General features: G+C 50.1%; 1 protein-coding gene across 1 annotated transcript; it reads left to right on the forward strand.

Annotated features, from left to right (window-relative positions):
- Positions 1 to 11657: 11657 nt before the first annotated feature.
- Positions 11658 to 118048, forward strand: WSCD2 (WSC domain containing 2). The gene is made up of 9 exons (XM_019486781.2): positions 11658 to 12346; positions 54991 to 56083; positions 72709 to 72823; positions 76711 to 76895; positions 87282 to 87403; positions 91738 to 91912; positions 96978 to 97142; positions 103708 to 103908; positions 114690 to 118048. Exons 2-9 carry the CDS (start codon positions 55702 to 55704, stop codon positions 115040 to 115042), a joined length of 1698 nt encoding a protein of 565 aa, XP_019342326.1. The 5' UTR covers positions 11658 to 12346; positions 54991 to 55701; the 3' UTR covers positions 115043 to 118048.
- Positions 118049 to 143408: the final 25360 nt, after the last annotated feature.

The following is a 143408-nucleotide window of genomic DNA, read 5'->3' on the forward strand; positions in this document are numbered from 1 at the left end:
CAGCCGATGCCTCCCACCCCTGACAGATGTGGGTTTGACAGTGTGCTGATGGCATTTAGCACAGTATTAATTCAGTTATTCCTGGAGCAGAGCTTTCTCCTCCAACACTTGTCTCTTCTTCCAAGGCAAATAGCCCAGCAGCACCCACTGGGCATTGGCCATGGAAAGTCCAAATGCCCATTGGCAGACATACCCCATTCCCTCTCCCCACCTTTCTTTGACATGTTTAATGGCTGGGTGCCAAGCGCTGGCTGACTCTGACAGCTGTGGGAACACTGGGAATTAATTATATTCAACCTATTCAGTGCGCTCACATGTAGTATTGCTGCAAATACAACTTCCAAAGCAAAGCTTTGAAGAGCAACCAATGTCGAGTTACAAAAACCCCAAACCCTAAGAAAATGCAATGAAGTTCCTTGAGAAGTTCAGCGTATTTGGCGCACGCAGCACCACAGGGAGGGTGAAACTCAGAACATCTGGAGCACTCCCAGCATCCTGATGAGACCTGAAGAAGGATGCCATGTCTTCAAAAGCTTGTGTAAGGCCAGGTACAAACATTACACTTTTAGCACTATTAAGGGATTGGATACCGGTCTATACCCATCACAGAACAGGAGTTCGGCATGCATCGGCTAGTTAAAAAATGGCAGAGCCCAGTCCAAGATTTGCCCCCTCCCGAAGTGCGAACGTGTGCTGTATTTGCTACCGATCGAAACACCACCACTTGCAGAAAACCGCCTAACTTAGATCGATTCCACCTCAGGCTTTTTGAACATCTGGACCTAGCCAACGAGTCTCTCCTAACCATGAAGCTGGTCCAATAAAAGATATCGCCCAGAACAATCCTGCCTCTTGAATCCTCACGTTGGGATATTTGTAAGGAACGCCGTTCCATGCAAGATGTGCAGTTCTCCTGTTTCCTGACTACACGCACCTGGTGGGCGCTGCTTGCTCCTGGAGGTCTGTTGAAGGCTCGGTGGAGTTTAATGGGACCTGCTCCCAGCCACGTCGCTGAGGTTGTTCCCCTGGAGGGAGAGGGAACCAGCCCTGTTTCTGCCACTCGACAAAGCCAGCTGAACACCAGGCCCATGAAGGAGGGATTTCTGGCTGACAGTGAAGCAAGCCTTTTCCTGGTCCGTGCAAGGGTAGTAGACCATTGGACAGGGCTGATCCTGGGAAATCGCTGCCTGTTGTGACATTTGCCGGCAGGATAATGAAAGCAGGACGAGGAGCTGGAGCAACACCGCTCTCCTGGAAGCACTGACAACAAAGCTCTTTCCCCAGGAGGGTTACATCACCGGTTCAGGCATTTTAATGAGTTAATTAAGGAAAATTAGGGCAAGCAAGGTAGAAGTCCTCAGGGAACCATTCATTTGCCATGTGGTCTGCAGGAGAGGATCTCGCGTGCCTCTTGGGGCCAGCGGCGACACATCTGCTCTCTGTGGCGCCGCGCGATGAACAGGCGAGCCGATCACGATGTGCAAATGATGCAGATGAACTGCATGGAGGTGCCTGCCTCTTGCTGGGCTCCTTCTTTGCCTGGGCTGCTTGTCCCTGCTCCGTGGCAGACCTGCTGTTCTCCCTTGGGTGACAGGCAGGGGCGAGGGGGGGTGGAAGTCACAGGGGTTCCTAGTGATGAGATGCTTGTGCGGAGGATCCTGCTTCAGCATAGCAGGTGCAACATCCTGGGCGACGGTCCTTTCTGATGGCTTTAGGGGACCAGCTGAGGTTTTGCCTGGAAAATACCTGCCCTCGGGTGCTGCCAGTGATGGGAGCCCCTGCCGTGCACCCCGACTCTGTCATCCTAAAGGCCGGTTGGCTTCTAAGGAAGGGGCCCCCAGGTTGTGAATGGGGGTGACCAACGCTGAACGAAACCCTTTTATCAATGGGTGGAGACAGGCGCCCTCTCCCCCCTTCTCTACTGCTTCCTCTCACCCCCCATCATCCCCTCACTGACTAGCAAATGCTAGTTTCCAAGATCCAAAGCAGAACATCAGTTGACCTACAGGCCACCTCTGAAGTGCCTAGAGAAGCTAGCTTTTAAAGGTAAATCGATTTGTTGCAACAAAAGGTGAGCGTGCACACCTGGAATCAAGTGGCATGCCCCTTTCACAACCTTTTCTCCAATGCCTGAAGAAGGGTGTTAGAGCCCGAAAGCTTGCAAATAAAGAACTTTTTTTTTTGCAAACATCTAGTCGGTCTAATAAAAGAGATCACCTCTACCACGAGTCCCTCTTGCTTTTGCCGCTAGACCAATAGGGCTACAACCTGGAGACCATGTCCCTTTCACCATGCTCACTTTAAAACAAGGAGAAAAGAGGAACAATTTTGTCAGCCCATATTGCTAAGTGCATCACAGCCCTAACGCCACCCCTAACCAAGCACCACGCAGCTGGGGCTGTGAGTTGGAAAGCACCTCCCATCGGTGCAGATTTCAGAGCATGTGTACGTAGGAAGCCTTGGACCGTCCCAGATGTCCCTAGTGTGGGAATAGGGGTTCACGACTCTAATTGAAACTCGGCATCTGTGTCAATTCCAGGCTTTTTTTAAGGCAATTTGTGTCACGCTGCCTGCTAGATGCAGCTTTCCGCCTTGATTTTTCCTTTTTCTGCTTCACTGTTCACATTAGAAAGAAAAAAAAAGAGCAGAATAGCTTTGCGGTACTGCAGTGCAATAAGAGGGAGCCCAAACAGCAGATGAACAGGTAGACTCTATAGCGACTCTTCTGGGGTGCAAAAGCTTACAAGGGATGCCTGGTTTTTTCCAGCATAATAAAATAACAGGAAAAACAATAATGAGCAATAGGCACCCGACATCTAGCCTCCCTCTTCCTGCAAGTTGGTGTCAAGAGCGCTCTCTCTACGGGCTTACAGAGCAATCACTTGACCTCTTATTGACGTGCTGCCACCTCTGAGCTAGACGGCAGCAGTTCAAGCGAACGGTGAGTCTGTAGAAGGGTTTCAAAAAGGTGAACGCTGTAAATTGTAGGCAAAATGTAATTATCAGCACTGGATGCTGGCGAAGTCGTGGTGGCATTGCTCCTACACTTGCCAAAAATGCCACCGGATTTGTTCGGACAGCAAGAGGCCAAGATGCAGCAGATCCATTTGAAAGACTGTGTTTCCAGCCCCAAGTGATTTGGTGGAGTGAGTCGTCTGCTGAATCATCAGCATTTCTTTCTGTAAATCTCTTGGCTTCGAGCCTGAGAAGGAACTGGCATACTGCTCCGAGACAGCCAGGGCCTGCTTGCAATCTCTGACAAGCTGCAGTCCGGGGCGATGGGACTTTTGCCTAACGCCGAAGTATTTCTTCACTAAAGGTCCCCCCAGATACGTCGGTCTGTAAGGTCGACATGGCACAGGTGCAGTACTTTCTGAAGCCCATGGCATGCACAAGAGTGATGTGTTAGACCCCCCAACTCAAAGGGCCATCCATGGGGGGTTGACCAGAGGCAGGTTTTGGCTGGAGCTCAGAGACAGACCAGCCAAGTGGTGTTAGGGGCCCCACATTTTGTAGGGTTTTAAGTGTGGAGAAGACTCAAGTTAGGGGCCATGTTAGAGCGATAGCTTGAGTTAGCTTTGCAGGAAAGGCAAGCCTTCTGAAGGGCGGCGGGACATCCCAGATGGGAGGGACATTCAGATGACACGCTGAACATACGCCCCCCCTCCCTTCCCTTTTTAGTCCTGGAAAACTCCAAGTCTGCCCTGGCAAGCCAACAAAACACGCTATAGCAAAACCAAGCTGTTCGCATTTCGGCTCCCTGAGCTCCCTCTTGCCCAAGCTGGAACAATGCGACACGTACGTTTAAGAGTGACACCTGCATTGCCAATGAAAGCTCATTAGCTTACAGTGTTCCTTATTTCCAGTTGGATTTTTTTTTCTGGCCTTCACAAATCCTCTTGACCGAGGTAAAGCCCAAAGCCTACAGCTGCAAGAGTTGTCGAAAATTGACTTTTAATCTGCTGCTCCCAAGTCTCCACCTTCCAGCGTATTTAGGTGCCTTAACTTCCCCTGAAATCCAACCATTGATTGGAGCTCTACTCTATTAGCTCTCCTGCTGTGAAGCAAACACAGCATTTTGATTTTGATTTTTTTTTTGCTGAACACAGCTACCAGGATGTATAGCTGGAAAGCTTTTTTTGCTAGAGATTGCTACTTGGTACTTTAAAAGCTCCAGAAATGGCACAGCCCAGGAAACTCCTCCAACGTTCAATGCACAGATGCACGTTAAAGACATTTAAAAGAAAAAAAAAGGGTGCATCCGTTTTGCATAAGAAAAGCTTTGCAACCCAGGGGCAGTGAATGCAGGCTAAACGGTGCTCCTCTGCTCTTGGGACTGAGCCGCTCTCCCCGGAAATCAGCCCAGATGCTAGCAGGCATGGCGCGATGCCTCTGTACGCGAGAAATTTTGCCTCCTCTACATTTCTTGGGCTGTCGGATGAATTGCACTTGGGTTCGGTTTCAAGCAAAGCAGTCCCTTCATGTATTGCAGAGGGGATTTTTTTCAGCCTCTCGGAAGGCAGATCAGAATTTGGGCTCAAATGGTTTAAAAAGCAATGTCACCATGACATAAAAGGACTCTAAAAGGAGTCGCACAACATAACTGCCCTCACTGGAGCATCGGTCACCTCTCTGTCTTTGAGGTACTCATCCTCATAGCAGACCGGAGAGGAAGAATATTGCTTTCCTATTTTGACCCCAGCAAGATGGGCATCAAGACGCTTTCTGAAGATCGCCACGTGGTCAAGCATTCACCACGCGCTCAGCCGGGGAAATTCGGCCTGTAGCTACAAGCGCCTGTCAGTCCACCGCGGTCGCCCATCCAACCCTAGCCTGGCCCATGGCTGTTTAGCTCCCCAGAAGAGATGCAGTCCATCCAGCACGACGGCACAGTTTGTAGCTGCAAACAGCAGCCGAAGCCAAATGCACGGAGCCATTCAAAACGCCCGGCTTTGCAAACCAATGTGAGTCCTGGGATTCAGGTGGGTCTGACGTGCTCTCAGATTTCCCCCCCTACGCTGCGCTTGCCTCTTCCTTCAAGTGCTTTTCTTCTGTAAACCCAGTCTTCCCTTCCGTGCGACAATCAGGTCACTGAGGAACCGGCGGAGGAGAAACACTTTAAACTATACGCGCGCACCCCTGGGTAAAGAACCGCTTCTAAGAAACTGGCATTGAGAATCACAAAAGGCCCCAACGTTTCTTTCCAAAGCAAACTTATTTTTACACATCCCAGCTCATTAGTGGCATGGAACAAGAAAGCACCAAGCGGCCCATTTAAATTGTAGATTATGACCTTTCTGCTTAAGATCTTCTTAGACATCCTGTTTACAGCTTTTTATGTACCGGCACTTCCTAATCCTCAAAATGAGATTTTATGCAGGCTTTTCATTATTATACTGCACCGCATCCTATTTTTCCCCCTGACTGATGGGTCCTCCAGAGACAACCTTGGTAATCAGAAGTTTTTGAAAGTGCCCATAAATTAATCCTGCCACTAGATGAGACCTAGGCTCTTCAGGCTCTCTTCTCTTCTACCTTACGCTGAACCGAAGCAGAGGTTTCAAAACTTTAGGAGCCCAAGTATGTGCGTGAAGAATGACTCTTATCATAGGACACAAGTCTGCGCATTTAAAGGTTGCTCCACAAAGAGCACTTATGCAATGAAAGTCACCTCCATACACTGACGCAGATTAATTGCTCAGGTTTTTTCTTTTTCCTTGATAGGTTTGTTTAAACAGACCTGAGTAAGTAGTTTTTGGCCAGAGAGTTGGGTTTTGTTTCAAATCCAACACAAACGGAATTTGTTTCGTGCCTTTGTTAAAAGTCAGAAAAATTGGTTGAGTTTTTCTTTTCTTTTTTGTTTTAATTGGAAATCTTTGAACCTGCCCTTGTGCTGAGAGATGGCAAGCCTGATTCGAAGCAGAAATGGAAACTAGCCAGCTGTGTTTGAAGGAGAGAAGCGCAGATGATGGCTGTATGGCGTGGGAAGGGCAAAGGGAGTGCCTTGGGCTGCATCTTTTCAGGGACAGACCCTATGTAGTCTCCAGGATGGAGGCTGGAAGGTTTCTTTCTCTTCTGCACAGCCCCAATGACAGGTCACAACCCGTGTGCTCATGGAGGGCAGCGGCAGCTTTCAATCTGCTTCTCTTCCTGGACACAACTTTATGAAGGAGGTGGGAAGGAAGAGCAAGGAGTTGGCTCTCACTTTGTCTGGAGGATGCTGGACCCCGTCAAGCTATAGGCCAGAGAGTCATCCCACAGCAGGGTGCACCACAGCTGTCACCAGGACACCCCTGTTCTTGCAACTGGTGCCCCTGAACTGCCGGGAACATGGGGGGACGCATTTCGGCCCCGATTCAACAAATCATTCAAGCACACATGAATAAGCCCCGCAGACATCACTGGGGCCTTTGCAGAGCCTGCAGGTTAAACCTGCTGTGAAACATTTGGTGAACTGTGCCGGCGTGTCTAATCCAGCCGTTACCATGTCATTGCAAACACAGGCACAGGAGGTTGTTAAAGCTGTGATTTTTATCTTGAAAGACTCCCCCAACCTCCCCCCCCCTCTTTTTTTTTTAAATAGTTTTGAATGAGGGAACGGTATTAGATGTATACGTTCTGTAACTATGATGAACGCTCGGCTAAGACCACCGGATTAGCCCAGAAACAATTTCTTTCCGCAGATACAAGTGCTTTCACTGGCTTTCAATGCTCCTGCTTGGAAATTGAAAGGGCTAAGACTCACTAATCCACGGCAGAGGGATGAGACATCTGGCCAGGTGTTTACTGGTTGCACACAGCAAAGCCCCAGAAGTGCGTGCTCGCATGTTCCCCTCGCCTGTCGTCTGCGACTGGCCTCGTGTTGCTCCACTAACACGCCTATCAGTGCATTTGCTGTGGAGAATAATCGGTACCAGGAGGGGATTTGCAGAGGACACGGTGAAATACGTGCAGGACACGGGCCTGATTGGAAATGCCGAGCGCCCAGGCAGCGAGCAGAAACCCACTGCGTGATCTATGCATCCCATTAAACGAGCTTGACTGGCAAGTATCCCTGCGTTGCAAATCCCAGACAGTTGATCTGTTTGCCCAAGATGTTGGGGAGGAAATTTGGAAAGCAAATTTACGTGGGAGGGAAGGGAGCGCAGGAAAATTCCTGACGAGGTGCCGGGGCTGAGATCAGGCGGAGGTAGACCATCGCCGTTCAGTTCCCGGCCGTGTCCAGGTGTCCCGTGCGACCGGGGGCACAAGCGGGCATGCTGCCGCAGCGGGAACTGAACAGGCTTTCCAAAGTTAGTTTTAAGCAGCTGGGTCGGTGCCGCCAAGCTCACCTGAGCTACTGGCTAAAGCATTTCCTCCACTGCTTGGGGATCCCTGGGGTTTGCAGCCTGTCCTGAGCTCCCTTATTGCTGCGATGGCTCCCGTGCAGTTCAGATGTGCCCATTGCCTCTCTGTGCCTCAGTTTCCCACAGGGACCACAGTCTTGTTGCGAGAAGAAATATGCCCTGCAACCTGTGAAGGGCTCAGGTACTCTGGGAGGAGAGGCCACCCTACTACCTAAAAAGTACTAAATCTACTCAATAAAGTCTCTCACTGGAAATTGCTCACTCTGAGCTGTTTGAGGGGGAAATGCTTCCAGTCCAAGGTCCGAGATCCTTGTTTCCTACCTTTCCCTAGCTGACTTGGGGCAGGGCTGGACTCGATGATCTCCCGAGGTCCCTTCCAGCCCTAATGTCTATGAATCTATGAAGAATGACTCCCTCAGCTGCCATGGTGCTGCGAGGAAAGGCACCTGCTGACGCAAAGTCACCGGTGGTAGAAAAGCAGGTCCCAGGTCTCTGTTGGGGCTTTGCATCCTCTGAAGGTCCCTGCCATCGTCCCAGCCACGTGCCGTCCTGGGAGGGCTGGAGGCCTCACGGGGGAGTTGGGACAACACTCAAGCTGCCTGAAGGAGCTCCGTGCCCAGGCTGCCACTGCACTTTGCAAGGCCGCTAGAAGCGGGCTGGACATGATCTTGGCTAACGTGGTGGGGAAGGGGTAGAGAGGGAGCTGTCAAGGGGTACAGAGGCCATTTGCAATAGCTTGTTTCCTGCTGCCTCCGCTGCATGGAACCGACTCCTGGTGCAGCGGTGAGGAGCAGGTGGCATCCTGGTCCCATCCTCCCTACTGCACCTCCTCTCCACAGACCGGGGGAGCAGCCCCAGGATACCAGGGGTAGGTGTCTGAGGAACAGGATCCAGTGGAAAGTGGCAGGGTTCCCGCTTGACAAAGCAGAAGACAATCAAGTCATCAATGTGGCAGGTACCCAGGATGCCCGATGAAGGGTGTTTGTGCCCGACAGCTTACAATGAAAGACATTTTTTTGCAAAATCTAGTTGGTCTAATAAAAGATATCACCTCTACCATGAGTCCTGATTGCTTTATCGAGTCATCAAGAGGCACATATGTACTTACTGGCCTCTGGCTGCTTTACCACTCCATCCAGGAAGAGCACAGCCCACCTGCAGACGCTTCCCCAGCCCGACGAAGGGTGTTTGGACCCGAAAGCTTGCGAAGAAGAATTGTGCCAACTATTGACGTTGGTCTAATAAAAGACACCGGATTTGCCCAAAGAACCTTGTCTGCCTTAAGTCATCAAGGGGCTTTTCCCTGCTCTGATGGCTCCCTTGGACGGGGGTCCCCCTCTCCAACAAGCCCCAGACATTACCAGGAGAGCAGGGAGCATGAAACAGGGCATGTTTGCAAGAAATGCATTTCTAGGGTCAGGTTCTGGAGCCATATCGCTCCCGCTTGGTCCTTAGCTGAGTCCTAAATATTTGCTTTTAACCCAAGAGACCGCAACAGGCTTTGTAAAACCAGTGCCAGGTTCCCAGGCAAATATGCTTCTGTCTAGGAGGACTGTTGTTTATCCTTCAGCTCCTAACTGCTTTGGCGAGAACTGGCTGTCGACGCACCATTTTTGCAGGTTAAATATTATGGTCGATCGACACGGGGGTTTGGGAGTTGGCCATTGGTTTCAGTGGCGCCAGGACCCCATCATGAGGGCTGCTTAGCAAGCCTTGGAAGAGGACTGAGCTCTATGACACGACTCAGACATTCAGGCTTCGTTTGGTGGGGAAACATGGGCAAGAGAGCCAAAATCCACAAGGATGAAAAGCATGGCATTGTCCCGAGAGGAAATAGCTGTCCAAACGCTGCAAAAACTCAGGGCTAGGGAGAAAGACGAAACACTACCTGGCTGTTTGGCCAGCCAAATTGCGGAAAGCTTTTGACGCTGGCAAGATAAAAATGGCACAAAGACCTCTTCAGTTCTCAGCGGTAAGTTAAGCCACTGCATTTTTCCCCCCTGCTGTCAGCCTAATGCATTTCAAAACCTCCCTAAAATATAACCCCCCACATCTGAGAGGCTGTAGGAGAAATTAAGGTCACAAGCAAGGGGGGATTGTTGTTTTTGGTTAGAAGTGAAGGGGATCGGATAAAGTTATAAGCCCAGTAAAAGTACGCCGGGAAAGAAAGCTGGAAAATGGCAGCTGAAAGAAAGGCAAACCCATCCGGAGACTCACGTGAGTAGTTCTTACTCAAGCTAGGAGTCCTATTGAGTTAAATTACAGCTTTGATTAGAAACGGTGTATTTAAAAACAAATCTAAATTGCAAAGTGGGTAACTATTTTACAGCTGCCGTGAAGTAAAAACTTTATACCACCCCACAGCGACTTTGCTTGTAGGAACGCAAGTGTGGTGGGCACGGGTTGGCTTTTCTATCACATCCAGCAAGGTCCAAGCACGGCTGACCAGGAGGGGGTTCAGATTAACTAAGAATAAAATGAAATACTAATACATCGTGCAAAATAACTCCGACTCTGGAACTCATATGCAAATATGTACCGGGGCTGAATATTCACAAAACACATCTTTTAACAGACAAGGAGACTTTTTTCCTTGCTCTCTGCTTCCTTCCCAGTTTTTGGTCTGCCAGTTATCTGTGGAAAAGTAACCCAAGTGCAGACAGGGGAGGGTTCAGACTTGAATGGCCTGAGAGGTGCATCTCTCCCTGGTTTTCTGTTGGTTACCTTCAAATACATTCAAGAGCATGCTTGCACCCACAATTGATTTTAAATGGTCATTTAGACATCGGATGGTACTCAGAGGTAATGCACTTCAGTTTTATCAGCGCTGAATAGTGCTTAAATACTCTGGAGTTGATTGGTGCTGCGTGACGCTAGATGCCATACATGCATGGATAGCAAAGTAACACAGAAGGACAGAAGTATTTGCTCCTGCAGACAGATAGGTACAAAGCTTTGAAAATCGGGATCTTTTTCTTTGTACTAGTGCAGTACAAATGGCTATTCGGCTGACTCAGTAGCATCTAGAAATAAGACAGCTCACAAAAGGGGGTTTTCCCTTGAATTTTTCCATCTTAGCCAGTTCTTTAAAGCAGGATCATTGTCTTCCAAGTTCATTTATTTGTTACTCCACATGTCTTTCGGAGAGTCTCTTGATTGGCCGAAATTTTCACAGGGTGTCCATCATCGTGGCATCCCGGCACCTGAGCGGTCAAAAAGCAGCACCTCTTGGTGTGCAGATCTGCAGTCCCCCGGGTTATGGGAGCATGCAGGGGAGAGGCTGGTCGAGTTCAGCGGGGCATTTTTGTACTTTTTGCCTTTGCTTTTTAAATGGTGGGAAAGGAGCATAGAGAAAGTGTCTTAGCCTGGGTCCGACTTCTCCTTGGGTATCGTGCCAGGGATGCATTTGCTTTGTATACTCAAGGTAGAGCAGTCTTCAGGTAGATCAAGCATTTAGCAGAGGTATTTCCATAGCACAGCAGCCAACAACATCAGCTGTAAACCCCCCCAAACTAAACTAAAAGGAAAAAGAACCCAAAGTGCCCTTTTCTAAAATTTGCTAATAAGGGGGTGGAGGGAGGCCTCATTTTATCCAATTATTTTCTCAGCTTGCAAAGCCGCTCAAGTTTCAGAGTTCATCATTTTATTTTTTTGCCCACCTGGGCACAAACACACACCCAATGTATTCTTTACCTCCTGGCAAACCTCCACTGGCTGGCCGAGTATCCACGGCTCAAAACTTTTTCTCCTGCAAAAAAAGGAAAAAAAAGAAAAAGGAATAATCACAACTAGATTAAATACAAGGGCCCCAAGAGAAAGACAGAGGCAGGTGTTTCATGGGAGAGAGAGAGAACACGGGGGGAATGCAATATAACTGTGCTTCCTATTGCATGTTATGCTGCGATAATATCGTGACTTAGTTTGCAAGTGTTTTGGGGCAGGGGCTCTTCTTTGTTCTGTGTTTGTACAGTGTGTGTGTGTGGGGGGGTGTTAGTCCATCAGTAATGCCCAAATGCTAAGAATAATACAGTGCAAGCTTAATTAGTAGCCACTGCATGGGCTCTTAGCCATTTTAGTCCCCTTTAAGACATGCCAAGCTCATGTGCCGTTCTCATTTTCAAGGAGCCGTTTCCTGACCATGCTTTCCAATCACAGAAAACTCAGGTTGAAGGGACCTCGGAGGTCACCTCTAGTCCATCCCCCTGCTCAACGCAGGACCAGCCCCAAGTCCATCATCCCAGCCGTGGCTTTGTCTAGCCTGCTCTTAAAAACCTCCCAGGATGGAGATTAAAGGTGAACTTTGTCATATGAACTGCCTGGCAAAAAAGAAAAAAGAGTGAGTGAGGACGGTGGTGGGATGAAAGAGCAGAATAGGGAGGGAAAAACCCCAAAAAGCAACCCCCAAGAAAAAGGGGAAAGGTGGCAATTAAGGAGTTAAGCAGTAGGCAGTGCTGTAGGCCTGTGAATAGCGCGGAGCTGCAGCACAGAGAGCTGGATAGAGATGTTAAGTAACGGAGACGAGGAGCGCCTCGCAGCAGTGCTGAACCGCAGCCGGACCCGGCACCCCCGCGCCCGGGCAAGACTTGCCACCTCTCTGCCCCGAGGCCCGGGCGGGCTCCCGCAGCATCCTGGCGGCTCCGCATGGCCGGGGCTGCCGGCCAGCCTGCTGTGAGGGTGCATGAGGGGCCGCCGCAGCGCCCAGCTCGGCCAGCGCCGCCGGAGACGGGCAGGGAGGCGCGCCGGCTAGGGCCGCGCCAGTCCGCGGCGCGCTCGTCTGTCCGCGCCCGCGCCCGCACCGCTCCCGGACGGGCCGCGCGGAGGATGCCCTCCTGACCGGGGCGTGCAGGGGGAGGAGACGTGATGCTCGCCCAGGCAGACTCCGCACGGAGCTGGTGCAGCCGCTGCAAGCCTGGGCAGGAGCGAGGAGGCACCGGCGGGGCGAGCGGGCAGGAGGCAGAGCCCACCTCGGGGGAGTTGGGAAGCGACGGCGCGGCCCGCAGGTAAGCCGGGAGGCGGGAGGAGCGTGCTCTCTGCTCCTGGCTGCGGATCGGCACGAGCATTAGCATGCTTTCACTGGCTCAAGCAGGCACAGCGGCGTCTTTGCACAGGGAGGACGGGCGGAGACGGGAGAGGGAAGGAACGAGTCCGGCCCCGAGGCTTAACCCGCAAAGTTTCGCTCCTGGCTGCCCGTAAAGGCTAGTGGGGAAGGCGACTCGCCCCTGCTTTCTGCCCAGACGTGAAGCCAGAGGCTTTAGACACCTCGCGCAGCCAGAAGAGAGTGCGGCAAAAGGGACAGGCTAGCCCTGGTGCCTCCCGCCCCGGCCCCAGTGCTGGGGACAGCACCCCTCCGCTTCTCCGAGCCCAGGGGGGATTTGGGTTTTTTTAAATATATGAGTGTTTTCTGCCAAGTTGTAAAAGGACATTTCAGCGCTGCCCGACTCACAAGAGGTTAAAGATCCCGTGCAAGAAGGTGGTAATAATTTTATCAGCGAGGAGGATTTCTCAGCTGCGATTCAGAAAGGGCTTCCAGATCTGGAGGAGGAGGAGGAGGAGGGGGGAAAGCTTTCCGTCTCTCTCCTTAGACTTCGTGCAAAGGCAGTCGCAGCATGGAAAATTGGAAAAAGAGAGTAATCCTTTCAAATGAACTTTCCTGATTCATTTTGCAGCCGGGCTGACAACTTATTAGAATATTTTAATATCTATCTTTAAGGGGGAGAGAGAGAGAGAGATGATATGAGAAGGAGCAAGCCAGCTAAATAATAATGTGAAGGTTACCTTGAGCCTATGATTTAGAAAAAAAAAAAAGAAGTAAGTCTGCGCTTCTTCCAACAAGGGCTTGATTTAATATAGTTTCACTGCAAATTCAGCGTGCATGCCTACAGCTGACGTATCAGGATGGGGCAAACTTCTGGGAAGGGACTGGAGGGGAGAAAGGGAGGTGAAAATGGGCACCGAGCAGAGCTGTTTAAAGAGCTAGCTCCGGCTCTTGGGAGCTGGGGGGCGTCTGAAATGCTCCGGCAGCGCCCATCACCCTACCGATTGATTGCTCCTTATTGCACCACTGGCTCCCATACAGATGTGGACTCTGTCAGCTGGCTTACTAGCCGGGTTATTTTAAGAAAACACAAGGAAGGTGCTACCTGGGTCCAAATGGGCCTCTCTGCTCAGGTTGCAAATGCAATACATCGTGGCCGCTGAGTTCCAGTGGAGTTTGGCTGAAGCAGTCTTTTTAATAGCCAGCTCCTTTGGGGGGTTCGTTAGGGGAAAAACAGAAAACAAAAGCTTTGCCAGCTGAATTACAGAGGGAGGGATGATGGCATTAAATACCAGTCGCACTTCATCCTGTGCTCTCATTAGTGGCTCTTGTTATTTATTGTAAATGCAATTTTGTACTCAGGAGGGGGCACGTGCTGTGCTGGGAGAGGAAATTCTCTGCTAAGTTTTTGGCCCAGGCTTTGGGAGGAGGTTTCTCTGAGACCGTGCCCCATGTCCATAGGCACTTGGGGAGCATCAAAGAGAGACGAGACGAGACATGAGAGCTTGTCATTTGCTGCCTGCAAGTGCACCATCTTCCCCCTGGGGAAGTCCCCTGCACAGATGAAAGGGCCCCTTAGCAAGAGCAGTGGTTGCTGGCCTGGATGTCTACCTTGGGTGTGATGGGCTTCTGGAAACCCCATCAGCTTTGCTGCCGGCCGGGGGTAGGAGGCACAGGGCAGCCCCACTCCCAGCCCACCAGGAGAAGTGTGCCGCTCTTGCTCAGTCCTTATCCAGGCAGTGTTTTCAGTGGGATGCAGCTCCGGAGCGGGGGACGATTGCAAGATGTGATGGCCCAGAGCAAGTTGGGTTGCCTGTAGTGGAGAACAACCCTATGGGGCTATGATTAGGGTATCCACTCAGCCCGAATCAGGTGCTGGCTGCCACATAGGAACCCAGAGCTTTCTTCCTTACCGGCCCCTGTTCCCCCACCAACCCATGCGGGCCACATGCTGATAAGGCAGAAGTGCATGGCATGCTGGTGCAAGGGAGCTGAGGAACAGACCCCCAGCCCTTCCCTGGCTGCTTGCAGCTGGATGCAAGGCCCCAGGTGCAATAGGGCTCCTTAGTTGGGCATGCACAGGCTGTACTTCTCGGGTCCCTGCGTGCCAGGCCTGTGTTTCAGCTACCCTGAGCCCCAGCAGGTGCCAGCCCAGCCTCTGGCTTCAGCTACTTGCCCTTGGCAGGGACTCCCTGTCTGCTGCACCCTCATAGAAATGTGCCCAGGACTGGAGCTGAGCCCTCTAGGTCCCCTGGTACTTCAGGCACACTGCTTCCCACAGCTCCAGCCTTATAGCACTCTGGGTTTGTGCACAAGCTTATCAGGGACATGCAGCAGTTGCAGCAAACAAGACACACAGGCTTTGCCAGGGTGCCAGAAACTCACTTTAGTGAGAACCAAAAATGCAGGCAGAGTCAGAGAAAGCAAGAAGCATCTGCCTGTTTCCTTGCTTCAGTTTGCAGCGTCCCAGGTCACGGTCCCCTAAAGTGCCTGCCGGAGGATGGCATCTCCCTCACATTCATGTCCAGCCAGTTTCTCTCTGCTTTCCAACCCAGCTTTCCTTCCTCTGGCACAGGGCTGTCCGCTCTCGGGCTCAGATGGGCAATGAGAGGAGAGATTTATTTTGTAACCTCCAATCCCTTTCCTTAGGCCACACTCTAATCAGCCTCCTCAGGTGATGAGGGTCATCCCCAGGTGAATCCCTGCTTAATTATCGTCCACTTTGTGTTCAGATGAACCGGCCAGCCTGTGCTGGGGCACAGATCTTTCTTTGTCCAAGGGGGCTTCTACATGCAGAGAGGGCCAGGATGGTCCAGTGTGACCCCTTGCTGTTGGCTCTGTGTCACCGGCCCCTGGGATTTCAGTCCAGGGTGGAAGTCAGAGGAGAATGGAGAAGCCCCGCGGAGGCTGATGCAGATGCCCAGAGGGAGGGAGTGCCCCACATCAGACAGGACACACAGGCTCCGCATAGAGACTCCCCATGCTGTCACAACGCATGCTCCATGGCACCGGTGGTTCCCCTGCTCCGTGGTCCTGCAGCCCCAAGCAGGGAGGTTGTAACCCATGCCCTGGCCACTGCATGTATAAACCCCATGTCATTTGTCTGCACTCCCGGCGTGGTTCTGGCAGGGCTGAAAAGTGGAGATGGGCTTGAGCATCTCATGCGGGATCCCGATCTGCGTCCAAACCTCCGTGGAGTTTACCTGTGTGTGGTGGGGGAGGGACTTAGGCGTGCCTGATCCCAAAGCCTTGAAGTGATCGTGGCAGAGGTGTTATGCTGCCTTGCTACAGATCCAGCAGCAGGCATGTACATCTTGCTTTGCATTAGTGCAGCAGGTTGACCTTGCTTGCCAGTTATGCTGGAGTCTGGGTGTGATGCCAGCCACATCACTGCCCTGGGATGACGCTGGTGCTTCGCCAGGCTTGCCAGTGGGCTGCTCGGCGATGGGAGAGATGGAGGCATGAAGCTGAGTGCAAATCTGAACATCACTGAGGGTCTCAGGTTTGGGAATATCCCTGTCATGGTGCTTGACATGGACAGCTAGATGTCTCGGTGGTGCTTGGAACATACGTGGGCAGGATTGTCAACAAGAGCCAGCCAGTCCCGGCCAAACCTTGCAGCTCAGCGTTTCTGTACAGATCCACGTGAGGAAGCGAATGACTGTTGTGAGCAGTGCCTGGCTTCCTGCTAATGCTGCATGGCTGTAACTGGGGAAAGCTCTCAAGTGGCGTCTCTTCAGTGACTGAATTTCGGGATGGGCTGCAGCGTCATTAGGCGCAAAGATCCTCTAAGGCACGGCGTTGCTTCGCTGCTCTCTCGCCTCCCATGCCATCAGCTGGCTTTTGCGAGTAACCCCAGGTCCACGGGCATTTCAGAATAAACTCACCGCTAAAATAAACTCATGCTAAAAGCTGAGGCAGACTTTTCCTAAGCGTGAGTGAGAACAGAGAGCCCGAGGTGCCGGGAAACGCCAGGACAGACCGGTGATGTACGGGAACGAGTTTACTTTGTTTCAGTAAACAGATCGGGGGAAGGAACGAGTGCTAGCTATTCAGTACCCCTCCGTGTCGCACGCTGCTAGCATTTCCCAGGGATCCACGAGGGATTTACAGCTGTGGTCAAAAGTGCCTTGGACACAGAGGCAAGGCTCAGCTAAACCCTGCAGCTGCAAATTTGAACCTCTTTATCTGAAGAGCCTCAGGGGAAGCGTGCCCCATCCCCAGGTGAAGCAGGTCACTTCCTCTAGAAGCCCCTTGCAATTCCAGCCGGACGTATCGAATGAAGGCTGCTTGGGAGGTGCAATAATGCCCACTTTGGAGCTGGGTGCCTGTCATGCCTACACGGCTTTGTTGCACATACTGGCAAAACTGGGATGATGGGCAATGGATGCAGCATTGCCGGCCCCACCCTGATGAAAGTCATGAGAGACACTTAAAAACCCAGAGATTTGGAATGTAAATCATGAGATGCTATTTTTGAAGTGTGTGCATGCAGTTCCCGGGGCGAAGGCAGCAAGGTGCGGAGCCCCAGCCTGCAGCGGGCAGCTTGCCTCTGCCCCGTGCACAAATCCGGGGAGCAGGTACTCCCCATGCCTGTGCTGGCTCCGGGGCCCTGTTCACCCCAGCATCTGCCCCACTCCCTCCCTCACCACGGCAGCCTCAATCTCCCCCCCTCGCCCCTTCCCTCTCCCCCCTGCCCCTTCCCCTGCACAGACTCGCCAGCTTGGTGCTCTCTACATGCACCAGAAGAAAATCCTGTGATTTGATTTCTCTATCAGGAGATTGTGAGTCAGAATTAATTTGACTTGGAAATTGGGAATGTCATGAGGCATTGCTGCGTTAGCGAGGTCTGCTTCCCCTTTCCCCCACCCAGAGCACCAGTGGACGCCGAAGGGGATGTCTGGCCTCTTGCACAGACATACTTCAAGCAGGATTGTGCGCTGCAGGAGGTGACGGTGTGGGTGCTGGGGAGCTTTGGGCATCTGGAGGTAGCAGCACACGTGTTGCTCCAGAGGGAGGGGGCTGCAGATGCTGTGGTCTTAGCCTCAGGAGGTTGGCAGGATCGGAGTCTGAACTAAGGAGGGTCCGGCTGGGTTAATGCTTTGATGGGTATTTTTTGCAATGGTGTCAAAGAAGAGATTTAACTTCCACTGGATTTTAAATGCTCCAGAGCCAGCTGTGTTCATCTAGAGAGGATCTTGCATGTGCACTGCCCTTCTGCCACAGAGGGGATCAAAACAGCCCTCCCGAGACTCCCAAGACCCAGGCTGCAAACAGGGATCCCTTCTACTATAGGGCAGGGCCCTGGGTTTTTGCAGAAAGCTCTAAATTCAAACCTTGATGTGAAGCATGATGGTGACCAGCAGGCCCCTGGCTGCCCCTGCTTTGTTCCAGTCAACTTAATGATGATTTTTTATGCACAGCACTTTGTTTCCTTACATTGTACCTCAGTTCATACATTTTAAACTGTGCATTCATTAAAGAAAAAAGAAGAAAGAGATTAGACCGCTTATCAGCATGTCATTGCGAGGGATGGCTTTTTCCTTCCCACCCACTCATCATCAAGCCTCCTGTTTCATCTGCTTACAACAAGAACAAAACTACCCTGCATTTATTAGACCCTGGCTTCATGCACTCTCTGATTGTTCCTAAACCTACAGCAATTTGTCATATTGTTGTAACTCTTACTTCAGAGTCCTATCCAAGATGCTCTTCAAAAGAATCCTACAAGAAGTCATCCTTTTGATTAATTAAACTTTAAATATGCTGAAAAAAATAGATGCTGCTTGAAATTGTTTGGGTTTTTGTTTTTTTTTTTTGGCTTGCAGTGCTCTATGTAATCCTAGATTACCCAAGTCTGGTTAAAAAAGACTGTCTGAGAACTGAAGACAGCAAGAGTGGGTTTATCGGTGAGATTAGTTTTGTCTCCTTTAGACTGAAAGACTTTGGGGGATTAATTGCAGCCCAAACTTGTTTGACCTTCATGTAAAGTCAAAAAAGGAGCAGCTGGATGGTCACTGAAAGGGACTTACCCTCTACCATGTAGGAAGGTGATACCCCTCCACATTCTCCATCAGGACTTACTGTGCTAGGATTGTACCCTGGCAGTCCAGTGGTTGTGGCAGGCGGGCAGCCCCTTCTGGGCACGGGCTAAGCCACATCGAGGCAGAAATGGCCCAATGTGTGGACAGCTAATGCCCTCTAAGCTCTGTCTTGCCGGCTGCTGTGTCCATGACACAGACCTCATGGCTCACTGAGGCTTGTTGCTTCATTAATTGTGGAAGTCATCATTAATTGGAGAAGCCACTTCCACCCTTGTCTGTGCTGGGCAGCCAGCATCCTTCTGCTGAGGGCACCTCATTAAGTAACAAGGTAACAAGTCTTAATGAGGAGCAAACAGCTGGGCCATGACTTAGGCACTGGGCTTAACTGGACCCCTTCAGCACTGCAACCAGTAGGACATGGCAAATGCCTAGAGTCAACTGCAGGATTTAAATGGCTGTGAGCATTACCCCTGGGCTTCTCAGTGGCATCTCTCATGCTTTCGGGGAGCCCCAAGGCACAAAGAACCAGTGCCTCGGAGGCCCAGCTCTGAGCTGTGCTCAGTGGATCCTGGAGGCAGCTACGAATGTAGCCCCGAACGCCCGGGTGCTGCTCACAGATCACCCTCCTGCTATCAAAAAGCACCCCCACCCTTGTGAGATTCTCAACAGTAAAAGTGAAAATAGCGGCAGCTCAAAGCCATCCTTTCTGCTCAGAACAATAACAGCCTCGCGGCTGAGATGCCTATAGAAGACGGATGGAAACTTCTTCATCAAAAACCCAGGGGAGACTCTCCCCGGCATGGTCATGGGCACTTTCTCCATATTCATAGTTCAGAATAACGGGACTCTTGCAACTTTGAGCAGGAGGATCTGGCTCTCCCCTGCTTATACTTTCCTTAAGAGTAAATCATTGGCTGGAGGAGGCTGGAATTGCATTATTCCATATCTCATATGGGTCACAAGGTAGGAAAGCATTGTACATCTAGGCTTGGCATCCTAAGTCATCAGTAGGCTCAGCTGAGACTAGCCAGGTCCACCCTGCCGCGGAACAGTGTATTCATTCAATAGTGAATGCAGCGGGAGAGTGGGTCCATGATGTTTGCAGGCACGGTTATAGCCACAAGAATCACTGCACTAACCACTCAGCAGCTTATTGAGGTCTCTGAGTGGAGGGGAATAATTCAGCGTGAGATTTTAAACTGTATCTGTTTGTTTGCAAATGAGCGGATCTCGAATGGATATCATTAGAGAACCGTTCCTCTGAAAAGCACTTGGTTTCCATTCCATTTCCCGACAGATAATTTCAAACTCTCCGTGCCTCTGTGAAATGGAAAACCTGAATCCTGCCCAGCTGACTGGTTATGGTCATTAGAGAGCTCACAACACTTTCCCAAGGAAGTGTTCGCTTCAATATTTTGGTCACAGACTAAACTGTGTATTGGATTTTTTGCTGTCTGAAATTGTCCATGCCGCCGATACGAGTTTTCATTACCTCCTTGGTCTCAATTGCTGCATGTGGTTATAATAGCTGCCATATTTCATTAGAGGACGATTGTGTCGGGTGGGGGGGAACGAGATTTGAGGTGTTTTGAAACAGCAGGCCTTACACACGTGTGAGGATATCATAGGTTGTAGACTGCACGATGCTCTCCTGCAATGCCACTGTGCTTATTCACTGTCATCTGAAGTTGGGAAGCAAGGAGAAGAATCTGAGAAAGGACCTAAGTTTTGCTGGTTTCGTGCCGCTGCCAAGCACTCAAACTCCCTGCTTTATCACCGACTGGCCTTGAATGTGCGGTCTGCCCAGCGGGCCTGTTCTGACTCCCGATGGAAAGTGTTAAGAGACAATCCCCTCAAAATGCAGAATGGCTGGAGGTGCCCAGCGTGCTTGCAGCTGAAGGCTGAGCTTTAATCAGCCATGCCGATGACGAGAACGGGAAGTCGGGGCTGAAGGTCTCTCTCTGATTTGCTGCGCTTGGGTTTCATCCTATAGCAATCAAATACACCACCCTGGCCTCCCAGCTGGGCTTGTTTGGCACAGCTCCTGGAGAGCGTGATCTCTACAGAGCAATCGTTTCTTCCTCTAGAAACCTGGCCATGATGAACTGACAAGGACAGAAGTATCTTTTAGTAGCTACTCAGTCATCTGAAATTGGAACTGAGCATAGTCAAGTATACCCTAGCAGAGCCGCTGTCTCTTCCTGGGCAAAATATGTCCCGGGGAGTTTTCGGTAATGATAATGTCACTTCCCTTCTAGCGAGCTGCCTGCCTTGCTGATCTGTCTCTGCATCACAGTCACTGTAATTTCATTACTGTCTTTCAACTGCTCCGACGTGTCTAGCAGGAGGATCCGTCTGGGCCGTGAGGTGGGGAGATATTTGATCCTGGAACGGCGCTGTCAGCTCCTTCTGCTCTTGTAGCTCATCTCCAGACAGAGCCAGCTCGGCAGTGAACTCGCCTGAGCCAGACCAGTTCGTTAATGGGATTGCACGATCCCTTCCCATCCTACCTTCTGTGTGCTGGTGATAAGCCCGAAAACCGCAACTGTCAGGCATCCAGCGAGAACCAGCTCCTGGCACTCATGCGATAAAAGCCACTAGCCTGACAATGGCAAAGGGCAAAGGAAAATAGAGAGACGAAGTGGAAAGGCACTGGTTTCCTCTGCCTGGTGCTTTCAGTGTGAGATCATTCTCCGAGGATGCGGAGACCTGGGAAGTCTTTGGCCGTGGCATATACGCTGGCACTTTCGGGTACGCTCCTGTGTTATCCCAGGGTGGAGTCTCCTTCCAAGGGCTGACACCACGAGGCAGAGAGGACCTGGCCTGGATGGGAGATGGGAGCGTGCAGCTGGCCACTCTCGCACCCTCTTAGCAAACGTCAGTGCTGGCAGAGCGGTTACGCAGGGTTTGACCTGCTTTGAGGACAGAAGAGCTGTCTCTCCCTGCCATGAGCCAGATGGGGCCCTGGGGCCTACCCTTCTGCATCCAGACACACGCAGGCAGCGTGTGCAGCCTGTCTCATGGCTGAGCTCTGGCTCTCCTACGCTCAGTAGGAAGCTGCAGCCCCAGCTGTCTCCTGTCTCAGCTGTGGGCCTTAGATGCATCCTGCTGTGGCCTTTTCTGTTCGCCTGGCTCTGGTAGTCTGGAGACAGGCTGGTCCTTATCCCTCTTGCTTTCAGGCCATCGCAACCAGCTACGCAAATGGTGACCGGTGTGGCGTTGGGGGCGCATCTACACGTTCAATTAATGCACTTCAGGTAATGTGCGATAAACCTAGTACCTCCATTGCGAGGTACTAGAAAAATGCACATGGGCCTATTTTAATGCGCGTTAGCTAGAAAGCACATTTTTTGGGGGACGCTTTAATGTGCATTAAAAGAGGCTAAAATAAGGCATGCATTAAAATAACGCATTGATAATAATTTAAATAATGCATTAAAGCCCACGTGTAGATATGCCCTGCGGTTGCCTTGCTGAGCAAGCGGCCTGTTTAACCCTGAGCCCTGCTCAGTCCTGACTCCTGATGCGTCCTCCCTTCAAAAGTGAGCTGAGGGTATAGCTGGTCTCTGCAGGGGTCGGGATGCTGTCTAGGGCAGGCCTCCATTAGCGTTGCTGCACCATGCCATAGGCCCCGCCGGGGTGGGGATCAGTTGAGAACTTCATCATTCATGGGCAAAGAGGCAAAGCAAGTCTCTGGATAGGCTCTGTGGCTTTCCTGAGTTCAAACATTTGGCTGAGAAGAAAGGCTGAGAGCCTGTCTGCTGCTTGTCAGGACAGCAGAGCTGCTAACGGCGGGTAGAGGAGCCTGCTGGTTGGGAGAAGTGGGAAGAATCTGATCTAGGCCCAGTTGTATTATTGTTTTAAATCCACCCTCCTTCATTACCATGGGGCACCTGTACATTTGCATCTGTAGTTACTCCCAAGATCACGCTTCTCAGTCCCTACCCAAGTACAGTGCAAGTAGCACGGTGGCTCAGACCCAGCACAGTGAGCTCCATGCCAAATCTCAACGAAGCACCACCCCAGCTGGAAAACACCTGCTCCTTCCAGGGCTCATCTCCTCCGGCTAAGTCCTTTTGGAAATAGAACTGGAATTTTTTTTTTTGCAGACCAGGCATAAAATATATGGAGCATAGTACACCATAAAACTCATAATGTGAAGCTGATTTACAGATATACAGTGTAGCTTAAATGAAGTTCAGTAACCTTTGCGGAGGGCTTAAGCAGCAAAAGGAGCCTATTCCACATTAGAGAGGAAGGTCCCACAGGCTATTTTAGCATTTAAGAGCATGTATAGGGTGCGATTTTGACCCTACTCAAGTTGGTAGCAATGCTCCCATTCATTTGAATGAGACCAGGATTTCACTCGGGGAGTTTTTAATTTGTCTAAGAGAAACCATTTCCAAAAAGAAGTGGAATGAACACGGGGGCCACTCCACCGGGAAACACTATTTTTATCTTTGTTCTTTAACTGAGGAAATCTCAGCCAATTTAAATCCAGCTGCATGCATTCAAATCAGAACGGGGCCGTGGAGCAGCTAGCGCGATGATGGATCCTTTAAAAACGCAGACGGCGAGATCATTTTCATCTGATTCCCATTGTCTCCTGGTTCGAGCTGCCCAGGCTAATGCAGCCCCCACCCCGCAGCGGGAAAGAAGATGCCGTCACCCAGAGACGGCAGATAAACCGCGGATCCACTTTGCACCCCTCAATTCTGGATCAGGCGGGTGTGGGAAGTGAAGGCGGCTAGACAGAGAGTGTGTGTGGACAAGAGCCAGCAAGCCCATGGCACATCAGATGGCACAAGCGTGTTTCTGGGGTAGGTGAGAATTTGGACACCTTTTGCTATTGTGACAATCCGTGCTGCTGCTTGCCGGGGAGAGCGGGAAGGCTCTTTTCAGCTCGTACAATGGGACTCATCATATTTGCAAATCACATTGTGTCATGCTAATATTATATTAGTGTCCTGGTTACTCATTGACATCCCCGCAAACAAACATTGATCTCCCGCATTGCTCCTTGCCGCACAATGGAAGATTGTGTGTTTCAGGCAATTAGCCCATCTTATAAAATGATAGGCCGTCTTTGCTCGTTCCAGAAACACTTTCAGCCCCTGTTAAAGGAAACTAAAGTACTGCAAGATAAGATAACACTAATGGAAAGAGTCAGATAACACACAAGCTTGTGGTTGTTACTGGGTAATTAAAATAATAATACAGTAATATATTGCTATTTCACAATGAGCTGTCTACCGAGTTACCTGTTACCCTGGCATGAATACAAAAAAAATGCATCCTGGTTTTTGGTATTACAATGACTTTAGTGTCACCCTGTTTGAAATCATCGATTGAATTACGTTGTCTCCTGTTTCTGCACACAAAACTCTGCAATATGCGGCTATTTTCTTACAGTGCTCTTAGCATGGTGGCCTCAACTTTTTAAATGATTCATAGCTTCAAACATTTGCCTTTATGAGCCACTTTGGCGCGGGCAAGGCCCATTCGTCACAGGACAGGATGGAAAAGGCTTTGGTATAATTGCCGGTGATGTCCCAGCACCAAAAAAATAGCCCAGATTGCATCCGAGTGACTTGCGTGGAGGACAAAACTATTGGGAAGCAACTGAGAATACAGGCAAAGGAGCCAGTCGAGTCTTGCCAACTGCGATCAATGAAGGGTGTGCTTACGTGGGTACACAGCAGTGTGTACACACCTCTTGGTCAACACTGTTTAAGACCCCCTCACTAGTCTCGAACCCCAGGAGGTCTGCAAGGCAGTTATGATCCTTTCAGCTGGACTAAGGGGCTTACTGGAATGCCTTAAACCTATAGAGCTGGCCCAACTCAGGAAGCCAGGCAGCTGCATGCCAAATTCAGTCTTGCTCACCCAAGAAAGTTACCTGGAAACAGATGATGTCCTTGTTCTGACTGACACTCCTGGTCGCGGCCAGCAAAACCTCTGTTGCTGCTTCTCGCATGAGCAAATGAGGAACAGCTGGAGGTCCCCAGTCCTTAGCACATGGAAGTCATTTCTAGCATGGCGTTCAAGAAGGGGCCCTGGATTGCTGCCCAAAGCCGATAGTGCTGGCCAGATTAAAATGAACCTGTTTCATCAGACGGCGGCTTGTGGCATGTCACATGTGCATATGGCATTTCAGTGCTACAGCTGATGGCAGAGCTAAAACCCCATGTTTCCAGCCTACACAAGAGCAGGAAAAATAAGTGTCTGAGCCCTGGAGTCTCTCTCCCAAACAAACCTTGAACCTCTCGAGCAACCCACTCATAAATTACCCCAGTGGCACCACTTGGATTTGCTTGGTGGCCCATTCAGGGCAGTCCTTTTTCTGAAGGAAGCATTACATTTAGCTTAAAGCGATTGCAGATTCAAGCAGGGAGTTCTGCAGGAATGGGGATTAAGCTGATGCCGCAGAGAGGCTAGCCCAGTGAAGTTCAAAGCAAACGGGTCACCTCCTGACAGCCACCGCGCTCCCCGGATCAGGTGCTTTGCTTGTTTGTACGGATCAGACGCTGCACTTTGCTTCTTTGCTGACTACCAAAGTGGAGGTGCTGATGCAGTGTTGGGTTACTGCTGCGGGTCTGGGGAGGTAATAAGAGCCAACATGCAAATCCCATTGCATTCTTTCCATCATAGCAATTATTCTGCCAATGTAAGAGGGCAAATGAAAACACTCACCACAGGATGCACACGCCAACTCCCCCTTAGTTACCCCACGGAGAATTCTTGTATGGATCAGACAGCCCATTTCCTTTCGAAAAGCCACGTTTGACCTGCATGTATGTAAATACAGGCATGTTTTCCCCATCCATATCATAGGCCAGAAATAATCAAGAGTGCAAAGATTGTATGTGGGAGATCATGGGTGCATCTACACATACACTTTAATGAGCATTAGCCTATTTTAATGTGCATTAAAGCATCAGAAAAAAACCTGCTCTCTGTCTCTCTAATGCACATTAAAATAGGCTGATGCACATTTTTCTGGTACCATGGGGCATTTATACACATAGCTTTTTTCCCCGTGACACGCTGGAGATCTGCTGCTTTGGAGCAGACCAGATTCATCGAGCCTGCTCCGCATGTGAGCGGAGGCGAATTGCGCTGTGCCACGTGCAGTTGCATAAGTGTGCGTCAGCGCGCAGAAAATGGCGGTGGAAGCACTTCCAAGGTGTTTTACTTCAAAAGCGCACTGCCGCCATTTTCTTGGTGCTGACACACATTTCGCCACTTATACAATTGCAAGTGTCGCAGTGCCGGGCACTTTTCAAAGCACCCGCTGCTGTGGTGTGTGCATGTGTACAAATGCCCGGCAGTACTAGATTTAATGCACATTACCTAAAGCTCATTAATGAACGTGTAGATGTACCCCATGAGCTGCAGAGCAAGGGAGAAAATCCTTCTTTCCTGCTGATTGGCAGGTGCTCATTTACAAGGGTCTCACTGTTCTCAATGACCTTCAGCAGGGAGGGGACGCCTTGGAAGATAGCAGCAGTGTTAGCACACAAGGTCTGTGCCTTGGCTGCCCCGCTCTCGTATGAGACAACACTGCAGACAGATCTTGGGGATTGTAGCAGCCAGAGGAGAGGCAGCGGCTTATGCATCTGGGGCTCTTGGGCAGGAAAAAGCAGTGATGCTATTGAGTCTCTGGCTCTTTGCCCCAGGGACCATCTTTTGTTCTGGGTGTATACAGCACCCGGCACCGTAAGGTCCTGGTTCCTAGCCTGCATTACTGCAGTGCAAATGCTAGCTGTTCAGTCGTGCTGCTTCCAAGCCTCGCGTGCCAGGAATAAGCCTTATTTAGACTCTTCTGAATTTCTCACCAGCTGAGATCCTTTCTGCAAAATGCTTTTGTGCTACTTCAGTACCCCACGCCCTCACAGACCTAATTCTAGTCCCAATTGGTTTTCAGAGCTTTTTTTTTTCCTAACCAAAAAACCCCTCCCAGCATTACAACAAATTGAAGAATTCAGTATCTTGGCGCTGTGTTCTGTGTCGCCAGACGTACAGGCTTTTCCTTGGCAGTGGCAATAAAATGTGCTTTCTCTGCCTCGCAAACAGGAAATCCTCTCGTTTGGGTGGCTGCTTTCAGAGGCTTATGGGGAACACTCAGGCCATCTCCGTTGTTGAGCAGCATCTCCTTATCACTGCAGCATTGTCAGGCTTATTATTTTGGCAACATCGCTGGCGCTGTGGTTTTTATTTGAAATGTTCCAAAGAAATGAATAGCCCATTCTTCCAGGACCCAAATACCGTGATTCAGGCGGGCACCAAGAGACCCTGGGATCAGGACTTGCGAGCGCTTTCTTGAATTTTTAATCCCGTGTAGCCGAACTGCAAATGTCAGTTAAATTTAAAACTTAAGACATCAGCTCTGTTAAATAAAATAACTCTCCTGCAATTCGCTACAGATCACGTTGATGTGATTTCAACTGTGCACTAAAACATTGTCCGGACAGCTGTCAGATGACTTATGCTGACACGGGCTGTTGTGTACAGCAGAGTAGGCATGTTTCGGGGAGGTATCCATCTATGGAGCTAATCAATATGGATGGGCAGTGGAAAATCATTGCAGGTTGCTCGATGCAGAGCTCAGAGGCCGAATCCCCAGCTGGTGCATCTTGACGCAGCACCCCTTGCATCAACGGGGAGATCTCGATTTACAGCAGCTGAGGGTTTGGCTCATGTGTCTGGAGGTTATTTCTGGGCTTCCTAAAAGCAGGAGGAATAGAGGAACGAGTACTTTGCAGATGAACTGACACCACCCCCTGCCTCCATACAGCACCCTTTATTCTGGGAGCTCTTGATAGACTGTGGTTAAAGGACCGTCTTGCCAGCTTTGTGCAGGATTGCACAGGATGTTCACCTGGAAGAACCAGGTCCCATTTCCTAGTGGTTAAGGGTGTCTTGCTTTCCTACGGGTCTCACAGGAAGCTACAGCTGCTCCCGACCACATGCGGAGAGCCAGGACAGCAAGGCCCTTTGACTCGAGCCCACAGGTCCACCAGAAACCTGATAAAGACTATTAACAATTCCTTTCCTCCCCTGCTGCCAGTGGTATCAGCTCCCCAATTTACATCTAAAACCTTCTGTTGACTTGCAGCGAGGAAGGAGATGTACCAAAACTGAAAGCACATTTGGAAACCCTGCAGAAGTCTTCCAGCAGATGGGCAAATCTGACTTCAGGTTTAACCAAGCAGGCCAAAAAATCCCAAATAAAAGGGTCTTCCCCATTGCAAATCTTTTTGTGCTTGGACCAGAGAGGGGGCTTGAGTGCTACCCGGGGTCTCGGGAGCCCAGGACATAGTGGGGTGGGACTGGTTTTAATCCGAATGGCTGAATGGTAATATTCTGTTCCCGGCTCTTTCCTGGTGCTCAGAGAAGCACCAGAAATGGTGCAACCCCCAGGTTGCCATGAAGCCTTTCTTTCCCAGGAACATCCCCTGTTAAGTGGCATATCTAGTGATTTTATGCTCCTACCCATCCCTCCGAGCGCCTAACCCTGAAACACTTGCGCTGTCTGTAATAGCAGCTCCTGAGAGGGACCTGGTGAGATACAATCTGCTATCCGTAGGGAACGCAGATCACATGCCTTCTGCTGCCATGTTTCCCCAGCCACTACATCGTGCCGTCTCTCACACGGGCTTGGAGGTGCTGGAAACCTGGTGCACGTATGTGCCAGCAGCATCTGGCTCCTCGGGTTTGATCCATGGAGGTCAGGGGGCTTTGGGATCACAACTTCAGGCAGGAGCCTAATGGGGACCGCATACCTCTGCAGTCCCCTTCCCCTCTTGCAGTTATTTCCATCAGCGATGGGGGCATGTGCCGGTGCCCAGCCTTGATTCAGAGCTCCCTGGGTGTGGGGCAGTTCATGCTGGAGGGTTTGATCCAGCTCTTTAGCAGGATGGAGACACGAGGTCTCAGAAGATCCTGCTGAGCTCCTGGGGGTATGTGGTTCCAGAAGGACAGCTCTTCCCTCTGGGACAATCAGGAAAAGAGGGCCTCGAACTGAATGCAGCTGAAATCCTCAGCCTAAATTTCTAAGGAATCAACCCCTTCCCTCTTCCCTCGCGCTCAGATGCCCTAGCACCTCTTCTGGAAGAGTGGATATGCAACTGGTGAGATCCAGAGATAGAAATACCCATTTGAACGGCAGTAATTACTTCTCAAATAAAGCACTTGAGCGATACACTTGAGGGTAGAGCCTTACACCCTCTTGAAGCTGCCATAATATTTCAGTCTAGGAAATTACGTTCCTATCTGAGGCTGGCTGGAAATCTATTCTCTTTCAGAAAAAATAACCCACCAAAGTTGTAAAATTTGCTTTTGTTCTGAGGTGAAACAAAGACAAGACCTTTCAACGTGTTCTTGCAAAAAGCCACAAGAGACTCCAGAAACCTCTCTGATGACAGTTTTAATTGCAACTGAAATGTTGTGTGAAAACACATTGATTATTTCTTTTGACAAAAACCCACATTTTCGACAGGGAAGAAAAAAAAAAAGTTCTGTTGAAAGTATTTCAAGCAGCTCTATTCATTTAGGAACAAGTCAAAATAAGAGGTCATGCTTATTAAAGAGATTCACCTCCTCTCCCTCTGAAAGCCATGCTCATTTGTATCGCCGGGGGGAGGAAGCGGGGAGACGGAAAAACTCAGGGTTATTCAGCAAGGGATGAACTTTGATATCTGCACAGTGCTTGCTGGCAGTTCCATTTGTGCATGAAAATTGGCCACATTTTTCATGAAGCATGGCTTGCTAGGGAGCTAGAACGAGCAAACAAACAGCAGCCAACAGGCTTGATGCTGAGCCATTGCAGGTGGTTTACACCATTTCAGGTGGACTACAGAGCGACTGGGGAACACTATGCAGGATCCATACCTGATCCCTCTTGATACTGAAATAAATCATCTCATCAGATCTAAATATTAAGACAGTCTTGGTCCAGGTCTAGACCTGAAACCTAGGGTTGTGGCCCACCTCCAGTGACGAGAGAGAGCAAGACCCACCTCTAGTGACGAGAGAGAGAGAGAGGGATGGTGCAGGAAAATGTAGACCCCATTTAGGGGATGCAAGCAGAGATTTGAAACCAGAGGAGTGGTGAACTTTGGGGTGAACCCAGCCCTGCTGCGCCAGCATCAACTGCATGCAAACCAGCAGTGGCCACGGCATCGTACAGATAGTTCCTCGTCAGGCAGCAAGTGGTGCCAACAGCCTGTGCGACCGGAGCCAAGCAAAACAAAGCGTTTTTTTTTCAAATTTGGATGAAGCGAGTTTTGTTGGAACAGCGTCTACAATTTCCAGGGGAGCATTTCACTCGGCGGTGTCCCTGGGCTGGACGTGAGGAGTTTGTGGTGTCTGTCGGGGGTGATGTATGAGATCAATGGGCTTTCCTGTTATAAACATCTCCCCTCACTCCTCTTTAACTCCCACCCAGCCCCTACTCCCTGCACTAAGAGAGATCACTTGTAAAATGTTTTGAAAGAGGCTACGCACCCACACCAAGATGATTCCTCCTGGATATCCATCCTCCTGGGTTATTTATGGCGCAAAAGACATGTTCCAGTCCAAGCATCCATGCGTGGATCGAGGGCTGAATCTCCAGCTGGTACAAATTCCTACCGCTCCATGGAAGTCAGTGCCTTTGTACCAGTTATACCAGCTGAGGAGGTGGCTGAGATAGCTTAAATGTTTTTAACAGTAACTAGTGATTTTGGGTGTATCCCATTTCAGTGCCCGACTTGAGGTCAAAGTGGTGAGTACCCGCCCGCTGGAATTTCAGACTCTCTAATGTGTCTCCCAGAGGCAGCCCAATGCTCCCTACATCACTTTGGACAACCTCACCCATGTCCAGACTTAGATTTACAGTAAATCTAGACTTTGAGCTTCTTACTGTGGCCAGCAAATGCCAGCTCTCACTTAGCAGTAGTAACTCATCACATGGCATGCATTTAGAAGAAGAACCAGATGGGTTTTGTTTTAAATCTCAATCCTGTCCTGCCCCTCTTTAAAATAGAAGAAGGGAGGATTACAAATGCAACAAGACTTATGCTTGAGCCTCAGTTTGGGATTCTCTGATTCTAGGAAAAAGATGTTGGGCCTTTCCCTGCTTAGTCACTACTAGCTTTGCCGTTGGTTATTGTATTTTTCCTGCCGAATGAATGGAAGATAACACTCTGTCCCCCAAATAAATATATTTGCTTTTTAGGGTCCAACTTGGTGGTAATGGGTCATGCCTTGGCTGTCTGGAAAGTATGGCTGTGACGGGTCCATCACTATTCGGCGTCTTTGTTGGGCTTGGAGTCTGTCGTGCGCTGCTCTTTGCATTGGGAGGGCTTTGCAAAAAGTGCTCTCTCTAAAAGAAAGACTGAGAACCAGGCAGCGTGAAATGTGGTTGCACTTGAATAAAAAGACTCTTTTAAGGGCTGTTTACCTATCAACAGCATCGGTAGCAGCTTTGGCCTCCTTCTGCCCCCAGGTAATGGAAAGGGATTTTGTGCTTCTCCTGTTAGGTAGGAGTGCACTGGGCATTGCGAAAGGGAGCCGTGGGAGTTCCCAGCACTTGGAGCCAACGTACTATATTGAATTTAAAATTACACCAATTGGATTCTTGGCCAGCCATCCAGAGAGTTGAATTGTGACCATTACTCACTGATGGGAAAGAAACACAAGAGAAACCTGCAATGCCACCTAACGAGAAAGCGGTTTATTCATAAGAGCCGACAATATCGTTCCATGAGCTTGTTCTTTTAGGAACAAGCAGGTGGTATCTGATTGGTTGGCGCACGGGGTATAAATGTGTCTTGCTTGAATCTTTTGGAACAATAACAGCACGAAGGAGCCACATCAGCACACGAGGGTGTCCAGTTCACCACCATCGCTGAATAGACACTATGCGCAAGGTCTGCTTGCATATAAACAGCACCGTCCCCGCTGGTTTTTACATACAGGATGCAGTGAGCACCACGAGAAGGTTCACAGACTATTTAAAGGGATGTTACCTTCTCCTACTACTTTCCTATGATCTTATGATCCTATGTAATTCCTGGCCGCTACAGTTTTTTGGGGGGAAAGAGAGAAGCTGAAGTGGCAGAAGCTGTCTCCTGTTGGCACTGTGCACAAGCGCCCACAGACTCCGGACTAGTTTTGCTGGCTTACCGACATCGGGGATGGAGCGCAGTCTTTTCTCACATCCTCTGTACAACACAGCTATGCCAGCAAAACGTTGCAGTGGAGATCAGGTGTAGATTGAGCTCTGGGTTTGTTTTCCTGTGTTGTTGCTTTGTAAGTAAAGTTTGGGAACAAACGCTCTGTGAAGCTACGAGAAACCTGGATATTTCAGCTGCTTCTAAAGAATTTAAGATTAAAAAAACAGAGTCCCAATTAAACACTACGTTCTTAAATTGTCCATACAGCTCATGGTTGGCCTCTGCCTAGCAAGCAACTCTTTTTAGTGCCGCTGTCAAACAAATCCATTTAAATCTCCTTCAGTCCTCCTTTGACAACCTCTTTGTGTGTCTATGGCATGAGGAATTTCACTCTAAGCCACTAAGCCTGCTCTTTTCCAGATTGGCCTAAAGGGCTGTAGCAGATCCAAACAGAGCCGAAGCCCTTTAAATAGACCGTGAGCCTTGCATTGGTGCTCAGTGCGCTCCATACTTGCAGTTTTTAATTTTGAAGCTGCAAGGTTAATACGCACAGATAGATGGTGATAGGACCATCAGAAAGAGGATGATCAGATGAAAAAAATCTTACTGGTAGTAAACCCAGTCCTTGCAAGTCTCATCTCTTTGAAATAAGAGTTTATTCATCCCCCAGAAATTGTTTTTCCTATAATTGATTCAGCCAAAGTTTAATAGAAACTATGTGGAACCAAATGGAAAAACAAAACCGTTTTTAAATGTGTTTTTATGTAAACCCAGCATGGGGCGAGAGCCTGCAGAGATGAAATCTTAGAAGAGAGGGAGTTTGTTGTGTGAAGATAAAAGCAAAACATCCTCTTCAGGCAGAGAAACAATCCTGGAGCATGATTTTCCTGGTATAAACAGAAGCATGGCATTTAAGTCCAGAGTCTTACACAACGGGTCCACAGTTAAGGGTGCACCTGCCTTGCCATCCAAATGTGTGGTTGCAGATCATTTAGACCAGGGGTGGGCAAAATGTGACCCACGGGCCGGATGCGGCCCGCCAGTCCAGTCTATCCGGCCCATGGGGCCCCTAAAAAATTAAGAAAATTAATATTTATCTGGCCCTGGCTGCCTGTCATGAGGCCCTCGATGGCTTGCCAAAACTCAGTAAGCGGCCCTCCATCCAAAATAATTGCCCGCCCCTGATTTAGACAAAGTGTGAACACATGAGACTTTCCTAGTAAGTAAAGACAGTTTACTCTGGAGTAGAAGGTGGACCTGACAAATGTTAAACAGTCTTAGGGCAATGTTACATGCTACACTTAGACTGTACTAAGGGCACTTAACACATGTGCATCTGTACATTAAAGCTCATTAGCTTATGCCGAGTGCCCTTTGAGTATCTCAAAGTTATGCCACTTCGGGGAGGGTTAACTTTGGGCTGTGCTGCCCAGCTCATGTTAGGATAACTTCAGTCTGCTCCATGAAGATAAAACGAGCAATCTGCAATCCTCCAGCACCCCAGGATGCACCACTCCCAGCCTCCCCCACCAATCAGAGCAGGGATAGAGTCCTGGCATCCTGGCTCCTAGCCACTCCCCTGCTCACCAGCCCTCTAGTGGCAAATCAGAGCCGTGCAGGCACAAAATGGTATTAACTCTTGGCATGACGCTGCTCACGGCGTGTTGCAATCTTGATGCCACTTAACATTGCACAGATTTAGTACGGTCTAAGCGTAACGTGCAACTTCACCCTGATGTGGAGCAAATCAGCCGATTCTGGGGTATGATTATCCCTGAAGAGAACTGTAATAACTTCCCCCACTAGTGTATGTATTACATGTCCACAGGTCTAGCCCGTTTCATCCTGGGGTAGCTTGTTTAAGGTAACGAGGCTACTACTCACTTCCTTGCTGCTGAGCAGAAGGTGCTGCAATAGCACTTACAGCAGGCAGTGACCTTGGGAAAACTAGATTTATGTCTGCTCAGCACCCTGGTCTAATTTGACCCGGAGTGAATGCCGGATCCATCCCTAAGTGAGAGCTCAGTTGGGTCCAGGAAGCGCGGCTCTGAATGCCTGGGTAGTGCAACATCCCACTGCCTGATAATGATATTCAGTAAATCAATCGCTGAAAATATACACAACCCTCCACATGCCTTTCCCCCCCGTCCGTTCACCCCCGACTGCTTCCAACAGAAGAAGCTACATAAACAAATCCAGCAGCAAAATTAAGTCCCCCACAGCTGAATAAATACAACTTCAACTTACATTTAAAAGCAGCTGACTGCATGGGCCGTTCTGCTCGGCGCCCATGGCATTCGCAATGCCTGTGTAGTCAAAGCTTGAGGGAACAAGCATCAAATGTTCCTTAACTTGCATGGCTGTGCTTGAGCGAAGGACAGAATGGAAACCTTAATTTTTAATGTCTGGGCTTTGCTCACTTTCTCTCCTAGCTGCATTGCTATTTAAATTGAGTCCCATGCATTTTATCTTCTGGTTCTGTTTGAAAGAAAGAAAGGAGCAGGATGGGGGAATGTGTTCACTGCAAGGGGTGAAGACAGGGATTCATTCAGGGGAATGAATCTGGGGTTTGGAGGTGAGTGATGGTATCTGGGGGTTTCCTCAGCCTAGACCTAATGCTTAGTTAGATACCCAGGCTTGTACTTTCTGAAAGGGGAGAGTGAATTTAGTGCACAGGCTCCACTGAGTCTGAGAGAAGTGGTTTGCAAAGCTTTTCAGTGCAGCTGATTCACCTTTTTCTTATTATTTATTCATCGTGCTCCCTGAGGCAACCCTGGTCCTTTTTGAGGAAAGAGAGCAAGAAGCTTAGTATAGGGACTGGCTGTTCAGAGACCTGTGTTACGTGGGAATTGCAGAAATTCCTCCTCCAGAGGAGAACTTTGTTGCAGTAGTTGTCCGTGGGGACCTTACTGTTTGGTGGAGTTGAGGGAGCAAAAAGGATGCAGAATATGTTCCTAAGGCCATATGCATGTGCGTGTGTGATACCTTAGGAGATACTGGATTGAATCGTAGAAAGTTGGGGTTGGAAGGGACCTTGGGAGGTCACATCTAGTACACCCCCTTGCTCCAAACAGGACCAACCCCAACTACATCATCCCGGCCAAGGCTGTGTCTACCTGGGTCCTCAAAACCTCCAAGGATGGAGCTTGCTGAGACACTAGAGGAGAATCAGCAGAAAGAGGCACACGCGGGTTTAGAGGTTGTGTCGGTGGTCAGACCAGCTCAAAAATGCACGCTGTGAAGTTGCCTGTGTACACACAGGCTTGAAGACACCCAGGCTTCGGGTTCAGCTGAGCGTGGCTTAGCACGATCCGACGACAGTTGGTGCAAAGAGTGCAAAAGTGCGCTTTCATTTGTAGAAACAGAAGGACGCCTCCTTTCAAGCGTGTGTCACCAAAAGGCGGAGATGGGACTAGGACTAGCGACCCAGATCAAGGACAGCAAGAAGTCCTTTTTTAAATACATAGGGGACAAAAAGAAGGTACTAGGTAACGTGGGGCCTCTGCAGGACACGCTAGGAATTCTGGTTGTTGCACCAGGTGACAAGGCTAACCTATTTAACAATTTCTTTGCCTCCATTTTCCTCAACAGGGACCAGGTCAGCCCGTCTTCTGGGACCCCCATAGGCCCCAGGGGAGGTGCACCCAGGCCTAGGGTCAGTGAGGACCTAGTCAGGGAACTTCTGGAGGGACTGGACATATTTAAATCAGCAGGTCCTGACGATCTCCACCCCAGGGTGCTGAGGGAATTAGCAGAGGTCATTGCAGGACCCCTGGCACGGCTTTACAAGCACTCGTGGTGCTCTGGTGTGGTGCCAGAGGACTGGAAAAGGGCCAATGTGGTTCCCATTTGCAAAAGAGGGAGGAAGGAGGACACAGGAAACTATAGGCCAGTCAGTCTTACCTCAGTCCTGGGTAAGCTGTTTGGGAGAATTCTCCTGGCGCATGTCCACAAGGGGCCGGCAGGGGAGATTATGCTCAGGGGCAACCAACACGGGTTCGTTAGGGGCAGGTCCTGTCAGACCAACCTGGTGGCCTTCTATGACTAGGTCACAAAATCCTTGGATGCAGGTGTCGCGGTGGACACAGTCTTTCTGGACTTTAAAAGGCCTTCAACACTGTCTCTCACCCCATTCTCATTAAAAAACTAGGAGACTGTGGTGTCAATACCTACACAGTCAGATGGGTGGCAAATTGGCTGGAGGGCCACACCCAGAGAGTGGTGGTGGACAGGTCTTATTCGACCTGGAGGGGTGGGGGCAGTGGGGTCCCCCAGGGCTCAGTCCTCGGGCCCGCACTGTTCAACATCTTCATCAGTGACTTGGACAAGGGGGTAAAAAGCACCCTGTTCAAATTCGCAGATGACACTAAGTTGTGGGGGGAAATGGGCACGCTAGAAGGGAGGAATAGGCTGCAATCGGACTTGGACAGGTTACAGGGGCGGGCAGATGAGAACAGGACGGGTTTCAACACTGACAAGTGCAAGGTGCTGCACCTGGGGGGAAGAACCAGCAGCAGACCTACAGGCTGGGGAACTCCCTTCTCATCAGTGCAGAGGCAGAAAAGGATCTTGGAGTCATTATTGATGCCAAAATGAACATGGGCCGACAGTGTGGGGACGCGGTCAGGAAGGCCAACCGCACCTTGTCGTGCATCCACAGATGCATCTCGAGCATGTCCAAGGAGGTGATCCTCCCCATCTGTGCAGCACTGGTCAGGCTGCAGCTGGAGTACTGTGTCCAGTTCTGGGCACCGCACTTCAGGAGGGATGTGGCCAGCATGGAGAGGGGCCAGAGGAGGCCACCCGCACGATCAGGGGGCAGCAGGGCAGGCCCTACGAGGAGAGGCTACGGGACCTGAACCTGTTCAGCCTCCACAAGAGAAGGCTGAGGGGGGATCTAGTGGCCGTTTACAAACTAGTCAGGGGGGACCAGCAGGCAATGGGGGAGTCCCTGTTCCCCCAAGCACTACCAGGAGTGACTAGAAATAACGGTCACAAGCTGGCAGAGGGTAGATTCGGGCTAGACATCAGGAAGCGCTACTTCACAGTCAGGGCGGCTAGGAGCTGGAACCAACTTCCAAGAGAAGTGGTGCTGGCTCCTAACCTGGGGGTCTTTAAGAGGAGGCTGGATGAACACCTTGCCGGGGTCGTTTGACCCCAGTACTCTTTCCTGCCCATGGCAGGGGGTCGGACTTGATGATCTGTCAAGGTCCCTTCCGACCCTACAAACTATGAAACTATGAAAAGCAGGGCCAGAGCTTGCCATCGTCCACAGCAGCTATATCACTTTCTGCAAGAAATTCTCAGAGAATTTTCTTTTTCTCACAACACCCCCCCACAAAGTGTGTTTAAGAAACACATCTGTGGCTATCTAGGACTCTGTGCTCACTTTGCTATTAGCTCTTGAGCCGATGAAACATTTTTGAGTAGCTCACCTCCATGCTGAGCGTGGCCAGTAATATATATATTCACCTGAGCACAGCGCTCTCCAGCTACTGCATTACAATAATTCCTGTTCCACAACCGAGGAAACCGAAGTACAGAGAGATAATACCTTCCCTGAGGTCATATAATGGGAGAACCAAGATCTCCCGAGCTGATAGCCTGTCCCCATATTTTAAACTCTAGCTTGCATTGTGTCCTGCTCTCTTTTAAAGGCCTTTTCTCTCTCTCTCCGTCCTAGGCTCCTGATAAGAAATGTTAATGATGTGATGCAATCGGATAGTTCAATTGCCTGCCTTCTCCTAATGGAACTCTTGTGTTCGCTAATTTGCTGTTTTTTAATGGTCTGATTGTTCGGCTGATCTCAGGGAAGTCACGTGAGCACTTCAGTGTGTTTTGCCGTGGTCACATGTGAGGTGGTGCTTGAAGGCAACTGAACCTTGTTGCTCAATAATTGCAGAGCAATTTGGAGACAAGACTCAAATGTATAATTTATCGTCGCTTCATTCATCCTAGTCACAGGCCGTTAGTGAGACATTCTCGCCGCTTAAAATACTCCAATCCATGCACGGGGGCAGGAGGTGTGAGAAAGCAAGGCAAGGGTGCCAGGACTAGGTTAGGCAGGCCTCGCTTGCTTTCCATCCTTTACACCGTAACGGAATAGGATAAACAGGGTCTTGAATGCCACCCACTTCTGAATGCCGATCCTTTATACCCATGAGCATAAGTGAAAAGACAGGATGCCAGGCAATGGGTCATCCAGCCTATTGACCTCAACGGATTTATTCCTGATTTACATTGGAGAGCTGGATCCCCCTTGTCCAGCACTTTGCTTAAGTATCTACCCCACTGCCAACTGGCAGAAAGAAGGCTACTTTCCTGATTAGCCTATGTTTCCAACCCAGGTTGTATTGATGTTGAAGACTGCCCAGGATGGAGAACAGCAGAGAAAAAGACAGCCAGGATCTTAGTCTGTAAAGCTGTCCAGCTCTGCACAGCTGATCAGTTAGTCTCATTAGCCCATGGTGGAATAAACAAGGGAAAAGTTAGGGGGAAGAAGGATATAAACCATCAGTGGACTCAATTTTGCTCTGCTTTTCACCCTTGAAGTAGGTGGGGTTGGTTCCTGAGAGCAGACTCTAAGAACAGTTTGGCTGATGGGCCCATATGTCATGGCCCCATGGGGGTACCCCAGATCAGACAATAAATGGGATTTTTTTAGGAATGCTAAAAATCAATTCTCATTCCCAGCCAAATGCAAGGAGATGATAGAAGTCGCCTCCAACCCATGCGACTCTGTGCTCTTAATAAGGGCATTTGTATGAGGCAGCAGAGAACAACTGATGAAAGCAGCGGCTCTTGAAATCTGACTTTTATGACATTGCCCGACTGCACCGAAACGCTAATTTCTCTTTTAGCTTCATTATTTTGGCGGGTAAAAGGATGTCACATCCATCCTCCAGCTGAAACGCAGATTTGGCTAGCATTCATGAACTCTGCTTGCAGTTAACAAGGGCCCCGGGCAGCAATGAATGCCGAAGCGGCTTGCACTGTTTGAGGAAGGTAAAGCTTTTTGCACATCAATTCCCAGCCTCCTGTGGCATCTCACACATCGCTCGATAGCTGTCCGATGGAGACCACTTACAGCAAACACAAAGGGCTGCTTTTCACTACTGGGAAAGCTGTTTGCCTTTAGTTATCTTTGCAAGTCCCCTAAGCTTGTCATGTTGACAGTGTTTTGACAGTGTGTCCCCGCATGCACACTTCTCATCTAGCAGAGAGTGCTGCAGTTTCCAGCAAGAAGGCAACTCCATGAGGAACGAGAAGTAAGGATATGTATAGATTTGTCTTTTAAGGAGGAGATTTACATATTCAGGGGGATTTTAAGGGATTCAGACATGACTGGAATATCTAAAAGCACTTGGGCTTCCTACCCAGGAGGAGAAACTAAATATTTTATATGACTTGAGGATCCAGGGAACAGGCCAGGCCGGCTGCCCCTGGGAAATGACATGAACTGTCCATCTGTTGAACAATCTGGGCACTGGCAGGGCAGGCTCCCTGCATCAACCTGACAAGGACAGAGAACAAGGGAGTAAGTCAAGCCCATGCTTAGTCGAGCTTGCTAAGCGCTGTCAGCTGCGGGGCTGCATTCGAGGAGGTAGATGCTTCTCCCAACACCAACCCACCCCAACCAAAAAAACACCACCGTGCAGGTGGGAGGCAGCAACCTGAAGAGCTGGTAACTGAGTTATTCATCCCAGCTTTGATGAGGCCAGCTAACAAGGAAGAGCAGCATCAAACTGTTAGAAGGTGGAAGCTGGGGGTCAGAATAGCGCGTCTCCAGAGTCTATACATGTGTGTCTACCTCTCAAGCAATGCGCAGTGTTTTAGCTGAGTGTCTTGGACCTCCACAGGGTTGGGTTCAGAGGGCTGCTCCATGAGGAGAACAGTTATCCTTTCTCCAGTTCACTTTGATCTGCTCCTTCTTAGATTTTTTTTCTAATCCTGCCTTCAAGTTACCGTCACGGAGCTCCTTTAATGAGGTTTATGATGCTACAGGCAATTCCCACCTAGGATCACTTCCTTTCGCAGTGATTAACCCACTCACACTGAAATTCTTTGTGAAGTTTCCGTGATACCCGAGGGTGCTGTTTTTCTGTTCCTGGGCTAGGCCTGTTTATTGTGAGTCTGCAGGAATTGCACCGCAGGCAAGAGAAGGGCAAAGCATCTTTGTGGCAGGGATATTTATGTGGCAGATCAAGAGCTGGCTAGAGGGGCAGGTTCCCTGACTAAACAGGGCAACATTTGGGGAAGAATGGGCTGATCCTGCTAAAACCATGAGGGACTTCAAGGGTCATCTAGCCTAACCCTCAACTCCTGTGTTTTGGGGGCATTTCCCCACCAAAACCGTCAATCTACCATCCTTCCTTCCATGATCTCACAAAGCATTGTACTAGCAAGTGTTACATTAGCAACCAGAATCTGCAGGGCACAGGCATGGGGTGGGTAGGGGGCCCCGGGCCAGGGGGGGCAGTACTGGACTGTCCTGCTCCCCTGTGGCACCGGCCAGGGACCTGGCTTAATTCATTTGAAAACCTAGTGCATGTAAACACAGATGCGACGCTCCCAAATAAACAAGCTTAAATGTTAGAAACCTATTTCTTTAATGAGGATTAAAACCCATGGTCTGTACAGGCACCCCTAATAGTCACTGACTTCAGTGGACATAGTCAGGACTGAAACTTAAGCAAAGTTATGGCCTTATAGACAATTTTGTACCTACATATCTATCAAGGGAATCTTGGGCTCCTGTTCTTGTGGAGACCTCAGCAACTTGATGGCCTCCTCTGATCAGCACTGTGCCCCGGTAGGAGATCTCATCTGTACATGCCTATGGCTGACTGGCTACCATACCCTTGATCCTCGTTAGTCCACGCCATGCAAGAAGCCACTCAGCCACTGAAAAGGCTTTCAGACAAGCAGCAGGAGTCTGTCCAACATATCCTAGCCCTAAGCCTGTGATTATTCTCATCTGCCTGATGCTAGGTCCTGGACACCTGAAACCAGGGCTACAATGCGGGACCCATCTCTTGCTTGTTCCCTGGCCTTGACCTCTCCCTAGGATCTGGCAGGGTCCCAATAGGTCATTCCTGTTTTTTTCTTGCAAGGCACCGGGACATGGATGGCAACACCACAGTGCAATAAAAGTATCGTCCTACAACTGATGAAAGAGCCTCAAAGGATAGAGGGATGGTCAGGGAGCTTGTAAGAGCTCTGTTTCACACTGCATCTCATCTGTAGCAAGCCCTTCCTGCTTCCTACCCCTGGGGCAGGGGGCTGGACTGGATGATCTTCGAGGTCCCTTCCAGCCCCAGCATCTAGGAAATCTACTATACAGTGCCCTGGCTTCATTCTGCACCTGGAAAGACGTACCCTTAAAGCTGCCACCCCCATCACCCAGCACCAAGACCGGAAAGGATCTCCTGCAGCCCAGTCCTGCCTTAGCCCCTTGACGTGCTGTCTCGGCTGCTGCAGAGCACGCACTATCCTGGGGACGACTTCCCGTGCACGGGCCTGATCCAACTTGCTTTCCATTTATGTCCATTTTTCACCTGTGAGCAGCAGAAATCAGAGTTGAAAGATGTCACCGTTCCCCCTGGCAACCACATAAAGCAGAGCTTCCCAGCTTGTCGAAATGTAATCGGAAGCACCGGGGCTAGTTTAGGGTGGGGGGCACTGGCTGGGGCAGGGGGCAGGGCAGAGAGCGGAAAAGAAGAGAGTTGCTCAGATCATTACCGAGTTATATCTTGCTCCAAAGCCGCAGGATCAGAAGGGGAACTGCGCTATTCAGCTCTGCCTCCCTTCCATCCTGTTTGTAAACACTCGCCAACGAGGGAACAATAAGACCGGCACATTATCTCCTCAAGACAATTAGCAGAAGTATTAATGGAATATATGCAAATGTGCAGTAATTGACCTGAGACTCAGCAGTTCATGATGGAGAAGGATGAGCTCCAGATGGCTTAATGATAGTAATTTAAGCCCCCTCTTTCTACTCTCTACCTCCCTGTCAGAGCCCAGCAGAAATAAGGGAAGCCAGGCGAAATTCCAGGCGTCGAGGCTGGGACGCGGCTGAGGTCACTGGAGTTTTTTGCAAACAGCAGGGATAAAAGCCGTGGGATACTGGTCCAAAAGTACATCACAGCCCCCCTCCCACCTGCCGTGTCAGTGAAATGGAGATTCGCTATCGACTTTGGCAGTATTGGGCTTATGGCACGCAGCAATGCAGGTCTGATTCCAGCCAGGAAAGCTGAGTGGTGTACATCGGTAACTGTGTGCATACACACACGCACACATGACGAGTCCCGATGCTGCCAGGAAACCCCCCAGCTGTTTTAACGATCAGCAGCTTTTCCGTCTGCATTCAGGACCGGTTTGGTGCTGAAGTCGGCGTGGTAGGAAAGCAACGCTTCCTTCTCCTCTGACGTTCAGACGAGGGGCCCTTGTCCAAACGGCTGAGCTTTGTTGGCTCACATTCCTCACTCTGTCTCTCTTTTGTGAGATGAGTCCAGAGGGTCTGGGCCCATCTCGGATCTGCCAGCCTGTCCTTTGATCTTGTGGTTAAATCCACCCCCTGCTCTCAGGATGATGCGGTGGGCAGGGCTCTGCATTTTCCCCAGGGTGTCATTGCTGGCACTTGGCTCTTGCTCTTCCCCCTGACACACGTTGCATGGGGTTGTAAGCATCCCCTCTCTCACAGCAGTTACAGTGTGTGTGCAGTGGGGGAAATGAGAGGGGATTATACTGTTAAAATGCTGGGGCAGCTGGCAGCACCGTGGGTCACTGGTCTGGGAGAGAGCCAGCTTGTCTGGCAGGGAGGGAGGCCCTTGCAGGGAGCAGAGCTGCTTGCCTATGCCTTGTTGTAGTATATCGTGAGGCTGAAGAAGTGGGGAGTAAACTACTATCCAGTTCACCTCGGCTGGGCTGGTAGGACAGGCTCTGGCAGAGAGGAGATAAGACCCTGTCCCATTTACACAGCTCTTATCCAGGTCAACCATCCTGCGAGCCCGAGGTAGGGCCCTCAAGGGAGAAGACCTCTCTTTGAGGCATGCTCATCTCCTGCTCCTCTCCATAGGACTCAGGGGCATCACATCTGAGCCCACCCCACTCAGCCCCTGGGCAGAGGGACCAGCAAGTAGGAGAGAGCCCCCGAGGAAACTTGTGGAGCAGCGAGCTTGCACCAGCCTAAATCTCCTGGCTCCATTGCACGCTTGGTGCTGGTTGCCACCATAGTCACACTGCAGAGCGCGAGGTTTTCTTTCTTTTTCTTTTTTTTTAAATAATTACTCTGGGAAACGGAATTAAAATATTTATTTATAATTCGCGCCATATGTTCCACCACTATTTTTCATTTAATCAACCCAAGACAGATGGCGGAGCGTTAGAGGCCATTAAACTAATGGCGCTTCGTCTCCTCATTTATTTTCTGCTCCTTTCTTAAAACAAAAAAATGGATGGGTAGATGACAGGTGGCAATCTAGGGTCCCAGAAAGACTTGGGAGGGGAGGAGGGGGGTCACAGGACTGCCCAGGGAGTGGAGTGATGGATTAACAGGGCCTGGTCTCAGGTGGGCTGATGCGGGCCACACAAGGGTACAACGTCGCGGAGTTCAGTACAGCAACTTCTGATTTTCACCACTGTGGGGTGAGGGCCAGACTCCCAGAGAGCATTAGTTAAAGGAAGGAGGAGGCTGCGGGATCATCAACGAGGTCTGGAGCATATCTACACTAGCTTGCTCATTTTAAGTCATCCATGTTGTGTTGAAAACTGGGCTCTCTGCTGTTTGCTGCTACTCTGAAAACCACTGGTGCTCTCAGGCCAGTCCCAAGGGGACGCACGATCTCACACCAAGGGAAGGATTTTTGCATGTGATGATCATGGAGCTTTGTTTTTGGCTGGGAGGTACTGCAAGGCCGGGCAGGCTAGTGATGAGGCAGCTCCAACTGGCTTTGCTGGGGAAACGTGGGTGAAGTAGCAGTAAAGCATACGTGCAAAAGAGTCAGGATTCGGCCAGCTGGATGTCATGTTCACACATGGTCTGTGAAAGGCAGCCTTTACTGAGAGGCATGCTCCTTGCATTAGGAAGAAGTGCTCCCCCAGCCTTGATGCTAGCTTGTTCCCAGGATAGGGAGTATCTAGCATTAGCGTCGAGGCGCTGAAGGGTGGTTCGGCATTTTGCATTCGACTCAGAACGGAAATGCCCTATCCTCACTTCTGGCCAGAGCAGGGCACCATGCTGGAGACGATGTGGGGCTTTTCTTAGAGCAGCCTGGGCAACAGAGATGAGTGCAATGAGCCCTGGGCAGTGTTGGCTTAAATCACTGCAGGCCGAACTTTGGTGTTCAAAAGTAGGCCCCAAGTGATTTAGGAGCTGAGGCCCATTGAAAGGCAATGGGAACTGAGCCTATGGGATGCGGATGGAAGTCCTGTCCTTCAGTTAACACAAGTGACCTCACTCTGATACCAGACTCTGCATAGATGCCGCCCTTGCTTATTAAGACCTGGCCAGTTAAGGAGTTTGTGCTGTAAATGCTCCGCTTATCAGGAGAGACAAGAAAGAAGCAGACTGCTCCGTCTCAGCTGCTTTCTTGTTCCCTCACTTCAGCCCAATGCAGTGCTCCAAGTCTTGCATTGTCGCCTACTGACTTTGCCTACCGACCCAAGCTCATGCTCCCAGGTCATTGGTCCGGCCCGTGCCAACAGGAAGGAAATTCACTTTTAAAAGGAGGCGCAAGGGAGCAATGTCCTCAAAAAAGGAAATGCTGAATTCAGGCAATGATCAAAAGGCTGTATTCCTCAAACCCGACCCCCCTCGCTCTGTTTGTACACATTCAAGAGGAAAATGATTCACAGTTGCATAAACAGCTTTTGGAAGTGTTAAAGCCGACAGAGCTGTATTCCTGTTCTTAAAGCAGACACGCCAAACTTAAATCTGCAATTTCCAGGCATCTGGGGCTGGCTGCGGTGGGAAATCACAGCCTTCCTAACAGGCAGGAAGGCAAGCAACCAAGCACTGTATCTGCGGGTGTGCATCCACGCTGCTTTGTGGGAAGCTCTGTGCATAATTGTCGCACACGTTCATGGGATAACAGGGTCACCGGTTCCTCACACATCGCGGCATCAATAGCCTCTTCTGACAACACTGGTGGCTTCAAGCCCTGGAGCCCCACATCGTCTCCAGCATGGTGCCCCGCTCTGGCCAGAAGTGAGGATAGGGCATTTCCGTTCTGAGTCAAATGCAAAATGCTGAACCACCCTTCAGCGCCTCGATGCTAATGCTAGATACTCCTTATCCTGGGAACACGCTAGCATCAAGGCTGGGGGAATCACTTCTTGCTAATGCAAGGAGCATGCCTCTCAGTAAAGGCTGTCTTGCATAGACCATGGGCTTGATCCTCCGCTCGGAGTGGCAAAGAGGTGACTGCAGATCGGTACTCACGAGGCAAGGTGGAAACAGGCGTGTGAGATACTAAAGAGTGCTTTCTTCCTGGGCAGGCTGGTGGGAGTGACACGGAGATGAGCCCAAATGGGATATTCCTCTTGCTCAGGCAGGCCAGAACTTACTCCTGCTTACTTACTCCGGAGTCACTCTGGAGCCTCTCCGCTGAAGTCAGTGCCCTCAGACTGCGCGAGGCCAGAATTTGGCCATTTGAAGTGTGATACCAACTTGCCCCCTGCTCCTTGGGAGGTCAGCATGGTTCTCAGAGGTTCAGCTGAACGACGAGTTGTGTCCGTTTATTATGGGAAGGAGTGCCGAAGCGGCTCCTCTCTTGATCACCAAGGAGCGTCTCATTGTCCAGGCAGCAGGAAGGACAGGAGCATCCTCTCAGGGTCCTTGGGTGACACTCTGCCCCATTCGGGATGTATGGGGCGGGGGCAGAGACAGAGTCAGTCCTACGACAGCTCACTTGGCTGAGATGGTTTAGCCAGGGCTTGGTCCTCCCTCGAGCAGAGGCCTGGAGTAGAAGACCTCATGAGGTCCTTTCCAGCCCTAACTTTCCTATGTACCAGAGACTTGTATCAAGCACTGCCCCAATCAGTGCAACCTCAACTGGCCTTAATCACCCTCACCTCATGGGTTGCTAGGATAGTCTTTTGACCTTGATCGCTGACTCCCCCAAATCGCTGTCCATGTGCAGGCTGAGATGCACCAACCGTTTGTCTTTGGCATAAGCTGCCACTATGAGTATGCACTGCTATGGTACCTATTTCAGAGGCCACATCTGGAGTCCTGTGTCCAGTTGTGGGCCCCCCACTACAGAAGCGATGTGGACAAGTTGGAGAGAGTCCAGTGGAGGGCAATGAAAATGGTTTGAGGGCTGGAGGGCATGACTGATGAGGAGAGGCTGAGGGAACCGGGTTTATTTAGTCTGGCAAAGAGAAGACGGAGGGGGGATTTAATAGCAGCCTTCAACTCCCTGAAGCAGGGCTCAAAAGAGGATGGAGCTGGGCTGCTCTCAGTGGGGGCAGATGACAGAACAAGGAGCAATGGGCTCAACTTGCAGCAAGAGAAGTTTAAGTTGGATATCAGGAAAAACTTTCTCGTGAGGAGGGTAGTAAAGCACTGGAAAGGCTCCCCAGAGAGGTGGTGGACTCTCCATCCTTGGAGGTTTTTAAGACCCGGCTAGACAAAGCCTTGGCTGGGATGATGTAGTTGGGGCTGGTCCTGCTTTGAGCAGGGGGTTGGACTAGATGGGACCTCCCGAGGTCCCATCCAACCCTTGTCTGTGATTCTGTGAGGCTTAGAAAACAGCAAGAGCTGCACTGATTAGAGATGGTCTCCACGTAGCTGCAGGTCTCCGAGGGAACTACTGAACACAGCCAATATGCCAAGTCAACTCGGTGCACGGTCAGCTTGAACCAATCAACCTTCCATCAGCAACTGGGCTCAAGCCATCAACCCATTTCACAGGGGGCACCAGAGAGCTGGCACTTACCCTATGAGTCTTGCTTCCAAGGGCTGGATTCAAAGCTGGTAGCCTGGAGAGGAAATCTCCATCTGCCATTAGCAACTCTCCCTCCCTGGGAGTCTGCTTCTTCAGGCTTGGTACGGGATGGAAATGGAGTCGATTGTAAAAGCTAAGCCATCGCTGAGAACTGAAAGGCCATCAGAACCTCTAATGCTTGCAGGTCTCCAAGTCACGAAAGAGAGGAGCTGACTGACTTTTCATTGATCTCTTCTTGGGGAAATCTAGCACACTTCTGAGCTCCTGGGAACAGCAGTAATCTTCACTGCTTTTCAAATCTGAGGATAGAAAGAGTCCCAATGGACTAGGAGAGATGTTTGAGAGGTAAAGAATCCAGAAAACGCTTTCAATGTGTTAAAAAAAACCAACAACAAGAGAGACAGAAAGAAATAGCTCAGCTCGTCTAGTCAGGTTTGGGAAGGAGACGGGAGATAAATTAAAAAGAAAAACCGCGAGAGAACTGCAGACGGTACATTCTGTGCTCCTCGAGAGCCGATATTGAGTAAAAATTACGTAGCTATAGAAAATGAGCCAGTATGTATGCAGAGAGACGCCGGGCGCGCTGTCAGCAAGCTAGCGTGGAAGGCGTGCTAAGAGATGCCGCTTCACGGAGATTAAACCTCTTGGAGTATTGTACGGCTGCCACCGCATATTCATTGTGCAACTTGCAGCTGCCTCTTGAAGGTACTTAATGCAAACGAGAACGGACTCACGGCTGGGCAGTAAAATAACCCCTCCAAATGACGCCATGTAGGGTGAGGCCATGACGAGCAACTCCAGACCCTAAGACATCTCATGCGGTACCCCAGCAGCGAGGCTGTCCCCTGGTCTCCAGCGTGGAGATATAGTGCTGTATAGTAACCCTTTCTGTTTGCAGGAGGAAAGGGACAAATCTAAGTCCGGCTGGGTACAGAGCTCCAGGCCCTGAAGATCATCGCTCTTGTTGCAGGGGTGATCTTGCTGAGCCATGAGGGGTCAGGGCAGGAGCATGAAATTTAAGCCTTGAGGAAAGAGCATTTGGCTAGTCGATATTATTTCCCCCCATTTTCCCTTCCTGGCCCCACTCTGGTTTGGGTCCCTGTTGCACTGGCGGATTAGGTTTGCAATGGGCTTTCTTTCCTCCACGCAGAAATATGATGGGTACCCAAGTAGCTGATGGGCCGAGGTTGATTTCTAACCCCTGGTGCTATGAATAGCTTTTGCAGCTGCAAAGCAGGCTCCTTAGAGAAATGATATTCATAGCGACTATCATTGTGAGTGAAGCTGAGCGCTACGGCTTGCATCTCGTCATACAAATCTTGCTTGGGAAGTGCTGTTCAGTGGTCGAATGAATGGAGCGGGAGGGAAGTGTTACGCAGCGGGTCAGCAGGGGTGAGGGAATGGAAGATGAGTAGCATTTTTTTTTTTTAAATAAATGAAGGCGGTCAGATGTCTGTCTGAGCCTGACCAGCTCGTCAGCCTGGTGTGGATGAGGCAGGCCAATTCCATTGCCAACGGGGCTGACATGGTCAACTGGCGGCCTTCCACCCAAGTCCAAAGTCAGGTGCAAACTCATATCTCATGAACGCCATCAAGACACGGGATCCACGTTGTTTTGTAAACTAAGTAGCACTAAAATATTAATACTACCGGTCATACACAGTGTGCGCTGAGAGGTACCGTCCTCTGGCGCTGCTCTGCTCGTGTTGTCTTCCCAGCTTTACCACAGTCACCTTGCAACCCCAGGTGCAGGTGGCATGGTTGACAGGCGCGTAGCTCTGCTCTAGACAAAACCCAGCACCCGTGAGGAATGAAGCCCCCGTTGGAGGTCCTTCATGCATCTCCACAGCTCTGCCTCAGTCCGTATTTGAAAGGGGAGGGGGTGACTGGGGGTCCCAGGGGTCCGCTCTATCTTCAGCCTCTGTCCTGGCAGCAGAGAAGGGTCAATCACAGCTAGGGCGCCTCCCAAGTCAGGACCACGGGGCCAGGCCTACTACTGTGGCTTTGTTGCTCACAGTGCCAATAAAAATCCTTCAGTCCCAGTGAAACAGGGACAGAGAAACCGGTTGGCCCCAAAACCCCCAAAGGCCTCAAAGCCCACCATGTGCCACAGAAAGGGAGTGGAAGAGACCGAGGGCACTGCCAAAGCCTTGGGCTCCTGCAATAAAATCTGTGATGTAAAATCACCCTGGCTTATGCCAGGGAGTGGGCCTGTTTGCATTGCGATCCATTTTGCCTGACGTGAGCCCACTCAGAAGAGGAGTTAAAGACCCCTGTCGCATCAAACACAGCTCAGCGCACTTTCGCACACCCGATCTGCGTTCTAATTTCATTACACCTGCGGTAGCGATCTGCAACTATCAAGCATTTTTAATGGGCTCTTGCTCTATCCTGAGCCTTGTCTCCCCAGCCCCAGCCCCAGCCCCAGCCCCAGCCCCAGCCCCAAGCTCTTGAATATGTTGAAAACTGGTGTGAAAGACAGAGGTAACAGCCACCGCCACCCCGCTACCGCTCGCGGACAGGCACAGCATGCTCCAGCCCATCCGTCAGACGATGGAGAGGGCTCGGCTCTCGTTGGGTGGTTATGCCAAGAGCTGTACTGCTGTGAAGAGATCACCTTGTGAGGTGCCACTGATCGATTCCTAGCCCTGGCTGCAAACTCGGGGAGAGAAGAGGGAGGCTTGGTTATGCCCCAAAATAGCCCTCGGTCTTCCTCGTCTAGTCAGCTGGGAGGCTGTGGTGAGTAGCCAAGAATTTAAGCACATGGGAACGTGCAGCTGATTAGTAGGCAGGGGAAGGGGATCCTCCAGATTCTGTGTTGCAATAATTAAAGCCATCCACTATGTCTCATCAAGAGGCGCCAATCCACTAACGAGTCAGACTGAAGAGCCGTGTCACGTGCGCCGCGGGGAGACTCCGTGCTGGAAATCAGTGCCTGACCGACGCTGTGGCTTGTCTCCTGGCCAGCGTACCTGCACTGGCTATTTGTGTGCATGGGGGCGCCTGACACGGACAACCACAGAGCTGGAATATAAAGGCCAAGGGGCATGCATGTGTGTCTGCACACGGGCCTGGCTGCTCCGTCACGACTGCATCCCACGTAGCGTTCCTTGGGCTCACGGGCCCACCTGGGAGACCACAAGGGATCAAACTGCCCCCAGCCACAAAAGGGCAAGCGAGTGTCTCCTTTATGGTCAGCTTTGTGGTCCCTAGAGCTGGGCGCAGTTGCAGCTGAGTAGATAGCTTTCGGGTTGGCCTTACAACCTGATCAACTTCTACCTTAGCTGAGGCAGCACCAACATCTTTGAAGTCCAAGTCTCCCTGGGGGGTTGTGCATGCACTTGGGCAGCTGGACACGCACATACTTATTGTGCACGGTCATTTTTGGCCCTCTGACTTGGGTGAGGGACTGGTGGAAGGATTTGACCTCTGGGAGTCACAAGGGTGATTTTCCTAGCTTGGTCCTATTCCTAAAGCCACCTTAAAGTGGCAATGCACTGCCTCGAGGACAAGGAGAACTCCTGAGGTCCCCTCACAGCCATACAAAGTATATGGCACATAGGGAGGGAAGGGTCCATGGGGTCTTTGAATCCAGTCCCCTGCATTCACAGCTAACTGCATAACAGACGTTAAGCCCAGGAACAACCAGTGCTTTGGGCTTTTGCAGCAGCGGAGGACTTGGCAGCTGAAGGACAAACAGTTATGCTGTAGGAATTGAACCTTTAGGATGCCATCACTTCCCAGCCGGAAAGAGGCAATGAACAGAAAATCAAATCCAAAGGACCACTGCAGGCTGTGTCTTTATTAGATTTCTCCTGTTAGGACAGCGCTATGATTAACTGTGACATTTCCCCCGGAGCCGCTGTGCAACCAAAGAGTTCCTAGCTCATTAAATATGAATCCGGATTAGCAGCCAAACACAGGACTGTGCCTTTGGTCCATGCTGGAGCATCACTGATGCCCCTTTGATGACCTAGATGTAAATCTGCTTTCCAGGAATTTGCTGGGGCCCGGAGGGAAGTGCGACAGAGTGAGGTGAGGAGGGGCAGTCTGAGGTCTCTGCACAGATCTCATTTCCCACCTGCAGCGGAGGAAGGGAGGGCTTGCTTTGCTTCATTTCAGACTCACCCTAACCTCGTGGCTCTCCCCGCATTGGCATCCATTTTCAGAGAGAGCCGGGGAAAAACAAGAGAGGAAATGGGAAAACAGCTGGGAACTGATACCTAAAGCAGCAGGAGGAATAGCTGGTACAGAGGGAGTGCGGGATGAAGGAGTGGAGGGGGATGGAGGATGAAAAAAAGATGCAATAAGATGCAAGCCTTGGGGTTGCATGTGTGCCTGTTTGGCTGGCTGTGTCTGTGCGTCTGTATATACTATCATGCCTGTGCCCAAGGGCTGTTCTCCCCCTGCTAGGAAACTTCACTTGAACTTCCCTAGAAATGAAATGGCCCTAAAATGACATAAAACCCTCACCTTTGCAAACTTCACTGCTGGCCATGAAGCCCAGCTTGTCCCTTCCAAGATTACATGGCAATTGCCCTTCTGTGCTGGTGCTCTGGGCAACATAGCACATCTCACAGCCCTGCCCCTTGCTCCCTGGGCATCCCACTGATGAGGCACATCTTTGGGTTGTTGGCAGGTCAGCAGGTGGGAATAGAGACTTGCCCATCAGCTCATTCGTGCATAGTTCAGACGGTTAATTGCTTCTGGCTGATTTTCCAAAAATTCGATACCCAAGTCCCATTGAAATCAACAGGACTCAAGGGCCAAAATCCCTTTAAAGAAGGGGCATCTTGGCGTTCTGAAAAAAAAATGGTCTACAAAATGGAGACCTGCTTCTGGGCTGAAGCAGGTGGGTGGTTCAGTCCTGTGGGCTGCATCTTAGCTAGTGTCACTGCAGGGGTATCCCTAATGCACAGTACAGCTTCCACCTTCACTTGGTGCTACTGGAGGAGCCAAGAGAGTTTGCAAACTCAGCCTTGTAGGAGCAACTTGTAGGAGCAAGCTGGTAGGATCGGCAGCTGGACATGGTATCCCGCAGGAATTCAAACAGCTGCCTTTATGCCCCAGGACAAGCCTTGCCAGGGAGATACGGAGCAAGAGCTGTTCCACGGGGGGGAACAGAACAATGGCTTTATTTTCGGCTGGTTTGGCCAGTCCTGGGAGGAAGCCTGGTTTTGTGGCTAAAGCACAGAAGCAGAAGCCAAGGGATTGCAGCTCTCTTTCCACCTGTGGCCCAGACTGTCTGTGTGACCATCATAGTTTCATAGGGCTAAGGGTCAGAAGGGTCCTAAACAGATCATCAGGTCTGACCCCCTGCCCCAGGCAGGAACAGGTGCCGTGGTCATATCACCCCAGCCAAATCACCTAGGGTGAGTCACTTCACCTGCACACCTGTTTCCCCATCCATAATTACCCATGGCGGGGATGTTAAAGCATCCTGCCACTGCCCTAGAAACCATGAGGTTGCTTAACTCTGGACTCATGCCAAAGGGTGCCCCCAGTCAACCCAGCTATGAAGACACCTGGATGTGATGCAGCTGCATCATTCTCTTCGTGGTGTTGACTCCAGGAGACAGGTGTGCTTTAACCAAGCGAGCTCAGTGGGCTGATAGACATGGCCAGCCTTCTGAGCTTTTCTTTGACCTTACAAGCATCTGTAAGGTTCATAACCATAGAGCGTGTCTACACATGCATTTACTGCACATTAAATTTACTGTGCAGTAAATTACTGTGCAGTAAGTGGATTAGGGCTGGCATCTATACATGCAGGCATTAAAGTGAAGCAATGCTGTGTTTGGACTGACATGGAAGTAAAGTTAGTTCCAAGCCAGTCCACACACACAGTGTTACTGTGCAGTAACGCATCTACATGTGCATTACTGCGCAGTAACTAATCAGGCATGATGCTGGTAGCAAATTTAAGCCCAAGTTGGCATAAGTCACCATAGCTACTGTGCAGTTCAGGCATGCATGTGTAGACATGCGCCTGTACTGTGCAGTAATTTTCAATTATTGCATCGTAACTTAGGTTACTGAGCAGTAAATGTGCACGTGTAAATGCCCCCATAGAGGCATATGGAGCAAAAGCTCTTCTGGAATTCTTTTTGCAAGAAACTCAAAGTGCTTGACAGAAAAGATTGGAACCGATATGTCTTGGTTTTTTTGGGCTGGGGGAGAAGAGTTTTTAAATTGTTGAGCTGTCCCTATTTAGATAGCCTCAAAAAGAAATATCCCACCTTTTGATCTAAATGTAACTTGTTGTATGTATCACGGTTTGAGCCAGTGAGAGCAAAAATGTTTAAAACATAAGAAGGTGAAAATCAAAATGAAGCATTTCAATTGACCCAAATTGATGCTTGGGTTGGATTGTCGACTCATATAAAATTGAAGTTTTGACCTTTGGAATGGGAAAGACTTTTTTTTTGTGACTGTTTCCTCAGATGGGAAAACCAAGTCTGCACCCAGGTCCAACACTGAGATTTCAGATAACGGGGACTGCGGCAGTTTAAAGCCTCTGCTGCATATTACTTTTGGCTATGGGAGGAAACCCTGAATGTAAAATCTATGCCTTTCTTAAGTGAACACAACTAAGGAGTGTATGTTCATTGGAAAAACATTAATTGGAAACAATGCCGGTGACTGACCTCACTTTATTTGGGCTCTCTCAGATTGGCTGGAAGGCATAGAAGATTGTAGGTGCTGAATCACTGTGGAGGGGAGGAATTTGCATCATTTACTTCTCATTAAACTCAGGCAGAGTAAGTTTAAAAGGGAAAGACCCATATTTAAAAAGTGCTTCAGGCAGCCATCTGGGCCAGGCTGAACGGGGTTAAATATTCCATGAGAAATAGCTGCGACTCTGGTATTCACCATCTTTAGCTCTTGCTGGGCGCTTGTACATGCGACAGAGGTTTAGTCCTTCGGGTTGCATTCTAAGCCCCCTAAATTGAAACGATGAGTTTTTAACTGAAACCTCACCATTTCAATCACCATCACTGTATATATGATGGTTCTGGTGGCTGCAAGTGCTGCTGAAGGCAGAAGTGATGAGGGGCCTGATCCTTTTATTTTTTGGCAGTGTCTGTCCACCTCTTCTGCAGCTGGGGGGCTATTAAGCTGTTAGTTTGTCAGCTTGCCCTCCAGCCATGGGGGAGGCGGGCAGGCTCTGTGGAAAAAAGGATCACGCCTCTTGCTGCTTCTGCCTTCAGCAGGCTCCTGCAGCTGGCAGGATGCCTAGAGCCACCCAGGAATGAGCTGGCTTGCCCCTTGGGCAGCACGGGAAGGCAGCAGGAGGGCAGCTGGGTTTGCTGGTGGCTGGAGCAGGCAGGGGGAAAATGCATGGGGTGCTGGAAGCTTGGGTGGGCTGCTAGCTGTCTAAGTGCTGCCCCAGCTTGGAGGCACCCTATCCAATGCTCCCCTGAGCCCACCCAGGCTTTCAGCACCCCTTGCACTATTCCTGCCACGTCTGGCTGCCAGCAAACCCAGTCATCCTCCTGCCACCTTCCTGTGCTGCCCCAGGGGCAAGCCAGCCCATTCCCAGGTGGCCCCAGGTGTCCTGCTGGCTGCAGAAGCCTGCTGAAGGCAGATGGAGTGAGGGACCTGATCCTTTTTTTCCACGTAGCCTGCTCGCCTCTCCCATGGCCAGGGGACAAGCTGACTAATGGCTGCGATGTTCCAAATTGCAACATTGCAAACTAAACTACATTGGGATGTAGTTTAGTTCGCAACACTGCAAACTCATTTAAAACCCACAAAGCTCAGGTACATGTCATATGTGATGCCACTAAGCCACACAAAGGGAAATTTTCGTCACATGCACATCACGGCATGGTCACGTGTACAAGCGCCCTCTGAAATCAGTTGTGCAGGGACCCTCATGGCGAAGAAACGATGAGTGGAAAATTATTGGAACCTTAACAAACCCCAACCAAGTTCAGGGTCAGTTCTAGGCAAAGGTTTGGGTCACTTCTGCCTTTAAGCGAACCAGCTAGTTCATCCCTCAGATGCAGGGTCCTAAAGATATGAACAGGATGAGGCCGCTGTTTTTTCATAATGACCTACCATCATAACAAGCACAGTTTAAGGGGGTTCCTAATGGACCAGGCCAGTGGAGAGTCAGTAGGAGGCGAGACGTGTGTGTTTTTACTTCAAAAGAACAGGAGGCTCCAAGTTCTACCCCAGAGCATTTCAAATGACCTTAGGGTGCACATCATACCAACAGATCCCTAGGCAGCCCCAGATTTCCACAGGAGAGTGTCCTTGGCTGGCGTACCAACGTGCTCAGCTTACAAAGTAAAGAACAGGACTGGTGTTGTATCTCAACTGTGACCCAACTTTCTTCAAGGGCGGGGGGGGGGGAGGGTGTGCAGGGTTTCTGACCCTACAGCCTGTTCCCTTCTTACGCTCGACAGCACACGTTTTCTAATGATTTCTTTTCACTTTGACTTGCAGGTAGAGGTCTCTTATCCTGAGACTGCAATGAATGGATATACACTAAACAAAGGGGTCCAGTCAGCATTTCATACCTGGACAAGCATCCAGGGACCTTTCGTTCTTTGGCTGAAAAGGAGACAGTGCCATTTCCATTAGAGAAATGCTTGCAAGAACCTGCGCCAAGGAGCTGAAAGCTGAGAAAGCCAGCGAGGGGAGCTGGGTCAGCTGATCAGCTTTCAAATCGCCTTCAAACACTCGATTTTCTTAACATGATCCCTCCATCAATGGAGTCTCCAGGGCACCCCTTAGAAACTTTAGCAGGAGACGAATAAGTGAAGCCAAGCAGAAGCAACCGTGATACATTTTGAGAAATACCTCTTTTTCTGAGCACAAAAACAGGAACTGAAAAATATACTTTCAACTCCTTCCCCAACCACCTGGGACTTGAGAGAGTTCTGAGATATTTTTGTACGAGTTCGAGACCGCCCGCCTCATTTTACCTTTGCAGCTACAGTCTCCTACCCAAAGTAAATCCGGGAAGGATACTCCATCCGTTGCAATAGCACCACGGGGGGATTGACAGAAAGCCATTGTCCTTCCTTCTCCACTTGCCGTATAGCCGTCATTCCCAGCCTGGTCTCGGACATTGCAGCTACAGTTGCAATATTACAATCACTGCCTTTGTTTTACAATTTCCCACCCAACATCCAAGCAAGGAATGAAGGCGATATGGCCAAATTATTGGTAAAGTTCCAGCGTTATTTTCGTCGGAAACCCGTTCGCTTCTTCACCTTGATTGCTCTCTACCTGACGGCAGGGAGCCTGGTGTTCTTGCACTCTGGGTTTACGGGGGAGCCGACCGTCTCCGAGAATGAGCCCAACCCTATAGAAGGCACCAGCGAAAGGACAGAACTTCAGGACCTCGGGGTGCTTCAGCTCAACCGGGGATTCAAGGAGGCGCCGGAGTCTCTGAACCCTGCCAGGAGATTCGGGCCTTGGTTCAAGAGCACGTCCAAAGATACCGCCGAGAGAAGCAAGGTGGGGGATTATGGTGGGACCTGGAGCCGGGCTCTCAAAGGCAGAAACGTGCGAGAGAAAGAGGAGGACAGAGGTAAGTTTTTGTGGGGTCGGGGGGAAAGCATAATGAGCAGCCTGTCCCCACTGCAGGGCAAAGGCACTGAACTGTAGCAAAGCTTTGGGTTTCCCGACTGCCGTCGGTGAGAGTTTTGCCATCAGTGAACCCCGAATTTAACCCTGATTTGTTGCTTCTCCTGCTCAGAACACATTTCCCTTGGCTTTATTGATTCCAGTTGCCCTACTTCGGCTGGGAAACAAATTTCAACATCCGACAGATCTCACCAGGAGGGATTTTTCTCCTAGATATTCAGCCTGAATTTTCCATTGCTCATTTCCATCTCCTAACGACTCCCGGCCCTTGGACTGAAACAATCCTTCTACCTTTAGGCTGTTTGCAAGCAGCACTCACAAAAATCCATGTCTCCTCTGGGGAACTTTAAACAGGGTAACAATAGCAGAGCAAACTTTGCCAGGAGAAGAGCAGGCAGAGGCGCAAGATCTAGTCTGTGCCCTGTGGGGTCCGCGTATGTGAACATGTTCGGGGGTCTCTCGCAAGGAAAGGGTCGTGTTCACTAGCACGGCTGCAGCCAGACCCAGATCTGGCTTGTGTTGTGTCATGTCTCCATTGTGCTCAGTGGGCTTCCTCTGGTGCACATTGGTGTAAGGGGAACTTAGCAAGGATTTGTCCCCTGTGCTCTAACTAGAGCCTGTCCTAGGACCGTAGCTCTAAAAATAACCTTTGCTCCCCTCCTAGGACTGCGCTGGAGTCCATTCATTTATAATGCTCACCCTGGATGCCTAATTGAAAGGATGAAAAAAGACTGAAAGCCACAGATTCAAGTGGGTTTCTGTGTCTGATGCTGCCCGTGTACTCCAGCGGATAGGGAAGTACTGCAGTGGATCAATGCTTTTACTGAGCCTGCCAAAAAACTAGTGCCAATACCAGCAGCCCCAGTCTTTGTGTGTCCCTATGATCCAGGTATCCCAGAGAGGTCTTTGCGTGTGACGGGGGACATCAGAAAAACCCCCTCCAGTCCCTCTGAAACATGCAGTCTCCATTTGCAAGGAAGCCCACTCCTGATTTCACACACCGCTGACAGTGCCTTTGCGACGGTGACTTATTGCACCGCTTCTGATGTGCTTATCATCTCTGAGAACCTAATTTACAGCACCTGACAGGACAGTTATTTTACGAGGGATGCTGAGTTATCAGAGCTTCTGTTTCTTTACCGAGCAGGGCGGCAGAGGCAGCTTTTGTGCCTTCCCGATCATTATTTCCATTAGTGCCCGAGCGTGTCACAGAAAGGCAGCACCGTCATCCATTTCTCTGCCGAGAAAAGGCATGCTGGAGCTCTGTTTGACGTTGGGCAGCATTCATAGGCTTTCTGCACAGAGCAGACGGCCAGGGCCACGATTTGTATATTTGTTTCCAAATCAAACACAACTCCATGTCATGATCTCCTGGATTCCCTCCCTCTAAAGATGCATGCGGCTCCATGAGGAGTTTCTGAAACGATTCGTGCCATTGGTACAAGCTATAATGAGAATGGATCTTCTGGCCCAGTTCCTATTTGCTCCTTTGCTGTACTTACAGCTATGCGATAGCTTAAGAATGAAACATTTCCAAGACTGCTAGCCCAATGAGCCTGAGAAAGACATTTATATCCCTTTGATCATGAAGACACCTTATCAATATTTATTATCGTTAATACTCCTATTATACTTCACCTATTTAACTTGGCCATCCCGGATACAAATTCCTCCTCGAGTAATGGGAAGCTGAAGTGCAGGCAATTATATTTGCAGTAAGGTCTCGGATACGACCTATAATGTCATGAAATATCAGCTATTCCTCGCTCTGCAGGGCAAATCATGTAAAACGTAGCGCAAACTTGATAGAATATTATTAACGAACAAGGCTAAGCTACTTAAGCAGTTTGCATTGATTTTTTTAAAATGTCACTTCTCTACCTTTAAGGTAACTACACGTAGACAACCACACATGCTCACAAAGGTGCTCTTATGGGGGTGTGTGCGAGAATCTCAGAAGTCTTCTCTACATTTGGCTAACTGGACTTTTTCCATCCATCCAAGGAGACGTCTGGGTGGTTGCTACCTTGTGAAACCTGGACCAACCTACCTCCAGTTGGGTGCCCAAAATTAGTGGCCAACTCAGAAACAAATACTTCATGGCTGGAACAACATTTTAGCTTTAGCAAAACATTAGCTTTCTCTTCCAATAGTGTCTTGACTCCCACCTTGCTGGGGTCATCTGACCCCAGAAGTCTTTCTTGCCCAAGTGCTGATGATCTGTAAGGTCCCTTCCAGCCCCTAACATCTATGAAACTATCTATGAAAATCCCCTACAAATGTGGCACTGCGGGGAAAAAAGATCAGAGTACAGCAACCTAATCTGTTGCCAGGAAAGTACCCTATGGTGACCCGCAATGACCTGTAATCTGTATTTCCAGGTACGAACGGTACATTTTCAAGGCCGTTACACTCTGCCCATACACTTCACCTTGAGCTCTCAATCTGCTGCTTCTGTCCCCTGTGAAGTACTAACTTGCGTCTTTGGTTGAGTGTGAATGCTGTTACAATTTGTTGTCATTAATAAAGTGGGCTGGTGAGAAGAAGCAATATAGCATACTGCTACAGTACAGTGCACCTGTGACAGCCACATAATGGATTGGCTTGGTATTTAGGGAAATAGCAGTAGCTTTATCCATTACGGGAACACAAAATGAAACAACCCCCCCCGCCACCCCAAAACCCAGCGGTGGTAACTACTAACACTGTATCTAGGAGCAGAGTCAAGGCCTTTCTCTTTGTGATGACTTTCTTCCTCACCTTAGGGAAGGCTTAGATGGACATGAAGCAACAGGAGATGCCACATGATCACCTCTGCTATTTTTGAAACGGGGTGGGTAGTTGTGTTGTGTTGTGTAATTAAAGAGTGGCCGATCTCCTTGGGAAAGCCCTTACATCTGTAAAATCACAGTGAATGGTCTTAAGGACCCCCTGTGTGCTAGAAAATGATGCTATTGTTTACCTTCCCCGCTATCACAACCGAATGCAATGTTCCTCCATCAGCTCGTCTAGGTATTTTCGCAAGCGCGCAGCTGGCTTCAGCATTAAGGGTGCAATTTTATTTCCATTTGGTCATCTAAGCTGCCATTAGGTCAGCAGACGTTGCCCGGCGCTGTATGCTGAGCGAGAGGCCAGAGCTGCCTTCCATCTTATGATAGACAGAGTTTTTTGGTTCGAGTTGATATCTTTCCCACTTGGAGGCAGGTTGATGTTTCCAGCAAGCTTTCGGATAGCACAGCATCCTTTTTAAATCCCTTTCTGTCTGATGAGGTGTGCAGTAAAACTGTGGCAACCTAAGGATTTTGCAGCTGTTACTAAGCCTAGCCCTACAGATCGGCTGTGCAGCCCTCGCTTTCCAAATGCATAGGTCTGTGCCTCCTTGGCTAACGTTGGATCGCTGTTGGCCATCAGCAATATAGGGCCTATGACACACACCCAAATGGTTCTCTTGCTGTCCAGTGGAAGGCAACAGTACACATAGTCTGCAGACATTTCATATCAACCCTCTGTAGGGACTGAGCGGCTTTAATGTGTCGATAGAAACCTGGGCTGGACGTGTGCACCAACTCCGTGCGCTATAGGCCTGTTCGAAGTATGAACCAATAATCCCCCTGGAGCCTTTAAGTGACTTCCACCCCACATACTAGAAGAGAGAAGACAGGTACTTGTGCCCAAGTAAAGAAATACCCCCCTCTTCTCCTGGTGCCCCATCGCATTCTTAGGCAAGTGAAATCTATGCAGTCGTGTTCATTAGACTAATTTGAATTGACATTTAGAGAATCTCGACCAGATGGTTCGTGAGAATAAACTGTCAGTCACTGTAAAGCAACATGCCGTCTTCCTGTTCCTGGCCATATGTAATGTGTCCACAGCAATTAACCTCTGATAAAATAGCTTCTAATGCCTATTGACAGAGATGGGGGATTGGCTCCGGGAGACTGCATCACCACGAGCGCGTCGCGTTAGCCACCGAGGAGTGAGTCACGCGTGCCTCGGAGACGCTGGCGGAAGGGGCTACTTTATGCTCAGAGCAAATACGGGCACTACTTCCATTCAATTTATGCATTAATTATTCCCAGCAAGAAACTGGCCTGAATAACGTGCGGAGGGATTTTCAAGTTCTGTAAGTCCAACCCATTTTTTAAAAGCTGCCGTGAGCAGCTGCAAAGCCAGTGCTGGAGTCACATCCTGGGGACAGGAGGGTTGTGCGTTCGGTGGAGCGGCTGAACTGGTCATTGCATGGCAGCAAAGCCTTCCCTCTGCGTTCCCACAGCTCAGATACCCTGTTTGTAACTTGATTTATTAGCCGCTCCATTGGGAATGCTTTTCTTTTCCCCATAATGGCGCTGGAAGATTTGGTTATACGGGACGATCGCTCAGACTGCACGAAGCTTGCCATTTGTACCAGACGTAAGCACCTCCTGGCTGTAATTAGCAGGAGCGCACGAGGCCTGTATGAGATGCTCGGGAGCAAAACGACCAAACTGAGACATGGTGTAGCTGCACCTGCCTGGATGGGACCTGCTCTGCTCACCACCTTTCTACAGTGCAGAAAGGGGCGAACTTAGGAAAAAATTGGGCCCAGTGCTTATAGTCTGTTTTTACCCAAGACCCTTCTGCTCCTTCTTTGAGAGAGTGAGCTGGTGATATACCAGCCTCTGGGATGGCTCGCAGAAAGGGAAGGATCAAACTAGGGCATCTTCATCACTACAGCCCAAGTCTTTGCCGCTTGTGCTGGCCAAAGCCATCCATGACCGATTAGGAGTAGTAGGCTTTTAACACATAACTTATTCATCCACGTACCATCCGTACCTTTTCCCTCGTTGAAAATCAGCCTTTGAAATTTGGGAGTGGGGGGCATCTGAAACAAGGAACCTGCCTCTGAACAGGTTGGTTGGGTGGGGGGGGGAAAGCACATGGTATGTGAATACATATGGAAATAGTGATTGAGCATTGGCCCAGCTTGCCGAGGGGTGCCGCTGCCCCCACCGAGACTGAATATCTCTGCCTGACAGCATGATGGCTTAGCAGTCAGTAACTAGCTACAGAAACCCCGGAGAACTAGAGCAGGTTGGTCGTGTTCCCATAGTTAATCAGCAGGTTTCACGTTCCCTGCGTCACAGCACATGCTCTCCTGCAAGCGCTGATCTTCAAGGCTGCCTCTTTTTCTCCCAGATCTCTTGGGGCACTCAGCGTGCTTCAGATAACCCAGCAAGAACAAAATCCACCCCTGAGGACAGGAGAGCCCTGGGCCTCGCTCCAATCTCAATGTCCTGAGGCTGCTTTTGCTGGATTTCCCTGAAGACATGAATTTGACCCTTGACGAATCCCGAATGCCCACGGCACAAAGAAAGACAAAGTTTCCTGACTAGACACCCAGCCAAATCTGCCCCTGGCCCCCATCCTTTGGGGTCAGAGGATTTGCATTCTGGTTCAAGTGAGCCACATATGTTTTCTCTCCGTTTCCCATTGAAAGCTCAGGGGTGGGCTCCTACCCGACCCTTCAGCAGAGCCAAGATGAATTTCAGGTTAACCCAGAGCCGGAGCGAGGGATTCCTAACGGCATTAAATACACCGATCCATGTGTGAATGCTGGAGAATATGCCCCATGCCAAATGCGCAAGGCTTTTGATCGGCTGCCTTGAAAACCACGATCAGATATTCTGACCCCCCTTCCTGAGCCCGAGAAATTCTTTATGTCTGCTTTTAACAAGCAAAATGACAATTAAAGTCATGTGAGCTCACAGGGAATGGGAAGGAGCAGGCAGCGAGTGCAGAGGCAGCAGGACCCGCACCAGCCCCTGACCCGCTGTGAGCAGTGGGCTATTGCTCTATATTGCCCATCACCTCTGCACCAACACTTGGCGCTTCTGGGCACCTGATGTCCGGTCCCTGGCAAGTGTCAGGAAATTGTGCCTGAAAGTCCTCCCTGGAGGGAGTGGGAAATTATCATCCTCCCATAAGGTGAGGCACAGAGCAGTTCAGTGGCTGGTCTAAGTGGCACTGGAAGTCAGAATAAATACAGCGTGTTGTCCAGTCCCCTTGCTCTGGCTGCCGGTCCCTGCTCCTGGGTAGACAGTCCTGCAGTCCTGACTCGCACAGCTTCACCTCTTCTTCTAGGCACTCAAGCACTCTCTCTCCTGGCTCTGGTTGCAGAAACCAGGAGTCTGGGCTCAAGTCCCCAGCCCTAACCACAGGGACCCTGCCCCATTGCCACGGCTGAGTTAATATTAGGCTGTTAAAGAAACGATCCGGTTTCCAGAGGTGCTGCAATGCCAAAACTTCCACAGAAAACAGTGGGGCCCTGACCCTGAACCTCTGTGGGTCGGGTCTCCAGGGGCCTCATTCAGGATCTGCAGGCTTGAAGTGTTTGGCCAACAAACACATGCATGAAGAGGCGAAAAAGGGGCTACTTTTGAAGCCGTCTCATGGGCACCGAGCAGTTATTCTGTGCTAGTAAACCACAATGCATGCATTTTATCCATGCCTCTATTTCAGAAGGGACCACACTGCTGTGGCAGCCCTTGTGATCTCCTCTCCCATTTCTCCTCCAGTGCTATTCTTTAACTATCCCGCCAAGGAATTTGCCCACTGAGATCTTAAGGCTTCTCGGTTGCTTTTAAAAGCCGGCTGCAGCGCGGCTACTCTTAGCAGAAGGACGCGCATCCCTGAGTCTGAGGCTTTTAAGGCAATGTAAAATGCCTTTCTCCAGGGTGGCTGGAAACAGCAGAAGGATGCTCTGAGAGCCATAGCCCAAGAGCAGAGATCCATCTGAGGACGGAGTTTCAAGCAGCGAAGCTCATTTTCCTTGGCTCACCAAACACCTGTAGGGTCCTGACACGACAGCCTGCATGCCCACGAGATGTGGGATGCTAAACCATGGGCAAAGCTAGCTCAAGTGTCTGGTCAACCTGCAAAACAAGTGGCCCTGAATGTCCCCTACACGGCCAGCTGCCCTACTTCTCTGCTGCAGTGACTGCATTTTAATAGCGGCCAAAGGGACCTAGATGGTTTTGTCGTACGAACCTGCAAAACACGCTGGAATTCACGGGGATAAAAGGCACTCTGTAAACATTAAAGCATTCATTATTAATATCGCTGGCATATTTACAATGCTAATGCTGCTTACAGGTGAAAGCAGGTATTAGATGATATAGAGGTCATGAGAACAGGGCTTAATACATAGCGGCTGCTTGGAGCTATATGTGATTCGAATTCAGCCCTGGTCCAGGGGCATCTGTGAAGTCACAGCAGGCCCGAATTGGTCCAAGTGTGTTATTTATTGCTATACCCAGTAGCTCTATATTTATTTAACTCTTATCTGTTAGTCTAACTGGGTCACACGGTCTTTACCATGCCTCCCTTTACCCTCCCCACTGCGTTAACTCATTATCCTCATATCTCCTTCCTAATAAGTTGCTGGACACATGTGTCAAGAGCAGTGTGCTGAATATAATGCACATCAGTCCCTGGCCCTGTGAAAATTACTGGAGTAATCCCATATCCGTTAGATTTATCATGAACAAAATTAGTTGACCTTCTGAAACCTGTTCAGCTTTGTGGAAATGCCAAGTTATGCTGGATATAATTGGAAGCAATGAGCTATGACTGTTTGGTGGTTAAAGTTATCAGACCACATTTCCCTCAGTCTTCCTCCTTCCTTCTCCTCATCCTCCAAATCTCTTTTCATTGGGGAGCAGGTGGTCAGGTCTGACTTGGGTCTTAAAAGCCTCTGGGGAATCTCTAACCTTGGAGGTTTTTAAGACCCAGTAGACAAAGCCTTGGCTGGGATGATGTAGTTGGGGCTGGTCCTCTTTGAAAAGAGGGCAGGACTAGATGTGACCTCCTGAGGTCCCTTCAACCCTCATGTTCTCTGATTTTCATGTCAGCGGTCATGCAGGGAGAGCCCACGGTCATGTTGAGTTTTCCGGTTATTTGAAGGGGATCGCTGTACTCTTGGAGGCTGCAGACACAGCCCTACGCTCCAGCATACCTACTGTTCCCCCCATCTTTGGGTCATCTGCAGACTTGCTGAGGGTGCACTGCATCCCATCGTCCAGGTCGGTGATGCAGACATTGAACAAAACTGACCCCAGGACCAACCCTTGGGGCACCCCCCTTGATACCGGCTGCAAGGACTTCCAGTCTTCCTGCTGGTTTCCCAGGCTCTGTGCATTTGTGTACAGGCACTTGAGCTAACCAGTTGGTTGCCCTGATTTCTCAGGAAGTATGAGAGCACCTCCCCTGTTGCCTCCAAGTCCCCCGCTTCTCCATATACCTCAGGGCTTTGGTCTGCATCCCTCAGCAAACCTAGTTTAAAGCCCTCCTCACTAGGTTCGTGAGCCTGTCTGCAAAGACGCTCATCCCTGTCTTCATCAGGTGGATCCCATCTCTTCCCATCAGTCCTTCTTGCAGGAATATCGCCTGGTAGAAGAAGCCAAAGTCCTGATGGCGACACCACCTGCGCAGCCAGGCGTTGATCTACAGGACGCACCCACTCCTGCCCTTGACTGGAAGGATCGACGGGAACACAACTCGAGCCCCCGACCCCTTCACCCTTGTACCCAGAGCCCTGTAGACACTTTTGATGCACTCAGGGTCTCCCCTGGCTGTATCATTGGTGCCCACGTGCATGGGAGCATGGGGGAGTAATCAGAGGGCCGGACGAGCCTCGGTAGTCCCTTCGTGACATCTCAGATCCAGGCAAGCAGAGAAGAAATGGAATTAGTCATATCCAGTAGAAATCATGCCCCGAGCCCTTCATCCAAAGACTGGGTCACTGGGGTTTAACCAGCTTGCTGCAGGCCCAGGCTGAGGATGACCCTATGCTGGAAGAGGGTTTCTCAGCACCGTTAGGAGGCCCACACTCAGAAACAGGAGCTGATCAAGCACGGATTTAGGAAGAAAACATTTGAAAGGAACCATTTGGCTTCTGCACATTGCAGAGCTAATCAGAGACACTTCTGGAGTCGCGTGCCGGAGGCCATTCTTCTCCTAATCAGTAAACAGCACATCCCTGTCAGAAGAGATTAATAGACATTACACTAATAGATTACCAAATAGCTGGCTACCCACCCAGTCCTTGGAAAATTAATTTTTTTCTCCTTCCTTTTTTTTAATTGGCATAAGAAATGACTGTAGGCTCAGTTCACAGAACAAACAGCTCACGTGACTCACATTTGCAAAGTATCTTTTCAGCGGAGCATACATTTTGGATCTGATTAGAAAAGAGAAGGTGAAAGCAGAGGGAAATGCATTGGCTACACCTATTAGTGCCCTCAAGAAAAAGCACCTCGCTTAGTTATTCTGCGTGTTGGATCTTTGATGGGACAAGGCGATGGCCACACCTGAGCATCGGCCGTGGCAAAACTCTCCAGTCCTTAACAATACTCTCATTTAGAGTTAGAGTTGCCTGAAGACCGCGGACTATTTCCCACAACTACCCAGAGGCTTGTTTAAATGAATTCACTCTAGCCTTGTTTGCACTCTTCTGTGTACTCTTCCTATTAGCATTTGAGTTTCACTGGCAGGACAGTTTATGGAAAATAAATGTCAAGTCTGCATGCCTGACTGTTCCAGGAAATCATTTTTTTCCCCGTGTGTTAGCACCAGACCTGTTTGCAAGCTCATCCAATCCAGCAACAGGAACAAATACACGTGCCTTTCCTGCCCAATCGCAACGAAGGACTGTGCAACTCGGGGAACACGACCAACACATGACTAACCAGACCAAGTATATCTAGCCAAACTCGCCAGTTTGAAGAGTGCTTCCCGAACACCACCAGATCAGAGCGCGCGACTTAAAATGTCCACAGAAGCAAATCCAAGCCCTTACTCTTTGTTGTAAATCACCAAGAAACACTAGATGTGTTAAATGTATCATTTTATACAAATTATTTATCATCATTATTTCTTTTTCACCGACACCTTCCACAATGACTATTTTTCAGTGTTCCCCAACAACCTTAATTCTGCCGTGCTTTGGCACAAGGCAGCTACTTGCCACGAAGGCATTGTAGCATCCCTGGCTCCGGATAATGTGACACTGGCTTTTAAGAGCACATTAGATTTCTTTTTCAGTGCTGTTTTCTCTGTGTGGCCTCATCTAGGTTGTCTGGCTGCTTTATCCATACCCTTTCTTACCTCGGCATGTTTGGATTTCTTTCCCTCTGAATGTCTTGGAAACGCAATGTTTGGTTTGGGACCAGTAGAATATCCCTGCTTGGGTTTTTTTTTTCACTCTGAATGAGCTGGTATGCTTAGATGGAGTTAATGTTAAGTGTAAGCAGATTTTGGCAGGTGAACATGGAACAAAATACTTCAGTGGTGAACAGGAGCGGTCTGGACCACCCGCGAGCTGTGTGGGTCTTTCCTGCCTGGTTTTAAATATAAAAAACAACGGGACAACATCCCTCCTTTAAAAAGGTTTCTGAGCGTGGACAGAGAGTGCAGCTTTACATACCCAAACGCTGAGCTACAGCCAAGGAGCAGGAGACATTTACCCTTCCTGGGGTGTACTTATAGCATCGGGGCAGCCCATACGCCCCTAGTTAGTGATGCTCAACCTATCTGGCCCTGCGGGCTGGACGAGTGGTGTGGGGCTGGTCCACAGACCATCCACCAGGGATGGTCCACAGACCATCTACCACAGACCACGGTCCCTGTGGGTGTAATCAGTCCATGGGCCTGATCCAGCATGGGGTTGGGCCACAGGTATTATCTTGCACGCTGGTTTGGCCCTGCATGCCAGATCCAGCTGCAGTTTGACCCCACACCCGGGTGCAGGCCAGCACGCGGGGTCATGTCATCCAGCAAGCAGGGCTCCCCGCAGGTCTGGAAACTTAATTGACATGGCTCCAAGAATGGGGGCAATTAACACTGCCACTTGCCCCACTGCCAAATTTCCAGGCCCGTGGTGAGATTCACGGGCCAGAGGACACAGCTTTGCAGGCCAGATGCGGCCGGCGGGCTGGAGGTTGAGCCCCAGTGCCCTAGGTAACCTTTACGGAAAGAAACCATCAGCACTTTGCATGAGTGATAAAGCAAAAAAAAAAGAAAAGAAATGCATTTACATCTGGCCATTACAATGTTTACTTTAAAGTAACAGTCTCTCTGCCCACTTCCTTGAAGAAATGCCAGTCCATCAATTATCGAACCAAACCCTGATGTAATTAATACATTTTCATGCAATATATCGATTGACCACTCTTTGGAGGGCAAAGGTTTGGTTAAATACATCAATAAAATAAAGATAGAGCCAAAAATTAGCATTCCTCCCATTCGGCACTTGGAGAAAGGCCAGAGCTTTTAGAGCGTTACCCACAGCAGGGTCAGACTTCATAGACGATTGACGCTATCACATCTACAGCGGCTCCCTGCCAGGCTTTCTGCCCGCAGCTTTCAACAGCTCCAACCATGCAGGCCATAGCAGAAGCGGTGTGGATGGACTCTGAGCCCTGGTGAGACTCAATGTGCCTTATGCTCCGGGTTTTCTATGTAGAAGGCAGTGTCCCAGGCGGCAGGACCCTTTCCCCCTGCCTTTTGGGGGAGGGATGTGTGTAACAAGAGGAAATGCACTGGTAATGGCCTGAGGAAACCCACACAAAGCTAGAGACCCAGACTAGCAGGGATGCTGGGGCTATCGTGACTGTGTTAGGGAGCATGCATCTTCCCCTAACTCATTCAGAGGAGGTAGGATCCTCTCCCATTCCCGGCCAACACTGTGCCAGCAAAACTGCAGCGTCAACCAGACCCGAGGCCCCCGCTCACCTACCCACTGCTGCAGCCTCATTTTTTGTCATCCTGCTAAATTAGCTCCATCGGGCCTTTTTTTGTTTAATGCCCGTTGTACTGATTTCTCCCAACTTCTTGGTATCAGACTTGCAAGGTCCAGTGGATGGAATCAGAATAGCTTCTCTGTCTTTGGTGGCAGAGAAAACGAACCACAGAAAGACAACTAGCGAGTGATCGGGGGTCCGCCGTCTGTTAGGCCTGGCCCCTGACTCCATTGAGTAAGTCGATGCAAGGACTTGGGGAGTGTGGCTGGTCTTAACACTGCTCTGGGGAACTTAAGTCCTTCATTAATGTTTATGGTCATTGCATGTAGCTAAGATGTCACGTCTAAGGATGCACGGCTGCTGGAGCCTAGGAAGGAATTTGTTTCCGGCATGTTTTCTGTTGAACACGACTACGGGCACTGTTGTTCCCGTGGCACGCTGGATATTGTGCTGAAGCAGTATCTTCAACTCCTATGTCCAAGGGACTTCATCCCAGATCACAGCCTAAGACCTGACCACACACCACCGTACACGTACGTTGTTAAAAAGGAAGTGGACAGATACGGCAGACCTCTACCCTGCGGTCATGCCACCCAGTCTGGTGTGGAATCACCCTGGAGAGCAGTAGGGCTGAAAGTTTTATCAGCTCCTGTCCAGCCACTTGGCTCAAGGCAACCAGGCTATTACTAATAGTGAGGCACCGACTGTATGCAGATACTCCAGGATAACTTCTCATCTGTCCTTTCCAGATAATTGACAGATAACTTCTCATCTGTGTGCCCGGGCTAATTGACACTGGCATACACCACTCTAGTGAAATGCCCCAAGTGTCCGGGCACAAAGGGAGGCGTCAGGGCCAGCACAGGAAGGATGTCAGCTTAATTCCCTTTGTTGGGAAAATAGAAAGTAACGCCCTTAGCACAAAGCTACACCTCGTTTCCCATCCATATTGATTGCCTTTCTGCTTTAAGTACCATTCCTAAATGGCTTGCAGCTTTCTGCAAGGTGATGTCGAGGGCACATTACACTCTGAACACGTAGTTATAAAGCAAGCAAACAAACGGGGATGTTGGGTTGAACGGCCCTATTTAAAAAAAGCAAGCCGTGGCAAGACAGGTGCGGTGTCGTAAAGCAGTCAGCTCACAGATGTTACCCAAGGTTTAATGCCTCTCGCGGCTGTCCCACCTCCACCTGAGCTGCACATCAGCCTGACGACTGGCAGAGCCTTCCCGACTTCACGGCTCCCTTGCAAATCGCCTGGTCCCTGCATGCAATGATTGGCATCTGTCAGGAGCCGGATGATGGGCGGCACTGATGTAAGGCACCAACACTGCATGTGGAGAAGTCTAGCTACATGCTGGCATGCTTTCCAGGGGGTAAATGCTTTACTGTCAGGAATGACTGGCATGTATAACGCAGGGGAACAGCGCAGTCCAACGGTTAGCATGCTGCGCTGCGAGTCGGGAGACCTGCATTCGGTCCCGTGACCTGCTGCAGCAAATGCTTCTCTTTCTCTACGCCTGGTCCCCCTCCTCATTCTTGTCTGGCTTCGAGGCTAAACTCTTCTAGACACGTTACACTGTTAGTACAGTGCCCAGGTGCCGTGATGTGGGATGCTAGCACAGCGGCGTGTCTGCTTCCACCAGGAACCAACGCATCCTTCCAGGAAGCTCTGGCAGGACTGAGACTCCTCAAGGTACCCAAGGGAGTTAGATGCCCCACTTCAGAGGACCTGGGCATAAATAAGTGCTGGCCACCCACCCCATTTGAAAGCCTAGCTTCAGTTCCCAAAACATTGTGAAGCGTGGGGTGGCCAGCAGGTCTGCCAAAACGGTCTTGTCATTCTACATCATCCACCATCCCCAGGAGAGCCTCTCGGTTTGTGTGGGGTCCAGCTCGTGTTCTCTCCACCACTGTGGGTTTCTATTTGCCTGAACATGCCTGGATTTGCAAGGGCAGATGCAATGCCCAGATCACTTCACCAACGTGCTGCATGCCAGGGCTTATAGGAGCCCAGAGCCCCAGCGCTGAGACCCCTTCCCCTGCGATTACTGCTTTAGCCCCAGTGGCCGCATGATGCTCTTAGCAGTGAGATGACCCTGCCTACTCTTCAGTTTCTTCTTCATGCAGCGTGCAAGATTCGTTGCTGCATGAGCCAGGGGAGTCAAGTAGGATTGCCGAGTCTTTAAAAAAGACTGGCAAATTCAGGGTTGGTTAGTAGGGGTTGTGCTCGTGCATGCTGAGAGATGGGCAGTGAGGCTTCACGCTTCAGCAGAGAAGCTGTGCACCTGCAGGGATCAAAGAAGGATCCCCACCAAGGAGCTCACCAGGTAGGTGAGAAAATGGCCATAGCCGGAGACACGGGAGTGGATAGCACAGGGGCCTGATGGTAGAGAGCAGAGCTTGGGGGAAATGAACTCAGCTGGTGAAATCTTGGCCCTATGGTTATATCAGGGCAGGTGCCAAGCTAGGAAGCACTCAGTAGAGCTATGCTGGACTTCTGGATCCATTTGAATCAATTCAAACCAAAGGAAAAGAGGCACCTCAATTTCTTTGGGGAATCAGCACCTCGGCTATTGGGGTGCCAAGCAGTTTGTGCTCTGTGGGGCTGATCTGGAGTGGATATAAATCCAGGGATCCACTCACGTCAGTAGATGGGGGGGTTCATTTGGCACCATAGTTCCTGGCCTGTTCGCTCTTCAGCGCTTGCAGCATTCATTGCCTTGTCCTTTCCCATTTCTTCTTTTCTCCTCCTCCGAATTCCCACCACCGAACACTAATTTTAGAATTGACGTTTCAGCAATAGAGAACAAAAAAAGAAAAAAGAAGAAAAAAAGAAGCCAGGTCTGTGCAAAACTGATGCAAAAAAACCCCGATCTAATTTCTTTCCTGGAGTTTTAAGAACTGCTGCTTTCCCATCAGGGAATTCACTTAATTTCTGCATGTAAATCTAAACTCAAACGCTGGGCACAGACAGAGCAGAGGGCAAGGGTTCGGTTGTGTAATACGGCATTCAAAACCAACACACATCCCAAAACCAACACTATTTTCGACCAGTCCTGACTGAGGCCAAAAGTCCCGATCCCTCGTATGGGTTGTAAAGACAGAGCTCAGCGTAGGGCTGTCTTCTCCTTGTTGGGCTCTCATGGCTTGATCCCAAGCTACCTTGGCCCAAAGAGCCCTGGCTGGTGAAACTTCTCATCTCCAGTTCAATGGCACAGATGCAACATGCTCCCGGTCAGCGGCTAGCCTCCATTTCCCCAGGTATTTGCACTTACATGCCTGCTAGAGCCAATTACCCAAACATCCCTCTGTTATCTCTGGACGTGCCAGGGATTCCACCATGATCTATGATGCGAAGAATCAACTGACTGGTGCTAAATGTGATGTATTGAGCCATCTTCCCAGCCTTGGCTGCAGTCTTTTTTTTAATGTAAGGCAAGTCCTTGAAAGGACTTTGCTAATTATGTAGTATATAGCTTGTGGGTTTAATGATTTAGCCTTGGAACAACTATTTACGTGGCAAATGCAAGGATCTCTTGTTACACCTGAAGTGACGGGGTTTTTTTCCCCCACTCTAAGTGATCAGTAGCAAGAAAACCACAATTGCCTAGACACGCGGATAAAGCTGCTTCAGGAGAATAATTAGGCAAGATCCATGCCCTTGGTTTGTACGAAACCCCTCTTGGCAAGCAACAGGGCCCAATTCACATGGACTGGTTCAGAGAGCATCTCATCCTCTAGCTGCAGGATTGCAGTGGGTACAACAGGGAGACATCAGGACAGACTGCATATCCCCCCCAAGCTCTCCAAGCACCACAGGGGTGCAGCCTGGTCTGGTAGACCCCCTGGTTGTATAACCCTGGGCCTGGGTGCACCGTGGGATTGAGGGGCTGGCTGCATGTCCAGCTGTGTGCTGAGCCCGGACTGCATGTTGCTCTTTGGGTCCTTCATGCTCTCCCATTGCACCTGCCCTTTAGCAGAGGGGATTTTCTACAACCTACAAGACAGCTCCCCGTCCCCTTCCCTCTGTCCGGTGGTGTCTCTGCTGTTCCTGTCCTCACCCACTGCCATGCACCTTTCAGGCCATGGTGGCAAGGGGTCATTTAGAGTAGCCCCGAGGCTACGTGCTGAGGGCCAGGCCATGAATCCACAGCTATTGCCCGTTACAAATTGTGCTGCGGCTCTTGCTTTTCCCAGCAGAAGCCCCCGAATTCCCACCCCCAGCATTTCTTCCCCTTCCAATACAATGCTGGTAGGAGCTGGTGTGGCCTGAACAGTGGCTGCAAAGCCCGGCTATTTCAGTGTGGATGGCTCCTTTCAGACTTATCCTGCCTGGAGCTAAACAAGTGGAGGAATTCACAGCACTTGGCCTTCAATGCCTCTGAAAATCTCATTGTTAGGCCCTCGTAGCTTGATCCCAAGCTATCTTGGCCCAAAGAGCCCTTGCTGGTGAAACTTCTCAGCTCCATACATTGCTTCCCCTCATCCTCCAGAATATGCTTTATTTCTTAGTTGGTCTAATAAAAGGTATCATCTCTGAATTGAGAGTTTTAGAGTTTTGCATTTCTTTTTGACTCAGACCAACACAGCTCCCAAATACATCCCTTTATTTGCTTTTGCATTCATTCCTTGCATCTGCATGGGTCCCTCCCACCCCGCTTTTTCCTTGATTTAAATTTCTAGGCCAGCTGAAGTAAGTCCCACTGAAGAGGTGCAGTATAATGTTTAGCAGGGGAGGAGAGGAGAGAACGCGAGGAAGCTGAATTTGTCTTCTCTGTCTTTCTTTCAGCAAAATACATTGGCTGCTACGTGGACAACACTCACCAACGCGCCCTGCGTGGCGTGTCCTTCTTCGACTACAAGAAGATGACAGTGTTTCGTTGCCAGGACAACTGCGCTGAACGGTACGGTGGTAAATGAACACGGCATCTTCATTAATTTCAACCCATCAACAGTATTTCTCTCTTGTCAGCTTAAGCGCTCCAGCACCTTGCCCATTTTTCTCCTGCTTCCTCCTCCCGTTATTTTTAAAGCTCCTCAACCGACATAGCCAAAGATCCTGGGTTTTGATTTGGTTTTGTTTTGTTTTTTTAAAACTCACCAGGAAAACCCTCTTCTGATGACAGGCAGGCTGTGAGCAACTTCATCCCTCTTTGGTCCCGTGCAGAGATTGCAATAAAGATTTGGCCGGGCTCAGGGCTTGCAAAAGTAAAAGCCGGTTGCACTACTCAAGCTGCCCTGTTTCAAGATGTGTTTGGAGTCTAACATTTCATATCCCAGGGAGGACTCGCTCAGGGCAGGATTCAGCACAGCACCATGTGCTGAATTATTACTCGAATAATGCTTGATGTTGGGCTAGGGCTGTGCAGGTCTTAGGTGGGGCCTGGGCACAAGAAGAAGCACCGCCTGCTCAGATGGGTCTCGGACTCTCGTTCCAAATGCACAGCTCAGGCCTGAAAAGGAACAAGTGCCCGGACTGCAAAGCTCGCAAATGCATGACATGCAAAATGAAAAAGGAGACACACGCAGTGCAGTCGCGGTGTGACACACGAGGGATCTTGCATCTTTCCAGGCTGCTCTGTGTTGCTTTTAAACAACAGCAATGAATTACCTTTCACCCCTGAATCCCTCTAGCCAGCTCTTTCTCTGGGCAGGGCACTTGCTTTTCTGCCGGGTAGGTGTGGAGGGAACAGACTGACCTTCATGGAAATTAATGTCTGATTTTCTTTATTCCACATGTAAACCCTTCTACTGCAGGCATCTTCTTAGCTCTTGCTACCACCCCCAGCTGGGTATGCAATCCAGGGCAGCAAGTTATCCTCCCAAACATCCCTGCAAAGAAAAGCTCTTAGCTTTTCAGCTCCCCCCACCATTTAGAGGGGAAACTGAGACACAGAAATGCAAAGGCATCAAAGTGGAGTGGCAGGCAAAAGACAGACTCAAAGCCATAGTCTCTGAGCAGTCAGGGTGCCAAGGCCAAGTTTCAGGCCGGAGACAAGAGCTGGCACAGTGGTCACTTGCTCTGGGGTCAGCAGTGTTGCTGTATCCCTGCCAGTCTGTTAAAGGGCTGAGCGGTGTCTGGCATGGTGTGGACGAACGGGCCAGGGTTGCCAATTGGGCCCTGGGCCTGGGAGGTTTTCAAAAACACCTAAGGACCTACCTAATTCTCTCCATGCATCCCACCGGTTCCCTCTCTGCATCATTCAGTGTCCAAATACCTTTAGAAACCAAGCTGCAAGGGGCATGCCCAAGGGCATTAAACTCTAGTGGCCTGATCCCGCTCAGAAAATTAGAAGCTTTTGCTTCTTTCAAACCTTCCTGAGCACCAGCCCTTCCGTAGTGAATGCCCTACCAGCCCCTGAAATGCATCGGACAGTGGCTGCCTATTGCCAGATAATCCCTCCCCGCAACTTCCCTTATCACCAGCAATTACCGCCCTGACGCCTGCCCCATCGGGAGGCCAAGTCAGAGGACGGAGGTCCTCCAGAGTTTTATGACATCCTTGAGCTATCCCATTAGTGCTGCCACTGATACACCCAGGGTCATTCTCTGCTCTGGCTCCCAGCGCAAAACAGAGGCAGGCCTGAGCTCTCATCCAGGGAGCCACGCTATGTTGGAGCTGTCTGTGGAGATAACCTTGCTGCCTTCTCTTGTCTGCCTTGTGCTAGTGCCAAAGGAGGCATGCTCCAGGCTATACCTGTACTTGGCAGCTGCAAACGTGAGCTAAAATTTGCAGTGCTTCTATGTCAACTTCCAGCATCCTAATACCTGAGAGCACCCCGCTGTCAGCCCTCGCACTCCTGAAGAAATATAGCTCCCCGTGAGGTTTGCAGGATGAACTGTGAAGATTTATGAACCCACAGCTGTTAGACCAGGTAAAAGAGGTGTGCATGGTGAGGCTGTAGCCAGGTGTGTGCAGCTGACAGCAGCTGGCACAGGTTTGCAGGTAAGCACAAAGCCATGCACCCAACACAACTGATTGGCCCCCTTAGGTACGGCCAACGATAGCTCGGGAGATGGTTTCGACTGCAGACTCACCAGGCCAACAAATCTTCTCTGCTCTTGGGCTGAGCACGCTGCAGTTATTCAATAAATAATCGTGAGGGAGCCTCAGACTTCACCCATCCGCTCTCTTTGCCTCAGTGGGATGGCTACACACGAGGCATCCTGCTTGGAAAGTTGTGTCACCGGAGCTGCGTTTGCTGGTAGATGCTGTGACAAGCTCTGACCCCTTCTCCGAAGCGCAGTGGTTTTCATCTCTGCTTTCAGTGTGCAAGCTCGCTCCTGCGTGCCACGTCCCCTTGCAATCTTCTCCTTTCATATCAAATCTGTATCAAGTACGGGAGCTTTCCTCTTTTGAAGCCCCACAAAGTCTCCATCACTTATTATTTCTTCTGCAACACACATAATGCCCTTTTGCCTTTAAGTAATTCTGCTGTCTCTTGCTTTATGATCTATACGATGCACTAAGCCCTTTTTCTTTTAAAGTGATGCTGCTTCCAGCTAGTGTCTAGTAAATCATCAACAATGGCCACACACAGAAAGAAAAGATCACGCCTGCTTTGTTCAGAGAACTTGAACCACAGCAAGACTCCCCTGGCAACTAGGACTCTCCTACAGGCTCTGGGAAAACTGGTGCCCTGCTACCACCAGCACATGGAGGAATTTAGGCTGACACGTGAACAGACAGGTTGCTATAGAGCACGCTAAGGGCAGCAAAGCCCGGCAAGCCAAGCAATGCATTTCCACAGGTCCCCTTCTCAATCTCATGCCTGGTTTACTCTGCAGGAGCTCCATTTTCACACATGGAGCTACTCCTTGTTGGAGTGTATCCTGCCCGTCTCCAACTGCTGCACTACTGTGGGGCTCAAGCCATTTAAAGAGCTCCTCTGGTGCCTCTTGGATGCAGGAGTTAACAGGTATTATTGATTACTTTTTGGGCATCATCATGACCTGTCTTGTGCTTGAGGACCGTTTTCTACAAGAACCTGATCAAAAGCCCATGGAAATCAATGAGGTTAGGGCCAGGCCTTATGACCTGGATACAGATGTCTTATGTCATTACATGGGTTTTGCATTGCCGATTTGAAGAGCAGCTCCTCTGGATCTGAAAGCAAATATATCCTAATGTGACACGGGTCAGAAATGCTCCCCCGAGAGGCGTGCTTCTCTCCTGGCAGTGCTCTGAACGCACTGAATAAGGAAGGGCCCAAAAGGGGAAGATGCACCAGGTTTGAACAGGATGCCCCCCTCTAGCAGGCACAATTCCTGCACAGCAGACCTCCTGCAAGAGGCTCTGATCTGCACACGTCGACGGGGCTGCACAGATGGCAGCTGGAAGAAGCCTGCTTGCTGAAGGCCAAATCCTGAGCGGTGCTAGCTGCAGTGGGGGGGCATCATACTTCCTGGGATACTGGCAACAGCCAGGGCTTGCTATCAGAGTTGGGATCCACTGTGGTGAGCCAAGATGCATTTCCCCCGTGGTTTATGCAATAGAAATGCACAGGATCTGCCTGGTGGAGGAAACTTAGCCCTAGATTACAAGTGCCCCATACTAGGGAGCCCTGTGCATTTCCCTGAGACCAGCTAGTGTGATTGCAGCCAACATTTCCAGCAGCCTTAATGGATTACCAGTCGCTCCCCTCTAGCAAGGCCAAAATGCAGTCTCACATAACTTTTTTCCACCCCCGATGCCGTGATCCCCCAGCAGATCTGCCCTTGTTCCTCCCACCCGTGCTGTCTTGCTGTCCTTGGTGCAGGACGCTGCTCTGACTCTGCTCTCTCCCTCCAGGGGCTACCTGTATGCAGGGCTGGAGTTCGGGGCCGAATGCTACTGCGGACACAAAATCCAGGCCGTGAACGTGAGCGAGGCGGAGTGCAGCATGGAGTGCAAGGGGGAGAAGAGCAACATCTGCGGAGGTGTGAACCGGCTGTCCATCTACCGGCTGGAGCTGGCTCAGGAGTCTGCCCGGAGATGTAAGCAATCGCCGTGTTGTGGTCTGGCCCGGAGGTGGCTGGCAGGAATGGACAGGGAGGTGCAACAAGGGCACAGAGAGGGTCCTTGCCCCCTTCTGCATTTTCCAGAGGCACATGCCCTCTTGGCCTTTTTGGGGGGTGGACCCCACAACTTCGGGTTCCTGCGATGGGCGACTGTTTGCATTTCAACCTTAGTGGCCAGGACAGCTGGAAGCAGCCCTCCCCTCCCCATGCTCTATGAAGCTGGTGGTTCAAAGGGACCAGCAGAAGATGAGGCTGCGGGGGAGAATAAGAGTTGGGTGCACGTGGGAAGGGGGGTGCAGCATGGCTTTAGTTGACCTTCGGTGCCCCTCAATAACATTCAGAGGCATCTCTAAGCCCTCCCCACTTCCCAAGCTGTGAGACCCCCCCCCCAGCAGTCACAACAGGTGCCCGGTGAGATCAAGACGCCTTGCGTCTTGGGGGGCCATGGGAGAGGGTCTCGCATGAAAGTGGTCTCGTTCCTACCAGGGTCGAAGCAGTGGCATTGTCCCCCATGTTGCAGCTGTGGTTTATCCAGGAGGCGGCTTGCACCAGTGACCCGGCACCCCTTGCCTCTCCTAACAGCAGCTGGACTCCGTTTCTGGCATTAGGGAACATGACAAGTTCCCCGCTGCTCCCCTTCCCCTGTCCCCATCAACCCACGCACACTCTTTGCAGCTCACGTCATGGTGAACCACCCCGCAAGCCGCAATTGTGTTACCTCCCCTAGAAAGAGGGGGACTTTCTATCATCTGTCATGGGGGGTTGCCTTCGCTGGCTCTCTCCGGACCAGGTCTGGGTGACTTCAGCTCAGGAAGAAGGGAAAAAACCAGGGCTGGGTTTGGCTGCCTTCTGGGAGGAGCCCTGGATTCCTGATCTATAACATCTTGGTGAACACCCACTGCGACGCCGGGGGCCGTTATTATGACGAACTGGAACCGCTTGAGTCGTGCTGGTGGGGGCCGCGGGAACGTGTGCGGGGAATTATTCAGAAGAGGGCTGGAATAGATCGTGCCGACTCGGCTCTCCGTGACAAGACATGAAAGGGAAAAATTCAATACTGGATTCATTGCACTTGGAGCTTCCCCCCCTCTTCTCTTCCTTCCCTTTCAGCCTGATGCCATCTCTCAGAAAGCCTTATTCTCTCAGACGAGCTGCACTTAATGATCATCTGGCAGCAGGAAGATGAGGGAAACTGTGCTGTTTTACAGGAAAAAAGTCTCCGTCTCTTCACTGACGCTTTTCAGACACCAATATTTTTCTGCAGCCCCTGTGTAGCAGACTGGACATACCCATGCCCAATCCAGTAAGAAATGGCTGGGATTCGAGTGCACTCGCAGCCTACGACATGTCCTCTGTTTCTCTTAACGGTACTTGTTCGGCTCCAATTAAACTTGCATTATAATTACCCACATTCGAAGCCTTTTTTTTTCTAACCCACTGGCCAAGAACAGTGATGGTTAAATGCGCGGCATCATTCGGAAATGGCTCTAATTGGGGTCTTGCCATAATCATCTTAATCAGGAGTGACAGACTCCAAGAGCATAATTTAGTAGCTAACTACAGAGAGGACTCTGGAGGTAGCGCACTTTCTGTGATGATGTCCCTGGATGGTTTTTTTCTTTCAATGAACCTTGCAAGGAGAGAGCGGAGTCGAGTCTGGGGGTAAAATGGATGCAAGAGCACAGGAACACGCTGGGATTTGAGCTACAGGAGGGCAAAGGCTTGGGTTAACGTCCAGTCCCACGGGACAGTGGTAGGAGCGTAAGGAGCTTGGTCACTGAACTGGCGGGCATGTCAGACATCGAGCTCGAATGCCATCTTAGGACAGAGAAGGCAGGAAGGGAAACAGCAGGAGATGAAGGATTTACCCAAGGTTATCCAGAAGGTGGGTGGCGGAGCTGGGATGAGACGCCAGCCAAGTGCACTGAACCATTCAAGCAGCATAGCAAATTAGGGCTGCAAAAGAGCTAGAAAAGTAGCCCCACCTGCCCCACCTGTACTCGAACCATGCGTGTAATCACCTCTTTGAAACCTCCAGGAAGGAAGAGTGCCCGTCCTCCCTAGGTGACCTGTTCCAGGGCTTAACTGTCCCTACAATTAGAAAAGTTTCTAATATCCAACCTCGGTCTCCTTTGTTGTCACTTCTTGTCCTATCCCCAGTGGACGTGGAGAGCAGTCCATAACCTGCCTTTCTCCGGTAACCTTTGAAGCCTTTTATCATAACTCTCTCTGGTCTTCTCTTCTTTGGACTAAGCCAACCCAGTGCTTGCCAGCTTTCTTCCTTTCCAGTGTTGCTTCTCCCTGGGTTTTTCTCCAATTTCTCTCCAGCTGCCAGGCTAGACACCAACAGGAAGCCAGGGCACTTGGCCCAAGAAAACCCTCCCTTAGGGATTACAGGGTGGTCTGGAGGCTGCTGAGCTCTTGATGATGGTCCTCGTTAGAAAGCAAGGTGGTCCCATGGGGCTCCCCGCTTCTCCCAATTCCTAGTCACTAAACATCACTAAAAGCTCAACCTACCTTCACTCTTCTCCCCCTCGTTGCTTTTCCGGGTAGGCAATAGCTGTCAGGGATGTTATGGGACGGGGCATCGTCTGAATAATGGCACTCTCATTGGGGAACTTGAGAATAAAGCTGATTTTTGCAAACGGCAGCCATGCCTGAGGAAGCCGAAGCAGCTCTCTCATTGAGTAGCTTGAGACAGAGTCAGGAACAATACCCAAATCTTTGCTGGCGTGATTGTGCAAGTAATGAAAAAAGGCAATCCTATGCAGACAGTCTAGTAGCTTGAGACAGAGTCAGGGTTGGAGATAGTACCCAAATCTCCCAGCACCCCCGGGCCAGTATATCAGCCACGCGGCTGGATGCATAGCCTGTTTTCAGATGCTGATGGCAGAGAAAACATCTGGAAGCCATGGCGAGCATTATAATGTGCCCCAGGCCTTTGCTTTTGATGATGAGGGTGGACTGCAACGGGCACGAAGTCTGCAGGAAACTGGGGTTGACCCTTGCCTTTCATCGGCTGCTGCAAAACGCTCTTCATGAAAAGCACCTCGTTGCTGAGCCTGCCTCTGTGCTGAAACCTTAAGGATGCGGCAGAGCTCTCGGGCACTTGGTAGCATCGAAGTACCGGAGAGCTGGCCATCGTGTCTGCCAAAAACCAAGCAGGGAGAAAGCAGATATTCTTGGGGAGCTGACGCTCCTCTCTGGAAATACATTATCAACGTAGCGGGAAAGGTGTGTCGTTGTGGAGCTGCCAGGCTCCATCCCGATCCCTTGCGGGCTGAGAAATGGACTGTCTGAATAGGATTGCCTATTTTCAGTACGTGCACAATCAAGCCAGCAAAGATTATGGGATGTGCCTTGCTAATTAGCTCATTCCTGCCAGGCAGACCAGCGTCCTCACATCCTTAAAGAACCTCCTCACATAATAAGCGATTGCTCTGTAAATATGCTAATTCATTTGAATTTCTCTGATTAAAGACATAGACTTAATCATGGCAGTGCGGGCTGGACAGGGCTTGGCTGGCATGTGAGACAGATTTAGGTTTATGGATCTCAAATGGCTTGAGCCTGAAACCCAGACTGCTTCAGTGACAGCTAATAATAGCAATAGATTGCATGTTTATGCTGCTGGTAATTATTCACAATAGCACGAGGCATTACAGTTACTCTATTGATTGCACTGAATTGGGCCAAAAAGACTCCAGCCAAGGCTCAAGATGCCCGTGGTGCCAGGCACTGTCCAGACATGGCACAGGTAGATGGTGTCTCCTGCGACGGTCTCGGCCAGTGTCCTACAATGACTGGCATCAACCCGCTTTCCAGAGACCAATGAATTAAGCAGTTTAATTAAAAATTAAGCTCCCTCCCAGCTTGCCAGCCTGGGAGGACAAGTTTAACCCCTTTGCTGCTGCAATGTAGTGTGACAGCATTTCTGTGTGGCTCTAAATCAGCTGATTTTGACCCTGTCTGGCTTTCTGCCCCTTCGGGCAGGGGGCTGGACTCGAGGATCTTCCAAGATCCCTTCCAGCCCTAATGTCTATGAAATCTATGACTGCAGCATTTCTAACACTGGCTGGGAACCACTGCAGACTTCTCCTGGCTTGTCTTCTTCTGTCCTGACAAGGTCTTCTCAAGCAACCAGCCTGTGGTAGATGGACAAGGGCCAGTCTGGTGGGGAGGGCGGCCCTTGCCTCACGTGGCTTTTGCCCCACTGCATCAGGCAGGTCACAGGAAAGGCTAAAAATAAAGAACAAGAGTTTGCTCCTGGGCTTGTTGCTCCAATTCTGCAGCATAAACAACCAGCAAAATGCAGTGGCTTAGGTCTTGCCGGAGAGGGCTTGCAGCAGGAACGGAGCTCGTTCTCAACAAATTGCTTTTAGGGCTATTTTGCTGCAGCTAAAAATGACTCATTCAGATGCGATTAGCAAGTCAGGCTTCACGGCCACTGGACGGCGGAAGACAGAAGAAAAGCTAGTTCTCCCCAGGCTCACACGGCCGTAGGAGTGTCGCGGGGGCAGAGGGGGAGCAGAAGGAAGGAAGGGAGCTTGTGACTGCCCGATGTATGCTTCTGCGTCTGTGGCTTGTCAAGGGACGAGGAAGGAAATGCAGCGCTACCAGTAGAGCAAACCCTTCAGGGAACACGGGGCTGTGTCCTGTGCCTCAGTTTCTCCAAAAAAGAAAGTACGCTGAAATGCACATAAAAGAAATTACCCTCTGGAGGGTGGGTCCATCAGGGCTTCCTTAGGTTCTTACAAAGTGCAAGGTGAGCATCATGCAGAGGGGAAAGGGCTAAGCTGGGATTTGGAAAGGAGGGGCTCATTCCTGCCTCTGCCACTGATGCCCTGCATGGCCTTGGCCATGTCTTCTCATCTTCAAGCGCCTTGTTTGCCCACCTTGCCTATGTAGAGTGTGCACTCTTTGGGATAAAGAGCATCTCCCACCCTGTGCCTGACATGCTGGGGATCGCGTTATGGCGTTTGGAGGAGTTATTGTAAAAGGAATCATTTGTAATACAACGGCCCTGTGGCCCTGTCCTGTGTGAGGCACACGGGTATGGGGCAGAGGACTTGAAAGTAAATGACTTTCCTCAGCTCTTCCTCACCTCCCCTTAGAAGAGGAGTCTTTACCTGGCAAAGCCTTCTTTGCCCTCCAGGAGAGACCTTTTTATCAGCCACCATCCATGCCGGAGACCTACTCCACTTGGAAATGAAGCATTAACAGAGTGGCCATGCATCAGTAATTCACCTAATGAGGTTGGCCTGCATTGTTCCAGAGGGAGGCAAAATGCTGGTCGCCTCCACCACCGACTCCCTTTAATCTGATAAACTTCCTCCAGAGGACGGTCGAGATGTCGGGAGAAAAAAAAGAAAAAAAAGAAATCCTTGTTAATCAGCAAAGACGGGGGTGTGATTCCACAGAGACTGTGTTGCCAATTTAGGAGAGCTGTCAAATGTCCTGTTATCGCTGTGGGAGGGAGGAGGCTGGAAGCGGAGATGGCAGCTGAGTCCACCACGCCGCGTGGGCGCAGCTCATGTGGGGAAAGTCGAGGGCTCCTCTGAGACCCTCCAGCCATGAGAGCATCAATGACTCCCTTGCTGTGTCCTCTCTGATGTGCCTAGCTGAGCACCAGGGACAAATGGACCCGCGTTCTCTGATGGGGAATACTTTGCCCAAGTTATCCCTTGTCTAACGATGGTGCAGGTGGCCTGTTCTCCATCAGGCCCCTTGGTCATCAAGAGCCCCAAGACTCTCCATCTTCCAGCCCATTTATGCTTTTCCGGGGATGTGCAGGATAGAGCTCCAGTGTCTCCGATTGCTCCCTGGCCCTGGGGTCCTGTCTATGCAGCAAACGCAAGCCAACCTGGGCCTGGCGATCAGTGCAGCTGGCCCAGCATAGACCTGGGTTAATAATCCCTCAATCTGCCCAGCGTCTCAGGCAAGCGTCAAAGCCAGAACAGGAGCAACAGGCTTCTGAGGCGACACTGCCAACCGTGCCGATCCGGGAACATAGCCCTAAGGTTATCAGCTCTCTGGAAAAGGGACTCCTTTGTTGCTTGCCGAACAAAAGGGGACCTTTGAGGGTACAAAGCACCGAACATCTTAGTAGTAAAATAATAAGCGGGGATGAGCAACTTGCAACTAACAATGCACTGGAACAGGGGGGGCCTGCTCTTCTGATTCAGAGAGCCCGAAGGGTTCATTGATCCATATCAAGAGACACTGGAGCGCTGTACCGTGTATCTCGAACCCAGGCACTGCATGGACCCGGCGGGCGAACAAAGTAACAGAAAGCTGGCTGATTGATTCATAGAAAGTTAGCCCCTTGCCATTACTTGTGAATCCCCTGGTTCTGGTGCGCTTGTAACCACCTGCAAATCAACAGCCGCCTTCTCCATAACTGTCTTTCAGTAGGGACAGAAATTACACATGAACTGGTATAATTCATCAGAAACTGGTTAAAATCTGTAACACAACAGAAGTTCAGTGCATATAAACTGCTTTCAAAGTGGGCAAAACCAATTTAAGATAAACCCGGATGGATGCAGCAGACTGAACTGATTGAGGTTAAATTGGTTTATTGAACTTCTGTCTCAGGTCCCCGAGGGCGGTAGAAAATAAACTCAGACACCAGGACTGAGGACGTGGGAGATGTTAGTGTTGCTTTGTGTTACCTAGTCACTTGGGTTTGATAGTCCTTGTTTGGTGCTGGAAGGCTGCTTAAGGGAGGCCATCCCTGTGACACTCCACTGCTGTCCCTAACAGGGACCGTGGCTCTGTGCCATGTTTATACCAGGGACAGGCCCGGGGAGATTTAAGTGACTCAACCAAAGCCTCACAGTAAATCAGGGGCAGAGACTGCACTAGACACCCAGGACTCCTGCCTTGTTTCTTGCTGCAACTACCAGGCCTTGCCCAGAAACCTGCTTATGCCTTGAGCTGGTGTCCCGGTCTCCGGGAAGTAGCTTGTTCCCCCGTCCCTGCGCGAGGTGACGTTGATGGGTCCCTTCGCTGGCTGGAAAGCCCCTTCACGAGAACAATGACCCGCTTTGCAGATGGAGCCTACACTGTGAATGGAAGAGGTGTCTCCTTATTAAGTGCTTTGGACAGTTGGATTAAGTGTAACACACCCCAACAAAGAAGGGGAAAAAAGAGCCAGGGAGAAAGGAAGAGGCATCAGTGAAAGCCGAGTGTCTCTCTAATGAGTCAGAAATAGGTTTTTGATCTTCTCCTGGCTTTGAAAGCCTTTTGTGAATCTCGCCTGTAATTTTGTATTCATTGGATTCCGCCTTCCGTCATCTTTAAAACCCAAAGACTGGTGGGGCTCATTAGCAGGTACTTAAATGTCAAAGGGAGAGTGAATCTCTGCAGTCAGGTGGAGGAACATTTACAGTGATCCTTGGATGTCACTAAGATACCTGGTTGGGTATTCGGGTTTTTCCAGTCGCCAGCCTGCCCCATGGGAGAGCATGCAGAAATCAAATTAGAAAAATGCAAATGCCTCCCCACAAACTGCTCTGGGAGAAGGACAGGGAAAACGGAGAGCTCCCAAGGTGTCCTGCCTGCATGTTTTGCGACGCTAGCAGGCTTGGCGGCAGATATGGTCCTGCAGCGGGTTGCCATCGACTTCCACCCACCGTGCGGCGGGAGTGCGGGCATGGGCAGTTACTGCAGTAAAGCTCTGCTGCCTTATACTGCAGGGTGTATCGACTGCTTGTCCACCCGGGTCCTGCATGGTTACGCTTCTAAACCAGCAGCCAATTTGTTTTCAGACCTGTTGTCACCTGTTTCAGGGACACCTTTTTAGTCTGACTTACTTGTGTTCATTCCCTTTGCTTTGTCTTCATCTCAACTAGAAGTCCCATCGGTCTGAAGCTGGGCAGTTGCTCTGCACACACGCGGACCTTCATAACCCACGTTATCCAAGACGCTACGATCGGTCCTTCTCCCGAACGCAAGACGCTTTCCCGGCATCCGGCCCTCGTGACGTGCTGGCTCTTTTGCTGATGACCTCTGCAGAAGTTTGCTCTCAAAACCACATCTCTGAACCAAGCCTGCTTAAACAGATGGTACATCTCTTGCTGCCACAACCCTGACATTTAATGCAGGGCACTGTGAATTCACTTTTCCAGGAGCTGCTTCTTAAACTTCAGTTAAAAGGCCCCACTATTCTCTCCAAAGGTCAAAACAAATGGATTCGCTGATTGTATTCGAGTGGCATAATGCTGGCATTCAAACCAGAAAGGAAACAGTGAGAAGTGAGATGGCCAAGGTACAGCATCCGCTGCCTAATGTGCATTTTCCCAGGTGAAGATCGCCTCTTCAATTGCTAATCCAGTTGTGTGACTGCGTTCCCATTCCAGAATATTTTTAAAAGCATATTTCCGCACAAAAAACCCAAACCACAGACATTCCTGCTGCCAGGCAGCTCTGTGCTTTTCTAATTCCTCATCACTTGGAAACTGATTTCTAGGATTAAGGGTGGTTTCGCGTCTTTTCAGAGCTGGCAAAATTCACCTACGCTTGCAGGAGATAATGTTGAAAAGCCCCAGCAAGCCGCTGGCATCATTGTGCTGATAGAAAACCACAAATGTTTTAAAGGAATAAGCAGCAGAGGGTTAAAAGTGGGTGCAGCGAGTGCTGGGGAGTACAAACACTGCTCAGAGAGAGAGAGAGAGAGGAGGGGGAAAATCAACCTGATGGAGGGTCTGTGAAGGCCTTAAAAATAAAAAGGCATGGATCTTCACCCGTCCCTGGGCAAGGGATAGGGATCCATTGTGAACTGTGAGCCGTGTGTGCTATAGACACGGCCAAAGTATGGACCAGCTTGGTGCCCAGGGAATTGCATCTTCCTCCTCCACAACGGCTTTTGCAATGTTTGAACTAGGATGAACGGGAGGAAAAAAATGGTCAGGAGCATGACCGAGTGGAGGGAACCAACATCTGGAAACGCCAGGACATAATCAGGAGGCTCCTTGTTCCCCCTGTCTAACGAGAGAAGAAGAAATGAGTGCCCAGAAGGAGGGAGGACGAGGAATTCATCAGCGATCAGGCTCTTCGGGGAGGCTGTCTCGGCGCGAGCGCGTGTTGCTGTGCCGTTGCCGGATAACGTGTCGGGGTAGACGTGTAGCTGCTGTGTTTCAGCTGGGGTATTTTTTATTCAGGTCAGCAAAGACTGGTTCTCTCGGTGATGTTCTAGGTCCTTTCTCAGAGTAAAATCAATTGCCTTCAGTTCAGATTGGATCCCTGGCTCAGCCAGAGGCTTTTTTTAGTTAAAGCTGTCTGGAAAGAAGGATCGTTGTCTGAAAATTAGGGAAGGGCTTTTTTTAATCCCTGCAGTGGAGCGACCACATGGCGTGTGGCTTGGTGCTGTGGGTCGAGGTTGTCCAGCTCTGTTACCAGTCGGTGTCAGTCCTTCCATCTCTCAGAGATGTGTATCATGGAGAAGTGGGGCTGGTTGCAGAGGTTGCATCTAGTTTTGAGGCAGGATCAGCCCTGTCCAAACCATCCTGTGCAAATCCATAATCTAACCTCATTGTAATACCACCATCAACCATGACACACCATAAGACAGCACACCCGACCCTGCCACAGATCAAGCAGGGGAACTGCGGTGACCAACGTCCTACTTCTGTAAAAGGTTGTTGGTATACCCTTGGGAGATCCCAGGAAGAGGTCCGTGCCCCACACTAGAGAGTAAGGCAAACCCCCCCACAGCTTATACCAATCCGACCATGGGGTAAAATTCCTCTCTGATCCTGGCATAGGTCTAATCCTGAATGGAGGGGCAAGACCCACTAGCCAGGACCCTCCTGGTTTTAGTCCCAGCAGGAGCATTGGCAGTCAAAATTGCCAACCTGGGCTGCAGCCAACACCCAGTGCCTTTGAGGAAGGTGCAACCCCCCTCGCACATGGAGCAGAAAGCAGGGGAGGGGACAACCAGCAAAGCCCAGAAGCCTGGGAAACCCCTGTAGTAGGACATAGGCATAGCTATGCCTACACCATCCCTGACCAGTGGCTGTCCAGCTCTTCCCGACCACCTCCAGTGATGGAGAGTCCCCTAGGCAGCACTTCCACCGGAGATGGTTTTGTGCTCCGTCATAGCTGACCAGTGTCCGTAAAACTAGGTGCTGGGGCATGCATGGGGTTGGAGTGAATGACAGCCGTCTGCCACCTTCCAACAGGTTGTGTGGGGGGAAGACGGGGCACTTTGAGGTTGCAAAGTCAGCAGGGTGGCAAGCAGGTTGGGGGGTTGACAGAGGGCCTTCGCATCCATCCACATAGAGTTGGCACTGCACCACGGTCCCCCGTGAGCCGGAGTCTCTCCTCAGCTGCTGCTAAGTGACGCCTTTTCTGTTCTAGATGGCAGCGCGATCTTCCGCGGATGCTTCCACAGGCCGGACAACATCTCCATAGCTTTGCCTGTGAGCCAGGTGATGCTCAACATGTCGGTAGACAAGTGCGTGGACTTCTGCACTGAAAAGGTAAGTGTAACGCCCACCCAGGTATCCCCTGACAGGGATGGGCCTCTGAGCTGACACACAACCTCCAGCTAGCAGGGGTAACCCCTTAGAGCCCAGTGAGTCAACTGGTGTGAGCCAGAGAGGACCTGATTTAGGGTCTTCTCATGGCTCAGCCTTGGCCTCTGAATAATAATAATAATAATAATAGGAATCACAGCAGATTGATTTTAATCTGGTTTCCTATAACAACATGTAGCCAAACTACAATCAACACCATTCACAGCCTACCTTTTCACCATAAAAAAACACTTACGCATCAGTAGGATAGCAATGCAGAGGGTTGCTACAACTTCTCCCCTTTCACTTCATCTATAAGCTACCTGGGTATTATCCCCTGACTGAAGCTTTACCTGGAGCAGTCTGACAAGCCTTTCACAGACTCAGAGGAAGGGTTTTGTATTTCTGCATTGGTGGTGGCCAGATTTGACCACATCGCTGCAAGCACCTACTCTGGATACCTTCAAGAAATGCCTGGATGCTCACCTTGCTGGGGTCATCTGACCCCAGCTGACTGCCTGCCCTTTGGGCAGGGGGCTGGACTGGATGATCTCGCGAGATCCCTTCCAGCCCTGATGTCTATGAACTCCATGAAACAACAGCAATTGCTTCCCATGTGAAAACGAGAGGTCAGGGTCTCAGCTGATACAAATGATCACCAGTTCATTCAAGCCGAGGGAGTGATGCTGATGTTCATTAGCTGCGCATCCGGGGCTGCGTCAGCTCCATCCTGTACTCTTAAGACTCAACAGGGTGTAGAAGGAGGTGCTCCCTGCCACCTCCCTTGGCGGTGCGTCCGAATGGAAAGGATCAAAGAAAAAGGTCTCGGTGGAGAGGCTGTGGTGGGTGTGGGAGGGGGACTGAGATGGTGGAGAAAGTGGGGTTGGAGAAATGTTGAGGAGAGTGCCCCTACAGAGTCCTGTGAAAGGCCTGGGTAAGAGCCAGAGGGGCCTAGAAGAAAGGAAAGACTGGGTCTCTTTTCTACTTTATATGCAAGACCCAGAGATACGAAGGTGGGGAGAAGGATTTAAGTTATCAGCTCATCCTTGAGGGGGACTTGGTCATGTCCGGACATAGGAGTGAGGCTGAAGGAAAGCTCATGTTTTCTGTAGCCCAATGCCTTGAAAACACACAGTGAGCAGCTCCTGCCCAGGTGAAGATGGGTCCCCACTGAGGTGACAAGGCATTGCCCCACCTGGCCGGCTGCTTCAACACCATCAGCTGCTTAGAGTCCCCTTCCATCAGGTTTCTGAGGTCCTACCTTCATGACTTGGTGGAGCGTGCATGTGTTAACACCTTCGCTTCCACCTTCTGCTTCCCTTGGGGTAACACTGAAGCTAAATGGGTCTACACCCAGTTGCCCCAGCTAAGGATTTGGCTTTTGGGCAAGGGTGGGGAGGGCATCTTTCTGACCCAGACTGCACACTCACCAAGGGTCTTGTTGAGCAGGGGCAGAGCAGGACCTTTGGGCCAGCTAGCAACAAGATCTCCCACCCACCCCAGACTTTTACTATACTCTAGTAACTTCCCTTAACTTGTGACCTGAGAGCTCTAGCCAGGTTTTGTCTGCGTTTGATGCAATGTGATGCAAAATGCATGAGAGGGAGCCGCAAATTGTGCAATGGCGGGATGGGGAAGGGCAGATTTCTTCTTCACCGCAGTGGCACTGGCAGCTCATGCCCTGGAGCATGAAGGTGGCTCATTTCTGCGGTGGCTCGGATGGCTGCAGATATGAGTCACAGAAAAGTCGAAGGCCATTTTGGAAACTAATTCAGGTGCCCCTGCAGTAGTGATCTTTGTTGCAAACAGCATCCGGGTCTGCAATTAGCAGGGGCACAGAGAGCTTCAGGCGCGCCCCGAAAGAGTAGGGTGCTCTCAGGCAAGGAGCTACAGAGGAGCAGCTGCCTCTAGGGGAATTTGAATGAGGCGCTGGCGTTTTACCGGGTTGCTTCACACCCATGAAACCTCCTAGTCTTGGAGAGGCCCATTTCAGGAAGCTCAAGCTTAAATCGCTGCTACGTCCTGCGGCCCTGCATCCACTGACCCTGGAGGTCTCTCTGCTGTAAGGTCACAGGGTATGTCCAGAGATCCCCCAAGCGAGACGTGCAAACATGAGAGCCCCTGGAAAGGAGTCCAAATGGCACCATGCAACCGCAGCGGGATAAATCCCCAGAGCTAACTACCCCAGGCAGGCATAGCGCTATGCCCAGGTGCCTACACTGCTCCGGTGCTGGAGCCAGGGTGCACTTGGGCACCTCTGCCCAGGGCGGCAGAGACGTCCGCTCCGTGTTGCAGGCTGCTCAAACAGATGTCGGCTGAAAGGAAGGGAAGGGATTGGGAGCCTGCCTTGGCTTCCTGCATCTGGCAGCTCAAATGCACTGGAAGATTTTTTCACCCTCCAAACCACACATCAGAAACAGAGGCTCTTTCCCCGGCTGTACGGCGCTGATGGGCTTCTCAGCGGGGTCCCTCAACAGCCGCGAGAGCCCCGCTGAAAGCCATTAGGTTCCCTGCTCTCTGTCACATCAGTTAAATACGAGCTGCGGCTCTGCACCTCGGCCCGGCTTTCTCGCCGCTCCCTCGAGAGCTGGGCTCGGGGAGATGTAAATAAAAGCCTGTGTATGGAGCCCCTTGATTAACCCAGCGTTGCCGCAGCCCCGGCTGTTAAATTGCCTGTCACTCTCTGAATGTTCCCTCATAACTCTGTACTTTAAAATCCAAATGAGGTCACCGAAGATGCAGTCTATGGGCTTTTAGTAACCTTACTCTGGGTGACAAACTCACAAATTACCAGAGCTGTAGCAGGCCATGATTTTAAGAGGAGCATCATAGCTCCAGATATATTACACCCCGCGCTAGCAAATAGGTCAGCAATTTCCACGCCGGCGTTTTTGGAATGCAGGACCACGGCTGAGCGAGGAGACGCTGGAAATGATAGAAATCTGGGAGGTTTCTTTTCTTTTTTTTCCTGCTGGCCACTGAGACGGCACTGCAGGCAGATCTGAAGGAGGTGCAGAGCCTCGCAGCTGGATTCAGATCTGGGTTGGCGATGGGCGATGCAACCCTGCCCATGGGATGGGCCGTCTGGACGGAGCACCGCACACCTTCCTTAGCTTGCACTGGGCAAAAGAAGAGGCTCAGGAGTAGCTTATGGGGGGAGACTTTCATGTCTTTGTCTTTTTAATGCAAAGGGGGTGCAACTGGAGCAGCACAACCCAGATGTGTATAGTCTTCCCTCCCCCCAGTTAGAAGGAAAAAAAGGGGCTCTTCAAAGCATGGCCCTGGCAGGCAGCCAGAGGGGTCCAGCTGGGCCAGGAGGGGTGGAAAACCTCCACGAGAACCTACTTGCAAGGGGTAGGGAACAGAGGCAGGACATCCTGCTTTTGCCGCTCTCAGTAGCAAGCTTCCTCTACGTGGTAACGGTCTGTGAGCTGGGAAGCACAGCTCGGGGAGCCGCGGGAGGAGAGGTGTAGATCAGACTGGGACGTATTTGGATCATACAGTGATGAGGGCCACAGATTTCCCATCCACACAGGACTGGGGACCCCGCCGGGAACATAACACAGCCAGGTTGGAGAGGGAAGGGACAGCCCCTCTGTCTGTGCACCAGCCAGGCCTGCAGTGCGAGGAAGGCTGCTCCCATGGTTCAAAGAATCATAGAAAATGAGGGTTGGGAGGTCACATCTAGTCCACCCCCTGCTCCAAGCAGGACCAGCCCCAACTACATCATCCCAGACAAAGCTTTGTTTAGCTGCAGCTTAAAAATCTCCAAGGATGGCGACTCCACAGCCTCTCTGGGTAGCTTATTCCAGTGCTTTACCACCCTCCCTGTGAGACAGTTTTTCCTAATCTCCAACCTAAACCTCCCTTGCTGCAACTTGAGCCCATTGCTCCTTGTTCTGTCATCTGCCCCCACTGAGATCAGTCCACCTCCATCTTCATGTGCTGCAGCTATTGGGTACCCAAAGATGCCTGCTGCATGCCTTGGGCGGTAGGGTTGGAAGAGCCGCTTGCAGCTTAGCTGAGAAACCCAGGTTAAAGCCTGATCCTCCAAAGGGACTAAAGGAAAGGCTCCAGCCACCACAATGGCTCCTTTGGGAACCATTAGAGGCAGGAGAATTAAAGGGAACTTGGCTCCTAGGGCCAGCCTTCACCCTAGGGTTAATTGGGAAAGGCCTTTGTGAGATTGGGACTTGCCTCATAGCTTGGGGATGTGGGCCCAGGTTGCAGGGGTGCACTGTCTACTAGCTGGGCGCATCTCACTCGGGCTGAAACGCTCCATCTCTTGCTCCCCACAGGAATACCCGCTGTCGGCCCTCGCGGGGACGTCCTGCCACTGCGGCTTCCCCACCACGCTCTTCACCCTGCACGAGCGTGAGGACGAGCAGCTGTGCGCGCAGAAGTGCACTGGCGAGGATTTTGAGAGCTGCGGGACCGCCGAGTACTTCATCGTCTACCAGACACAAGTGCAAGGTACCCAGAGTCCCACCTGCCGCTGTCTCACTCCCGGGGCTCTTCGGGCTGGTTTGCTCTGGGAGGTTCCCAGGATGCGTCTGCCGCGGAGACAGGTTTGAACTCTCCTCCTGCAGAATGAGCAATGCCTGGTGCAACCTCTCACCTGCGTGGGGTAGGGGTAGGCGTGAGCCCTCTCAATTATATCTCTCATGTGGCAAATTGCTCTGCAAGGTTATTTCTTACCTCTTGTAAGCTACCCAGCCTGCTTGCTGCATGCCCAGTGTGGAGGCCATCCCCTCCCAGCACCTCCGCTAGGAAATCTTTTGCTTGATGAAATCTTGAGTTGTGATCCCAGATCCATAGCAAGTGCTCCGGGGTCTTCGCTGAGCAGCACATTGAGACCTCGTTCCTCTTCCCCAGTGCACTTTCTGTGCAGACGTGCCCCCCCCGGCCCAGCTGTTGTAGGGGAAGGAGACAATACCTCATACCCCTGGTTGCTGCCTGTGTTTAAATTCACCTTGGCACGCATGGAGACCCGAACCTCAGTTTGCCCCGGATAAAATAACATCAGTTTCCAACCATCCATTCGGCTTTCATTAAAAATTACCATTTATTTTAATTTCCCAGGAAATAAATCCTCCTCTGAACAAACAGCTGTAATTACTGCTTAAATCAGGCACAGGAAATAACAGTTTGCCATCTGCCTTCAGCAGATTTCTTTCTTTCTTTCTTTCTTTCTTTCTTTCTTTCTTTCTTTCTTTCTTTCTTTCTTTCTTTCTTTCTTTCTTTCTTTCTTTCTTTCTTTCTCTCTTTCTTTCTTTCTTTCTCTCTTTCTCTCTTTCGTTCTTCTTTTTCTTTTCTTTTTTTTTTTGTCACCATCGAGTCGCGGGCCAGAGCGACTGCTTGTGGAGGGAAAGCGGTGTCCCTGATCTACCCTCACAGAGCTTTTTCACCCGCTCTTCCCTGCTGGCCTGTCGGAAGGGGACCATCGTCTGTCAAGATGTACTCAGACGCATGAAAGCAAGGATATAACCAAGCCCATCTCTCTGCAGGAGCATGCTGCGTCCCAAAACATTAGGCTTCCTTCCTACGTAGCATTCCTTCCCACCCCCCCAACCCTGCTTTGGATACCCGTCCCTTTATATCCTACCCACCCCTTTGGAGCGTCTATAGCTTTGGTCTGTGACCGTGCTTTTCATTTGTCACTGGCAAAACACCATGGGAGGCTATAAAGTTCTGCTTCTTTCAGCTCGGGGTGACTGTATTTTTCTCTTCTTGGGAGGTGCATAGCTTGTAAGAAAAGCTGGAGACCGGCAGTTAGCTTCCACCTAAGGGCAGCTGCTGGCTCGCTGTACAAGCCACCCAAATGCTTCGTGCCCCTTGGCCTCACCGGGTGTTGTCAGGGGACAGTAACCAATACATGGTGGTGAAATCAATGTAAAAGGGTGAAATGTTGCTACCCTCTCCAAAAGCGGTCTAAGCTAGGAAGTGTAGGGCCTCTCAACGGCATGCTTGAAAACATCGATGCTTGAGAATCTGTTTCAGAGAGGAGGTAGGATTGAAACCATCATTGAAAGAGGTCTCTTCAAGCTACCTGCTCATCTCTGCTGGCTGATCCTATCCCGATGGTGGGTACAGGCATGAAGTTGCTTGCTGGAAAACAGCAAGAATGCAGTGCTGTTCTGGCAAGGGGGTGGCCATGTGTCCAGACAGGGGTTTCTTGCAAACTCAGGGACAGTAGCATGGCTGAAAGGAGATGCCTATGATCATTATCTGGGACTGGAAGACTGTGGTCAAGCGTTAAGAAAGGAAGAGGCCAGGACAGGAAGTTAAAAGGAAATGTGAAACTCTCAGACTCCTTCTCCAAGGTGACTCTCATCCTGACCTCTTTTCCAACCACCTCACTGGGCACGTCTACACTGTGCATTAGCTTAATCACACTGCGCAGCAGCGCGGCGGCTACAAACTGTGCTAATAGCCTACTGCGTAGTGTTATTAGGCTAATGCACAAGTAAGCATCACTAAATAACCATGTGCCGGTGCGACTGTGCAGTAGCTCTAGTTACTGTGCATTTAGTTAGTACTTTATTAAGCAAGCACTAAACTAAATGCACAGTATCTAAGGTGCGTTAATGAACGTGCAGACGTGCCCAGTCAGGATTGTTCCAAGAACGAGCTGAGTAAGACAAAAGGAAGTCTCAAATGCCACTTCAAAGCCTGCCTTTTTTTCACTTTCATGATGGCCCAAAGCAAAGTCTGAATTTCCAGGGCATTACTACCTGCTGTCTCTTTGCAGTAACATGGTTACTTTTTGCCCCTAGCCCCACTGTCTTCAACAAAAGCTCCTAGAGGGAGATCTCAAGCAGGTTTAAATGATGCTAGAAAATACAATAGAGTGAAGATGCCTGCGTTAACCTTTTGCACGTCTCTATCCAAGCAGCTCAATGTACTTTGCCAGCATGAATTGTTTACTACACTTCACAGCTCCCACCGCGGTGGATACATCATGCGCTCCTCATCCTATTGTCCACTAATCTGCAAAACTCTCATAGCGTTGGCATTAACATTCTTGCAAGGAAGAGCATTTGCATATTGACGGGAGAAAGCGGCCAGACAACCCACATTAATTGGCTTCAGCATTCAAACCATGTCATTTCATAGTATTTTATTTTAAGCTATTCTCTTCTGCTCTTCTCTGAAGCCGTGCTAAACATGCATTTTTTTTATTGCAATAATCAGGACAGGAGAGAAGAGTAAGTGTAGGTACCCACCCTGCCTAGGAACCGTATAAGCGCGATTCTGCAAATCATACAAATGCCAAATGCTGCATTTTCTGGGGCTGGAAAGTGACTAGTCAATTAGAGATTTGCATTCGGCACAAGCTGGGAAGTGGGAATCACCCACTTCAGTGACTGAAAGCCTAACAGGTGGGAAGATAGAATTTCATTACAGCCATCACTTAAAAGTCTACTCCATTGTCCATCTGAATGAAGCAGCGGCATCCTGGAGACATCCTGGAGACGATCGTTGCAGCTCATCAATGCTGCCTTTTGCAATCTAGTTATTGGAAGAAGTGTTCATTTGGTTATTGGAGTAGCCATGAATAGTCTGGGAACACCCAAGCTGTAGGCCTGTGTGAATAGGCAACTATTCGATTCAGATTCGGCCAATTCAATTCGGAGATTCGAATCGCTTTTCCGAATCGATTTGGAAAAGATCTGGAGCCGATTCAGAGAGATTCGGCCATAGGGTATAATGGAGAAGCAATGAAATATCTATAACTTTGTTGTCCTCGTCCCCTACAGCCTTGGCCCAGTCCACCACTGTAAAGGACGGCAGGTCAAAATAACTTAATAACTTATCCGAACTAACTCTGAACCCAAATTGCGATCTGAAGCTTTGCATAGCCCTACCAAGCAGTTTGAATGGTAAAGGACACACAAAATCCATGTCTAATCCAACAGCACTAAGCATCTTATATCTAGCCATGCCACCTTGTGCTGTGAACTCACAGCTAAGCACAGCTGGATCTGGTCAGATGGAAGGCAACACACACAAACCTACTGCTGGATTCATTTCCTGAGCATGCTGTAATCCTTTCACCAGTCTGAGTCGACCTTCATTTTTCATCTGCTCCTAGAAAGCCTGAACTGAACTGGTGCAGCCGTATGCACTTACAGCATCATGGTAAGAAGACACATGCAGCTCTTTTCCCCACTTTGCCAGCACATTTCAGTGTTTCTCCAGTCTTGAAACAGGGTTTGGAGCAAGACTTTTCCATACTACAACCATCTCATTCTCCATTACCGCAGCATCTTCGCCAGGAGCTGACATGAAACCTCAAGGAACTGACCCGTTTTCTTTCTAGTAAACCTAACCATCCCTTGACTTGCCTCTTTATCATCGAGGAAAAATGAAGATAGAAGGAGAATAAAAGAGAAGTCTCCACGCCATGTTAGACGGTGATATAATCTCCTGGGTTGCTCCCTGTCTGTTGGAATATTGCACCCACCTTCTTCTTTGGGGACAGCCAAACTGGACCTGCATGCTCACCTCAAATGGCTCTCCCAGGCAAGCAGCCCCGTGGACTCCCTGTTGCAGTGTGGGAATGAGAAGCGGGTGCCTTTCATAGCTGAAGGATGATATATAGTGGGAATCTATTGTTTCTGTCAAGTGTACTGCTTTAGCCCAGCCAGCTTGTCTTCAAGGCTGCAAAATGAAATCCCCCAAGAGAACAACCAAGGGAAAGGGCCAGCTCACCAGAGTCAAAATGAACACGGTTGTTGTCAGATGCTGCTGTGCAAATGCACGTGCAAACTGCATGTGCCCAGACAGATGAACACACACGTAGGAAGAGTACACTCAGATTAGGTATACAGCCCTTGTTTCTCTTGGACTGTCACGTATCCGCACAGATCCCCTTCACTATAAGGTAGTGCAGTGCCGGGCACCCAGCAGGGACAAGGCATGTGTCTGGCTTTGGTACAGAGATTTCTGTGCCAAGGACGAGTCCTGACTGAGCGCCGTTGGGGAGCGGGGCTGGAGTCCACGTGTCTTCACGCCGGCTGTTGTTTGTAGCAGGGCTTTGAAGTCTGCATGCGAGATCCTTTGGGAAACAATCGTTTCCTTTCATATTTGTACAGTGAAACCAATCCAAAGCAGCCAGAGGATAGTTGTGCAATCCCAGCAGGGTTTAGGAGCAGAGAGACATAGGGAATAGGACAGGAGGAAGAGACAAGGCCATCATGTCTAGACCCCTGCTGTCATAGGCAACCATGTCATCCTGCCCCATTCATAAGCTACCCAACCCTCCTACGCATAGAGGAACAAGATACCCAGCCAAGACCTAGCCCCACTCCCTCCCGGAGCTACTGGGTTTGCAAATCCTGCCATGAAAGGGGTTTGAAGGAATCCATCGCTCCCAGACCCCACGGTGGACATTTTGGATCAAATGCACTGAATGAGCATGCTTTAATATCTCTTTTTGCACCATGTCAGGGTCAGAAAGCCCTGTTAACTCTTCTCGCCTTAGAGATCTTATGCATGGCCCCCTGATGCATCTTCTATTTTTAACTCTTTCCAGACAACCGCTGTATGGATAGAAGGTTTTTACCCGCTCGATCCAAACAATTCATAGCCTTGGCAAGCTTCCCCGGAGCAGGCAATACTTGGGCACGCCATCTCATCGAGCTGGCGACTGGCTTCTACACTGGGAGCTATTACTTTGATGGATCTCTCTACAACAAAGGTGAGAAGGGGCAAGTCACGGACAGGATCTTTGTCACTTCTGCTTACGGTGGCCTCTCCAGAGATGGCCACTTTCAAGGGTTGCAGAAAAAAAGGAAGGGAAGCGATTGAAATTTAGAAATAGCTCACTATGACAAGGGAAGGGAAAACGCAGTATTTATGAGCAAATGAGCAAAGGGGCAAATAGGCCAAGTTCTCTTCCTGCTGATGGGGGTGGTGGTTGTAGCCATGCTGGTCTAAGGACATGGGCAGACAAGGCTCTTCAGGTAAATGGGATATCTTTTATTAGACCAACCAAATAGTTGGAAAAATTGTCCTTTGCAAGCGTTCAGGCGCAAACACCCAGTGATGAAAACCCACAGGGTGAGAGAGTCCGATTTAACCCAGTGCAGTTGCTCTAGAGCACGAGGAGGAGAACGTTCCCACGGGGCAGCCGGGCCGGATGAATCGGGCATGGGAGGAATCCTAGCTTGTTGCCTGGTTTGAGTGCAAGGACCAAGTTCTGGCATCTTGCTGCGACTCCAGAGGCACGGTTTTGACACTCATGCTAAGGTGATCCTCTCAGTCAACCAGCTGGGAACAGGCCACTCTGGGGATGCCGGCCACATCTCTCTTGGTTGCCATTGGCTCTAAAAACCATTGTGGCTTGACCCACTAGGCTCCAGTGGGTGTTTGACCTTTAATATGCCAGGTACTGCTGTTATGCCAGCATGCCAGGGGATGTATACCGTGTTGGGCATGAGCTATTTTCTCCTGGGAAAAAGGGAAACCCAGAGGGCAGATGGCAAGTCATTCACAGTGCTCCTTGCTTAGGCAGACTCATTTCTTAGTACATTCTCTTCTGCATGGGAAGTTTATGGGAAAACTGATGTTACGCCCATTGTTTCTGGAAAGTTTATGGGAAAACTGCCTTATGCCCATCGTTTCTGGCCCATGCAAGAGATTGAGACTTCCTACCAGAGATTGGGGTGCAAATTGCTCAATATTTATCACATTTTAACAATTTCTGCATCCTTCCCAAGATTTCCATGCGTGTCTATATTTCAGATGAGTTTTTTAAGCCTTGCTCAGAGCCACTGGATTTTGGTTGCAGTCAAACTTGGGGACTTTGACTGGGCCAGTGCTCCTGCTGGGTCTTAAAGATGGAGATTCGTGGCAAGAGGGTCTGTTTGGGTGAATCTGACATCTTTTATTAGACCAACTTAAATTCCCTTTACTGGATATATTACCCCCTTGTTGTGTCCAGTCTTATCATGCTGCTGAGGATATCTGTTGTTTAACATGTCCCTGCTCGTGTGTTGATTTGTGTTGGTTACCCTTTAAATTCACGTCTCATTAGAGGCATTTTGATTTAATAACTTTTGGAGGCGAGTAAGCCAGTGCAGTTAACAGTAACCATCCTCCGAGAGAAGACCAGACACCTTCAGTAACCAGACCCAGCCTCACAAAGAAAGCACCGTTGCATCAATCAATCAGAGATAATCTCCCAGGCAGTGAGCTAAACTGCAGAGAGTTAGCTTAATGATACAGCAAAGCCAAGCCGTACATGGGCTGCCCATGCCTAGAAAGCACCGTCATCCTGCATTAACTGTCAGATACAGGGACTGCAAAGGGTTGACTTGCATGGATTTGACAGTGAGGCTCCAGGAGGCACAAATTGAGAACCCAAAATAGCACAGATGCCTAGTGACAAAATAAGAGACAGCGTGCCCAATAAAACTGCCACCCGGCTAGCAGGACCGTGCCCTGCAAGAATTAAACAGGAGCTAGGCCATCCCTCTGTCACTGTGCTTTCAAGCCTCTTGAAAAAATATCAGGAGCATTGCACTGCTGATCATCTCCCCGGCCCAAAACAGCTGCATGCATCTGGCACACTTTGGGGTGCCTAGCCTGGCACAGGGAAAAGGATCCTCGTTTTAAGATGTTTTGGATGCTTCGCAGAATCTGAGGACGTGCTTGAAGCCGAATGTTTTAAGGGAGTTAAGGCAATGAGGGATAAGTCAGTCTTATTCTGGAATAAGCATGTCCACACACTGCTCCTGAGTAGTTACTCCTGACTTAGCGCATGTGTAGACAAGCCTTTAGGGTTTACACGGTACCTAGTATGAAGGGCCTGGAGTCTGGGCTGGTGGGCTCTGCTAAAATGCAGCTAAAAAACCCCACCAGCCGTGACTCGGGCTCCCAGGTGCTGTGGCAATACAGAGGGTTTGCATTCGAGAAAGGACTGATGATGGATGAATGACAGATGGAAAAGAGGGCTAAATGCATATTGAATTTTATTTTAACTTGGCCAGCTCCGTTCACTCTAGTCTTGTAAATGCACAAAAAGGGAAACGAATTGGAGGAGAAGCTATCTATCTACCCATTTTTATTATTATTTTTATTATTATTATTCAGATGGGGGAACAGGTATAGTCAAGACTGAGATTTGAGCAAGGATGCAGATCTATTTGCTTTTTTTTTTCCAGCCAGCTCACTTTTCTACCGCCACAGAACAGGCCTGTCTAGCAGAATACATGCTCCTCCAAATAAGAATATATCTGCTTTCTAAATGCAGCAAATCCTCTTGGCCTTGTGCTCTAAGAGGCCAATCTCTCTCTTACAAATTAGACTTTTTCAGAGCAAGTGTTGTTGCTTACAGCAGGCACGGTGGCTTAGCAGAATAATACCGGCAGAATGTCAGCTCCCGAGGAGATGTGTAAAGTCCGCTCGCTGCCGCTGCTTGATTCCCCGAGCATGTTTCTCCTTGGGCTGAATGATTTCAGTGGATATCCATCTTATGTTCCTCTGTGACACGGAGAAATTATTTACCGAGTAAATATTTTCCTCTTTCCCCCCTCCTTGCCCTGTGAGGTCCCCAGAGGAACAGCAGCCATGTTCCCCCAGTGATAGAAATGCCGACAATACGACTTGGCTGGAATTACAAAGAGCCACAGCTGGGCTCAGCGCAGGGATGGGTGGAGCGGGAGAAGTGGCATCTTCGGAGGCAAGCTGGGACCACGGGGAGCTGTCCTCACAGAAGAGGAGTTTCCAGATGCGCCGGTATTACCCGGTGAAGCTCACTGTGGTAGGACATAAGGAGGACTTGCGGTTTACTTGACTAGCAGTGGCCTCCAAGATTAAATACTACAGTATGTCTTAACAAAAGGCTTTTGAAAAGAGAAAGAAACAGTCACAAAGCCAGCTCTAATACAGGGGAGGAACTTCACTGTGATAAGTTAATTCATCAATGCCTAACTCAGGTCTTGCTGCACATATCATGAAATCATCGAAAATTCAGGGTCACATCTAGTCCAACCCCCTGCTCAAAACAGGACCAGCCCTAACTACACCATCCCAGCCATAGTTTTGTCTAGCCAGTCCTTAAAAACCTCCAAGGAAGGAGAGTCCACCACCTCTCTGGGTAACTTGTTCAGTGTTTTACTACCCTCCTGGTAAGAAACTTCTTCCTAATATCTAACCTCAACTTCTCTTGCTGCAACCTGAGCCCATTGCTCCTTGTCCTGTCATCTGCCCGTACTGAGAGCAGTCCAGCTCCATCCTCTTTGCAGCCCCCCTGCAGGGAGGTGAAGGCTGCTATTAAGTCTCTCCTGTCAGTCTCCTCTTCTCTAGACTAAATAAGCCCCATCCCTCAGCCTCCCCTTGTAAGTCATGTCCCCCAACCTCCCAACTATTTTTGTTGCCCTCTGCTGGACTCTCTCCAATGTGTCCACATCCTTTCTATAGCTGGGGGCCCAAAACTGGACAAAGCACTCCAGATGTGGCCTCTCCAGTGTAGAATAGAGGGGAAGAATCACTTCCCTTGACCCACTGGCAACACACCTGCCAATGCAGCCCGGGATGCCATTATCTTTCTTGGCAACAAGGGTACTCACACTGTTCCCATCACTAGCTCAGCATGCAAACCCCAGAGCCAGACAAGACCCGTTCTTCTTGTCTTGTTATCCCTAAGGCCAGGTCTGCCCTGCCCAGCAGCGGTGTCTTCAAGCAGGCCATGCTGCCTGCTAAGCCGGAAGCACTGTAGCCATAGCTGTGTGGGCTAATGAGTGCTGCTGAGTGCCACTTAGCCTTCTCACTGGGTAATTAGCACACCTGCACGTGCCCTCTGGTGTCAGGGATGGGACAGCTGCCTCAGGGATGGGACGTTTACCTTGCAGGCATGCAGTAGTGGGGTCAGTGCCCGCTGCTGCTGGAGAGAAGGTACGGGCCAAAAGCCACCACCTTTATCTGCCGTGGCAATTCCCATGAGCGCCAAACACAAGAAGTATTCTTCCCATCATGTTTTGCAGTAGTATCCTTTGGTGCACGGTGCTGTACAAACTCAGAGCAAAAAGGCACTCCCTGCCCCTGCCAGCTTACAGTGCCATGCTGATTCAGCTACCTGGCCTGCAATGACTGGGATGGGAGCGGGAAAGTGGGGGCAGTCCACAGAAGCAAACTCGGTACAAGGATCACGGACGGAGCAGCTCCAAGTTGCCAGCCAGGCTCATTCAACACATAGATGAACACAGCACAGTTTCCCAAGCAGCAATTCTGCACTTAGCTGTACATACTGGGTCCCCACCTCTCACCATCTCTGCCCGCTGCCCGCAGTGCTTCTTGAGTCCATTCGTTCATTAGCGGCATGTATTTAAACTTCTTCATCCTGCCGTGTTTAAAAAAAGAAAAAAAAAAAAAAATCATGCGCCACCAGAATCTACGAACTAATGATCTGAAACATTTTGTTCTGCTGGCTAAATATCAAACACTATTGCATGTTTATTCTGGGCTTTCTGCTCATCGGAGAAGGCCAAGAATGTATCCAGGCAACTAGTAGATTAGCCACGATGTAGCTAGATTGTGCAGCGTAACGGAGGAAAGCAAATTACGCATCTCTAATTGATGTCAGACATCCACTTCCATCTTATCTCTCCCCCTAGCTTGAATCATCTGCCGCCACCAAATTTCCCCCTTTTTTATTGAGACATGCTGCATCTCTTCCTCAAGCAGATGGGCCGGTCGGTCATTGCCACAACTGGCATCTCGAATGAAAGGGATGGGGTGTCCAGGCAGGTTTGCATGGGGTGAGCAAAGCACGGGAGATCATAGCTTGGGTCATCAAGAGAAGAGGGTTTGGAGCAAATGCCATGCGTCTTCCTGTAAAGAGTCTTACAGCTGGTGGATGGCGGTGCCCAGGCAAAGTGACGGCGTGCGGTGAGGTGATGCAGCAGAAGAGAGATTCTTCACGGGGTCACATTCCTGCAATGATGAGGGTTTGCAAAGTAGCAGAGGCATGCATAGCCACGGCGGACAGTGGTGTAGGATTACCGGGGAAGACCAGGTGCAGGGAGAAGCGGTGACCTCTGAAGGGCCACCCACAGCAGACAGCTGAGCAGCTCGTCTTTAATTCGGCAACCAGCTGAGAATGAAGGGGGCGGCAGACTATCCTGATATGAAAATCCAGGCTGTACTGTACCAGCTCCCACACAGCATCCTGGCACCTCCAGTCTGCTAGAGCCACTCAGCCCCATGCCCGGTCTGCCCGGCCAGTTAGCACCAGTGACTACCCGGGGCCCCACACTTTAGGGGCCCCCAAAATTTTGCAACCGTTTTTTAGGGGGGGAAATTTTTGCAAGGAAGTGGCTCTCTTTGCATTTTAACACTTGCTTACTTATCTAATTCCCCCGATGAATATTAAAAAGATCCACGATACATAGGTCATCAAGATTAAGCTTGTAAGGGGCCCCAAATGACTCTTGCCCAGGGCCCCAACAACCCTAAGGCCACCACTGTCCACATCCAGCGGCTGCTGACCGCCTGGCCCAGTGGCGTTGCGCACAGAGAGGTTGGGCCTTGTGTTGCCTGTTGCCTCAGGCAGCCCGCTACTCACACTAAGTAAAGCAAAAGTAATCATTAAATATATATAAAATTGGGAAAATGGAAACTTCAGAAAGAAAGATTTATACGGTGATAATCTATCCGTACAGGTGAAATGTCATGATAATTTATTTTATGTCAATGATAAGAATTGCAATTTATTTTGTCATTTTTTGTACCAATGGTACCCTTTTCTTCTTACATTATGTACTATAGGTGTGTGTTTAACTGTATAACTATCAATTTAATACAGCTTTTCATCTATTGGGTCTGCAGAAAAGCAGTTGTGGTGGCACAGGCGGGCTGTGGAGGTTTGATAGCATGCTAGGGGGACCTCAGGAAGAAAGAGGTTGAGAACCTGTGCATTAGGCCACACACCAGCCTGGAGCCAAGGTGTTCACAGCAGATGCCAACAGAGCGCTTGGTCCTCGTGTTGCATTGCATTTCCCCATGCTGTGCTGTGCGGGACATGAATGCGATGGGCTTGCTCATCTCCAGCTGCTAGCGTACACGTTCTTGCCATCTGGAAGGAGCGTGCCAATGGATTTTAACGTGCCAGCTGTTTTCCTCCCAAAATATTTTGCAGTCTGATATTTGCCCTCACCCGGCCCTCCTCCACCGCCTTGTTGTTCTCTTCTTTCGCTCTCCTCAGGTCTTTGCATGTACTTATGCTCCCGGGCTTGTCTCTCTTGTTTGTTTGGCTTGGAAAGGGTTCAAAGGCGAGAGAGATCACTGGCGGAGCGGAAGGACCATCTGCATCAAAACCCACGAGAGCGGCCAGAAGGAAATCGAGTCCTTTGACTCGGCCATCCTGCTCATCCGCAACCCCTACAAGGCCCTGATGGCGGAGTTCAATCGCAAGTACGGCGGGCACATCGGCTTCGCTTCCCACGCCCACTGGAAAGGCAAAGGTAGGCCATCTCCCCCGGTAGCCTGTGGCAGGAGGTAGGGATGCTGGCATGCAGTAGCCATGCAGGGACATGGTTGGGAACACACGCAGGGCACCTTTACACGGGTTGTTTTGGGAAAGGTAATGGCTGTTCTCCACGTCCTCTGGGGGCAGGGCAAGAAAGAACAGGTATCAGCTGCTAAATGGGAGATTTGGGTTGAATATCATACAATCATAGAAACTGAGGGTTGGAAGGGACCTCAGAAGGTCATATCTAGTCCAACCCCCTGCTTAAGACAGGCCATCCCCAACTAGATCATCCCGGCCAAAGCTTTGTCTAGCCAGGTCTTGAAAACCTCCAAGGATGGAGAGTCTATTACCTTTGTGGGTAACCTGTTCCAGTGTTTTACTACCCTCCTGGTGGGCAAATTCTTCCTAATATCCAGCCAAAACTTCAAAGAGCACTTTCTGCCTGGGAGGGTAGTTCAGCGCTGGTCCTCCAAGGAGTGAGGAGACCCTTAGCATTGGAGGTCTTCAAGAGCACGCTAGATGAATGTCTGTCCAGAAAGGATTGGGTATAATGGACCCTGCCTTAGGGCAGGACTAGATGGGCCCCCAAGGTCACTTCCAGCCCTGTATTTTCTGTTTCAGTGCAAAGAAAGGAACAGTTGTTTCCCCCCTTTCCCAGCTGGGAACACCGAAGCACAGGAAAGGGAGGCTGCCCACGGCAGTCTGTGGCAGGGCTGGATGCAGAGCCTGGATGCGCTGGTTCCTGTAGCACAGTGTTTATGGCTACACTGGAGGCCTCCTGCTTGCTCTGTGCACTGAGGGGAACTCCCCCCAGACCCCACACCCAACTGGGAATGGGTGGAGAAGGGGAACTCAGCCCCCTGCTTTGCAGCAAGTACCCCAGAGGAAAATGCTGTGCCCAGCTCTGGGAGACCCGGCTGGCAGAACGATGGCCAAAGCTGGTTGCTCCCATCTTTGCCTTTGCTCACCGGCTGGCCGATCACCATCCCTTCTGTTGGGATGCAAAGTCCAGCCTCTCCTGTGCAGAGCTGAAGTAGCATTTGAGGAAGAAAACGACCCTGCAACCTTTGCCCCTGTTGTCTTCAACCACCCTGGACAATCGAGCGAGGCAAAAGCACCCTCCGTGCTTCCCACACACCTACTCTGGCCCTGGGGTCCCACCATCCCATGGATTTGAACTGCCCGTAGGGGCCTCTGTGCGCTCTGCCAAAGTCGATCCGGTTCTCTAATTCCCACTTAGTGGAGCAGGGCAGGAAAACCTCCAGGGTGAGAGTTGCCCCCTTGGAGGCCAGAGCCGCTCTCAAAAAGGACTGACTTCACTGATTTACAGCACAGCAGAAATCCCCGTGAGACCTTTGTACTGCTTCCGGATAAGGCTCTTGAGTACCCGGCCATAAATCCTCTTGCAGCTTGATTGTCCTTCCCCTCTTGCTGGACGTTGCCCCTCAGCATCGCCTCCAGGGCAAACCCTGGCTCCTCCAGACAAATCAGCTGCCTCTTTTTTTTTGCTGCGGGTGCACCCGGCTGCTCGGGAGAAAGTACCTTTCCCCCGCACGGAAACATATTGTGGATGGTGGTTAATTATAGCAATTTACAAATTGCTGTTGTGGAACTGACTTCATGGGAAAGAGTTAAAATATTTAGCTTGATTGAACATCTGCTACCCTTAATTCAGAGTTTATTTAAGGGGATCTTTGTTGGTGGTGTTGTTGCCGTCGTGGCTGTTATGTGCCTGGATTGCATTATTGCCATGTGCTCAGATGCTCACTCATTCTCTTGGCTTTTTGACTGCCACGGTCCAACCCCCAGTTTCAATCACTGCCAATTTGTGGGTGGCATGGTGCCGTTGTCGATACAGTCCTGAGAACGTGGCAGGGATGCCACCTGCCAGCGGGACTTTCCTGGCTGGCACCCTGCTTCCCAGACACTCCTCTGAGGTGCAGCTCCCCACCCCAGGCAGACCAGGGGAGTAGGGACTTGCTGTTAATGACCTGCAGCAATAAACCATGATGCCCTTCGATCTCTCTGTGGGGACAGTGTGATACACGATGGGAGAGCCTATTCTGCGCCCGTTCTCCACCCTCTTGAAAGAGCGAGGATCAGAGATGCTCACAAGCCTCAGCGACCCAGCGCAGAGGTGTTGGAGTTCGTGTTCACCAGTAAGTTCCTCCCCAGTCTGCAGGTCCCCTTCCCCTCTAGGGAAGGTCCCAGCAGAGGTAATAGGTGTGCGAGGGCATACTGACTTCTTCTTTGCCATTGATTTTTGAAGGTTTGGAGGGGAACTCAATTGCTCAGTGGATTTCCTGTTGGCCAGCAATATCAGATGAACTGCTCTGCAAACTCAGCTCCTCTCTTTATCTGTAAAATGGGTAGAGCCCACGTAGTGGCAGTAGAAGGGTGACTGTTACAGAAATTGTCCACTTCAAAGGCAGACAGGAGGGACAACCAGGCAGGTTCAGTCTGCTTTCCCTCTGGTCTTCTTTCTTGGGTCTCTGTGCTCGCTGGAATACCAAAGGATGGGCTTTTTGGCCATGTGGACAGCTATCCCAGACTATCCCAGGCACCCCAGGCTGTTTTCCTTCAGATCACGGCAGGAAGTAACAGGCTAGATTTGACTTTCCACTGCCCAATTCAACTTCTTTGGTGCTCACCTAGATTTACACCCATGTAAGATCACACAGGTCAGAAACAAACCAACCCCATCTCGTTATACCAAAGACCAATGATACCTGATAGCTCTTTAAATCAAGGTCGGGTAACAAAGACAGTCGGCCATTTCTGCTGTTGATATTTGGGGATTGAATCCTAGGAGCTGTGCTTGCAAAGCTCTGCTTCTGTTTGTCTAGCACAGAGAAATGCAAGACAACCCCTTACCTGATCGGCACAAAAATGGTCACTTAAGCTCTTTTCTAGCTAAATTGCGAAGCTGAATGAGTGCTTTCCTAACCGTACCCATTGAACCTACTCTTGAAAGCTTGCCCTGAATAAAACGCCATTCAGGGACAGTCAGTAGCCAGACATTCGTGTGCATGCATGTGTGTATGTGTGCGCACACACATACACCAGCTAGGAAGAGGGCTTGTGATTATTCACTAATTATAGGAATAATTACTTTTCTGAGAGACAGTAGAGAAAGAAAACCTCAGAGAAGCTCATATAAGGGACAAGAACACCTAGCCCTCCAAACTGAGCAAACAGCCCCCAAAAACTGACCATAAATTTCTTGTTAAATCCAAAAGCTTGTTTTTGATTTGTGTGGAAACCAAAATATACCACCTCCTTCTCTAAGGCAGCCCCATTTACCTGTGAGAGCAATCAACTATTGGAGCGACTTGCTGAGGGATATGGGCTCTCCATCACTTGGAGTGCGTAAATTAGAACTGGCATCTGTCTAAAAAACTACGCCACAGATCAAACCCAGACAGGGGATCTTGATGAAGTATTTACAGGGGAAAATTTTCTGGCCTGCGTTATGCAGAAGGTCAGACCATAATGGTCTTTTTTGGCCCCAACATCTATTCATCCGTGTCATCGCAGGACTTTTCAAGTTCACTTTCAATATTCCAGCACCTGAGCCCTGCCAGTGCGAGTGCTGGGGAAAAGTCCATTTTACACTGGCATATGCCGTTGGTGCCAGATTTGCAATTAGCACTCTGTTGCCTAGCTACAGGAATCATCCGGTCGGTGGGACAAAAGAAACCCAAGAGGCAATGCAAATTATCAACACGGGGCAAAGTGAGGGCAATTCACCTCTTATCCTGGGGGTGGGCTGGGGAACTCAATTGTATATCAGCCTCCTCTGAGCCCTGTGCTATGGGGGTGGCTTTACACATGCTGACTATTTGTATCCAACACCATGAATAACCTGCGGAGCAAACAGTCTCCTCCACAAAAATTCACCAGGAGTCACAACTATATGTACCCACATCACAACCCCCAACAGAAGCAGCACCTTCAGTCGCTTTTTAGTTTAAATCATTCATTCAGCTCCATGCAATACCTTCTACCAACAGAACAGTCCCAAAGCATCCCCCGTTTCCAGGCCAGGCTAGCAAAGCAGGCAGCATTGCTGATGGCAAGCAGCAGAGTACAAGCGACTCCAGCAGAAATGGGGAAATATATCTTTGTGCCCTAGCTGGCTTAGATATACAGGACCTAATATTGCAGAGTTATGGGTCTGTCAATAGCTATGAAACAGTGCCGTGAAGAAAGGCGGCTTTCATTGCAAATGGCATTCATGTGCATTCGATTAATCTCTGCTTGCGGCGGCTTTGCTGGAAGGCAGAGAGGAAGAGACCTGGGCTCGGGAATCCGGCGCTGATTTGTCTTTTTTACTATGCATGATTTTTTGTTCTCCAAAGGGCTTGAGGGGAAAAGCTGGAGAGAAATATGCTGCCTGGCTCCCCAAAAGCTGAGTATGAAAACCAGCTTGCAACAAGCTGAGGGTATGTTTGGAGCCTGGTGCTTTTCGAACCAGCTCTTTGTGGTCCAATTCAAACCCGGGAGCTTGTATTGTGTCCCAGGCTCCCTGCCAGCGATGGACTGAGGCTGGTGGAAAACCTACCCTTGCGTCTCTTACCTAGTAGATTCAGGTCTCTGTAAATAATGCCTCCCATGGTAATAACCCTGGCTCCCACTGCACTTGGGCTGGATTAGACCCCAAAGGCCTCTCGGCATAATCCTTTGTAAAAGGAGAAGCTGCATTACTCAAGCATCAGTCGTGAGGCTGTTTTCCCAGCCTCCTCCGGTTTTTACAAGCCATTTCCACCATGCCCAAGCAGGCCTTGCCCCTGGGGTGCTATGGAGCTATTAATTCAAAGCACCAGGGTGAGGTTGAGTGCATTTGCTCCTCCGACAGCCCTTGATGGCAGCGAGGGCATGAGCAGTGCCTCATCCAGGAACCGCGTCGGCGGCCGCAGGGATGTAATATTGCTTATTCTTCCCACAGCAGTGACCTCCGGGCCTAATGAAGAGGGAACAGCCCTGAAAGGCAGGAAAGAGATGATTAAATTTCTTTGCTAGCTTAATCCCTGGCCTTCCCTCTGCGAAGACTGTCAGTTCTGCCACACACGGTGCACGGGTTGTTTGTCTTGCCTGACCAAGCGATTGGTCTCCCTCTTGGGAATCGGTTAAAAGACACCCCACTATACATCAGACGTGACTTTAATCTCCAGCAGCATCAAGGAAGCGGGGAGATCCATCAAGCATTCAGCGAGGCGCCCGCCCTCCTTGCCCTCTGCCCAGGCATCGACTTTAACCCTCTGCTACCGGCCTGCATTAATTCAACCAAGCATCCTTGCTCTGAGCACAGAGCGGGGCCAGAGGACAGCAACCGCTAAGCTGTTTCCCCATCACTGAAATAATGAAATGGGGGAAGCACCTCCTTGGGTGGCAATGAAAAAAACTAATGGGGAACGCAGTCTCCTTGACCCATGCTTTCTGCCAGGACACTGCGTTGGTTTTCAGCGAAGTGAGCGCAGGTCAGCGTGGCCGCCCACTCCAGGGATTGCATTCCTCTCTGGTTCTCCTCCGTGTACGCAGAATGGCCTGTGCACAGCCATGCAAACATCACCCATGTCAGCGTGCCTCCTCACAGGCCTCGGAGGATCCTGCCTCGGTGGGGGAGAGACACAAGTTCACTTCCCTACTCAAGAAGAGTGCTCTCCCTGTACCTGAAGAAGGGTGTTTGTACCCGAACGCTTGCAAAGAACAATTTTTTCTAACTATTTAGTTGGTCTAATAAAAGATATCTCATTTACCTAAAGGACCTCATCTGGCAGAGCATGTGAGCATGTGGGAGAACCATTAGGAAGCACGTCCCACATTTGCAGCTACATTCGGGTGGCACTGAGTGCACGGTGCCACTTTGATGCCCTCCATTTTGGCCCTGCATACTGATGCATGCCACCTGCCGCAGCTTGATGGCCCCATTGCTAGCGTTCACCCCAGCAATGCAGACAAGCCCTCAGAGATACACGTGAAGTCACGGGCCACTGTGGCGGTGGGACCGGCATCTTTACATCCCAGTCTGAATATGGCGCATGCAATTTCACTACCAACAAGGCAAGAACTGGCATTGCCCACAGTTGTGTTTAGCCCTAATGCTTCCAGCTTTGACGGACTTCAGCTCAGCCAGGAGTGGGATTCGACCTCCACGGGCCCTACAGCGAGCAGGACAGATGACATGTCTCTCCGTTTCCTGGTGGAACCAGAAAATGAGGAAACCTACTGCTTTGGGTTCAACCCAACCAGAAATTGTTTGAACTTTTCAATAAAAAGAGACTAATCTAGTCTCTTTTTATGACCAGGTTACAAAATGCCTGGACGCAGGAGTAGGGGTTGATGTCGTATACTTAGACTTTAGGAAAGCCTTCGATATGGTATCCCATCCCATACTGGTGAACAAGTTAAGAGGCTGTGACTTGGATGACTACACAGTCCGGTGGGTGGCGAATTGGCTAGAGGGTCGCACCCAGAGAGTCATGGTGGATGGGTTGGTATCGACCCGGAAGGGTGTGGGCAGTTGAGTTCTGCAGGGCTCGGTCCTTGGACCGATACTCTTCAATATCTTCATCAGCGACTTGGACGAGGGAGTGAAGTGTACTCTGTCCAAGTTTGCTGATGACACAAAACTGTGGGGAGAAGTAGACACACTGGAGGGCAGGGAACAGCTGCAAGCAGACCTGGACAGGTTGGACAAGTGGGCAGAAAACAACAGAGTGCAGTTCAACAAGGAGAAATGCAAAGTGCTGCACCTAGGGAGGAAAAATGTCCAGCACACCTACAGCCTAGGGAATGACCTGCTGGGGGGCACAGAGGTGGAAAGGGATCTTGGAGTCCTAGTGGACTCCAAGATGAACGTGAGTCAGCAGTGTGACGAAGCCATCAGAAAAGCCAGTGGCACTTTATCGTGCATCAGCAGATGCATGACGAACAGAACCAAGGAGGTGATACTTCCCCTCTATCGGGCGCTGGTCAGACCGCAGTTGGAGTACTGCATGCAGTTTTGGGCGCTGCACTTCAAGAGGGATGCGGATAACCTGGAGAGGGTCCAGAGAAGGGCCACTTGTATGGTTAAGGGCCTGCAGACCAAGCCCTACGAGGAGAGACTGGGGCACCTGAACCTCTTCAGCCTCCGCAAGAGAAGGTTGAGAGGCGACCTTGTGGCTGCCTGTAAGTTCATCACGGGGGCACAGAAGGGAATTGGTGAGGCTCTACTCACCAAGGTGCCCCTGGGGGTTACAAGAAATAATGGCCACAAGCTAGCAGAGAGCAGATTTAGATTGGACATCAGGAAGAACTTCTTCACAGTTCGAGTGGCCAAGGTCTGGAACGGGCTCCCAAGGGAGGTGGTGCTCTCCCCTACCCTGTGGGTCTTCAAGAGGAGGTTAGATGAGTATCTAGCTGGGGTCATCTAGACCCAGCACTCTTTCCTGCCTATGCAGGGGGTCGGACTCGATGATCTATTGAGGTCCCTTCCGACCCTAACATCTATGAATCTATGAACCGCCGTGTCTCCAAACATTTCATTTCAGGTCAACCAAAAAAATAAAATCAAATCTCATTTTACCCCAACATGAAACATCATTTGTAACCCTTTTAAACTTTTTGTTCTTTTTATTAACTCAAGCTAAATTTTTAAACCAAAAAGCATCGTTTGAAAATATTTAGAGTTTAATTAAAAAAAAACAAAACAAAAACCAAAATAGGAAAAATTGACTTTTTTGGACATTTAAATAATTTTCCTCCTGGTTTTTTTAATTGAAATTATTCACTAAAATCAGGCCAGTTTTGCAACTAGCCACAGTCCCTCCAAATGCTGCATTTTAAATAGATCTATTATTTGTCAAAATAAAACACCCAGCTGCATAGATTTGCCCCAGTGGGCTTTTGATCCTATTGCCGGTCCGGATAGCATTTAATGCAAGAAACAAATGGGTCAGAAGCTGATTCCTGTCCAGAACCAGAACCGTGGCAGATGTGCGGGTACCACAGCTGCGCTCGTGTATGCGAGAGAAGCATCTACCCCAACGTGCCGCAAGGAGGTCATTGCTGTGACCAAGATGCTAATTTCTCCTTCCAAAAATAGAGGCACATCAGCTCCGTGCTGAGCAAATGTAGCGGTTATTTCTTAAGGCACAATTATCAGAGCTGCCACATGTGAGGAGACACGGGCTTTGCTTTCACCCTCCTGGTTGCTGCTGCTCTTGAATACAGCTGCTGATCATTTTTTTTTCCTGGTTGCAGCTGTGCTTTTCACAAGCCTGGGCTGAAGGCTCTGTAAAATCAGTATTTTGTTCCATGACATTAATTTTATGATATCCCTGGAGTGGTTCCAAAGCAAAGTTTTATGTGATATGATTACACAAGGTGAATTGTCCTGTATCTGTTTAATGAAACAGATACTGTGTTTAATGATTCTTTGGGGAATTAAGTACAGTTAAGCTATTAATCAGGCATTGGTTCCTCAAGGAGGAGTAGAAGAAAGAGCAGGTACCCAAAGCTTTTTTATGCATCATAAGATACATATATATTGCACCTCCAGCAGAATCATAGCTTATTATTGATGTTTCATTATCCTTTTCATCACCTGATTTTTATGCGAGGATCAATTAGGTAGAAACCTTGGGGATGATTGAGAGAATCTGAGAAGCCTAGGGGATCTGCTGTCTAGCTGATCCCACCAATGAGATTACTAAATCGCCAGCCGGAGAGCTTTGCGGCAGGTATCAACAAACCCATTATTGTTCCTTTTGGGATGAAGACTGAGATATTTGTTGAACTCCTGGTTTGGAGCAGCAGAGAAACCACCTTTGGTCCCAGTGCTTTTGTTCACACGCACGTGCATCCAGATAGACATACACATTTCATGGCTCAATGGTTCAGATAGCCTGGTTCAAACACCTTTGCTCACACGCACGTGCATCCAGATACACACACACACATTTCATGGTTCAAATGGTTCAATGGTTCAAATGCCTTTGCTCACATGCACGTGCATGCAGATAGACACACAAATTCCCTGCCCCACTTCTATTTTCAGTTGTGCAAACCCTTGATACCAAGCAGCGACCTTCAAGACTCAGCAGAGCGATGGGATGGCCTGTTTGCATTCAGCTCAATTCAGCACAAGACAGGTGGCAATCATAACCCTGTGGGTGAAACCAAGAATCTGTTTAGTTTGCAGGAATTCAGAGATGGTGCTGATTTTAAATGCACCGGGAGGGGGGAAAACTTACAGAGGCTGCGGCAGAAAGTGAAAGTGGAGAGAAGAGAAGTGCTACATTAAGTCCGTAGTTGATATTTCCAGCTCACTTGACGTGGTTGTCATGGAAATTGTATCAGTTCTGTCTACAGTCAAACCAATTGACTACAGAGGCACAGTTGGGGAAGCCGCGAGCTAGAAAGGTACTGGATATGAAAGAAGTTCCAGGATTAAATCCAGCTTTAGGAGAATTTGAGACAGATTGATCTGGAAAGGTCAGCAAGGTGATATAACAAATATCACCTGTGCTGCGTTTAGCATGAGTTTTGCAGGCTGTCAGAAAAGACTTTGACTCAGCAGATGCGTTGTAGAAAGGGCCTGAATTTGGAAAACAGGAAGACTCCTGAAGGGTGAGACAAGTGAAGTCAGTTCAGTCCTGTCAGATGACAATTAAGTTTGGAAATGAGACAAAGTACCTACCCTGTGGCTCAGAGCTGCCAGAGCCGTGTCCAAGAGAGTGCCACAGCCCCCAGCGGAAATGCTGCTGCACTCATCAGAGTAAAACTTCACTGGCATCATCCTATGCCCATTCCCTGCCTTTTGCTAAAAGATCTCATTGCAGTTTATAGCAGTGTTGGGTCCAAGGGATTTTCCTATAGATAAAGGCTCACTGGGGTCATCTGACCTCAGCAGTCTTTCCTGCCTTGAGTAGGGGGGCTGGACCTGCTGATCTCTGAGGTCCCTTCCAGCCCCTAACTTCTATGAATCTAATGAAAGCTAGCCAGGTCCTACTAAAATGAATGAGAAATGGCTGCAAATGTCCTCATCTATAGTACACATCAGCTATTTTGTTCAGTATAGGAACCATTCTGAATTATAACGTTGCAAAGCCAAGGTGGAACACAAGTGCCGCCATCAAATAGAGCGGGCATGAGACAGACAGCTGTCTCCTCCAAGCTTACATGCAGGGTTCAGGTAGGCAAACCATGCTGTGGGTTTTCCTCATGGTCTTGCTTTATGGCTTGAAGGGAAGTAGCAACGAGGAGCAGCTAAATTTTCTGACAGCTGGTTGTTGCCAGCAGTGGATAACATTGATCATTAAAGCGCTGAGCCTGAGCATCCCTTCTTCTGCATGGGTCAGGGTGGAAAGATGCTCTCTTTCAATAGCTAAGCTTCAGTGCACTCCATGATCCACCGCAGATGCATCTAAAAATGATCACTCAGCCTCCCATATAATTGTGTCCCCGTCTCCCTCCCACTTCTTAATTTCCTGGCTGTGTCCCCCAGTGCCTCCCCTCTTCTTCAAATCACTCACGGCCTTGATCTGTGGCGAGGCCCTTCCATCATCCTCCCGTTACGTTGCACCATTCCTGGTTGCCCTGTCATGACACTTTGAACAAAATCCATCTTCACTTGAGTGACTGATATAAAACTGAGCAGAATTTAGCCTCCTGTTTTCTGTTTCCAGAGGGTAAATGTTTACTAACTGGCAGACTGGTCATGGAGCCATCTGCATTGTGTCTAGTGGTGCGACCAGTTCTTTTAATGGATTTCTCTTCTTCTTTCAGAATGGCCCGAGTTCGTCAAGAACTACGCTCCCTGGTGGGCCACACACACCCTGGACTGGCTGAAGTATGGCAAAAACGTCCTGGTGGTGCACTTTGAGGACCTGAAGCGGGATCTCTTTGTCCAGCTGAAGAGGATGGTCAGCCTCTTGGGCATCATGGTCTTTGAAGACCGGCTCTTGTGCGTCGAGAGTCAGAAGGACGGGAACTTTAAGCGCTCTGGACTGAGGAAGTTGGAGTACGACCCCTACACCCCCGAGATGAGGAAAATGATCAGCAAGTACATTAAAACTGTGGACACGGCTCTGAAAGTCAGAAACCTCTCAGGAGTCCCAGATGATTATTATCCAAGATGATGACAATGACAGTTGGGGGGGAAAGGACTCTTACCCGAACCAGAAAGGCTTGGTTTTCCCAGCCAGTACCTACTTCCACCCAGTGGGTGGCTTTCTTTTGATTATCCATCTGCTGCTATTAGCTGTTAATCAACTCCATGCATGAGACCAGAGCGGTCACGAGTCATTGCTGAGAAGACGCCTCGGCAAACACATCGACGTGACTAAGCTCTTTGGGACCTGCAGCATTGCGAGCCCGTGCTTGTGACATGAAAACCTTCACCATTGCCGTCTCTGACGTCTTCTCTTTCTTGCCGAGTGGGGTGCGCTTTCTTTTTTCTGTTTTACGCCAGACTCTACCAAGGATGGAATAAGGCCTAGAAATGGCAGACGGGAGGAACAGCCCGTGATTCATTGTGGGAGGGTGGGGAAGGAAGGGTGACATGGGGCTGAATGGGGATGTGGTGTTTCAAACTCAGATCTGATGTCATTTCAGCTGGTGCATCCCTTCCCAATAATATAACTATTTATTTATAACCTTCTTAGGGTCCTGGGTGGTGGTGGTGGGGCCATATTTGTAGCTGACATTAAGAGCAAAGCTTATTCTGTGTTTGCTGGGCCTCATTCAGCTCTCAGGGCTCACTTCAGCAGTGCACCTTGGCATAGACTTTGCTGTACCAACTTGAACTTAGGTTTTTCACAGGCCAAGTGACCTGACCACGGAGTTATAGCAGAGGGAGGCCTCTGAGTCTCCTACAGGAAATGTCCCCCATTTGACAAAATAATTAAATATTCCTTAGGCTAAAGAGAGAGAGCAAGGGGCCGAGGCTGCCTCTACAGCCTAGCAGTCAAGGCCTGCAGGTGGGGTGCAGGGCTCCCAGTTCAAGTCCTTGTTCCTCCTCCTGCCCACAGTCGCGTGGTCCCCTGCAATGTCCTCCCTCAGTGTTGCCTCCATCAGGAGAGCAAGGCCAGCCAGGGGCAGGATCCTGCCCTGGGTGCAAACAGTCCTGTCATGAGTCCCGGATAGCACCGTTACCGTTAGACCGATACTTGCTGCTTCATAAGCACAAGGTCATCGCACAACGGGTCCACTTTCCCTCCCCACTGCATCTGGCTGCCTTGTCCGGCATGCCCAGGTCTCATGATAGGGATGACCCTGCATCAGGCAGGGGGTTGGATATCCCTGTGGAAGTCCCCTCTGCCCCTACTTCTATATGAAGTGCAGGGGCCACACAAACACCAGGTTGTCAGGCACATTAGCCCATTTGACAGGCTTTTTTTCCCCTGTCAATTGGAATGGAAATGAATAAAAGAGGCAAATGAACCAAAGGGAGGGTGACCTTCTCAGCTGCTGGTCTCCTAAACTTGCGAGCCACAAACACCAGGGGAAGACCATCATCACTGCACCCACCTTTGGAGGAGTTCAACTCATTGCTCCTAAGGCCAGCTCCTAAGACCCCTGGGCAGGTTGTCTCTCAGCCTGGAACTAGCTGGACATTAGTGTTTGCAAAGTCTAGAAGTGGATCTGGATTCAAAGTTCTGTGGAGAGGGAAAGCGCAGATCTGCTTGTCTGGTGCAGGCAGATCTGGGCTCGACCTGCTGTAGTTCTCAGGCTGGATCAAGCACCCCGTTGGAGTAACAGCAGAAAGGATGGAGCCCTTAGCTGATTAGAATGGGAAATCTCCCAGTTGAAGAGCACGCTATACCATCATGACCCTTAATGAGCCCTTGGTCTACAGGGAGGCACCAAGAAGGTTTTGAGAGAAGACGGGTTAGTGTAGCACGTCCCCCAATCCCGACAGAGCCTGATTTGCCAGGGAGACTTGTGAAGTCAACCTCGGAAATCCTTTGATGGGGGGGGGTCTGTTTTTCCATGAGGACATTTCTCTGTCAGCTGCCACCAAGGCCCATATTCAGGGGACACAGAGGGCTTGAGGAGTTTTGAGGCCGAGCACGCTTAGATGGTTACAACCAGGAGCCAGTGGCTGGAGCTGGACACCACTCAGAAGCATTTCCCAAGTCCTGCCTACATGGCGCTGTTCGCTCAGACGCGTGCACGTGTACATCCGAAGGGAGCACCACCCCCATTACCGACCCCTCCCACCACCCCAGCATTTGGGTTGCCAAAAGGCAGCAACAAAAACCAAAGGACCTCTGTGCATTTAGGTCAGGCACCGTTTTGCAAAGACGCCTTTCCGAAGAGCTGCATGCGGCTCCACAGCAAAGTCCAAACCCCGAGATGAGCTTACAATTCATTTCCAAATGCTTTGCTGCCCTCAACGTTCCCCGCCCTTCCTACATAGTTTGCTAGTCCCCTTTGGATGTAGATGCAAAAGCCATAATACTGTACGCAGTCTTTTTCTATAGTTAGTTATTAGTTATTTGACAATTGGCTTTTAACTCTTGATAGAAACCTGTGCACAGAGATACACACACACACACACACACACACACACACATGCATACACACACACACATATATATATATATATATATGTATGTATGTGTGTATGTATATGTATATGTGTGTGTATACACACACACACACACAAACACATCTCTCTCTCTAAATATATATATATATATCTTCACAGAAAGCAAAGAAAACTACATTGAGAAGAGGAAAATTTAAAGAAATATATTTTTTTAAACATGTGAAAGGAAATGACATAGCCAAATGGGGAAAAATAATCACAGCAACAGCAGGACCATGCAGTACATTTTCCTTTACTTTTAAATTTCTGCTTTCTTTGGGGGTTTAGGCTTCCTAGGTGCTAAGAGAAGCCTTAGGATGCAGGCCAGGTCATCTCTGAATGTATTTTGTAAAGAGTAGTGATATGTTTTTAATTCTTTCTTTAGCAAATCATATGAGGGTTTTTGTTTTCCCTAGGAGACCAGATGAACTCTGTCCCGCTAGAGGAAGTGATCTGATTTCCCTTTCTTTAATTTGTGGCAGTTCCCAGGCTGCTTACCTCTGTCAAAACAATCCTCAGGTTAATGCCATCTATTAAATGAGAGTTTTGTCGATATTCTGCCATGTGCTTGCATGTGTTATGGGGTGCGGCACACACTCACGCTGGCAAGGACATCTCCGAACCAGGTACTGTGCGGTGCTCACGTTATATTACCTATGCAATGCCCAAAAAAGCACTTTGCAAAGCACAAGGCTGGCTGCGGTCTCTGAAGCGAAGAGCCAGCCCTCTAATCGCAGGTGCCATGAAAGCAAGCAGGAAGGGATGCAGGACAGTGGAAAGGAAGAAGCAAGAAGGGCTGGAGGAAGGAGCCAGGGATAAGCTCTGCAGACTAGGGATGGCATGGTGGCTTGGTTACCTTCTGGCTTCTTCCAGCTGATGCCAGAGAACTGGCACTAGAGAGATTGCACTGACACCATTAATGATAGAGAAGGCTTTGTAGCAACTGGGAAAGGAGACACCTGTGAGATCATCCAGCATATACAATGAGCACTGTCTTTCTCTGCCCCCCAGCCACTGTCCATTCCTGGGGAACATGAGCACTCGACACATCCAAATAACAACCACTGGTTCTTTATAACTGACAACCAGGCAACAGCAGCCTTGGAGAATCCCAATGTGCTTGGAGCTGCACCCGAGACTTGCGATGAACATCTCCGCTTTCCAGTCAATCAGCTGTGCCAGGATATTCACAAGGATCGGCTGCTCGGAGAGATCCTCAACCCTCTCCATTCTCCATGAGGCTGGGAGCATCCCAAGACCAGTCTCTTCCCTGCACTGCTTTGGCCCCTTACGCTCCTGAGCGCAGGTTGGCAACAAAACCCTAATTCGGGCGACTGTTGCAGGGCATCAGCCAAGGTTCAACATATGAGCAAAATGAGCATCTAATCCTTACAGAGGGTGTCATTAATGGATAGAGCTGATTAAGAGAAACCACTCTTTGTTTTCCTGCCAGAACAAGCTGGCTTTTCCACCGGGCGTAACGACGTGTCCGGTTTGTGATCGCTGTGCGTGCCGAGAACAAGGAAGCCTAAAGGGCACAGGCTTTGAAGTCAGTTCAGGACCTCCAGGGAAGGGCTGTATAACATGAGGTTGGTCACAAAGGGCCGGTCTGTCCAACGTACACACACCAGCCATTCAAAGGCCTCGGCCCCCCACTGCCAGGGGACTATACAGAGCCCCAGGCCCCCCGGTACGGAGCTGCCCTGTAATCAGATCCTTTCCGCAGCTGCTCTTGGAAACACAGCAAACCCCCCAGATCCAAATACACGGGGCTCAACAGACAAACCCCAGAGCAAGGCTCCCAGCGGCGCTGCCCGCACAAGCCAGCAGTTCCCCATCAGAATCAGACTCCACGGTGCCTTGAGCGGAGCTAAGCCAATTACCCGGCCAATCATCTAATTACAGAGCAGCCAGAAAATAAATACAGGTTAATGCTTCAAAAAGGCCCTGCTGTGACTCACAGGTCAGGGCCGGGCCCCGTTTGGTCACCAGGGCCGGGCCCGTGTCTGCGCGCATCAGTGATGTGTACGTGTACCGCTCACCCGTGCCAAGGGTACGAGGAGCACGGAGTGGCAGCCACCCTCCTCATCGCATGGATGGGGGTTTGCCACAGCATGGTCCAAAGGACACAGGGTCTTTGTGCCCAGCAGCAGCTCTCAAAGGGCTGCTCTGTTGGGAGGCAAAGCCCTTGGCAACCTGCATGTGCCGTGGGATGGAGCTTGCCAAGTGGAGTTCAGGTCTGGGAGGGGAGAGGGCTGGGACAAGGGGGTCTTCCAGTCTCCCCATTTTTCAGTGACGTTTGAGTGGTAAACCCTATCCCTACGACTCTTGATGCCTCTCTCCTGAGCTCCTCAAACCCATCTTTCTTACCCCTGGGGTCCTATGGCTATGGGATGAGACTCTGGAAAGCTGTGCCTGTTCACAGCAATCCTTCAAAGCTGGCATGCCACCCCCTGCTTTTTCTTAGGAGCTGGCAAGGAGTCTTTTTGGGGCCAACCTCTTCCCAGGACAAATTCTTTCCATAAAAAGTACGTGATTAATAGGATTACCAGCTAAACACTGCAGATAATAGCAATGCTTCATGAACCCGAAGTAGCTGCTTCACGATATTTTTATTACCTTGGGTGTAGTCTTCACAAAAGGTTTATTCCATTGCACTCCTGTAAGCTTAAAGGCAACTGATTTGCTAGCAACAGTATATTTCTCTTCACTATTACAACTTTTTTCTGCCATGGAATGGTATAGGCTTGGTGGAATTCATTCTCTTTCTTTTTGCCTATCACCTTATCCCTCCTAGGTCTTTTTAATCATTATTTTTAGCCATGCAATTGTCCCAAAAACTATAAATGGTGTGTGGCTTATTCTGAAAAGTATCATCTGGAAAGGGATAAAATTTCACTAAGCCCCCTTGGAAATAATTAAAATGGAGAAAGGCCATTAATCTCAGAGATAAAGGAATTACGAGTCAATAATGCACACATCAAGTGTGCTCCTCACTAAATTTTCAATCTAAACCTTATAATCCCCCCATGATTAGAAATAGTCTGGGACTGATGGTTCTGGGCCTGCTGCAGGGGTACAAAGGCAGCACATGCTGTTGCTCTCTCCGTGGTATTTCCAGTGCTTCTGTAACCGTTTTGTGTCTGACGTTGCAGCACTATGCTGCTTTCTTCAGCGAGGTTTTCTTGCTGCGTCTCCATGAAGAAAGCCGCTGACCATCCTCCACCTTGCGTCATTGAGGGGACATGTGTTTGGAGCACCTTGCGCTGCTCCGAGACCGATGCCATCCGGGCACAACCTGGTCTCTCGGTGAAGAAGTCTCCAGGCCAGAGCCCAGTAATGTGCTCTAACCACAAGGCAAAGCTTCCTCTGCTATTTTAAGACTAATCAAATGTGTAGTGATTATTACAGTTCTACTCCAAAGTCAGGTCCTTATACTTGAGGTCCTTTTACACATGCAGTATTCCCAGAGGAGTGAAGAAAAACCTCCCGTACGTCCCAAATCGGACGATCTTGATCTTTGAACCACCCTAGCTTTTCTGAGCAAGTTGCCTGCAAACATGTATCCCACTTGCAGTGCTTCGAAAGTATTCCTGCATCCTACTGCTGTCAACTGTCCTCAAGATGAGTATCGTGCAAGTTATGCATCCCCGAAGAAAGTTCATTTTATTTCCTTTTGATGGAGCACAATAGATCACTACAAAGAAGTCTGGCACATCAAGTGCTGTTTGCCACTGGTGCGACTCATCTGTTCGGAAGCAGACAAGCATTTATATTGTGCAAAATGCGGAGTCAAGCAAGCCACTCCAAAATAACAGGAGTTTGTCTTGATATCTCATGGTCTCAAAACACGACTCTGACATTTGAGGACTTCATTTAGGACATGTGGGACTAGCTACTATTGGTAGGGGTTTTCTGGTGTGTTTTGCTTCTAATTTACGTTGCATGACATTGGGTTAGTTATCCTGTGAAAATACATATACATAAGGGTTGAAGCCTGGGCACAAGCTATTGGAAGGGAGTTTGACTTCTACATGATTGGAGCTGAAGACTTTCCCTCCCGTCCTGTGGCCTAGAACAGGTGCTGGCAAATTGCAACCCATGGGCTGGATCCAGCTTGCAAAGTCTTTCAGCTGCAGGGCAATTGGGCAACATTTCCATGGTAGGCCCATGGCATCCATGCTAGCCATTGGGAGAAGCGACAGTGGCAGCCACATCAGAAGTGCCAGCCCTCCTCAGCCCGAGCTGCCTTATTTTGGCCCACTGCTCTGAAAAGTTTTGCGTCTCTGTCCTGAACTTTGGAGTGAAGCACTATTTTCTGCATTATGATTTTTTTATGGGTACCCAGCCAGACATATCTGCCACCACACGCCCAACCAACCAGCAGAAGACAGGTGTTCCCCAAACAGACCAGATATGTTTACTGATGACAGAGAAAGACTAATTTCTAAAGCTTGCGCAAAAACCAGAGGAAGCCCTTCGAAGGCTGGCAAATGTCACCTCATTTTATCTTCTGGGGCTTTCAGGATTGCTGGTGCTTAATTCATTTATTCCACCGCAATTGCTTGTTGCAGTGAAACTGAGCAATTTTAAGTCATTACCTCCCCGTAATGGTGTGTTGAACATTCGGTTGCACTCACAGACAATGTTTTTCCACAGCCGCGCTCTTTAGAGCAGCTCTCAGAAAAAGCAGCATCGGCATTTTTCAAGTCATCCTTTGGTGTGACCTTCTTAGCAGGCAGTGGGGGGTTTCTTTCCATGGACCAAGAGATAGAAACCTGCATGCTATGTCGGATCTGACTTGCCAAAAAAAGGTGGAGGTACGCCTCCAAGTTCATCCCCAAAATAGGCTCCGCTCATGTGAATGCCCACAATGAGGCTGGTTGGAGTAACTGGTGCAGACATCATGTGCATACTTTGAGATTCACTGGACTCCTTGAGTGGGAATCATAGATGCATAGCATCATTCAGGTTGGAAGGGACCTCAGGAGGCCACATCTAGTCCAGTCCCCTGCTCCGTGCAGGACCAGCCCCAACTAGATCATCCCAGCCAAGGCTTTGTCTAGTTGGGTCTTAAAAACCTCCAAGGATGGAGAGTCCACCACCTCTCTGAAATCCCCATCAGTGAAGCCTGAACAGACCCCTGGACTTCGCTAGGGTCGTTGGACTTGCTTCTGCTTGGCTGGGGAAAAAGTGATGGTAATTCCCAACCACCAGCCACTGGCAACCTCCGACACAGGATGTGCATAGTGATCTTCTTTCTCCTGCCCCTCAAGACACAAAACAGCTAGTGATGTCACGACCATTATGGCCCTATTCATAAGCGCACAACATGATACCTTCAGCTATGCAGCCCGCACCTCAACTATTCAGCTAATGCAGCAGTTTCAATAGTAGGCTGTTATCCTCTACTGGACCAACCAGGAAGCAAAGCAAGGCTCTCGGTGCTCTGTCACCCGGCTACACTCAGAGCTCCACCTGATTTCTCAAGGATGCTGGATCCGCTCTTAAATATGCAGTTGTTTTTCTTTTAAGGCAAACAAGTAGTGCTTCTGCAAACATCTGAGAATCCTTTGAGGCTAGCGAGCTTTTTCAGCAGCCAGCAAAAGGACACGACTCTGCAACACTCCATCTAGGCAGAGCAAAAGACAAAAAAACCCCCTGTATTGTAGGAATATTAAAAAGTAAGAGGTAGAGAAACTCAAAAAGAAATGCAAAGGATTAAAGACAAAAAAAGCCAGGCTGGTTCTGCAGGAAGGTAGAACAATGGTTACACACAGGCAGATTATTTTGTTTCTCCCAACTGATCCAAAGTGCCGTTTTGTGCGTCTTTGATCCTCCCCGTGCAAACAGAAACCTGCCTGCACCGGGGAGTCAAACATTCCTCCAGCCCTGCTCTGAACATACAGAGCCTCCAAAGTCAGCAGACTCATTGCATTTCCAGAAGGGTTTGTCACACAAACTTGGAGCTCTTGATTGCTGCTTCAGCCTTGACAGACTGGCAATTCCCCCAGCACCTCAGGAGCCTGGATTAATAAAACATTTGCTTTGTGGTGGGGATGGAGAAATGCAGACGCATGAGGGACTCTGCCTGCATTGTCCAGATATCAAAGGAGCCCTTTAGAAATTTTCACTCATGCTGCCCGTTGTATAAGGCGCAAGACCCAGCACCTACGAATCGCTCTGACATCTTCAATAGGGATGCATTTATGTTGATAAGAAATCTTCTCTGAGCAAGAACTCTCCCGGTAGCTGATGGAATTGAATAGCACAGCCCTCGGGGAAGGGACAGAGAAAGGCAAGGTCCTGGTTTGCACGGGTGAATGCTACTTGCTCGAGGGAAGGCTGGCTAACATCCCTGCCTGAAAGCCCATCTCTGGCTCGGATGATACATTCAGATCAAATACATGCTTCTATCTTGGTTTCTTTAAAGATACGTAGGGAGACAGAACTTCTGTCAATAGAAATAGGCCTCGTTCGTTATATTGCAAAGGCCCTGAGGTGACCAATGGCCCTTCTTTCTTGGGCAGACGAATACCTGACAGTCTCACAGCTGGCTTCCTCTGACTGCCATTTGGGGAGCAGGATTTTATTGAGGGTGCTTTACTTTTCTTGCCTTATGTCATTCCTCTCAGGGGAACTCTTAGGATCATGGCAAGGCCTGCAATCATGCCGGGACAGAGGGGCGTAGGGTCATTTTGGGGAAGGATATTGAAAAGCCAGCCTGTGTCATGTCCGGCAGTGCTCTGGATAACAAGGGAGAGAATGTGCAAGATACTTCTGCCCTACTGTCGTTGCAAGTCTCCAAGCACCAGTGGGGCTCACAAATCCCCAGCAGCAGCCCACTGGGCCACCTCTGCTGATTCAGTATCGCGTACCTCTTTGGTTGTGTCTTGCAAGAGAACCTCCATCAGAGACCTTCTCCGGAGAAGCAGTGAAGCCCCACGTATGTAGCAATAAGGGCTGTCATGTTAGTGGGTAGAGTTGTTGCTTTCTTATACTAGTAACCTTCATACCTTCGCCAAGAGGTGCAGAGCACAGGGGAGGGCGAGCCGTATCGGTGGAGTACAGCCTGATGAGATGGGCAGCACTGGTAAGGTCCAAAGCCCTTGCAATAAAGAGGATGCACAGAGGAACCCATCACCAGGGAGCAGCCAGCACTCGCTTTACCCTTTCTCTGTTGGGAGCCGAGGAAGCCTCTCGGAAATGCTAACACAGCGTAACAGACTGAACACAGGCCTGGAGGCCAGTAAGCTTGTACAGGGCTAGGCAAAATATGATGTGCTTTGGCTGCAATTGTTTTGCCTCCTGAGAAAATGAAGTGGTGGCAAACATAAAGTAACTCCGTAAACTGGCAGCAGTTTGTCCAGCTTGGCTCCCGATCCAGTCCCAGTTCTCTTTGTGAGGGTGAAGTTATGCTTAGACCATACTAAGAGTACTTAAAATGGTTAAAGCTCACTAAGTCATGTGGAGTGCCCTCGGAGTATCTCCGAGTCATGCCACTTCAGAGAGGCTTAACTCTGGGCTGCGCTACTGAGCTCGTGGTAAGGTAACTTCAGTTTGCTCCATGGAGACCAGCAATTTGCAGTCCTCCTGCATCCCAGCATGCACCACTCCCAGCCCCCCACCCAAAGCGGGGATAGTCCTGGCTCCTAGCCATGCCCCTGCTCACCCGCCCTCTAGTGGCAAGTCAGAGTGGTGCAGGAAAAGAACACTATTAACCCTTAACGTGACACTGCTCACCACACGGCCTGACTTTAACACCACTTAACACTGCCACAGATTTGGCCTGGTCTGCCTGGAACATGCCCCTTCACCCTGAAACTGGCCCAGGCACTTAGCCAGGGACACAACTGAGTCCAGCAGTGGCTCGTCAGCAGCTATCCTGTGTGTAACGCAGCAGTAACATGCCGGCTTTCAGGCCACGGGCTCCCTGGGCGAAGTTAAAAGGCAAGTGTCCTTTGAGAGGAGGACGAGAGGTGAATTCCCCAAACCAGTCCTTCTGTATCAGAGCCCAAGCTCTGGGATAAGCCGTGTCCTGGCTGAACGGGTGGCAGGAGCTGTACTTTGCTGAGGAGGAAAAGCAGTCCTGGAGGGGATGCCACGCACAGCACAAAAACGGAGTTTTTCTTCTCCCTCTATCTCCCTTTTATCTCTTCTCTTTATGTTTCTTTACTTCCCTCTCCACGCACTGGCCGTGGTACTGAATGCTGATGAGCGAGGCCCAGCTCTCTCCAAGCCAGAGCCAGGATTTCTGCACTGCTTATAGCTGATATACTGCACACACCAACGAGCTGCTTTTACGGTGTTTCAGGAACCAGGTTGAACCAGCTTCCCTCCTACCCCAGCAGCATTTTAGACCCATCTCGAGGGCTGGGATCAGGCCCTGGGTCAGATCTGTCTACAGTATTCTGCAGTGATGGGGAAGGGCAAACGGAGAATGATTTGCCCGTGGAACACCAGCAATGCAGCCCAATGCTATTCTGAGAGCAATTAAAATAGAAATACAAGGAACTTTGATGTGTATGGTCTACTCACAAAGGCAGAGGAATAACTCACTTGATGGCTGATTTCAATCATATCCTCCCCTGAGTTCTGGAAGAAAAAAAAAGTAATAGAAACCTTCACTGTCAAGGAAGCCCTGGCTGGGCTAGAGCGAAAGCTGCCAGTTTAAGACTGTGCTGATGCTGCTGCATCGAAGCCAACACTATCCAACTTTTTTGCCAAGGGAGCGGAGCATCGGAGAGATTAGGATCCGGGGGAGAGGATGAAACAGCATTTCAACCAGAGAGGCAAGCGGCGGCTTCTCCTGGAGAGCTGTTGTTCTTATGCCAACGAAGACTAATGTGCCACGACACCCCTACGGAGGAGATGACGCTGTGTGGGGCTTTGCAAGAAGAAGTGACATCAGTGCAGCAGTCAGGTCTGGACCCACTTCCAAAAATCTCCCGCAGTAGAGCTGGGGGCTCAGTCGTGACCCCTTTGGAGTCTAGGGCCTGTGAAGAAGTCTGGGCGATGATTTTACCTGGGAGCATATCCTTCCCTTGGCTTTTTCTGAATGCTCACACAGCTGCTCCCAATCCCGTCTCACAGCAGATTAGTTAATTGATCTGTCTGAGCTGCCTCCTTTTCGGCAATAGATGGGTGGAAAGGATAAATCTCATTTCCGTGAACGAGAACACAGGGTTTACATGGGGTCTTGCGATGCAGTGTGGGCAGAAATTGCCCTGGGAAGGGGCTTATGGACTGTTTCTGTGTCACGTGAGACCACGAGCGACCCCTTCTCTGCACCAGGGCAAATTTGGCCCTCTTCCTAGTTATTCACATGAGATCCATGCAAAACGGCCACTCGTTCCTGTGCTTCCATTCCTGTCAGAACCCGTGTTCCCCCCCCCCCCCCGCCCCCCTCAAAATAAAAAAAATTCACACTGCTTTTTCTTTTCAAACACTCCAGCTCTCCCAATCAGGGTTCAGAGATGATACCATGTGATCAAAATAGCCAATCATCCAACATTGTAGCAGGCTTGCCTTTTGGAGCTTGGGTTCAGTCCCAGGCTTGAAATGTTGCTGTTTTGATTGGTGGAGCTCATCCCCCAATCAGGAGGCAGCAAGAGGAGTGCAGTCACGCCCCTTTCCTGAGGGGCGGGGGAGAGGAGTGTTCCCCCCCAGCTTGGACCTGATTGAAGACTGCAACACTCAGGTCGGGAAGACTTTGGGGCGGAGCCCTGGAGCGTGTAAAAGGAGCTGCAGGCCCAGCATGAGGGGAACACATCTGGGAGAGAGAAAAGACAAAAGCAGGGTTAGAAGGGCTGAGGAGCTGCTCAGCAGGGTGAAGCAGTAGCCCGGAAGCACCCCTGAAGATTTCCATCAGCGGGGAACAGCAGACGGCTCCAGCAGCTAGGCTCTCAGTGTGCAGCACGGTGTCCAGACCCTGGGAGCTGCATGAGGCGGCTCAGGTCTGCAACCTCTGGTGTGCAGCCAGAGACACGGCACACGGGCTGGTGCATGGAGTAGGGCCTTTGGAGTGCTTGGGTGGCTCAGGTCTTCAATCCCCGGAGCGAGAATGGGAGCTCGGTGCAGGAGGCGCTGCACAGAGAGTCCGGGAGTGGACCGAGCCTGGTGCTGCACAAGGCAGCCCAGGCCTCCAACCCATAGCAAAAGGTTGAGTCCAGAGAGCCAGACGGTGCTTGGGCTACTGAGCCAGCTGACAGGGCCAAGCCAGAGGCCCCAGAAGCCCTGCATAGCAGAGCCCTGCTCCAGGGGACAGCGACCCCCCCGAAGCCCACCGCAGGCGAGAGAGCAGCTTGGCGCAGAGGATGAGGGCCACCCTCCGGGCCTGGGAGCCCCGAGTTGCAGGGAAAAGAGGATTCCCACAGGGGAGGGGGGTCCCCCTGGTTAGTTAAGGGCTCCTGAAAAGGGAGGTCCCACTGAGAGGGCCCCCCTGAAGTTACCAGCTTCTTTGTAGGGCTTGAGAAAAGCTCAAGGGCATTGGGGTTTCCCCTCGGGATTGAGTTTATCTTTGGGGTTTATCTGTTTCAGATCAGATACTTACCTGCATCTGAGAGCACTGGTATAAGGTTTGATGTCATTTACCCAGAGGGTCTTGTTTATGTTACTTGCTTAGATATAACTATATATATATATATATATATATATATATATATATATATATATACATACACACACACACACACACGTTTATATCCATGTTCCGTTCCCTTGTGATACGTTAATGTAAATGAATGTGTATGTAGTGAAGTCCCCTGACTGTCCTGGTCTGGTTCTATAGGGATGGAGGGAAACAGCAGTCTGCAGTTCCCACCCACAGCACACCTGCCAGCTAACAATCCCCTTCAATTGGAGAAGGGGGGTATATACCCAAGTTACCTGGGCTACAATATCAATAAGGAGCAAAACTAGAGGACAAAAAGAAGGGCTGTGAAACCACCCTATGACCTTTTCGGAGTAAAAGATCTGTCGGAAGGCATGGGACAGAAGGAAAAGAAGTGGCCTATTCCAAACAAATCTCTTGGTTAGCTCTAATCTCTGGCAGCTCTGGATGCCCTGTTGTTTCTTTGTCTAATAATGGGTGGTAGATATGGCTCCTTGCTCAGTATTAGAAGAAAACAAACCTTTTCTGGGATCTTTTGTCCCACTGCATTGTACCAACAGCTGTTTTTTTCCACAGGACCATCCTGTCACTGGGAAACATGCAGGCTGGCCTGTGCGACACCTTGGTGGGCAAAGGGAGGTGCTTTGGCCCGCGCAAAGCTGGCCTCCCCACTTGGAACTGGTCTCTGTGCTGCAGGAGAGGACAGAGGAAAGCAGGGCACTGCACCCCCCAGCACAGCTGCAGGCTACTGCTTTAGGCAGCAAGGCCGCTTGCAAATGACCAAAGCCAGCCAGAACAGGGACCTGTGGGGAGGGGAGAGAGACAGGCAGGCTTATCCCGGGGAGGAAAGGTGTCCACCCACTACCTGCTGCTGAGGCAGCCATGTGCCCATCAAAGCCATAAGAGTACAGGGCAGGAGATGCACAGACTGGGGGAATCCCTTTACACCCAGGAGAAAAAAATCCCCTTTGTAACTACCTGCAGGTTGGAACAAGGGTTGTGCAGGAGGGGATGATTTGGGACACCAGGATGCTACATTTGCTTGAGGAATCTGGCGTGCACAGTGCTTAGGTCCAAATTGCTATGGTCCACGTTATTGCACAGAGCTCTGGTGGGCATGCCTCTCTTGGCTCTGCAGTCACAGGAGTCCCTGCAGGGAAGAGCCCAACCCTGTGTTCTTCCACCCACTGCCGGTTGATGGTAGCTGTTCATTCAGTGCCGTTCTTGGCACATCTTCTGCTGTCCAGAAGGAAGAACACGAGGAACAAGTAGAGGGAAGACATTCAAGAAGCCATGGGGCAGGTAACCCCCTTAGTTCAGCAGCTAATCACGCTCAAACCCTGCTATGGGGCATCTTCACTGCCTTGCAATATAGCTCCTTGCCATACCTCTGATGCAAAGAAATAATTCCTTCCCCTCTTAAAAGTCCATCATGCAGACCCTGTGCTGAGCTCCATCCCCTACATACAGCTCCTAGGTCTCTGGAAGGACCCCCAGACAGCTTTGCAAAGAATAGCACCATCACGAGTGCCTTCACCGTCTCCCCTTTGCACAATAGTGAATCCCACCCAGGCATTACAGTTCTCAGGTAGTCACAGCAGCCTCTTTGCAAAGCTGCAGCCACGTCCTTTTGTTTTCCAATTGATTTCAGGTTTGATCTGGGAAGAAATATAAAGCCTGGTTTCAGGCAACACTTGGCTTTGAGACGCTTTGGTCCAGATTCACCCTGCGGCCATTCTAGCAACGACGCTCTGGGGTAATCAGTCATGATCTGTTTGCAGGGATTGGAGATCACTGTAGAGTCTGGCTTGACTTTCACTGTTCCCGTTTGCATGCACACACAATGCAGACTTCTCCAGAGATGGGGGCATGGGCTTAGGTAGGGTTGGTGGAGGCAGAGCTGCTCAGGGGCCCTAGAGACCTGTGTGCTGTTCCCAGCTTCACCACTTACTTGCTGGGGGACCCTTGGCAACTCACTCTGTGTGCCTCAGTTTCTCTTCCCACACGGATTTTAGATTGGCAGCTCGTTGAGGCACAGGCTTTGTTACCCATGTGCTGGACATCTCAGTGCTGCCGTAGTTCAAACCAGTTATACAAACTTTGCTCATGCTACCTTAGCACCAATCTCTCCCCTCTCTAGTCAGTCACTCCTCTAACAAGGCCTCCTCCTGCTGGCTCGTCGTGTCCCCTCTCTCTCATATTTCTGTGCCCTAGACCCTCCTCTGTGGGCTGTTGGCGGGGGTTTGTGAGCCCCACTGGTGCTTTAAGACTTGCAGCTACAGTCGGGCAGAAGTATCTACACATCCCCTTTCTTGTTATCCAGAGCACTGCCGGACATGACGCAGGCTGGCTTTTCAATATCCTTCCCCAAAATGTCATTTGCAATTTAGTAGGTTTCCTCCTTCCTTTCACCCTTGGTGGTGACCTGATGGTGACATGAATGATCCCCAGGTGGGTCTAGGGCACAGCTTGTCCCCTAGGTCTGCCTTTGATGCACTAGTCTCTCTGGCTCTGGGATCTCCAGGCTCCTGATCTCACATGTCTCTGTGCATTGGAGAAAGACAAGGTAACAGGCAAGAGACCCTTCCCCACTGCAAATAATCCTCCTGGTCCCCACATTTGCAAAGCAGAGGCTGTGTGCTTGTTCCACATAACAGGAGGCCCTGGTATGCAATGGGCTAAACCTCCCCCCACCCCAATCGGGGCCAAGGGCCTGTTGCTCACAGCCCTAGCGGAGAAGTCCGGCAACCAAACGGGCAACTTTGGCCCGTTCTCTCCATGGCCTCTCAAGAAGAGGTTGAAGGGAGGGAGGGTGCTGGAGGGCAGAGCTGTCCATACTGCACTCGCTCTGGGCAGGAGGATCTTACCCCTCCAGGGCTGTTGACCCATCTCCTTGTGCCAGCCCGACACGTGCTTCCTCCTCATTTTGCTGAGACGTGGCTGCTTTCCAGCAACTGCATTATGAAGCCTGCCAATCACCCACCCCACGGCGATCCCCTGAGGCTACCGCCGGCTTCCTAACAGTAGACTGCTGGACCCCAACCAGGGGGGCTGTTTAAGATGCACCAGAGGCCACTGGCAGCAAGTTCAGGCTTTCAGAAGAGATGCCACCACTCCAGCGACTATTGCGCTGTCTGCAAGGATTGACTGCAAATTGTTGGCTTGCTTTCCATATGTTCTTTGTGTGGGTTTCCAAAAAAATAAAGTCACGCTGGGAGCATATTTGGCCAATACTTCGAGTCATTTCATTAAGATCATGAAATGTATATTCAGCAGATTTATACAGCGACATCATCTACTATTGCCATTAAGTTAGTGAGGCGTAGAGGAGAGACAGCGAGTTGGCTTCAAGGCCAGCTGCAAATGAAGGCTCTTTCTTGAAAGCAGATGGGACGAGAGGGGCGGACGGAGGAGATGGGGCTCCCGAGATGGAGGATCGGAGCGGTGAAGGCAGCAAGACCATCCATCCGGTGCGGGTTTTCCTCTCCCCGCTCACTTCGCTCTGAACAAGCTGCCGTACGACATACAACATTGCGGTAGCAGTGAAGTCCCCGAGAGGCAGCCACCGCCTGTTAACCTGGGATACAAGAATCTGTAAGCCCACTCTTAAGTCCAAGCTATCTGGGAAAAGACAAAATGATTGGACAAAAAAAGGTTCCACAAGGAAAATGGCTTTTCAAAGGGCAGGAAGGTATTTGGGAGTTAGGTTTTTCAGAGGGCCAGTGGCTAAGCTCTGAGTGAAGGGAAAGGCAGTTGCAGAGACTTCGACTCTCTAACTCCCCTTGCTTTGCTCTGGAGATGTCATGACCTGTCTTCATACCAGTTAGGAACTGCCTGCCCAGGGGAGTTTTCCATCTATTGACTCCTCTGTGAAATCCTATGAAACACGAACTTTCATTTCTACCCAGGAGAACGTTTACAATCTTTTCTCCAGTGCCTGATGAAGGAAGGGTGTTTGTGCCTGAAAGCCTGCCTGCAATTAAAGAACGTTTTTTGCAAAAATCTTATCGGTTTAATAGAAGATATCATCTCTACCATAAGTCCTGGTGACCTGTCTTGGCACTTCACAGACACAGATACGCTCCTCCACGCAGCCGAGGCCTAAGCCATTAGCGTAAAATTCTGCAGGGGCTCACGCAGGGCCCTCATCCCACAGCCCCTTTCATATGGTCGTGAGCAATAAACTCAATTGAAGCGACCCTTCATCTGGTACCATTGCCTGTCGGCCTCCGGGGAAACATTTCCAAGGCCCAAATGAGTAAGTCAGCAGGTGCTGCTATTCATCTTGCTCCATCTGTTCCATTTTTCATTATTTTTAAAGGCTTTTGTATGCAGCATCAGTGTGATGAGACACGATTGATTTTGCTGCTAGAAATACAACACCAAGCAGAGGGTCCAACTTTTGCCATTTCCACGGGGTAGTTTAAAGAAAACCCAAACAACCCCAAACTTTAAAACGATAGTTTCATTTTATAAACTTCTCCACTGGGATCTGCCAGCAGTTGTCCATCTCATTTGTGAACGAGCCCCATGCTGAACTAAAGACACCCAGATCCTTTTCTTTTCTTTTTTTTTTACACCTGAATTTCCACACAAACGACTGGCATGTGTTGGGGCTCTGCTTTGCCTTTGTGTCTCGACTGTGTAGCCAAGCGCCACGTGTCAAGGGATAAGATGCTTATAATGCTGGAAAACACTTCTGCTTGGACCTGCTTGGCAGAAGAAGGGGCAATGGCTGGTCTCAAGTTGCAGCCAGGGAAGTATAGGTTAGACTTTAGGAAGAGCTTTCTCACTCGGAGGATAGTAAAGCATTGGAAGAGGTTATCCAGAGAGGTGGTGGAGTCTCCATCCTTGGAGGTTTTTACGACCTGGCTTGACAAAGCCTTGGCTGGGATGATGCAGTTGGGGCTGGTCCTGCTGCAAGCAGGGGGTTGGACTAGATGTGACCTCCTGAGCTCCCTCCCAACTCTTGTTTTCTATGACCTGCCGTCATTGAAAGCAATAGGAGCATTGAGGGGGGTGAGCATTAGAAAAAATGCATAAGCTATAACAATTCATTTTTCTTCCCCAATATGTTTCCCCCTTGTGGCCATTACTTTGCTCCCTCCTTGGTGAGCAGGGCCTGGGAGTTATTACTGGACTCCGAGAACTGTAAATGAAACCAGCTCGGGTCTCTGCAGAGCTCCTTGCTGACAAGAGCTTGACTCTCAGGTAGCCTCCAGCGACACAAAGCAGCTGGAACGTCTTCCTCCCTGCATAGCAAGCAAGGGAGATCCGTCTCCATCCCCCACCAACCTTCTGCTTCATATGGTATGGGATGAGACAGCAGGCAGGACTCCTAGGCCCCTTCCTAGCTCAGTCAAGCCCTCAGGGCTTGGTCCCACCATGATCTGGTCTGAAGGTCCACGCTTTCTTCCTTATCCCAGTCCCTCAGGCACATGCTGAGCTGCAAAGGGTAACACCACTCTCTTGCTTGAAAACACCAACTTCCATTAATGCAACTCATTCAGCGAGCGTGTACGACACGGCTGCAGTACCGGCCCTGCAGGAGACAGCCATGTGTACATGCAGCTGGGCTGGGATGAGGAAGGTGCTTTACTGGTGTTATCTCCGGTTTATTCATGTGCTGGGTATAAAAGTACTCCAATCCCAGACAAACCACTTGCAGTCAAATGACTGCAGGTTTATTTTTCCCTGAGACAACACTAGCTAATTTTCTAAAGATCTCTTCTGGGATTGATGCACACTGCAAGACACCAGGACTTATAGAGGTTTAACCTCTTCAGAGCAGAATTCATTGCAAGAGAAAGCTGGCATGCTTGCAGCTAGCACCTTGTAGAAGCAAGATCCCCCATGCACACAGGGTGGAGACACTCATAGCCGGTGTAACAGGGGCCAAGGTCTATGCTACTTTAAGAGGGGAAAGTAGCAGGTCGTAGTCCTGTTCTGCTGGAGACAGCCGAGCAAGGGCAGGCTGCTTTTGGGAGTACACAGGCAGAAAGGAGCCCAGGAAGGGGTTTCAGGACTGCCTCGGGAGCTCCAGGCAGGGGCCAAGGGCTGGGCTTAATCCATTTTGGAGCAGACTTTGTTGAGCAGAGGGGCTATACCTGGGACTGGAAAACGTGGGGCCCAAGAGCTATCAGCCCAACCCCAGAGCCGCCAGTCAGACTCAAGCCGTGCTAGAGGGAAGAGCTCCAGGCATCGAGAGCTGGTAGAAACCGTAAGGAGGGCCAGATCTGGGGAAAAGCAAGCCAGGCAACATAGGACTCTAGGGAGAGCCTGGACTAAGGCACCAGCCAGCTGGGATCAGCTGGGGGTTGGGTTGCTGTGGACTATTAAAGACCAGAGGACTGGGTTGTGGCTGCAGTGGAGACATTCCTGCTGTTAGGGGCCGAGGTCAGAGTCAAATCCTGCTATGGTCGGGGATACAGGGGGTTGCACGGACGTGCAGGAGGCCACCCTGTAATGAGGGTCAGGGTAGAGACCCAGAGAAGAGGGGCCAGGGGGCTGAGTGACTAGGAATCGGTGCAGGACCAGGGGTCCAACAAAAAATGATGGAGCGACAACTGCGAGGCATGGGCATGGCTATAAGGGAGGACGGAGGCCACGATGAAGGGACGTGCGGCTCCGAGTCAGACCTTATGCTTCCACGCTCTGCCGCTGGGATGAGCTCGTATACCGGTGCAGAACGGGATCCCGGCCATGGCTCTGTAAAAAGGGCCAGGAGTTGCAAGAGGCAGAGGGTGCTGGTGAAGAGCGAGCAGGGACAGCAGGGGGAAGCCGGCAGCTGTAGGTCTTGCATCCATGGATGCACGTGGAGCAACCCCCTGTTCCCCCAGCCTCTGCACAGCGCGGGGCCCTGCACACCCTCTCCTTCGGGATGCCATAAGCGCTTCCCTCCCCCACTGCCGAGGCTTGGAAAACAGGCCTCTTGACTCCCCCCCTCCGCTCGGTGGCTGGCAGCGCGCTCTCCACGAGCCCCAGACGACGCAGGCTAGATAGGCTCCTAAAGCAGTTACCCTGGCAACGGTGTCTACGCTCACGCTCTCACAGTATCTCCCCCAATTTTGTGCAATTTTCGCACTTCGGTTCGTCGCTTCAGAGAGAAGAAAGCGAGCCCGGAGATTCCCTGCGACTTTATCAGAGCCATGGAAATGCTCCCCATCCCACCTTGACGGAAGGGTGGACAGGGCGCCCTGCGCTGCCTTATCCCACGTGGCTTCGTCGCAGGTGGAAAGGTTTTCCGGGCCAGATGGGACCGTGGGGTCAGACTGTCAGACCTCCTGTGCAACCTCCCCCCTGTGCTGTTGCACTTCAGGTGCCCTCCAGGCAAATCTTCTCTTGTTTTAGGAGGCCAGTTGACTTCGATGCACCACAGCTCCCTGCGGGCAGTGTCCTGCCAACAGTGCCAGAGGCCAGCTGCAGCCCCGGGGTCCTATCTGATCTCCGTGTCCTACCAGGAGGGGGTACAGGACCTGCTGGAGTCATCGGCATGAGGCACGAGGTGCCCAACCACTGCATCATGATGCAGGGCTGATGAGCATTTAAACATGAGGTGCAGCAGTGAGAAAGGAGAAAACGATAAAAAATATTTCTTCCTTTTCTTAAATCCAATCCCAAATAAAATTCGGCATTCACCGACTCCAAGTAGCATGTCCTGACAGCCAGGTGCAACCACAGTGGCCTCAACGGTGCCGTGTCTGGGCCATACCTGGTGAGGACCACCACTGCCTCCCCTCATCGAAAGAGCCAGCAAATAGGCCGTGGTGTCCTGTGGGCCTGGTTTTATTCCCCTTCGGCACCGAGGAGGAGCTTGTGCTGCTGCACCCATCCTAGGGATAAGCAGCAGAGCCTGGGGATCATTCATGTCACCAACAGGACGCCACCAAGAGTGAAAGAAAGGAGGAAACCCACTATGTTGCAAACAAAACGTCCCCAAATTATGAGGCGAAAGCGGAGGCCGGGACGAAAACCCACCAAGGATCATCTTTTCCCTTAGTTAAAAGTGCATATGCAGTTCATGTTGCTATTTAAATGAGAAAGAATTAAAAAAAACCAAACCCCACTCTTAACAATGTATTACAGAGGCCTACAACAGCACTTTCATAAAAGCAATAAAATGTATGGGAGATGAGAGTTATAAATCTGAATGGCAATAATATTCATCCGCTACAAAAGAAACATGTTTATTTATCGCTTTTACTATTTTCTGTAAAATTTACGGTCGACAATCTGCCTGAATGCAAGGGAGATAATTTAAACATGGCTCTCGCCAGTGCGGCGCTGAGGAAGGAGAAAATGATCAAAATATTTCTTCCCTTTCTTAAATCCAATCCCAAATAAAACGGGGTGATTTACGGGAGGGATAAAGCACAGCTTTATTTCAGGCCCCTGACAGCTAATTGAAAAGAGCAGTCATTAAGGATCGCAATGCGTTACACCGACAAGATTTTTATATATTCCTGGGTAATTTGCCCTGCGCATGCCTGAAGAAGGAAACTGGCCCCAAAACTGTCAGGACTCTGAGTATGGCTGGTAATTGCAGGGAGGGAAACAAGCACTTTTTGGTTGCAGTGAAAAAAAAAAATTAAATGGGGATGATTGGCATTGCTAAAGCACTGAACCAACCAAAGGACACCCCAGGCAGGCCTACTGCCTGCCAGGAGGCTGAACATGCATCACTTTAATTGCCCTGTGGATGAGACAGTCAAACTAAGGTCCCATCTGCAGCTGATCCACGCTGGGCTGTGATCTCAGCGTATCTCAGAAGCTAATCAGGGCTCGCACAGGCCACGGCCGCAGGAAGCCGTGTAAGCAATTCAACGCACGGTGCTTTCTCCCCAGGACGTTTTTGAAACAATGCCCTGATAGCATGCAGCTGGAAGTGTTTCCCTTCAGATGCGAATTAACCATCGCCGCACGCTTCCTGGGTATGGATTTTGCAGGAAGAGGTGTGTCGGTGCCAAGCTCCTGCCTCTCGCTACACCCCATCAACCGAATAGAAGCAGATGCAGTAACCTCTCTCATTTCCAGTCCCAAACTGGGACACAGGGCTTCTGACCAGAATGAAGGGCCCATCCCGTACCAGAGATGTGTGATGGGGAAGTCACCTAGTGCTCACAATGTATTTGGGAGCACAGGGCCGAAAGGTAGCATGGCACAGCCAGGATTGTTGCTTGTAATTAGCAGCCTCGTTTTCTGCGTGCATGTTATGAGGGGCCTGGCAGACTCGGTCTTCATTGGCAGCCCAGCATTGACCTGCTGTTTCCAGCAGTGGATGATCAGAGCACTGCCCTTGGAAACACCCAACACAGGCAGGGAGGGTGGTCCCAGCCCACTCGCTCTTCTCTGCAGAGTGCCCTCATCAGAGAACGGCAAGCTTTTCTTTTCCGCCAATCCCTGCCATTTCTGCAATTAAAACAAATGTCAAAGGCAAAGCTCTGTTCTTACCTACACACCGTTACTTATCAGATTCAGGTCTTCGCTACACCCTCACCAATTTCACCAAGACTTTTGCCTGAGTAAGGACGTCAGAATTTGGCCTGATGAATACCAAATAAAAGAGCCGGTGGCAGAGAAGCATGCCTTGTGGCCAATGAAAGGCCAAGGGCTGAGCTGGACTGAGTGAAGCATGGGTCTTAGGATCACAGGAAAGCAGGGCTGGAAGGGACCTCCCAAGGTTGTCTAGCCCAGCTCCCTGCTCAAGGCAGGATCATCCCTGACTAACCCATCCCAGCCAAGTGTCTGTCCATCCCAGCAAAGAGTCTGTCCAACCTGCTGCTAAAAACTTCCAAGGATGTAGACTCCACGGCTTCTCTGGGCAGCCTCTTCCAATGCTTGACCCCACTCAGGCAGGTTCTCCTCATCTCCAACCTCAGTTTCCCCTGCTGCAGCTTGAGGCCGTTGCTCCCAGGCCTGTCCCCTACCACCATAGACAAAAGGCCATCACCATATTTCTTTTTACAAGAAATAACGGCCACAAGCTAGCAGAGAGCAGATTTAGATTGGACATTAGGAAGAACTTCTTCACAGTTCGAGTGGCCAAGGTCTGGAACGGGCTCCCAAGGGAGGTGGTGCTCTCCCCTACCCTGGGGGTCTTCAAGAGGAGGTTAGATGAGCATCTAGCTGGGGTCTAGACCCAGCACTCTTTCCTGCTTATGCAGGGGGTCGGACTCGATGATCTATTGAGGTCCCTTCCGACCCTAGCATCTATGAATCTATAAATCTATGAATCCTCTCTGGACTCACCCTTCAGCTGTCAGCAGAAGGTTATCAAATCCCTTCCTCGGGCTTCTCTTCTCCAAACTAAATACCCTAGTTCTTTCAGCCTTTTCCTCCTAAGTTTTCCCTCCCAGGCCTCGAATCATTTTTTGCTGCTCTGCACTGGGCTCTTTCCAACCTGCCCACATCCTTCTTGAAGTGCAGGGCCTAAATCTGGACACAGGATGGACTCCAGGTGCTGAACCAAGGGGAAGAATCACTCCTTGCTCTGGCGCTCTGCCTCCAAACAGATTTCTGTTCTTTTAAGGCTTCATTGCCATGGACTTCACCTCTTCATAAGATACACACCTTCACACAGGCGGTGACAGGGGCTCAATCCTGCCAGATGGCCAGCAAATCCAGGGGGGGCTGGCCGGGTAGCCTGGATTCCCACAGGAAGTTTCGTGGGAGTGAGGATTGAGGTTTCGGCCCCAGACTGGGAGCATTGCAGTCTGCTCAGCTCTTTTCAGGTCAGGTGAAGATAAATATCAGGTTTTTTGACCCCAGTGCACTAAATCTCTTCTGTAAAGCAACATTATTGGAACAGAGACATTTGTCTGAATGCTGATTAGGACTTTTTGCATTTTGCTTTCAGGTTTCGCTACAGTTTCATTAACCCGCTTGACATGATTTATTCAATGGACAGGATTAATTCTTAGAAGAGGCCACCTTGCAACTTAAATTTTTAGTCCATCAGTGATTATAAGATAAATGAAATCAGCTGATTTGGGGTCAGCAGGGTGGTTGGAAGGATTAATGCTTTAATCTATTGGACCTCCTGACCAAAGTAGCTCATTTGAAGTCCCGTATTACAAGTCGGGGTCAGCATTTCCTTCTCGGTGGCAAACTTCCAGAGCTCGATCAAACTGACAAATGCTTCAAGGAGGGAAAAGAGAAAAAAAAATCTTTACTGTTGCCATCCAAAGTACAATAAGAAGATGGGGATAACTAGCAAGACCATAAGGAGCTAGAATTCTTCAGCAGTGGGTCAGGACTTCGGGGGAACCCATCCCCAAACTTGGAGAAGTGTTGCTTCAGCACCCATCACTGTTTCTACGTTGACTACACCATGTTCAGGATAACAACCCAATTTTCATCACCGTCTTTGCAACAGACTAAGAAGCGGATTTGATTTTTCATATTTCTTCTGGAAGTTGAGTAAAATGCTGGATGTTCGAAAGGCAAGGAAGGTGCTTTTGGCTGTGGGGTGACACAGGTCAAAATCAGGGGACACAAACTTGGGAGAGCCATTCAAGCAACGCACACTTGGAGACATGGCGCCCTTCAAGGCCACACAGAAAAGGAGCTGATGAATTACCAAGCTTTTCTACTTACTGGAGTTTTATTACTGATAGTTTCTTTGTGTGTTTGCATGTGTGCGTGCATACACACAAACCGTTACAGTATTCTTTGTCCATCCTGAGCTGTCTATTCCTTTCCCAGGTACCAACACACTTCAGTAGGAATCGTTTATGGGTTTCCTCTGGATTCTAACTGAATAGAAATCAGCTAGGGGAATTAAATACTCTAAATCCCCTCCTTCTGCTTTTTGGGGGATATTTTAACACAAAGCAGTAAAGGGGGTTTCCCCTCACCCTTCCCCATTTTCCAAACACCACCACAACTCAAGAAGGCCCATCCAGTTCACTTCAGACACTGGGGGCATGTCTACATGTGCACATTTACTGTGCAGTAGCTGAAATTATTATGTAGGACAGGCGCACATCTACAAGCGCACACCTATGCTGTGCAGTAAATATGGCAGCTTACACTAACTTGAATGTAAATTTGATACCTGCATCATCAGATTTACACCCAATTAGTTACTGCACAGTGATGCACATGTAGATGCCTTACTGCGCAGTAACACTGTGTGGACTGACTTGGGGCTAACTTTAGTCCCAAGTCAGTCAACACACAGCGTTAATGCATTTTAAATGCCTACACATGTAGATGCTGGCCTATTCCTGCTCACTGTGCAGTAATTTACTGTGCAGTAAATTTAAGCCGGCACAAATAAATTTGTAGACACATCAGGAGTAGTTCCCTCTCATCCTCATAGCTAACTGGTCTGCAGGTGGGCCAGATACAATGGCATTACTGTAGGACAGCGGTTCCCAATCCGTGGCATGGGTACCACCAGTGGTACATAGATAACCTGTCAGTGGTACATGTTAACAGATATACTATGATTACTTTATATGACAAAAAATTGCTGGTGATACTTAAAGTTGTATCGCTTTAAACTGGTGGTGTGCAACCTGTCAGAGTTTGGGAACCACTGCCGTAGGAAGAACCAAAAATCAAGCCAACAAGGGGAATTCAGTAGCAGCTCGACTAGAAATCCCCGCAGAGTGTGGTCTTTTTGTCCTTATTAATGAAGCACTTATTGTGATCTGAATGCTCTCTCCTCTTACACCCAAGTGTTCTTCTCCTATCTCCCACAGTTACAGAAGATGGGAACTGGGTACTCTAAACCAGACCTGCTCTAAGCTGAAGTGTGGTTGGTTAGGTGATGAACAGATACCCCGGGAAGGGAGCGCTATATGATTTTAAACTGGCAGGTGCAGTGCAATCATTATGGCAGCTTCGGTCCTTCCTGGGGGAACTGATGAGCTATTGCAGTGTTTTCTCTGCTCCTGAACCACAGCCTTTCCTTCTGCCATAATGCATGAAACAATTACAAATGCATCATTTCCATCTCAGGTGAAGCCCCTGGGATCAAACTGATCTCATCATTCACCAGCACAAGAAGACACCCACAAATTATGGGACTTGTCCAGCCAACCAAGACTTGCCTCCATGCTGCCTCCCGCTCCAACAGCTGCTGCTCAGGGGAGCCTGCAAAAACTGAGCCATTTCAGAAGGACCTAGGGATGTCTAGCCCCTGCTGCTAAAGAAACAAGCAGAGGAAGCTAAGTTTGGCAAAGAAATGGAGAGGTACAGGAGAAGACAAGAGGATAACAGAGAAGGGAAGTACAAGGGGAAGGAGAATCAAGTATTCAGGAATTAGCTCAGCCAGTACAGGATGCTGATAGACAAGTCTGCAGGTCTGAGACATCACCTGTGAAAGCAATCAGTGCACCGGATTATATAAAAAGAGCCATTCACAGACTGAGATAATTGCACCCAGCCTCATTCTTCTGCAGGTAGCAGCCTTTGAAAAGCAAAGCACAACGGCATCACAGAGTCTGCTCCACAGAGGAAATCAGCCCTTTGCTTCCAGATAACCTGCCTGGCAGCCCTCCCTTTGTACAGAATGGGAGCAGGGCTTTGCTGGGGGGCACGATCTGAGCGAGTGATCTGCAGCCAAGTCTCTGCTTTGATTGACTGTCATTTGAGGTAATGAGCTTCCGAAAAATAAATTTTGGCCGCTGTTGGGATAGCGGAAACTTAATTAGCCGCTCGTGTTCCTTGTCAGGCCCAGAAAATGAAAAGGCTGTGTGGCTTAGAGCAGATGGGTGCTGGGGAGGGAAGGCCAGAGCAGCAGGATGGAGGTAGAAGTCCATTGTGACTGGGGCTATGGCTTGGTCAGAGCAACTGGACTCTGCCTAATCCATAGGCTGGGACCCCCATTTAATGTAAATGGAGCGCTGGCTGTTTGGAGAAGTGGAAGCATTGCACGTGGGAGCTTGCTGCTCCCTGGGCCATACCCATGCACTCGAGCAGAGAGAGAAAGGAGGCTACAGTGAAGAATACAATTGCCAGACCATAACACAGAATGGCAGGACAGGAAAGGCTCATTCTCACAGGATGTCCTCTGAGCTTAAAGGACACTTGTGGTGGCAATGGTCACCAGATAAACACATGTCAGAGAAGACAACTGGACTGATGCTGAGGTCAAGAGCACTAAGAAATATTGTGTTGGGTCTGACTCTGAATTGCTGGGTTTTTTTTAACTGCTTCCCAGGCAATCAGTCATGTATTCTGGGCCTTTTCCAGCTTCCTTGGGGATGAAGATGCCACTGGGTTTGGAGGAGCTGCTGGGAGTTTATATCCACCGTCATTTGAGCCTGCAACGGTGTGAGAACGAGCCTTTCCTGTCCTGCCTGGGCTGCTAGGATGGGCAGAGCACAGCTGTCCCCTAGGATAGTTGTGTAGCACTTCTGCTTCCCCCTTGCCGCCATGGAGGTCAAAGCAAGTTTCTGAAATATTTGCCGAACAGCACGGGGCCAGCAGGGAGTTGGCTCCCAGCTTTGGGTAACACCCCTTCCAAGCCGGCGCTTTTGCCCATAGCTTTTAGCATTTCCTGCCTGATCTATACAAATAGGCACCTCCGTCCCTAAAGGGTTGCAAGGGTTGACATTTGGGTACTTGGAGCAGGGGACTGGGACTCAGACCTCCTAGGCGCTCTCCCTGCTGCTGCCACGGACCTGACGAGCAAGTCACTTCATCTCTTTCTGCCTAAGCTATCCAAGGGCAAGCCCAGGGAGAGAACAGCAAGTCAAAGGGCTGCAAGACCCCTAAGTGAAAGGGGCCGGAGAATGGCAGGACATCCAGCTGTCCCAGCGAACCCATCTACCAGCCCCCCAGGACACAGACTGAGACGGTGACAAAGCCTCGACACCAACACGCTGTGGGAAACGTCTTCCCTTTGTTATTAATGCCTTTGATCCTTATTATGGCAACAGGGCCAGACACTCCGGGACTGAAAGCGGCTGTCATGTCAGCCAGCTTCCCTATTCATGGCTTGTTGACAGAAGCAGGAGTCGCAGGCATGTTCCCCCCCCACTCTATCTTTGGGCTCATCGCATCAGCCGACAATTGCCAGGCTGCTCCACGGGTAAGGAGGTTTGGTGAAAGAGAAGCTGAGTGATTCCTAGCTCTCATGGTCCAGATCCAAGCTGTTATTTCTGGGCAGGATTCGGGGACCAGAGAGTGACTCAGAGATTTCCCAGCCAAGCCCGCGTCGGGAGCGAGTAAGAACAGCGCTCAGCAGAGTTTCAGGGAAGAGGCTGGTTGGACAAATAAATCCATTGTCCTCAATTCACTTGCAGATTTGGAAGCCAGCCGGCTGAGCTGGGACTTCACGAGCATTGGA

Source organism: Alligator mississippiensis, chromosome 10 (genome assembly GCF_030867095.1).
Source record: "Alligator mississippiensis isolate rAllMis1 chromosome 10, rAllMis1, whole genome shotgun sequence".
Taxonomy (NCBI): Eukaryota; Metazoa; Chordata; order Crocodylia; family Alligatoridae; genus Alligator; species Alligator mississippiensis.

Bases quoted from the DNA above. Each gene is read 5' to 3' on its own strand.
- WSCD2 (XM_019486781.2), top strand. From the start codon at position 55,702: ATGGCCAAATTATTGGTAAAGTTCCAGCGTTATTTTCGTCGGAAACCC. The intron at 72,824-76,710 runs GTACGGTGGTAA...CTCTCCCTCCAG, and splicing joins CAGGACAACTGCGCTGAACG to GGGCTACCTGTATGCAGGGC. The intron at 97,143-103,707 runs GTGAGAAGGGGC...TGGCTTGGAAAG, and splicing joins TGGATCTCTCTACAACAAAG to GGTTCAAAGGCGAGAGAGAT.